Source organism: Schistocerca piceifrons, chromosome 1, assembly GCF_021461385.2.
Source record: "Schistocerca piceifrons isolate TAMUIC-IGC-003096 chromosome 1, iqSchPice1.1, whole genome shotgun sequence".
Classification (NCBI taxonomy): domain Eukaryota; kingdom Metazoa; phylum Arthropoda; class Insecta; order Orthoptera; family Acrididae; genus Schistocerca; species Schistocerca piceifrons.
The window spans coordinates 645,513,914-645,658,092 of NC_060138.1; the positions used below are offsets into that span (position 1 = coordinate 645,513,914).

The 144,179-nt window shown below is 41.9% G+C and overlaps 1 protein-coding gene across 1 annotated transcript; it reads left to right on the forward strand.

Moving 5' to 3' along the window:
• The first annotated feature begins 53,204 nt into the window (after positions 1–53,204).
• On the forward strand, positions 53,205–98,311 carry LOC124760524. The gene is made up of 4 exons (XM_047249107.1): positions 53,205–53,399; positions 56,823–57,002; positions 94,914–95,036; positions 97,049–98,311. Exons 1-4 carry the CDS (start codon positions 53,205–53,207, stop codon positions 97,184–97,186), a joined length of 636 nt encoding a protein of 211 aa, XP_047105063.1. The 3' UTR covers positions 97,187–98,311.
• The last annotated feature ends 45,868 nt before the right edge of the window (positions 98,312–144,179 follow it).

The window sequence follows — 144,179 nt, forward strand, 5'->3', positions numbered from 1 at the left end:
TTTGTCTAAGCTTTCTTTCACTTCCTGTTTATTTCATCCACAGCGACTTGCACTTTTGTATTCCTGATTTTCCCTGAACGTTTTTGTACTTCCTTCTTTCATCGATCAACTGAGGTATTCCTTCTTTTACCCAAGATTTCTTCACAGTTACCTTCTTTGTACCTATGTTCTTCTCTTCAACTTCTGTGATTGCCCCTTCCTGTTCAACTGTACTGCCTACTGAGCTATTCCTTACTGCTGTATCTATAATCTTAGAGAACTTCAAGTATATGTCGTCATCCCTTAGTATTTCCTTATCCTACTTCTTTGTGTATTGATATTCTTCCTGACTAATCTCTTAAACTTCAGCCTACTCTTCATCACGACCACGTTGTGATCTGAGCCGCGTATATCTGCTCCTAGGTACACATTACAGTCCAGTATCTGATTGCTGAATCTCTGTCTGACCATGATTACTCAATTAGTCTTTTTCCTCTCTCATTCCTTGCCCAAGCCCATATTCTCCTGTAACGTTTTCTTCTACTTCTTCCCCTATAACTGCAGTGCAGCCCTCCATGACTATCAGATTTTCATGCATTACATTTTATGCATGCAACACAGTTTTTATGCCCCTGTATTGTAGAGAAGCTGTGATCTGGTGAAGCCTGTAATTGTGACATGGTAAGAATTTAATACGTAAAACGCATTATGCTGATGTAACTGGTATTGTTTCTCCACTGTCTGTATATGCCGCCTTCAATTGACAAGACACTTGCTTTGAACGAAGAAGAATATGGCAATTCTATTTGTTGTTAACATCTATCAGAGAAATGTACATACAGGTTTCTGCATCAAGAATGGAAAAGCGTGACAGCACAGGAGGGTATGATTGTAGACAGGAGGAATATTGTTCAATAAATAACGACAACACATCAGAATGGGAAGAAGATGCATTATGTGGCTGTGTCTGTCAACACACCAGGCTGCACAAGCTGGACTTGTGTACCCTTCTTAAGATGTTTATCTAGTTTTCCATTACAGAACGATCACTAGCAGTTGTAGTAAGAATTCATCCATCTATAACAATAATAATAATTCTTATTACTATTATTATGTTTGTATGACATTATACTTAGGCTTTTTTGTTACTGCTACAGCGCTAGCTGGACCAGGAAATGGAGGTGTTCAAAGCAGTAGCAACAGTCCACAATCTGGAGGAATATTATAAAAAATTGTTACTAAATGTTTCCTACAAAAAAAAATGTTTCCCTTAATTTTCAACCCACTGAATCACACCGGCACTAGCAGTTTAGTAAGAGGATGTGTTCTCTGATAGACCATGCTTGTGATGGTGTAACAATAACTTCGAATGTACGTCGCCAATCATGGCACGTGAATGCACCGCCTGAGATGCTTATGAGCCATGAGGGGTGAAGCAGATGTGACTACAGTAGACACAAACCGCTTAGAATGTTCTAACCACTCGTTCACAGATATGGGTAACTGTAAATTTACTATCAGAGATAATAATAACCTTGATGAACCGGTAATAGAGGTCGCAGATAGTATACACTTACAACGATCGATAAATAGTTCATGATGTCGAATGTGTATCAACACTCCCTGTCAATGGCAATGAATAGGAATGTATGTGAAAAAAAGTGCTTACTTAATACTCTTTTCCTCATAGGCAAGGTGAAGTCATTCCAGTGACAGCCACCCAATATGTAAACAATGCTGTTCGGTCCAGTCAGACCTACTGTTTAAAAACCAGTGGCTGCAAGCGTGTCAGTGTCGGTATGATATTGAATCAGAAGTTCTACACAGTGGTAGTATTTGAAAATCCTTGATTTAATGACATCAAAGTAATATTATCCATCGAGGAATGCCATCGACTGTACGGTATGTCAATGCAGATCTCAGTTTCGCTCCACAGAACTGTTCATTCTCCTTCAGTGATATTGGATGGTCATTTAATCTCTGTAGTGGACCTCCTGGAACAGTTAAAATATTTAAGAACAGGGAGTGCATACAAGTAAATCTACAGGAGAAGGCTTTTAAGAATTTAATATATAACAGCTACGCAATACAGCATGATCTACAGACTCGGCTAAGGTGGCAATCATATGTCCACCGATTCCGTGAGACATTGTGTACTCACGTGCTGAGAAGAAATCATGACTGTACTCTTCGATACTTGCTCTGGATCGATGTTAGTGAAGATGTATTATTCAGCTTCACCAAATGCGGGCACAGAACTACAATCTTACTTCAGTCTGTTTATATACACAGCGGTCTGTCAGATTTAAGAGCTGTATGTGTGTTGTTTATTACCTTATGAAAACCTTTTCATCCCAATGTAAACGAACAGTTACCCCCACGACTGAGTGGAAAAAACAACCTCACCACTTGCGTAATGTAGTAAGTGACTGATCCTGCCATGATGATGCTGGAAACTGGAAGAAGAAGACTGGATAATTACTTCGCTATAACATATGTGTTTTAATTGTTGAACCATCAGATTGTGGAAACACTGATCTTGTTTTAACACTGTTCACACATCCTGAGGGAGTCGCTTCGAGCATACGTATACATTTTTCAAAAACGCTGTATCAGTCAAAATGTCAGATACTGCGAGAGAGTAACGATGCATATGTTCAGATGAAGCATAGGTATCCCATTGCCTGAAAAAAAAATACGGCGTATTCATGTTTGATGATGTCGCAGTAAAAAATCAGGATGAGATCTGAAGATATTTCTAATTCAGCCACCATTTGCAGATCAATACCCAGTATTTTATCTGAGCCAGACGTAATCAAGAATATAGAAGCAGTTCGTCTGGGGTAATGCGAACTTCACTGCTTTCAAACCGGACATCCTGAATCTAAAGCATATTTACCAAGTACGTGGAGAAACTGACATGTCATTCAACGAATTCGTTAGCATATTCTGCGGGGATTCTGTAATAACTTGCAACATGGATTTCTGTTAATAGATAAAATTAGGAAACTAAATGAGGGTCGATACAGACGAAACTTCGATGAGCTTCTGTGCAAAAATCAATATAGTGAAACCTAACTATATCAACATACTGGTTACTACACACATAAAAAAAGTTTTACTTCACCTCTGTTCCGAGAGTTCCGGAACCTGCACAGGAAACTGGAATAGAGATCAATATAAACATCATTTCCGCACTTTTTGTTGCTCACGACAACCACACATTGTATGTTGCACCACCATACAGCGAGACCTTCAGAGGTGGTGGTCCAGATTGCTGCACACGCCGGTACCTCTAACACCAGTAGCACGTCCTCTTCAATTGACGGATGACTATATTCGTCTTGGCATACTGTCCACAAGTTCATCAAGGCACTGTTGGTCCAGATTGTCCCACTCCTCAACGGCGATTAGGTGTAGATCCCTCAGAGTGGTTGGTGGGTCACGTCGTCCATAAACAGCCTTTTCAATCTATCCCAGGCATGTTCGGGAGGGTTCATGTCTGGAGAACATGCAGCCCACTCTAGTCGAGCGATGTCGTTATCCTGAAGGAAGTCATTCACAAGATGTGCACGATGGGGGCGCGAATTGTCGTCCATGAAGACGAATGCCTCGCCAATATGCTGCCGATATGGTTGCACTATCGGTCAGAGGATGGAATTCAAGTATCGTACAGCTGTTACGGTGTCTTCCATGACCACCAGCGGCGTATTTCGGCCCCACGTAATTCCACCCTAAAACAACAGGGTACCTCCACCTTGCTGCACACGCTGGACAATGTGTCTAAGGCGTTCAGCCTGACCGGGTTGGCTCCGAACACGTCCGTGATGCCAATCCTGAGCGGTCGATTCGCCATGTTGTTGGGCCCATCTGTACTGCGCTGCATGGTGTCGTGGTTTGCGAAGATGGACATTGCCATGGACGTCGGGAGTGAAGTTGCGTATCATTGTGGATAGTTTGAGTAGTAACACGACATCCTGTGGCTGCACGTAAAGCATTATTCAACATGGTGGTGTTTCTGTCAGGGTTCCTCCGAGCCATAATCCGTAGGTAGCGGTTATCCACTGCAGTAGTAGCCCCTTGGGCGGCCTAAGCGAGGATGTTGTCGACAGTTCCTGTCTCTCTGTATATCCTCGATGTCCGAATAACATCGCTTTGGTTGACTCCGAGACGCCTGGACACTTCCCTTTTTGAGAGCCCTTCCTGGCACAAAATAACGATGCGGAAGTTATCAAACCGCGGTATTGACCGTCTAGGCATGGTTGAACTACAGACAACACGAGCCGTGTACCTCCTTCCTGGTGGAATGACTGGAACTGATCGGCTGTCGGATCCCCTCTGTCTAACAGGCGCTGCTCATGCATGGTTGTTTACATCTTAGGGCGGGTTTAGCGACATCTCTGAACAGTCAAAGGGACTGTGTCTGTGATACAATATCCACAGTCAACGTCGATCTTCAGAGCTCTGGGAATTGAGGTGATGCAAAAAATTTTGATGTGTGTAATTACGCCGAGTACATTGCGCCAGTATAACAAAACCCACATATTAATCTATGTACGATACATTTTAATTATTAACACGTAAAACAGACAGTTATGTTTTTTTATCCTTAGTATCACAAATATAGATCACATTCGGTCTACTTGTACGAAACGTGTTTTCCATAACTGATTTCAAACGCCTTGATCAACGAGAAATGACACGCCAAAGTTAAGACTCTGCTCTCAGTGCGATTTTTCTTGCTACTTTCCCACTGTTGTTAGCCAATAATGGAAATTAAGTCACTGTTATAGGCAGGGTGTAGGGCTTAAAATTGGTTGTTCGAATGGGACTGGCTTTGAAGCATTAATAGAGAATGGTATTTTTTAACATAAGTATCGGTTAAACCCTGCTTTCATCTTTTCATTTTTTCGACTAATTTGCAGATTATTGGAAAATAATAGGGGACTAAAAATTTTGATTCCATATCTTTGTGCTATCAACTATTGCACTTTAAATTTTATTTTCATAATGCGTTCAATCTACTAGATATGCAAATCCGAAGTTTACATTGTTTTCGGGCCCGATCTTCGCGCCCACCTTTCATTCCAATTACACAGCTTGGAATGTTGTATAGAAGATAGTTTTTCAGCAAAATCAGAACGAAATTACCGAATTTTTGAATTTTCTACAAAATCTTCAATTTTGCTCTTAATTCATTAAGTACTGGTTAATGGTACGCAAATGAAACTTTATGTTTGAGAACCTTGCGTTGTTAGGTTAGAGCATGCCAATTTACACGTTCGTTATAGCATTCGTCCACGAGATGGAAGAAGCCAAACTACAAAATTTTTTTGGGTGCCTGTTTTTTTGACCGATTTTATCTACATTTTTCTGGACCAGTACGGCTCGTAAAATTCTTTTCGTTATTACTTTTACGAGAAAGCATTAAGTTGTACAGATGGCCAAATTTGATTTCTTTGCAAAAACTATTGCCCAAGATATTACCACTCAAAGTCACCAAAAATTCACGCTGGCTCTGCACGAGTCCTATCAGTCCAGAAGTATTGAGCACAGAGCGGATTGGGCAGCGAGGGCCACTCCGGTCCCGGCGGTGGCTCCGAGGCTCCAACATGGAGCCGGATTACGCCGCAGGCCGCGGCTCCTCAGCGCGCCAAGCAGATGGTGCGCCTACGGCAGTCAAAGGGTTAATTTAGCGTTGAGTGCCTCAATTTTTGTGTCAGCTTATAGATACATATGCTTTGCACCCTCCGAATGAGTGTGCAACCCTCTGAATGAGCGTGCAACACATTCAAATTTGTACATACCCACTTCAAAGAAAGTTTTGCATCAGCTCGGGTCCCAGAACTCCTGAAGACAGACGTTGACTGTGGATATTGTACCACAGACACAGTCCCTTTGACTGTTCAGAGATGTCGCTAAACCTGCCCTAAGATGTAAACAACCATGCATGAGCAGCGCCTATTAGACAGAGGGGATCCGACAGCCAATCAGTTCCAGTCATTCCACCAGGAAGGAGGTACACGGCTCGTGTTGTCTGTAGTTCAACCATGTCTAGACGGTCAATACCGCGGTTTGATAACTTCCGCATCGTTATTTTGTGCCAGGAAGGGCTCTCAAAAAGGGAAGTGTCCAGGCGTCTCGGAGTCAACCAAAGCGATGTTATTCGGACATCGAGGATATACAGAGAGACAGGAACTGTCGACAACATGCCTCGCTTAGGCCGCCCAAGGGGCTACTACTGCAGTGGATAACCGCTACCTACGGATTATGGCTCGGAGGAACCCTGACAGAAACGCCACCATGTTGAACAATGCTTTTCGTGCAGCCACAGGACGTCGTGTTACTACTCAAACTGTGTGCAATAGGCTGAATGATGCGCAACTTCACTCCCGACGTCCATGGCGAAGTCCATCGTTGCAGCCACGACTCCATGCAGCGCGCTACAGATGGACCCAACAACATGCCGAATGGACGGCTCAGGATTGGCATCACGTTCTCTTCATCGATGAGTGTCGCATATGCCTTCAACCAGGCAATCTTCTGAGACGTGTTTGGAGGCAACCCGGTCAGGCTGAACGCCTTAGACACACAGTACAACGAGTGCAGCAAGGTGGAGGTTCCCTGCTGTTTTGGGGTGGCATTATGTGGGGCCGACATACGCAGCAGGTAGTCATGAAAGGCGCCGTAACGGCTGTACGATACGTGTATGCCATCCTCTGACCGATAGTGCAACCATATCGGCAGCATATTGGCGAGGCATTCGTCTTCATGGGCGACAATTCGCGCTCCCATCATGCATATCTTGTAAATGACTTCCTTCAGGATAACATCACTCGACTATAGTGGCCACCATGTTCTCCAGACATGAACCCTATCAAACATGCCTGGGATAGATTGTAAAGGGCTGCATATGGACGACGTGACCCACCAACCACTCTGAGAGATCTACGCCGAATCGCCGTTGAAGAGTGGGACAATCTGGACCAATGTTGCCTTGATGAACTTGTGGATGGTATGCCACGACGAATATAGGCGTCTGTCAATTGAAGAGCACATGCTACTGGTGTTAGAGGTACCGGCGTGTGCAGCAATCTGGACCACCACCTCTGAAGGTCTCTCTCTATGGTGGTACAACATGCAGTGTTCGGTTTTCATGAGTAATAATAAGGACAGAAATGGAGTTCATGTTGATCTCTATTCCAGTTTTCTGTACAGGTTCCGGAACTCTCGGAACCGAGGTGATGCAAAACTTTGTTTGATGTGTGTACATTTGCAACAGAACTCATATTGCGCCATCTCAGTCACCAAGTCCGTTCATTTGCCAGCAAACTACTACATATGAAGAAGTCAGGCACTGTTTGAATAATTTCACACCTGTTTCATCTGTTTCCCATCCTTCTTTCCGATCCGGACTTTGGATCGGCACTGGCGAAGTTAAAAATGGTTAATATCTTTTTACATTTTTTCAGTAAATCATTCAGAAGTGTCAATAAATTTTCTCAGATTTAATTCCCAGTTATTAGTAATGCTTCTTTGTATGATAACTATCAAAGCAGGGTACAACACGTAATGGAACGTTGCAAGTTTTGCCTTAGTATCCATCTGCGCATTAGCGTACTTTTATGCGAATGTTCAAAAATGGTTCATATGGCTCTAAGCACTATGGGACTTAACATCTGAGGTCATCAGTCTCCTAGACTTAGAACTACTTAAACTTCAGTAACCTAAGGAAATCACACACATCCATGCCCGAGGCACGATTCGAACCTGCGACCGCAGCAGCAGCGTGGTTCCAGACTGAAGCGCCTATAACCGCTCGGCCACAACGGCCGGCTTGCGAATGTTCACTCACAATAACAGCCGGAAAATGTCTGCCTGTGAATCGCACAGGATTCTCGTCATCGTAGCGCCTTCCCATACCAGCTTTTTTTCCTTTCTGCAGGATATGTTTCTACAATATCCCTTACGAGAGAAAGGTGAAACTCTGTGAGTGCCTTTTTTTCGGCCTGTTACCGACCGATGGAGAGCATGAGCATTTACAACGCACAAATTCAGAAAGCGAAAAAAGTATTTCTTATACCATTTCACCGTCTCACGCACTGATCCCATTGAGCTCAGTAACATGTCACAACGTCAACTGCACCCATACCCGAATGGTAATCTACAATACATCGCGGTTTCTTCATTTTTTCTCCAGTATTTCTGTCAGTCTTCTCTGTGTTGTGTGACTTGTGGTCAACATGCACACCTCTCTCTTATCGTACCACTTGATAGCAAGGATCTTGTTAGTGGACTTGAGTTCAGTTTCTCCTCTATTTAATTTCTTCTGCAGTTTTGGCGTGATGCGCCTATTCTAACGTATAGTGCCACATGCGGATGGTCCATGGTTGTGAAGACAGAGGAACAGATCCGGGCTGGAGTACCAATTAGCGCCATATAGAATATGACCCTGTTCCAAATACGGTCCCATAAGAGTAGCCACTACGTCGCCACTTTTCCCTAAACTGTGGAACCCAATTTCTGTTGTTGCGCCGGTATATACAATAAAATCCAGAACTTACTCACTCTGGCAGTCAGACAGTACAAATGTCTTTATTCCGAATCTGCTTCGTTTGTTTGGAATAAATTGCTTAAAAGAGAACACCAAGAGATTTTCATCTATACAAAGCTTCTGATGTGAACGAAATGAACTACGAAACGTCCAACAAATTTTGTCAACAATCATCCTAATTTTTAATAGTCTGTCGCCTCCAGTACTCGCAGAAATATCACTGAAGTGTAGCATTCTCAGAAGTAGACAAAAACGGTCTCGGGACATAATTTCGCTGAAAACTGGTGTGTTCAAAAGTGTATCTCTGGACAAGTAATCACTTAATTTTAACTTCTTATCTTGCGCCATTAGAAGGCAAAAAGCAGCAAAACAATACATTTCCTCAAATCCAGTGTCTTTCCGCTTTGACTGTCGAGAATTCACAGATTCTGTAGTATTTTCTCTGGTGTACAAGATTCTAAAATTGCAGAGGTTCTTAGTAACCCAATGTACTTACCAGTGACTGTTCGGACATAAGATCATCTCGAGTCGAATATCATTGATCAGAATGCGAATGTAGTCGACTTTCGCGGGGAGGAAATTATAGTAGGTCCTCATCTGGAGCAGCACTGTGGGTATAAAGTATAAATATTGCTCACACAGCCATCAGACGACCACTTTTCAGCAGAAGCAGGATGTGATAACATACGATAATTATGAGTTCCTTAAATCCATAGGACCGAAGACTCTCAATGACATTATTCGATATAACGCTTCCAGCTGATTATGACGACTGTATCATTAGTCAGGAATATTTCTCGAACAATCTTTTTCCCTCAGCAACATTTAATAATATTGATGACATACAAATTTTTATTCAAAATCAAGATGGTTTGGTAATTCCAAGCAAGCATTTCTTGTATTTGGAAGGGGGTATTTACACATAAGAAGACTCCAGCAGCAGCGCTGACGTTACATATCACAGGTAATGCATTTGTCTTTGTGTTTCAAGAAATAAGACAAGAACTTACTGGCGTTGAAATTGCCTACATCAGAAACGCTGGAATCACGTCGATTATCAGAACGTTTGTTTCTGCATCAACATCAGATTTGAATAGCCAACAAAACGCTGGATGCTTCGGAGACAGATCGTTAGACAATTCCATTAGCGCATATATCCCACTCAAAATGTGAAGGAGTTAATGTATTATTGTGAACGTTAACAAGAGCTGATTTTCGAAACGCTACAGATAATAATTAGAACATTCTAGAAGACTCAGAAAACTAAAATTGTGCTGGCAAAATTGATGTGAAGTACACCGCCTTACGATATCAGACGTAGAGAATCTGAAACTTGTACAGGAATGTAATTTTGGAGTTCAGCAGTCATTAGCTTTCCGTTCATGGGAGCTGTTTCAATAGCCAGTCCTTTGACATGTCGCCAAGAGTGGATGATTGAGATCTCTGTATAGCTAGCAATGCCTCCCTTTATGATTCTAGCACTGCAAACAGGCTGGAGGAGGAATCTGAAAAAGAATTTGAGCATATTTGACAACTGCAAACTAACCAATGCTAAAGTTTACCTGAACTCCCAGTTTATCCCGTACGATAATTTACAACTTGACTCAGACCAAAACAGATATGGACTATTGTATGACATGTACACAAGATTTTACACATCTCACTATGAATTTGAAGATGGTTTCAGATACACACTCAGCCCACAGAAGTTTAAGGAATTATCACCCACAGTAGTGATAGAGAGTTCATAGCAACGTGAGATGGTAAAGACTGGAACTGTGCACATACGAATTGAAATAGGACCATTGCAAAACTTCTCTGCAGGCACTACAGCATATGCATTGTTACTATATAAATTCTCATAAACTACCCACCGCTAACAGGAATTGTACAGTTTTTAGTATAAATGTAGAGGTATTACACAAAACCGGGAATATTTTACAGTGAACCTCTAAGTACGAATACCATTCCAGGCACACAAGGGCTTTACGACGTATGTAGACAATTTCTGATTAAGGACGTTGCTTTCATTGCATTCTATGACATAATACAAGCATTAACGAGTATTTGACAATCTTCGCTTTACCCAACAGTCTATACCAGTGTAGTGCGCTAAATATTGAAAAGCAGTGGTGTGATTGACACGATTTCACCGTGTAAAACGCTGGGACGATGTTGGAGTGGCGTGTGAAGATATGGTGCCATCCCTCTGAACATAAGATCGTAGAGACAGCATAGTTTATATCAAAGACTGTGAGAAAGACACAAGGATACCCTGCCCTCAAGTAGCTGAATAAGAGATATGGACAATATGAGTTTATGAATGCTTCAGAAAATATACAACTACTGTTGAACTGGTTTACCAATAATTAAATTGTTTCTTTTAAAAACTTTGTATTTATTTATTCACTTTCTGCTTTGCACTTTCTCGCTTACGGGATTCAGGTAATTATTTAATGTAGGAGACATCATCTACACTATGTGATCAAAAGTATCCGGACACCCCCAAAACATACGTTTTTCATATTACTTGCATTGTGCTGCCACCTACTGCCAAGTACTCCATTTCAGCGACCTCAGTAGTCATTAGACATCGTGAGAGAGCAGAATGGGGCGCTCCGCGGAACTCAAGGACTTCGAACGTGATCAGGTGATTGGGCGTCACTTGTGTCATACGTCTCTACGCGAGATTTCCACACTACTAAACATCCCTAGATCCACTGCTTCCGATGTGATAGTGAAGTTGAAACGTGAAGGGACACGTATAGCACAAAAGCGTACAGGCCGACCTCGTCCGTTGACTGTCAGAGACCGCCGACAGTTGAAAAAGGTCGTAGTGTGTAATAGGCAGATATCTATCCAGACCATCACACAGGAATTCCAGACTGCATCAGAATCCACTGCAAGTACTACGACAGTTAGGCGGGAGGTGAGAAAATTGATTTCATGGTCGGGCGAAACGACGCCTCGCTTGGTGTACGGAGCGAAAACATTGGACGACTGAACAATGGAAAAACGTTTTGTGGAGTGACGAATCACGGTACACAATGTGGCGATCCGATGGCAGGGTGTGGGTATGGTGACTGCCTGGTGAACGTCATCTTTCAGCATGTGTAGTGCCAACAATAAAATTCGGAGGCGGTGGTGTTATGGTGTGGTGTTTTTCATGGAGGGGGCTTGCGCCCCTTGTTGTTTTGCATGGCACTATCACAGCGTAGGTCTACATTGATGTTTTAAGCACCTTCTTCCTTCCCACTGTTGAAGAGCCATTCGGGGAAGGCGATTTCATCTTTCAACACGATCGAGCACCTGTCATAATGCACCGCCTGTGGCGGAGTGCTTACACGACAATAACATCCGTGTAGTGGACTGGCCTGCAGAGTCCTCACCTCAATCTTATAGAACTCCTTTGGGATGTTTTGGAACGCTGACTTCGTGCCAGGCCTCACCGACCGACATCGATACCTATCCCCAGTGCAGCACATTGAACTTTTGCCTGCGAGAGTGGAAGCTGTCATCAAGGCTAAGGGTGGACCAACACCACACTGAATTCCAGCATTACCGATAGAGGGCACCTCGAACTTGTAAGTCATTTTCAGCCAGGTGTCCGATACTTTTGATCGCACAGTGTATATGGTGGTGGAAGTGTCAGTGGTGCATATCAGCTTCAGGTGCGGTACAGTGTTGACTGACAATGAGGAGCTTTCAGAGCTGGATATTTTCAGATTATGGTAGCAGGGTGTAGCAAGCACATCGCCACTGATACGTGGGTTGCAGTGCTGCAAACAGTTTGTGACAGGTGAAGGAAATGGATTGCCTCATTGTTTTTGTTGTGGGACACCATGACAGCTCCTGGTCACAGATCATGCAGAAGTAATGCAAGATGAGGATCTTGCACATAAGTAGTGGTTATTTTATTTGTGCTTATTGCCTGTTACATACTTTTATAAGCTTTGTTGGTCATATTTTGATGAGTCAGGGACCAGATGTAATTGATCCTGGTATGTAACATATATCTGTACATGTGTGAGTGTCTCTACTTACTTTTTCTTCTTTTAAGCAGTGTTCCTTTTTTTTAAAAAAAATCTCAGTATCCATTGCTATTAATCCACCATCAACATTCTCAGACTCGGATGGATGGTGTGTGGATATATTGATATGTTAGCTGCTCCATCCCAGATAGCTACCAATAACAATGAAAGTATGTAGTCTATGTGTGTGTGTGTGTGTGTGTGTGTGTGTGTGTGTGTGTGTGTGTGCATGTGCATGCACATGTGTGTGCATATGATGATGAGTGCTGATTCTTCCAACTTTTAGGGGCAGTTTTCCACTCCAAGGGCAAGTGAGTACCCTGAACGTCTATCCGCTACTCCACCCGCTTTGGCAAAGCCGTTGCCATAGCAAGGGGATTTCTTACGACCGAAGTCTTCAGCCATCTTTACTGATGATTTTTATTCAAAATTTAGGCAGTGGAGAGGTTCGAACCCGGGACTCAGGATGTTTTGATTACTAGTCAAAGACGCTATCCTCTTTCCTTCCTTCGTTTTGTTCATCATTGTTCTGATCATTCAGCCTGGGCGGACTCACATGACACCACTTCAAGTTCTTCGTTGTATACTTCAGCAGTTTTTTAATTACAGAGGACAGCCAGCCCTCTTACAACTGCAGAAGTTCATAACATCGTCAAAACTAGACTGTTCTCTTAGAGATCTGAACTGAGACTCTGTTACATGAAGACTTTACAAGGGTACCACAACTGTTTGATGCAAAGTAGCACCGAAACAATTTTACATGATTAACGTCTATGTTTTTCCAATGCTAATAACAAAGTAAATTAAATCTTGTACATATTTTTTCTGTATACTTGAGTTAAGTTAACATAGAAAGTATGACTCAAGATACAAATAAAAAACTATAGAAATAATATAATTATATCGTTTTGAACATAATTTTGAACATACCTTATTAAGAACCATGTCCCGGCTCTTGTAACGTCCAGGGGACGGTAAGGTCAGTATAACTGATGTCTTCAAACAGAAGCGCCATTTCTGTTCGTCCCCTCGCGTATTCCTCTCAGTTAAGTTGTGTACTATACTGTAGCAGTTCTTCCTATGATTTCATTGAGCTATTGTATGTGGCACTGACACGTCATACGATAGTTACTTTCGTCCATAAGTTTTGCACACCAGCGTATTTGTACGGAGAAGTGAGGAAATTCGAGTCTAGAAAGCTGTTCGTGTCCTAGTCTAAGAAGTTGTTCCTATTGGCCAACAGACTCGGATTTACGGGCAGCATCGCGCTGCAACTCCCCAAAGCGAGAAGAGAAACCCTCTCGGTGCAGCCAGCACATTTCCGCACCAGTCGCCTCCTCTTTGCAGCTTCCTGGACGCGGCGCCCCGCCTCTCTCTTCCACCCGCTCCGCTGCCAGCAACGTTCCGGAGACCGAGGTACGCCGACGTCAATCATCGGCGGACAAAGGCGCGCCCTGATTGGTTCCACACGGCTACAAAGCGCTGCCCTCGCCGTTAAGCCGATGAGGCGCGCGAACAATAGAGAGAGCTATCTTCCCGTGTCCAGTGACAACTACGACCATTGTCCTCGCCAGTGGAAACCATTGTTAAGGAAGTGAAACTGATCGCGTGTGCACGTTGCTCCGTGTTAGCTGGAACGAGACTGCCTTCCTTGGCAGCCCGTGGAGCAAATCGGTAACTATTACTCACAGGTGGTGCCTGAGACCACCTCTTGCAGTGTCAGTGGAGGGAAGCAACACACTTTTAACTCTTTTTTGTGGGGGACTGACTCATCTATACCGATCAGCTACTGAATCTATACTGCCGGCCCTACAATAACATGCACAACCAGTCAGAACTCTTAGAACGATTGGTCAATGGAATCAGTGGACTGTGCAGCAAATTCTAGTGCACTTGTACTAAATTATTGAATTTGACTAAAATAACTAAATACAAAATATTTTTCTGGGTAAATGAAGTATCATGAGATATAAATGAAGAACAACGTTCTAATAAAACTGTAAGAAAAATTTGACTATTTACACATGCAATACAACACGTAACAGTATTAAGTGTAATAGGAAAGTGAAATTTCCCACTGTGGCTTTTCGATGCCTGTCTCTTTCACTTCACTCAGGAGAAGGCAACTTACTATCGGGAATAGATCTGAGTTGTCTGTATATGCCTGATAATCAACTTATGCCTGCATCATACTAAGTCAAGCAGATTCTTTTTGTATCTGAGATGCATTTTCTCTAGTGGTGCTATCTCTCTGCAACAAGGGCTCGTTAAGAATTGTTAAGTTTTTTATGAAGAAAATAAAATTCGGGAGCCGCCTACTCTTGATGGAAGGTACGCTCACGTCATTTCAATTGTAAACGTCTCCGTAATGTAGAATGCGCATCTCTTAGTGTCTGCCGCTAGAACTGGATGGGAACCTCCATAACACACCTACGCTTACTAAAGGACTGTCGCGAAACGCGCTACTCTTCTTTTGATTTTCTATTTTTCCTGTATTAATTCTACGTCTTAAGAGCTCCAGACTCACATAACAACGGTCTAATGCGGTTTTTGAAAGCTGTGAGTAAATTACTTTGCCTTAGGATTCTTTACCGAAATTCAGTCTGATACTGACTTTCCTACATATGTTTCGATATGATTGTTACACTTTAAATCTTTCTGGATGTAAACTCCTAGATATTTTATGGGTGCGACTGCTTCCACTGATTCATCTCAAAAGACGTAACCTAAAAATACGGTAATTGTCTTACCACGATTGCTATCTCTCTTGTGCGAAACACTTCATCTCAGAGAAACTGTTTCTCCAAAAATCCTCGATGATTTGTTATACATACTCCTATCTCGATCTTCATCTACAGTTTTTACTCTCTGCATTTTCCTGAAGTACAGTGGAATCTATTTTTTGATGTCTTAACAAGTGTCCTACTTCCTGCCACTTCTTGTCAAGATTTTCCACGTATCCCCCTCCTCGCCGATTAGATGGAGAACATCATTTTCTATCTTATCAGTCCACCTAATTTTCAACAAGTTTTTCTACAATACGACATTTCAAACGTTTCTATTCTCTTCCTATCGGGTATTTCGACAGTCCAATTCCATACAATGTTGTGCTCCACACAAAACCTCTTAGAAATTTATTCCTTCCTTAAATTAAGGCAAATGTTTCATACTAATAGATTTATTTTGACCACGAGTGCCGTCTTTGTCTGACCTAGCCCGGTTTTTATGTCTCCTTTATTTTTCATAATGCGCCATTATGCTTCAAAGAGACGCCCAATGTGTCTGTACCCGTGAAGGATTGCATGCTGTGGCCAAGAAGTTCTAGGCGCTACAGTCTGGAACTGCGTGACCGCTACGGTCGCAGGTTCGAATCCTGCCTCGGGCATGAATGTGTGTGATGTCCTTAGGTTAGTTAGGTTTAAGTAGTTCTAAGTTCTAGGGGACTGATGACCTCAGAAGTTAAGCCCCATAGTGCTCAGAGCCATTTGAACCATTTTGATTGCATGTTGCTGGTAAAGCTCTTTTACAAGAATGTGACTGTGTGCCAGTAGCCATGCCGAAGTTCAGGACACTGGACACTCAAGCGTATGAAAAAAGGCATCGGTCCGATGTCTGCTAAGGGTCTGGAAAAAATGACTACAAAATTCGAAAATATATGTTCTTTTGAAGTGTCTTGTGGAAGAGGAAGAAAATCAGTTGATCTGCCGTCTGTCGAAGATGTGGCCACAGCATGCAGGAGGGGTCGAGTGGTGGTGTGCAAACAGACAGTGCACGAGGAATTGCCGGAACGTTGAACATGCCTGCGAGCACTGGGCATAAAATCCTACGAAACATCCTGCGTTGCTATCCATACAAAGTCACTCATGTACAGGATTTGTTCCTGCTGACCTGCTGGCAAGACAAACGTTCGCTCTGGAATTTCCTGCTCGCATGGAAGTGGACAATGAGTGACCATGGAACATCCAGTGGACAGAGAAGCCCATTTCCATCTACAAGGACATGTCAATACACAGACTTTCAGAACATGATAACGATAAATCCTCACACACATCAACCGGTACCACTTCTTTCTGCGGTACGGGTTGACGGAATCGTTTATCGTAGGGGATTATTTTCTCGAGAAAATGAGCCCTACAGTTCATGTTACATGCATCGTCACTGGTAAACACTATGAGAGTCTTTTGTGCACAAACGTCATTCCAACCTTCAACAGCGTGGATGTGTGGGCAGGTTCATTTTTGTGCAAGATGGGGCTCATCTGGACATTTCACAGTCAGTGAAGCGGCTGCTGCAGAGACATTTCGGAAATGCTAGAACTATATGCTGTCATTTCCCTATAGCCTGTCCGTCCAGATCACCTAATCTTCATATGTGCGACTTTTAGCTTTGAGGTTATCTGAAAGACGTTGTGTTCAATCCTCCATTTACGAACGTAGCTAAAATGAAGTTAAGCATTGTGCAACCCGTTCTGAATATGACCCTCGAGACACTCCGACCTGTTGTAGAACACGCTGTTTGTCGATTTACGTTTGTGGCAGAAAAAGGTGAATAGCATATTGAACATGTCTTGCGCCAGTCTGACGACAATTAGAAATGGATGTCATTTTGGTTTTTATGCGGTTTTTGCCCCAGCACAATTAAAAACCCATGTCACTTTGCTTTTTATGGGGTTTTTGATCTCATGACAATTAAAAACCCATTTTTCCCATATGATGTGAGGCGATTTTATCCTGGTGGATGGGCTTACCTAACTAGCAGTGCCGTAGCTGCCGACTGCCGAACTTGTGCAACCATGCACACTGAACAATGCAAATGGTCTAATGTGCCGTCGTAATGCGATTCATTTGTCATTTGTAGCTGACACCATTTATGTTAAGACGTTTACAGCGCCAGCTATTGGTAAAATGTCCTTTTGTTCCATGACGTTTCCCCCTGCGTTAATAATATGCTGTTCAAACTTGATATCATTCTGAATAACGGTTCTCTTTCTATAGCGTTTTGAAACTGGAACATTAGTTATACACACCACTAAAACATCGTGAACAGTTCTCATGCCATTTTATAAAGAGACAATCGCACCATAATATAGGGCAGGAATTATGTTATTATCTTAGTTAATGTTTGCGTTTGTAAGATGTGTATTTCATTAAACTACTTTCAGGCACTAGAATAAGTCACAATTATTAAATATGTAGGGGGACTTATTCTGGAGCGATTTAAGACATCAAAGTATTGGGCTAACAGATGCAGAACTGAAATTTCTTACAGGAATAGTGCAGTAATCATAGGCCAGACCTGCATTGTTGCTAGATCTCCCCTCCTCTTCCGCCCCCCCCCCCTCCCAACACCCTTCCCCCTCCCTCTCCCTTCTAGGCCAATTGCCTTACATATAAAAGGTGGAAATTAAAGATCAGAGGCGAACTGTTCTCCTACTGGCTGAGGTCCAGATGGTTGACTGTTCTCCTATTGGTTCAGGTCCACGAGGACAACCTGCATGGCTCCCCAGATCTCTTGTGTTTATTCAGGACCTTTATCGCTATAATTTATGATGGGTCTCTATATTTATCCAACCCTTATCTTTATCACCAAAATTTATGAGCCAATATGGGTGCCAGATATTTTTCCAAGATAGCAGTAGTGTAACAGGGCCAGTACGAGCTCAGAATTAGGATCAGCGACATGTAGGGCAGATATGAGCCCAGATTCCAGGTCATACCTCCCAATAACTGGGCTTGTTACCTTCAAGGCCACCCCCACAGCTCTCCACATTTTGGGGAATTGTGTGATGTAGTAATCTGTGACACACTGCTCCCATCACCGTTGGCACTGCCACCTATCGAGCAATTGCAAATGAAGTTCGACTGTACTGCTTCATGAATCACAATCAAGGTCACTCACATCCCCTCCCTACCTCGTTTCCTCTCTAGAGTAATTCTTCTTTTGTTCTCTCTACCCCAAAGTGAAAGTATCAGGGCACTTTCTTCGTAAATATTAACAGCCAAATAATGAAATTCTGGTTTATTAGCAATAATTTTTACAAAACATTTTTTTAAAGTTATTTTGAATAGGAGGACAATTTTTTGTGGTTTACTAGAAAACTTAAGGTCTAGATATATGACAATCAACTGCCTGCTTGCATAAGCGTCATACTCCTGCAATTTGGCCACGGGAATGTGTTGTTATAAATCTGATAAATACTCCCTTCAACTTTTTCTAGTTCAATGAGCAAACGTCTTGTAGGATTATCCTTATGTACACTTCGAATTGGTAAAGAAGGGATTAATATCAGCATACGACTTGATATATAGCCACGTATGCCACAAACCATTCTGTGAAGGAAGTATGGGAGGCAGCAGGGTAACCCTCACGATGCACCTCATTAACAAGGAGGCTCTCGAAATCCGCATGTATGACAGAGGAGCAGTGCTCCTGGTATAGGACATTCCTAAACATTAAGAACGTATTTGCCTCTGTAGGCATTTCCATACATACTGGTTCCTGCCTAGTGCAGTCAAGTAGATGCTGTACCAAAGTTAACTAAATTGCAAATTTGTGGTAAGGTCTTATGGGACCAAACTGCTGAGGTCATCGGTCCCTAAGCTTACACACTATTTAATCTAACTTAAACTAACTTACACTAAGGAGGATACACACACCCATGCCCGAGGGAGGACTAACCTCGAACGGGGGAAGCAGTGCGGACCGCGACAAGACGCCTCAGACCGCGCGACTACCTGTCGCGTCAAAGTTAATGAGTTTGAGAACATATGACACATATGCCATGCAACATAATGTTTCAACAACTGAGGGAAAAGTATGAAGAACATCTTTTTCATCTAGATGTTGTGTTGCAGCCCCCCCTCTGAGAGTAGCAACAGATCTATGTGATGGGGCACTGACCAGCTTGCTTTTATCTACCTCCAAGCTGTAAACATGAACATAATAATTTGGATTCTGTCTCCCATATTATGGTAGGCCAAGGAGCTTAACAGTGAAAGAGATACTGGTTAAGTTACAATGTGTGCATACATTAGCTATTTCGTATGATATGTGTGAAAATCCCATATATGCTTTCACCAATCAAATTTTGAATGATCTGAATAACCGAACACCACCCATTGGGATTTTTTGTGATCTCTCAAAGGCTTTTGATTGTGTAAATCATGAAATTCTGCTAGGCAAGTTCAAATATTGTGGCATGAGTGGGACAGCGCACAAATGGTTCCATTCTTACCTAACTGGACGAGTGCAGAAAGTTGAAATAAGCAGTTCTCATAATATGCAAAGATCAGCACATTCCTCAAACTGGGGAACTATCAAGAATGGGGTTCCACAAGGGTCAGTCTTGGGCCCTTTGTTGTTCTTAATATATATTAATGACTTGGCATTCTATATTCATGAAGAGGCAAAGTTAGTTCTCTTTGCTGATGATACAAGTATAGTAATCACACCTGACAAACAAGAATTAACTGATGAAATTGTCATCATTGTCTTTCAGAAAATTACTAAGTGGTTCCTTGTAAACGGACTCTCACTGAATTTTGATAAGACACAGTACATACAGTTCCGTACAGTGAATAGTATGACGCTATTAATAAATATAGACCTTAATCAGAAGCATATAGCTAAGGTAGAATATTCCAAATTTTTAGGTGTGTCCATTGATGAGAGATTAAATTGGAAGAAACACATTGATGATCTGTTGAAACGTTTGAGTTCAGCTACTTATGCAATAAGGGTCATTGCAAATTTCGGTGATAAACATCTTAGTAAATTAGCTTACTACGCCTATTTTGACTCATTGCTTTCATATGGTATCATATTTTGGGGTAATTCATCACTGAGGAATAAAGTATTTATTGCATTAAAGCGTGTAATCAGAATAATAGCTGGAGTCCACCCAAGATCATCGTGCAGACATTTATTTAAGGATCTAGGGATATTCACAGTAGCTTCTCAGTATATATACTCTCTTATGAAATTTGTTATTAACAACCAAACCCAATTCAAAAGTAATAGCAGTGTGCATAACTACAATACTAGGAGAAAGGATGATCTTCACTATTCAAGATTAAATCTAACTTTGGCACAGAAAGGGGTGAATTATATTGCCACTAAAGTCTTTGGTCACTTACCAAATAGTATCAAAAGTCTGACAGATAACCAACAAGTATTTAGGAAGAAATTAAAAGAATTTCTGAATGACAACTCCTACTCCATAGAGGAATTTTTAGATATAAATTAAGAAAAAAATTATTAAAAAAAATAAAAAAATTAAAAAAACACAAAAAATAAAAAAGTTGTTATATTAACTTAAGCATGTTGTTAAACTTACTTAATTATGTCATGTATTTGAATATTTGACTCGTTCCACATCATTAGGAAATATCGTATTCATGATCCATTGAACTAGTATTAATCTAATCTAATCTAATCTGTTTCAGGTAATTTCTGTCGCAGGTCAGTGAAGCCAAATTCAATCCCATCATCAGTATTTTGGACATTAATATACGCCTATTTAATGGCTATATATTCTGGAAGAGGAATAAAACTGGACTACACAAATTGCATCAAATGCATTGTGAGCTTTCGCGAATCCATAACGTTTTATCGAATTCGTTTATGGAATGCAAGATACTGGCACAGCTATGTATTTGTACACCATCTCTTAAAAACAAACTCTGGGAAATGTCCTCTATATCACTCATCATTCAATTTTCTTGCTTTATCAATAACCAGAAACCCACACTGCATGTGATTCCAGCATTCTTTGCATGTGGCAATGGGATGCAGCATCTCCGAGGTAGCGATAAAGTGGGGATTTTCCCGAACGACCATTTCATGAGTGTACCGTGAATATCAGAAACCCGATAAAACATAAAATGTCCGACATCACTGCGGCCAGGAGAAGATCCTGGAAGAGCGAGACCAACGACGACTCAAGAGAATCGTTCAACGTGACAGAAGTGCAATCCTTCTGCAAATTGCTGCAGATTTCAATGCTGGGTCATCAAGTATCAGCGTACGAACCATTCAACGAAACATCATTGATATGGACTTTCGGAGCCGATGGCCGACACGTGTACCCTTGATAAATGCACGACACAGAGGCCTGGGCCCGTCAACACCGACAATGGACTGTTGATGGCTGGAAACATGTTGCATGGTCCGACGAGTCTCGTTTCAGACTGTATCGAGCGGATTGACGTGAACGGATATGGAGACAACCTCATTAATCCATGGACCCTGCATGTCAGCAGGGGACTGTTCAAGCTGGTGGAGGCTTTGTAATGGTGTGGGGCGTGTGCGATTGGCGTGATATGGGACCCCTGATACATCTACGTACGACTCCGACAGGTGACACGTACGTATGCATCCTTTCCGATAACGTACATCCATTCTTGTCAATTGTGCATTACGACAGCCTTGGGCAATTCGAGCAGGACAATGCGACACCCCACACGTCCATAATTGCTACAGGGTGGTTCCAGGAACACTCTTCTGACTTCAGACACTTCCAATGGCCACCAAACTCCCCAGACATGAACATTATTGAGCATATCTGGGATGCCTTGCAACGTGCTGTTCGGAAGAGATCTCCAACCCCTGGTACTATTACGGATTTATGGACAACCCTGCAGGATTCATGGTGTCAGTTCCCTACAGCACTACATCCGACGTTAGTCGAGTCTACATCACGTCGTGTTACGGAACTTCTGCGTGCTTGCGGAGGCCCTACACAATATTGGCCAGGTGCACCAGTTCCTTTGGCTCTTGATAAACACTCACAATTTTCCTGTCCTAAACTGTGAAAGCAAGGATAGGGGAGAAAGTTAGACAGGTGTTTGAACAACTGCTGCAGACAGGGAATATCGATGTCCTACTACCTTCAAACTGATAATGTTGGTGGGTTTCACAAGATACCTCGACATGCTAATGGTGCGGCATGGAATACAGCACTACTTAACCATCTCTCAGACGAAGACAAATGTCCTGGACAGGTGCAAATCTAAAGGGAGGGGGGGGGGGAGAAGGGGATAGTTGCCCCCTCCGCATTGTTCACAGTCAAAGTACTTTATTTCCATTAGTTTCAAAATTTTCTAAATGTCATACACACATCTGTACCAGACAAAAACTTAATATAAAATGATCAACTGCAGAGTGATTATGTGGTTTACATAATGTTTATATAACTGCCTTGATTGCAAATTTTTTTGAACAAGATTACCAGGTTTGGCTATGCAATATGCATCATAGGACTCTCACATTCAGTATCACTATAACAAATAATGAACGTGAGTTATTTATACATGGCTGCCTTCTCTTTGCTTTCTCACTAATCTTCTCGGTTCGTCGTGGCTTGCTGACTCGGGTTTGTTTCAAGTGGGCTGAGTATTGTGAAGTCGTAACTTTGCTGAAGTTAGTGTGTTATTTTCACATATTTATGGCTTGTTGCAGTCAGAGGAATGCCAGATTCTGAAGATGACTATTGCATAGCGAAAACTGGTAATCTTGTTCAAAAAAGTTTGCGATAAAAACAGTCAAATAAAAAAAATTCTATCTATTTGCAAGAAACGTTACTAAGTCGTCGTAATCTAAGCAGATGAAATACACCTTTCAGTTAGGTGTGGTTCACTTGAAGATATTGTTATAAATAATGTCAAGCAATTTGATAGCACAACAAACGACTGCTGAAAAAATACACCTGTGAATTAAACTGTGCCAGCTGCTCCATTATGGGCGATTTGCGGCTCACTGGGAACTTGCTCGCCATGGTGTCTGAAGTTACTGTTCTTCACAGTCTCAATCAATAATAAGAACTTTGTGGCCACAAGCTGCCCCTGCCCCTCAGCTAGAACCATGTCTCTAACATTTCCTTGGTTCAAAAATGGTTCAAATGGCTCTGAGCACTATGGGACTTAACATCTATGGTCATCAGTCCCCTAGAACTTAGAACTACTTAAACCTAACTAACCTAAGGACATGACACAACACCCAGTCATCACGAGGCAGAGAAAATCCCTGACGCCGTCGGGAGTCGAACCCGGGAACCCGGGCGCGGGAATTTCCTTGGTCATTCTCCGCAACACATCAGGCCATATTGTAGGAGCACAGAAATTTTTCATTACAAAATTTACAAAAACTTAAATTATTAACTGCAATGTCCTAGCTGACAGTAGCTTGGAGGAAAACGTGCTTAAAAGAAAGGAATTATGTGATAACCTCCCTCAACTGCAAATACTTCTATTCATAAGATGTTTCTAAGATAAAAATAATATTTACGATTTGTATGAAACACGCTCAAAGCGTGCAACTCACCTTTTCCAACTCCACAATTTTGATTTGGATGATCATGTATTACAGTTTTCGTGTCTGTTTTTGGAATGTAAAAAGACCCGATACTATTTAGCCGAATGCAGTAGTCTGTAGTCTTCTCAAGCTCTTTACAGAAATGTAAATGTTAGTATGAGTCTGTTGAAACAAAGAGTTAAAACAAGAACGAAAACTTTCGCATGTACTTTTTCTCCAAAAGCACTGTGGACACTTCTGCCGAAATTGAAGGTGACAAGATGCAGTTTCCTCTCCAATATAATTTTCTATGAGGTGGTCACCGAACTGTTGCACTGGTGTTTGCACAGGAGGAGGAGGCAGTATATTTTGCCCCTCCTCCCAGCAGCACATCAACGACGCAAAACAAGCGCGGAGTGGGATCACTAAAAAAACAAAAAGAAGATGACCAGTCAATCACAGCAGTATTGCTAGTTCCTAAATTTTATCTTTTTTGTTCGTAATATGTTGTCACTGCAGAGCAAAAAAAATGTCGAAAGTAAACAAGAATGTGAGGTAGACGTTACTTTTAAATAACCGAGGGCATTGCTAACGAGGGAGACGAATGCTGAGGCAAGCTACATTTGTGTCAAAAAAATCACCCTGACACGAGAGAACTCACCATTTATTTCAAAAATTTCGTAACGTATATACATTTACTTTTGCAAGTTGTAATCGGATACAAACTGGAACAAATACGAATATTAACAGTGAGTACAAGCTTCCTGTTCTTAAGCACATATATGTGGGTAGCAAAAATAAACAAAGAGTCTGGACTTTGCTTTCACACAGTTATGACGTTTACGAGAGACACGTTGTATCGCTGATTCATCTACATCTGCATCTTCACGCTCTATGGCTGATTCATCTACATCCACACTCTGCAAACCACCGTGATGTGGCAGAGGGTACGTCCCACTGATACCAGTTATTATGATTTCTTTCCCTTCAATTCACCTGTGGAGAGCGGGAAGAATAATTGTTTGAATACCTCCGTGCGTGCAGTAATTATTCTAATCTTATCCTCACGATACCCATGTGAGCGATACGTAGGGGATTGTAGTATAGTCAGTTAAAGCTGGTTGTTAAAACTTTGTTAGTAGACTTCCTCCAGAAGGTCTGTCACACTCTCCCACGAATCAAACAAACCTGTGACCATTCGTGCTGCCCTTCTCGGTATACATTCAACGTCCCCTGTTAGTCCTATTTGGTACGGGTCCCACACTCTTGAGCAATATTCTAGAACTGTTGGCATGAGTGATTTGTAAGCAATCTTCTTTGTAGGCTGACTGCATTTCCCCGTATTCTGCCAATAAACCGAAGTCTTTCGCTCGATAAACGACTGAATTTCTTTTGGCTATTCGCAATGGTTACTCTCTGTATCGGTTTTAAGTAAATTTTTACTGAATGTGCAGAGGTAAAAACGCATTGCATAGACTTTGCATATAGTTCATTTTAAGTAATAAGTCACTGACTATAAAATTCAGCCAAGGTATCGAAATTATTTTTAAAGAGGAGAGGAGGAAGAAGGCCCGACTGTTCCAAGATGGCCGCCGAGTAAGTGACGCCAGAAACTATTTCCAGAAAGTTAAGTGATTTAGACAGGAATATAATTTAGTTTAACGCCGATAACAAATTAAATACGTGCATTATTGTATCGTTTAGTCTTGCCGTTGAAGGTTTGACTTTTCTTTGCGTATTTTTTCGGAAAGTCGCGCTTAGGCTTAAATTTTGTAAACGTGTTTGTTTCTTGTTTCACGGTAATTTAACTAGTTTCTCGGTAACAAATAAGTAAACAACCGTAAATAGCGTATAACTTCATTGTTTTAAAACAGATTTCAGAAAAACAGCGTAACTTTATATCAGAAACTTGCTTATATACATTTGTTTATAGGCCTAATTCTCGTAACGTTTTTGGAGAATCAAACTTAAAGTATCTTGTTTAATTGTCCTTTTTTTTCATTCCATCGAGTGAATATATAATAAATAGCGTATACCTTCATTGTTTTAATACAGATCTCAGAAAAAACAGCGGAATTTTAAATCAGAAACTTGCTTATATACATTTGTGAATAGGCTTAATTCTTGTAACGTCTTTTTTTTGATTTTCGGTAATTTAATTGATTTATTCTAGCTAAAGTATTATTTTTGCCATGAGTGAGAAGTGCCTGACTTGCCGAAGAATTGTTAGTTCCGGGGTTTGGTGTGATGGATGCAGTAGTTTTTTTCACTGGGGGGACTGCAGTGGCATGGGTGTCGGGAAAGTGGATCAGGATCATCAGTGGTTATGTAGGATTTGCAGCAGAGATAGGAAGATAGTGGAACATGAGGGGAAAATTGCTGCTCTTCAGGCTGAGCTAGATCAGGCTAGGGAAGAATTGGACAGGTTAAGGAGGGAGAAGGGCAAAGAGAGGTGGGAAGTGGCAACAGGTAACAGAAGGAACAGGCCTAGAACTAAGTCTGACAGTTTTGTGGTGAATGTCAAAAATAAGTTTGACCTGTTGCTTCAGTTAGAAACTGATGAGCCTCAAGCAGAGATAGGTGTAGACAGGACACAACAAACTTTCAATAGGAAATTGAAAAAGAATGTAGGAAAGTCATCGAAAAGGAAGAAAGTTTTGCTGTTAGGCAGTTCTCATGCCAGAGGTGTAGGCCAACTTCTGCAGGAGGAATTAGGACCAGAATACCAGGTCACAAATTTTTTCAAACCAAGTGCTAGTCTGGATCAGGTGACAGAGGATTTAGGTTCACTCTGTAAAGGATTGGCCAGGGAAGACACCGTGGTTATTGTGGGAGGGCCAGGGAACAGCATCGACAGAGAGTGACCTGGTAAAGATTGCGTCGGCATCGAGACACACCAATGTTGAATTTGTATCTGTCCTGAGACGCCATGTCCGGCCTCATTTGAACTCTTCTGTTGGGAGAGTTAATTTGGAGTTGGAACGGCTGCTTGGGTCGGGTGTGGGTGCTCATATTGATGTGGATCCTGTTGATTCTCTCAGTAGGTGGGACTATACCAGGCACGGCCTACATCTCAACAGGAAAGGGAAGGGGAAACTGGCTGGGGTAATAGCAGGAAATTTAAGGAGGGGAGGCACTGCCATGAATGGTAAAATACCAGTGGTTACAGGTGTTGGAGCAGCACCTTTTTAAGGATGGGTAAGACAGAAAGATGTCGAGTTCTACGAGAGATCAGAATTGAAACAAATCTTCAGTTTAGGAAAGAAATTAAACAGCACAATTCTAGCACATTGGATCACAAATCACAGCTGTCAATTATAAATTTTCACCAATCTCCAGAAATTTTATCTCCACCAAGTTGTATCTCAGTCCTAGGTAATTGCATTGATGAATTAAAGTCACCCAACCCAGTTGACATAATCTGCCCCTCTGAACACCATGTGACCACTGGTATAGGAACTAGGCCTAAGCACAATGAGAAACTCAGACAGGAGAGTACTGCAAATGTTAGAATAAGGAAAGGTTCTCATAAAAGTATAATTAAAAATAATGTAAGTATATTTCATCAAAATATTGGGAGTTTAAAGAATAAAATAGGTGAGCTTCTGGTTTGTATAGAAGATTTAGAAGTTGAGGATGAAATAGATATACTATGCCTGTCTTAGCATCACATTGTTACTGATATGGATAAGGTAAATGTAAGTGGATATAAGCTCTCTGCACATGTAATGAGAGAAAATATGGAGAATGGAGGAGTTGCCATATATGTCAAAAGTTATCATTGTGCAAAAAGTATAGAAACAGAAAAGTTTTGTGTAGAGAAACATATAGAAGCATGTGGCTGTGAGCTTAAATTAAATAAAGGCACATTTATGATTGTAACTGTATATAGGTCCCCATCAGGAAATTTTCATCTATTTCTGAAAAATTTGGGCTCCTTGTTGTGCTATCTGTTAGACAGGGGGAAGCAAATTATTATTTGTGGGGACTTCAATGTAGATTCTCTGAAAGAGGGTAATAGGAAAAATGACCTTGAAGTATTACACGGTTCTTTCAATTTGACACCCGTTATTGATTTTCCTACTCGGGTGGTAAAGGATAGCAGCTCACTGATAGATAACTTCTTTATAGACCAAGATAAGTTTAACCAGATAAATGCTCAGCCTGTTGAGAATGGTCTTTCTGATCATGGTGCACAGCTAGTTACAATATATGACATAGCTCCATTCAGCAATACTAAACAGTCCTCCAAAGTAGTACATTCAGTCAACGATTTAACAATTGCAAATTTCAGGGAAAGCCTACAGCAGTTAGACTGGGATAAGGTGTACCGTGAACCTCATGCCAATTTAAAATGTAATTTATTTCATGACATTTTTGTAAATGCATTTGAAAACTGCTTCCCCGAGAAAATAGTTAAATATACTCGTAAGAAACCTTGTAACAAACCATGGCTTACTAAGGGTATAAAAATATCTTGTAACCGAAAAAGGGAAATGTATCTGACAGCAAGAAAGAGTAGTGACCCAGAAACTATCAAACATTATAAAAACTACTGTGCTGTATTAAAAGTTATTAAAAAATCCAGAAGTATGTGTATCATGTCTGAAATCAGCAACTCTGATAATAAAATTAAAACAATTTGGAATATTATTAAAAGAGAAACAGGTCACCCAAGAGCACAGGAAGACAGTATTACCACCAAATTGAATGAAAACTTTACGAACAAGAAGTCAGAAGTTGAAAATATTTTTCATAATCATTTTCTAAATTTCGTGGATATAGTAGGATCCAGGTGTTCATTAGAAGATGCTAGGCTGTTAATGGAAGAGGCCATACCTATGCAATTTCATACAATTGAAATCTCACCCACTTCTCCCTCTGAAATTAGGAAAATAATAAACTTGCTTAAAATCAAAAACTCACATGCAATTGATGGCATTTCCAGCAAAATACTAAAAGCTTGTTCTCAACAGATAAGTAAGATTCTCAACCACCTGTGTAATAGTTCTCTAGAACAGGGCATTTCCCTGATAGACTGAAATATACTATTGTTATACCTTTGCATAAAAAGGGGGATAGATCTGATGTCAACAACTACCGTCCAATCTCCATTCTAACAGCTTTATCCAAAATTTTTGAAAAGTAATTTATTCAAGAGTAGCTTCACATATCTGTAAAAATGAAGTACTAACAAAATGTCAGTTTGGTTTCCAGAAAGGTTTTTCAACAGAAAATGCCATATATGCCTTCACCAATCAAATTTTGAATGATCCGAATAACCGAACACCACCCATTGGGATTTTTTGTGATCTCTCAAAGGCTTTTGATTGTGTAAATCATGAAATTCTGCTAGGCAAGCTCAAATATTGTGGCATGAGTGGGACAGTGCACAAATGGTTCAATTCTTACCTAACTGGACGAGTGCAGAAAGTTGAAATAAGCAGTTCTCATAATATGCAAAGATCAGCACATTCCTCAAACTGGGGAACTATCAAGAATGGGGTTCCACAAGGGTCAGTCTTGGGCCCTTTGTTGTTCTTAATATATATTAATGACTTGCCGTTCTATATTCATGAAGAGGCAAAGTTAGTTCTCTTTGCTGATGATACAAGTATAGTAATCACACCTGACAAACAAGAATTAACTGATGAAATTGTCAACATTGTCTTTCAGAAAATTACTAAGTGGTTCCTTGTAAACGGACTCTCACTGAATTTTGATAAGACACAGTACATACATTTCCGTACAGTGAATGGTATGACGCCATTAATAAATATAGACCTTAATCAGAAGCATATAGCTAAGGTAGAATATTCCAAATTTTTAGGTGTGTCCATTGATGAGAGATTAAATAGGAAGAAACACATTGATGATCTGCTGAAACGTTTGAGTTCAGCTACTTATGCAATAAGGGTCATTGCAAATTTCGGTGATAAACATCTTAGTAAATTAGCTTACTACGCCTATTTTCACTCATTGCTTTCATATGGTATCATATTTTGGGGTAATTCATCACTGAGGAATAAAGTATTTATTGCACAAAAGCGTGTAATCAGAATAATAGCTGGAGTCCACCCAAGATCATCGTGCAGACATTTATTTAAGGATCTAGGGATATTCACAGTAGCTTCTCAGTATATATACTCTCTTATGAAATTTGTTATTAACAACCAAACCCAATTCAAAAGTAATAGCAGTGTGCATAACTACAATACTAGGAGAAAGGATGATCTTCACTATTCAAGATTAAATCTAACTTTGGCACAGAAAGGGGTGAATTATACTGCCACTAAAGTCTTTGGTCACTTACCAAATAGTATCAAAAGTCTGACAGATAACCAACAAGTATTTAAGAAGAAATTAAAAGAATTTCTGAATGACAACTCCTTCTACTCCATAGAGGAATTTTTAGATATAAATTAAGAAAAAAACTGTAAAAAAAATAAAAAAATTAAAAAAACACAAAAAATAAAAAAGTTGTTATATTAACTTAAGTATGTCGTTAAACTAACTTAATTATGTCCTGTATTTGAATATTTGACTCGTTCCACATCATTACGAAATATCGAATTCATGATCCATGGAACTAGTACTAATCTAATCTAATCTGTCACCGTTCTCGAGATATTGAATGACATGTTGGCGGACGGCGCATGAGGGGGCCTCCCACGACTCGCGCACAATGCGACCAGTACTCCGTCCTGCTCGTCGTAAATCGTGTGGTTGTAACAGCCTCAAATTTCGTAAACAGTTCAAGATACCCAAACGTGCTTTATGAAAATAATAGCCCACAAAGAGACACAGATTTTGTCGCATGATAAATGCGCTAAAACTTTTTATCTATCGAGAAGTGCAAGCAACTATAGCTTTTTACAATGGATCGATGTACTTTTTTAAACGGCATTTAATAGCATATGAAATGAGTAATACAGTGACACGAAACTCATTAATATTCACAATATTCTATATAGATCTACTGAGCTTAAACCTAAAGTAATTTGCTGGTATGCCAGAAGAGGTAATTGCCAAGTATCTACAAGTGAGTAGTGGGACAAATTATGTGCCACCTCACGTTGCATTGTTGCCAAATTTATTGAAGATGGCGAATCCAAGATGGCAGCCATAGATGTGACAATGTCGCAGTGATGACACTGAGGGAAGTTCAAATTCTGACAGGAAAATAGGTCAGTCGGCTACCTCCACTAACCTAACGCCCTTCCTTCCCTCATCTCCTCACCCCTCCCCTTTGCCCCCTCCCCGATCTGGAAATTGGCGGGAAAAGGACTCAGTCTGAGCTCGGCTGCTGGATGGGATGGACATAATTCTTTATTTTCCTTGCATAATTGTTTAAACAATTTGATTTGTCATAGACAGTCGCTCCATCCAGTATGTTCACCATGAGGTCCAGAGTCCAACTGACCTAGTTCACAGCATCACTACCAGAGCGCGCTATCGTCCCTCCCCATCCCCCTTCCCATGATTTAATCGAAGATGGCAGTCTGCGGAAAAAATGGTGGGGAACGGACTCAATCTGTTTCTAGCTGCTGGACTGGGAGGACGGACGTAATTGTTAACTGTGTTCAGTGGATGAGATGTCTGTGCTGGTGAAGGAGTAGTATATTAGCTCTGAGGATTGTGTCAATAGCAATGATGTTTCGTAAAGACGAATACGTTTCATGAAATAATGAAGATGCGCTAAGTTACACTTCGCAACTCACGCTGATAAATGCGTTTGCTGTAACCATAGATCATTCGATAAAAGTTCAGTCAGTCAGTCTTCTGAAGCGCAAGAGTCAAGGCTTTCACCCCAGGGTCTTCGCGCCCCACTGGAAGAGTGGAAGAGAGGCTACGCGCCAGGATACCTGCCCCAAGAGTATTCGCGCTGGCTTACGGCACGGCCACGGAGTAGCCGCAGGGCCGCGCACTAACTGCCGGGCTGGAAATACCTGCAGCCTTCCTCCTTTCCATCCCCGGCCCACGGATACGTCACTGAACACGAACTGCTTCAGGGAGTGCTGCGCAATACCTGAAGATGTTATTGGAACTAAATGTACTACTGCACAAAAAAAGAAAGAGAGAGAGAGAGAGACAGCTTTGCAGATGATGCGTGAATATTTAAACAATTACACGTTTTACTCCGAGGAACAGCACCAGCTTCAAAATTGAACACGGACTCTAAAAGAAAAGATCGCGACACACTTTTGAAACCGTCCCTGAAACACGTGCACTTTTGTAGGAAATATCCTCGTCATTAAGAAAGAGCTGCTTCAGGAGTTACTAAATCCAACTGAATACGTCTCTAATCGCTACACAGTAGTTTGCTTCAGTTTTGCGTTGTATACCGCCACACTTGAACACAGACCCTAAAAAAATGAACGTGGCACACTTGTGAAACCTTTCAGTCTTCCTCCACTACTCCAGAAAGTTTGCGCATAAACAAATTAGGTAAAACGTTAAACACCTCAATACATTTGCAGATCTTGTTTTAAGCAATTTGCTTCGAATACATTCACACACAAAACACTGAACTGCCTTCCCAGGTGCACTTTGAACGGAAATAAATTATGGCAAAATACACTAAAAAAATACATAACTAAAATAAATGAGCGCAAATACACCCGCGTCGAAACTCTGAAGACGATCCTGCATCACGTAAAAAAACTGAAAGTTAAATAAATATCAGTTCGCTACACGAGGCACGGTCTTAACTGGAGGACCCGCAAAGCGGCGGCGCTTCTGTCAGCGGCCGCAGCTCGCCACAGACTGAAGTCCAGACCGGAAGCAGGGTTTTTCCTGCTGTATCAACGAAGATGCGAAAACCGTAGCTGGCCAGACCAGCACCAATTTGTCCTGCGCGCTCAGAGCAGCATTCATGTGCAGGTGGGGTAGAATGCTACATTCCTATTGATTCCCGAAATACTGTTCAGGACTTCCCATCAACCAGCCTTTCTGATTGGTTCCCGCCAGATTGGTGAATCTACACATCTAAAAAAGTTTTGCATCACCTCGGTTCTGAGAGTTCCGGTATCTGTACAGAAAATTGGAATTGAGATCAACGTAAACAGCATTTCCGCCCTTTTTATTGCTAATGAAAACCACACATTGCATCTTGTACCACCATACAGCGAGACCTTCAGAGGTGGTGATCCAGATTACTGTACACACCGGTACCTCTAATACCCAGTAGCACGTCCTCTTGCATTGATGCATTCCTGTATTCGTCTTGGCATACTATCCACGAGTTCATCAAGGCACTGTTGGTCCAGATAGCCTCACTCCTCAACGGCGATTCGGTGTAGATCCCTCAAGTGGTTGGTGGGTCACGTCGTCCATAAACAGCCCTTTTCAATCTCTCCCAAGCATGTCGATAGGGTTCATGTCTGGAAAACATGCTGGCCACTAGTCGAGCGATGTCTTTATCCTAAAGGAAGTCATTCACAAGATGTGGACTCGCTGGACAGTGTGTCTAAGGCGTTCACCTTGGCCAGGTTGTCTCCAGACATGTCCCTGACGATTGTCTGGTTGAAGGCATATGCGACACTCATCGGTGAAGAGAACCTGATGCCAATCCTGAGCGGTCCATTCGGCTTGTTGTTGGGCCCATCTGTAGCGCACTGCATGGTGTCGTGGTTGCAAAGACGGACCTCGCCATGGCCGTCGGGAGTGGAGTTACTTATCATACAGCCTATTGTGGACAGTTTGAATCATAACACGACGTCCTGTGGCTGCACGAAAAGCATTATTCAAGATGGTGGCGTTGTTGTCAGCGTTCCTCCGAGCCATAATCCGTAGGTAGCCGTCATCCACTGCAGTAGTAGCACTTGGGCGTTCTGAGCGAGGCATGTCACCGACAGTTCCTGTCTCTCTGCATCTCTTCCATGTCCGACCAACATCGCTTTGGTTCACTCCCAGATGCCTGGACACTACCCTTGTTGTTTGCCGCCCGTTGTGGCCGTGCGGTTAAAGGCGCTGCAGTCTGGAACCACAAGACCGCTACGGTCGCAGGTTCGAATCCTGCCTCGGGCATGGATGTGTGTGATGTCCTTAGGTTAGTTCGGTTTAATTAGTTCTAAGTTCTAGGCGACTGATGACCTCAGAAGTTAAGTCGCATAGTGCTCAGAGCCATTTGAACTACCCTTGTTGAGAGCCCTTCCTGGCAGAAAGTGACAATGCGGACGCGGTCGAACCGCGGTATTGATCGTCTAGGCATGGTCGAACTACAGACAACACGAGCCGTGTATCTCCTTCCTGGTGGAATGACTGGAATTGATCGGCTGTCGGACCCCCTCCGTCTAATAGGCACTGCTCAGGGCATGGTTGTTTACATCTTTGGGCGGGTTTAGTTACATCTCTGAACAGTCAAAGAGACTGTGTCTGTGACACAATATCCACAGTCAACGTCTATCTTCAGGAGTTCTGGGAACCGGGGTGATGCAAAACTTTTGTATATAAACCTCGCCCTCTCGACTCCCAGTCTCATTCTGCCACTGTCATTTCGTCAGTGTGATCGTTCTGTCAGTTGCGGGTGCGTCCGTTTGTTGTTGAAGATGAAGATGTAGAAGAAGAAAAATATGAACTGCCACATAAGTAAATAAGCTGTTTTTGTAAATATTGGTTGTGATGCTGAAATTGGGGAGGGGGGGGGGATGTAGTGTGTTAAAAATTTCTCGTCAGTAATTCAGTTTCTTTTCCTTATTTCACAGCGCATCTCCAGGATTGCGAGGGTAGACAGGAGGAGGAGCAGGAGGCTGGGCCACAGGAAACTCCTCCTCGGGCGGAAAGCCTGCAGTACAGCTGGAAGCTGTTCGCCAACTGCAGCAGCAATCTCTGGCACCCAGAGAGACAGAAAAGCAGTCTTGCAAATGAAAAAGAAAGAATTCTAAATTTTTTGTTTGTTTGTGTCTGTAGTACAAAAGGTTTTTCTTCTTCTTCTTCGAGAAGTTTGTATATTTATGTATATGACTTATTGTTGTTGTGGGTGAGATGATCAGCATTTCGATTCTGACGAGGATGAGATACTTGAATGGATCGGGGAAATGGCCAAAGATGAAGAGCTGGAAAGCAAGCGCGACCTGGCCGTTTTAGAGGAGGAGGATGACATCTCTGAAGAGATCGCACATATACCAGACAACGTTGATGAGTTGCTCACGCCGTGGACCCAGAGAGGGAAAGGTAATTACTCACTCCACTTATAACCGTGTGATCGTCTGTACTCTTTCTTTCTATCTTTCCTTACAGCAAACGTTGTACTTTTTTTTTTTTTTTTTTTTTCTTGTACAGCGAACGCGTCTCCGCAGCCGTAGCACAATGTGACGTACATACCGGTGGTGGCTAAACCTTGTTCTCCCCAAAGCCATGTCTGGTGTGGCACGCATCGCCTATAAGGACGCAGCTAGTCGTTGCACGGGAAGCCGCCACCGCCGCTGCCGCTGCTCCAGCACCGCGCTCTGGCAACAAGCTGCCACCTCTCAGGTTACTGGGTCAGGCTGCAGCAGCAACAATAGCAACAACAGCATCAGAAGCCATCGCCACACACAGGATGCTCTCACTGGCCTCACCCGATAGTGCCGCCTCATCCTCTTTCTCATCCTCATCAGAATCGTCGCTCGAGAAAGGTATGTCTGCCATGGTAGGTACCATTCAACGCCTCACCGACTCCGTCATAGACAGGATGAACATCGCCCTATAGTAGTAGTAATAGAAGTAGTATTAATAATAGAGATGATACTGTGGCTCATATCGATTCCATGAAACGTCCTTTTAGTGAAGGAAATCAGCTCAGTGACCGAGCGAGGCGGCGTTGTGGTTAGACACTGGTCTCGCATTCGGGAGGACGACGGTTCAATCCCGCGTCCGGCCATCCTGATTTAGGTTTCCCGTGATTTCCCTAAATCGCTCCAGGGAAATGCCGCGATGGTTCCTTTGAAAGGGCACGGCCGACTTCCTTCCCCACCCTTCCCTAATCCGATGAGACCGATGACCTCGCTGTCTGGTCTCCTTCCCCAAACAACCCAACCCAACTCAACTCAGTGACATCATACCACAGTTAGAATAGTCAGTGATTGCAGACGCCTTTGAGGAGCGGATCTCGTTCAAGGATCGAGATTCCGGCAAGAGGGTACCGCGACCCTACATGTTTTCTGAGGGCGTGCCTTCCTGTCATGGGAAAGGAGCTCCTCAAGGTAGTCAACAATCCGCAGTATCCGCCATTAAATGCAGTGCAGTGCTCTGCATCGAAATTTCGCAACTCCTCCCCCCCCCCCCTCCCCACCCCAGCGAGAGTTGATTCTGGCATTGAAGAGACGACCCTTCATTATCCTTGTGGTGGAAAATGGCGTGATTACGCGGAGCATGTCAGTCGCCGAGTGGTTTCGTAAATCGACCTTGAGTGCCATACTGGCCCAGTTTTCCGGGATGGAAGTGAGAGTGTCGGTTAAAGCACTCAGCCAAATACAACATCTGGATATCCACATACATGTCTATTATCCGGTAAATGGAGAGTCTAGCTATATCAAGCTCCCTAATGATATAGCTAATAAGTAGCCATGCATTAATGTCTAAAATAGAAAGGATCAGGCTTGTTTTGCGCCGGCCGCGGTGGTCTAGTGGTTCTAGGCGTTCAGTCCGGAACCGCGCGACTGCTACGGTCGCAGGTTCGAATCGTGCCTCGGGCATGGATGTGTGTGATGTCCTTAGGTTAGTTAGGTTTAAGTAGTTCTAAGTTCTAGGGGACTGATGACAACAGATGTTAAGTCCCATAGTGCTCAGAGCCATTTGAACCATTTGAGCCATCAGGCTTGTTTTGCATTTTAAATCCTGGCTTGCGAGACAAAATACGATTACAGAGATTACCCTGAGCGCCCCAGTCGGTGATAATATTCGTGGGTGTTATAACTTTGATGGTATCTAGTTCCCCGTCAATATCCCGACCAAACCTAAATTTTAGGTGCAGGATACCGGAATAGCGGTGCATGTTTACGGCCTGGAGAAGAAAAGCAACTAGGATGAACAGAAAAAGTCGGCTTCCTCCATTTCTCTAAATTTGGTAGTGAATATGAGATGCATGTAAACATGCTACTCTTCTCTGACGGTGATAATTATCAGTATGTTTGAATCAAAGACATATCCCGACTCCTTTCCTCCCAAATACCAACCAATTGTCATGCAAAGCATACTCGCTCAATGTGCCTGAATTATTTTCCTCAGACAAGTTATTAGTGGCTCAACAATCTAAATTATTCAACTTTCACTGTTCACCGGATCCAATAGGGATACAAAGAGATAAGCATCGAAGAAAATTTTCAAATATTGCATTTTGCGGAAAAAGGAGTACAAATTAATTTTAAAGAATCAATTTCATTGTATCAGGGTGGTACAGCAACCGGTTCTGAATTATTTCAGAATAGAAACGGTCTTGAAACTTCCTGTCAGATTAAAACTGTGTGCCGCACCGAGACTAGAACTCGGGACCTTTGCCTTTCACGGGCAAGTGCTCTGTCAACTTTTTTTTTCTTTTTTTAAAAAAAATCTCATTTTATTCGCTTTCGTTCGTTGCATCTGCTCGGGGCGGACGTCGTAAGACTACCCAAGCACGACTCACGGCCCGTCCTCACAGCTCTACTTCTGCCAGTACAAATAAAACACGACTCCTTGTAACACAAACACTAGATAGGTTTCCAAAGGCATATGACGCATGCTGTTTTCGCAGTTCAATCCTGATAACGCTTCGTAAATTATGATATGTTCACAAGAACCCTATCAAGTGATAGTCGACAGCCGAAAATTCGTGTGCACGAATAAACTGTGACATCTTACGAGGAAGTAAACGCCATGATCAGTAGCCAACGGAGATGTAACAGCCTTACCGCAGTTTACCACTTCCCCTGGTAACCTTCCTCTTGCACACAGAAATCATAGCTCGATATTAGGCTGAGTTGCTCTTGTGCGGGATAATATTGCCTATTCGCCTTGACACCAATTTCTAGAATGCCTCCTCTTTCCACTATTAAGGTGTGTATAAGTAGCATCAGTCTATTTTCCTCTTCCAGATCACACACTGATTTTTGTGAGTACCCTTTTCACGCTATTTTTCTATAATTTTATATATTCTCAGTCAGTTTCCATAATTTTACTTGGTTTTAGCGATTTTACATATTTTTACGTATCTCACATCAATTTTTCGTCATAGTACCAGGTTTTTCTAGAATTTTACCGATTTTATGTCATTTTCCATATAGCTTCCACAATTTTCCATACGAATATGGTCATATTGCTGACATACCTACCTGCTGTTTGATTTTATACGAAAATGTTTGCGCATCTTGTACAACAACCTACTGAAAAATTCTACGACTTGCCCTTCCCCCGATGATTCTCTTGCAGGCATTCGGATAGAACGAACATGAAAAGAATAGTAACAGTCGTTTCGTACCTATAAGAAACTGAAGACTCGATTTACGTCCAAGATGGGCGGAGAAATGTATTACTTCACATACATCATCATTCGTTTGGAGGAGGGTACTGGAACAGGTTTTCCACCGGTGGACATGTTTCATCACACAAGAGTTGGAATTTCTCTGATGACTGTCGTTTGCAGAAGTTTGCTGTTAACGATCGTAGGTAGTTGTACTCCTCTAAGTCACATGCAGAACACGAAGTAGTATATCAGTCGGTCGCAGGTTATACCAGACAACTGATACACCCCGAGAGAACAACGGGAAAAATGGTTAAATGTGTGATAAACGCCCTGCAGTAACATATCCCTCTCCCCCTCAATCGATCACTCCATCTACTTTCTATAGTCCTTTAACGCAGGTCTATCTCACTTTAGTGTCAGATGGCTCTCTTTTCCAGGAAAGCATCAAAGACAGCAGCAAACCTGCTTGTATCCCTGTAACCTGAACAAAAGCCTACAGTAGAATGTTGGTAAATAAACCATACAGCAACTGTTTGTTAGCTAACACCACAAGTTTCTGATTGGCGGAGAGTACAGAGAAGCACATTACAAATACTGTCTTTTAGGGTTTAAAACACCTAAACAGTCCTGCACAGGGTTAAATACACGATCCATTCTGTAGTTATATATTGCAGTCACCCCAGCTGATAATACAATGCTCTTTAGCTAAGGACACTTTATAAAAATCTATAAGGTGGATGCCGAAGACTCTGGGGTCACACTGGGCTTGTGATCCGTCTTCTTAGTGCTAATGAAAAAAAAAACTGCTTCCCTAGTTCCCGGTGCTTCCATGTCAAATTTTTCTCGTATTCCTCTTGCTGTCGCATACTCCCTACCATGTACAAGAATTTTCCTTCACCAAGCAGAAGACATGCAAGCACTCGATCAATTTTCCCGCATTTCGGGGTATTTTCCTGAATTTATGTGTATTTTCCGTCATTTTTCGTAATTTTATAGATTTTATGTCACTTCCGCTCATGCGATCATGACATCACTTGTCACTCTGTATTCTAATATTGCTTGTAAATGTAGTACAGTTGCCAATAACTTGCGTAAACGCACTATTTTTCTGGTCGGACGGCATAGTGTAGCACTGTACCCGAATGCATCCAGTCACCTCCAACCAGATATTCAACAGTTGCAGTGCATTTGCTCTGTTTTCTGCTTGTCTGTGTCTGTGCATGTGTCGCGGACACCACCGTAGCTGTTCGTACTGTCATTTCTACTACATAGTGTTGCAGGAGAAAGCTTCGTTTGGCGCTGGTCACACATATTGTACATGGTTGGCGGAGCCTTGATGCTGAGTGGTCAAAAACAGTCCTGTCGCATTAACCTGATTGTCCGCGGGTTGCGGAAAGTGGTACATAAGCGCTTCCTGACTTTTGCTCAGTTCCAGCCGAAACTGGAACGATCACACCACAAAGCTGCAGGGAGGGCGGGCAGAGACTGAGGAACAGTTACAAGATGCTGAGAGACTGTCTAAAAACCCGCGCTGGAGTTCTGCTGTAACAGATAGGTTCGAAAAAAGGCGACTCGTTTTGAGACATAAGCGTGGCATTAATATGAGTCACCAGTGGCTGTAATCAATCAATGACATCTCCACAGGATACAACGCAAGTGTGTGGTTCAGTGGGCAGACTTGATTCCAAACCACAGACAGCATTTCTACCAGAAAGCGTAACACTATCAGCGACTCTTTTGTGTGGTTGTAGAACCAAGACCGCTTTTTATTCAGGGCGACAGTAAAATAGTGGCTGTGATTGTGTTTTTAATAGTGTGGTCCTTACGAGAAATGTATGTTGCCGGCGGTAGAATCCGTATGCGGTCAGCTTCAAATGTCGGTCCTCAGTAATGTTCCTCTAAAAGAACATCGTGTTCCCTCCAGGGATTCCCATTTGAGCTACCTGTTGAGTATAACCCAACTGCTGGAAAAAAATTACTCGCCATGCAAAGTGACTCTCATGATCAGTTTAATTAATTAGCCTATCAATTTCATATCTATGATCCGTCGCCAGGCTGGTGGAAGTGGTGGCTAGGGTACAGCAGAAATGATTCTTGACTTGGGGAGGTAAACAGGCGTTTCTTTCGTTGCGGCGCTATCCTTTAGCGATATTTTAATCTCTCACCTAAACAGGAAGAGACGACCATCGTAATAAAATCAGATGTATTACCGAATTTATAAAGTGATACGTAGTATAAACCTGATATTTGCAACTTCTCTGTGCTGTCACCTTAAGGAAATTCGTATGTGGCGAGGCATTTGGTTACAGTACCGATGTTTGAAAGTGGGGAGGCTTCCTGTTATCTTAGCACTCCGTCATGAGCCAAAAATGATTTTAATATACTAGCCATGTGATGCATAACGTAAAAGATAAGAAAAGATTTTTTGCTACCTGATGATAAAATACTTAAATAGACTAGGCCACACTGTTACAGGATTTTAACAACAAGTAACGATACTTTGGCTATGTGAGAACGTGTATATTCCTCGATAGTAGTAGGGCAAACTTCGTTTCAAATTACATTGCGGGTTGCCTACATCAGTAACAAGTATACATTCAGGGGCAAACCTGTTGCTCTCCTTTGATTGACAGGTCCTCAACCTATTGTTCTGCTAAGAGGTTTATGACCTCCTGGGGATAATTCTTCCTTTTGTTTGACAAGCGCTTTACCTATTTTCCCTCACCCCTCCCCGTCCACCACCGCATCCTCCTTACCCCTCCCCAATGTCTTTGGAAACTTGCCTCACCAATACAAGCAGGCATTTGATATCAGTTTAATTGACTAATTAATTAAATCGATCACTTAATTAAATACCCCCTCTGGAAAATGTCCCCAGCCCTCCTCCTCCCCTCACCCTCCCAGAAATTAGGGGGAGAACACTCAGTTGATCAGAGTTGGGGTGCACTGTAGGCCCTGCAAAGTGACGTTTATGTCAGTGGCCACGCCATGCGCCTGTGTCCAAGTCTTGTCTGCTCAGGCCCTACATCTGACAGACCGGATGTCACACTAATCTCGAGCAAAAGCATCAGGTGGCAGCAACTCTCTGATACTTGATACCCAAGAAATTCCTGCCGAAACACGTGCTCCCTCTGTTTCTCCTATTGTAGTGCTCAACTGTCGGGCCTACATGTGCAGTCAGTTGCGGTCGGACCAAAACGCAAACGAAGCAGCATTTACGTGGCAAACCACTGCAGAATACCGATGCGTGCAAGAACTCCTTCCAAATGCCTGACTGAGTGTTGATTCAGCCATGGGCTCTAAGCTGCCATCCATGCTGGAGAGAAAGGATCTCACAACAGGAAAATCAATTATATCGCATAGAATATACTGTTTATTGATAACATTCAATTCACAAGGACTGGGTTTCACTTTTATTTGGTGGGAAAAGCTCACATCTATCAACTACATCTAATTACACAGTTACACTGCTGCAGATTGAAGGTGTCGCCTTATTGGAAATTTTTCATGAGTGTGCTCACCCTGACATGCAGGGATCGACTGACCTAGTGCACAGTGCCACCACGAGAGGACGTCCCCCCCCCCCCGCCCCCTCGCCGTCTCCCTCTTCCCTCCCAGCAAAAATTGGTAAGAAAAAGACTAACTCTGTGCTAGAGAGGGAGGATCTCATGACATGAAATTCAAATCAAAGTCAATAATACAAGGGTTATTGGGAAAGTAAGGAACGATCGACCTCGAAATGGAAACCACAATGAAAATCCGATGAAGTTTTGCACAGTTGTGTTGGGCAGTGTCTCTAGTATGCCTGTCGATCGCATTACGTCGTTCTTTTTTAGTTCTGAGCACACAGGGAGCACACAAAGATACCTAGAACAATAGTGTCTCCCGCCAAGTACGTGGGCCTGCTGAGAAATTTCGCCTGAAGCTATGCAACCAGCATTACATAACTGACCTGCGTTTTCTTCTTCAAGACAATTCTCAGCCGCATTCTGCAGGGGCAATGAAGATGCTCCTGCATCGTTTTCAGTTGGAAATGTTTCATTACCCACAATGCAGCCCATAATTGTCTACTTATGAGTTTCATCTCTGCACACATGAACCGCTAGCTACGAAGACAACCTTTTGGCACAGACAACGAGTTGTAGTCCAGCGTAGAGAATTGGCGGAATGCACTGGCGGTTGCCTTCTATAACGAGTGTATTGGAAAGCTGGTACAACTCTACGACAAACGTCTAAGTCGGATCGGCGACTATGGAGATAAGTAGCTGGAAGTTGTAGCTAACTGTTGCAAATAAAACAGTTTTGATTTTCACTGTGGTTTCCATTTCGCGACCTATCGTCCCTTACTTTCAGAAAAGCCCTCGTATACTGATACACATTCTTTATTTAATCAGTTTACGGGAGACAGGGCTATCCCATTTGGGTAGGCGTCGTATCTGCACCCTCCCAACCTTGCTCCCCATGATATAATAACTGTAATCACCAGGAAATGGAATGAAGTGCGGTATAGTAGCCACCGTTGGGGTCTCCCTCGTGTGTGTCTACCGTCAGGGACCGCCACAAAGGTCAAAACAGCCCAATGTCATAATTACAGATCACGTTACTAAATACCACTGACCATAGACCGCATATCGGCCTCCTTCGATCTCACGATCCCCATACAACGCATCAAGTGGTGCCATTCTGTTGATCGGCAAATTCCAGACTCGCTTCCTGTCTCTGTCTGCCTCAAGAGGGCGCTCCTTGCTTGTCTGTGTAAACCAACGTCTCCAAACACGATTATGGAGGTTTTCATTTCTTCTCAGAATACTGTATTCCTATTGGCTAATGTTGGAGACAAAGAGAAAGCTGACACAATTTCGATATCAAAAATGGAGTGAAATAATTCATTTGCACTACCCTGTCAAATTAATTGTTTAACAATTTACGAGAGTCAAATAGATCGCTTAAAACACTCACTTCTACCTTAGGATGATCCTTCTTCATAATAAAACATATTTTCAACGTTTGAGCGCAAACATTGTGCAAATCAAGTAATGAAATTTTCGCTACAAATAGATTGTAGCGCTAAATATATCTGCGGTCCTGCACGCACCGACGTTTGAGATCATGAACACCCTCCTCCACCGCAACGTTTCCAGTAAACATATATGGTGAAAAAAAATCCTGAGGATCACACAAACTCGCAACCACGAAGTGCGACGTCTGCCGACTGGATGGTAGCCCCATCCGCGCTGGCTGGGAGAGAGAGACCCACACCTGCGCCGGCCATGCCAGCCAGTACCTAATGCATGAGTGCATGCAATACAGCTATGGGAAACAATAAATAGATCATTCGGAAATCTGACGTCACGATTGGGTTTTTAAACGTACTATAGACTTCGTAAATTGATTTCCTCTCCTGAAGGTGGAAAGAAGGTTGTACTGCGTGAAAGAACAGGGACAATACCAAATACCACTGTAAGAAAGAGTCCATTGCCATGTATTGAGAAACACTAAGCACGACTCACTTGAACCACAATCCAAATTGTAGCAATAAGCTCTCACGGCTAGATGTCAGAGATCTCCTCAGTTGGGAATAGGATGTCGAGGGTTTTTCAAGCACTACAGAATTTCTAAATTGGTTCCCTCCGCTACATTCAGAAGGAGGAGGAGGTTGTTCTACAGCAATATAGGATAGGGACAATGGCAAATACTACGGCAAGACAGAGTCCACTGCGATGTATTGATAAGTACTAAACATGACACACTCAAACCACGAACCAATCAATAGCAGTAGTAGTTGTAATGGCTAGATGTTGGAGATCGCTATCAGTCGGAAATTTGGCATCGCGACTAGATTTTTAAAGCACTATAGATTTCCTAAATAGGTTCTCTCCACCACATTCCGAAGAAGGAGGGCTCTACTGCATGACAGGATGGAGACAAAAGCAAATATCACTGCAAGACAGAGTCCACTGCAATGTATTGAGGAGTGCCAAACACAACACACTTAAACCACGACCCAGTCCGTAGCAGTAGCTCCTGTGGACAGATGTTAGAGATCACTGAAACACTTGTACATCCCGCGCACTCACCTCCCAGACATCCAAAAACAGCGATCCATCCATTCGTACACCATCAGCGCCGAAGTTTAGGGCCCGAGGAAACTACAGCCGCGGCCACAGCCGCATCATGGATGTGCGTATATGCAGGACAACACAAAGGATGGGGCCCCTCCACGCCCACACCAACGTGGTGACCAAACCAAAAGTTCTACTGTCACCTCCGTAAACATGTTAGTTTTTGAATCAGGCGTCACAGGATGCGGGCTGTGATGTTATCCATGCGTCTGGGTAAGACTACTCATTAACATGGTCCTTCAGGAGATAGAAGTGGTCGAAAACGATCGAAGGGTAGCGGTTGTAAGGGCAGAGGAAAAAAAGTGCCAAGGCCAGCGCCAAGGGAAAAAATCCTCTACGACAGTAGGACGGGTAGTAAGGACAGTAGCGGCTTGCTAGCTGCGACAGAGCATGCAAGGTGAGGTAAGGTTAGCGTGAAGTATCGTGCATCGTTACATATGTGCTGCGTGTTCGTTAGCTGGGTCAGTCCGGGTGCTGCGGCTGGGCTTGCTTGTAGTCTCCTGGGCCGGCCGCAGTGGCTTCCTCCCTGTAACATAAGAGTTCGGCGCGGCAACTCATGCGTTGCTGTTAGGCCCTCTGCTGCGCCTTGTCGTCGGTGACTTGGTGCAGCTTCATCAGGCTGGTGCAGAACGGCAGCGATCGGCTACCGTTCAGCGTCCTCCTCTACTGCGCGCCGCAGCCCTTCCGTAATGTAGCTTCCACGAGCTCCGCTTGTTCGGAGAGCTGCGCCAGTTCAGCGTCGGAGGAAGTATTACCGTTCGCTCGCGCTTGTGCGATAAAGGCTGCCCTTTTGGCTTCTCGATCCCTTGCGGGGACCGCTCCTGCAGCAGTCGGCGTTGCCACCGGTTCAGCTAGGGCGGCGGTTTTCTTCTTTGCACCTTTCACCTGCGGTGCTGCTGGGGCAACCGCTGGGACAGGAGCGCGAACGTCCTTCTGCGAGGTCGCAGGAGTGTTCGCAGGTACTACTGCGCTGGGGCCTTGGGCAAAGACTGCTCGCAGTTGCCTCAAGGCCTCTTCCCTCTCTGCAGCCATGGCGGCTGCGAAGGCAGCCCCCTCTGCCGCAATGACGGCTTTGAGGGCTGCAGTGGCCTCCTTCACGGCGGTGCCGAGTTCGAGGTCACATATCTTCTCGGGAGCGCGGGCTGCGTCCTGGCTGCCCGTTTCCGAACGGTCGTCCCTGGCCCTGGCAGGTGGAGCTGCTGCTGCGCCGTCCCTCTGCTGCGCCGGGCTGTTCTGCGCTCTACGGCGTTTCCGACGTTGTCTTCGCTTCTGCCGCTGCGTCGGTACGGCCGCGGCCGCATCGCCGCCCCCGGCACGGCTGCGGCTTGAGAAAGCTGCACAACCGCGCCAACTGGCGACGTGCGGGCCGCCACACCGGACACAAGTCGGCAGAACGTTGCTGCCGCGGTCGCAGGTGCGGCTGCCGTGCTCGTCTGAGCACTTGACGCACCGCGCCGCGTTGCGGCAATACTTCGCAACATGGCCCTCGCCCTGGCACCTGAAGCACTGGGGCTGGGGGTCCATGGTGGTCGGGAGAGCCTCTGTCGTCACCGGAAAGCCCAGCAGCTTCCGCAAGTCGAAGATGTCGCTCCCGCCGTCGACCATTTGCACGGTCACGGCATAGAGCGGCGCCCTCTTCCTGTTGGTCCGGTTGTGCAACCTTGCAGTTGCATTACCAAACCCGGCTCGCAGCAGCCCTTCCCGGACCGCTGCCTCATCACAGCACCAAGGTAGCCCCCTGAGGAGTGCCTTGGTCGTCTTCATCCTTCCTACGGAAGGTGCCATATCACGCGCCGGCGGCGCGTCGACGATGTGGTCGGCCACGTTTGCAGCACGAACGCAGATCAGCGAGTCTGTATCGACAGACTCGTAGACCACTTCGTTCCTAGCGTAATTCGTAATGGTGTCGAACAGCGCTGTCCACCCGCCTTTGCACTTGACGTACAAAGGGGGGACAGGCCGTGACTCGTCTTCTCGGGAGTTCCTTGCATGGTCGGCAGACTCTGTGAGTTGCACAACCGAAGGACCCTTCGTAGCGGCAGGTTTCCTCTGCGCACCCTTCTTTCCCATGCTGCGAGGCGCGGAACACGACAGGAGTGCGCCACCCCCGGCCGTGGAGGGCACCCGGAGATGATTCAAGTGGTAGGAACACAGATGTTATCAATACGTCCAGCGAAAACATCCATCATTTTGATTCTTCTCTCACGCAACACACACTCATCCGCCTCTGTCGCGCTCACCCAGCACACTGGTCACTTCGCCAGCCCTTGCTGCCATGGACAAGATCAGACAGGTCGGCACATTCTTTGCGCCTGGCCCAGACTGTGCTAATCTGTTACTTCCGGTTCCTAATTCATTGTGACCACCAATGCAGCCAGGCATGGTGCACTGCAAAACAAGCAGCTGCAGTTTGGACGTATACATTAGTCCTAAACAATTCCACCCCGACATAGACCCACCAGTTTCAAAAATCTACTTTACCCAGTCTGAGGCAGCGATGCTGTTGAAAATACACCTCGAATTTCTCACGCGAAATGTAGATTTCTCCCTTTTATAAGAAGTATTTTCGAAAATAGAAGAAATCGAACCATATTCACGTTTTCACGTCGCTAAAGTATCAGTACTTGTGAAAATCCTGTACAGGACTATGGCATAGACTATATTCCCCCTAAGTATTCTCTCATCAGGTAGAAAAATATCTTTTCTTATCTGTCGTGTCCTGCATCACAGGACTAGAATATTACAATCATTTTTGGCTCATGATGGAGTGCTAAGATCTACCACTGTCACAGGACACCTCCTTACTTTCGGACTTTCTTTTAAGGTAACAGCACAGGGAAGTTGTAAATATAAGATTTATACTACGTGTCACTTTATAAATTGGGTAATACATCTGATTGTATTACAGTGGTGTCTCTCCCTGAGTAGATGAGAGATTCGAACATTAAAAGGTATCGTCGCAACCAAAAAAAGCGTCAGGTCAAGGATCATATCCGCGGTGCCCTACACATCACCTCCACCCGACAGGTGGCATGTCACTAGTATCAAATTGATAGGCTAATTAATGAAATTGATTATCAGAGGCACTTTGTTTGGCGACTACTTTTTCTTTTTCAGTAGTCGGATTACACTCATCAGGTAGCTGAAATGGGAATCTACGGAGGGAAGACGTTCTTTTCGAGGAACACTATTGAGAACCGAAATTTGAAACTCACCACAAAAGGATTCCACCAACGGCAACACACATTTCGCAAGGACCGCACTATTAAAAACTTGGTCACAACCACTATGTTAACGTCGACCTGTATAAAAAGTGGTCTTGGTTCTACAGACACATACAAGAGTCACTGGCATTACGCTTTCTGGCAGAAATGCTGTCTGCGATTTGGAATCAAGCCTGTCTATTCAACCACCCACCTGTGTTAGATTCTACGGAGATGTCTTTTAATGATTACAACCACCAGTGAACCATAATCATGCCACTCTCGTATCTCGAAACAAGTCACTTTTTTTTAAACCTATCCGCTACAGTAAAACTCCAACATGGTTTTTAGGCAGCCCCTATGCATCTTGTAAATGTTCCTCAGTCTCTGCCCCGTCCTCCCTGCAGCTTTGTGCGTGTGATCATTCCAATTTAAGTCGGAAATGAGCACAGGTCAGACAGTGGTATATCTACCACATTCTGCATCCTGTGTAGGAACAGGTTGAGCTAAGTCAATGTGACAGGACCATGGTTTGATCATTCGGTGGAAATGGGAATATGTTGTCATAGTTTCGCCAAAAGTGTACGATATGTGACGCCAACACCAAACGAAGCTTTCTCCTGCAACACGAGGTAGTGACAGAAAGAGACAGTACGGGAACTGGAAGAAGAACGAGGGTTTTGCTACTGCATGGTCGTGCGTCTCCAAATCTCAGACAGCTACTGCAGCCCAAAGAAGATCTGTACCCCGCAGGGTGCATTCACGTCTGTCACTTAAACATTCTATCGTTGTTATTTTGTACCATCCAACAGAGAATAGAAAACTGAGACTTATAAAATTCCGCTAACGTCATCTGGTAGAGAACTCGATAAGATTTTAGCACGCCCCTGTCTTCCAATATACGTATCGAAAACAAATACCGTCTGCATGCTGGCATCGAGTACATATGATGACCCCCTTTAAATGTACGGGTATTGATCCACTCAGTGATCGAAGTCACCTGCACAGACCAGTGTAAAGTGTCATTGCCTGTACCATAGGAGGACCAAATGCCACAGACTGTCAGTCACAAGAGAGAGAGCCTGTGTTGGTGTTTGATACATTATTTTTTTCTGCAGTTACACGTCCAAGCAGCATATGGCATAGCTTTATACACTGCCAAACATTTTATTTTTTCCACCACAGCTTCAAGGTCTGTGTCAGGTTCTGAACTGACATAAACACGTTTCAACCCTCAACCCATTGGCTCTGACCGAAAGCTGGACATCACATCTGCCACAACACACAACACACACACACACACACACACACAGAGAGAGAGAGAGAGAGAGAGAGAGAGAGAGAGAGAGAGAGAGAGGATGATTTTAAGTAAAAGACAGTCACAACATTTCAAAACTGGAGGACTTTTGCGGCATTGTGGGGTGTTTGCAAACAGCTGTCTAAAGATGACTGACAACCTCTCCATTTAAATTCATCTTTCACAATGACGAGATAGCAGATGGCTTGGTGCTATGTTTCGATTGATCCCTCATACTGAAGTCATGTACCCAATGACTGTTTCAGTGCTAGCCATCCCCAGAAGGTGTTGCCCCTCTGCTAAAACTCTTTCTTCATCTCAAACATGTGATGTCAGTCAATCATTATGTGATAATCAACAGCATACAGCGGACAGATGGGATGGAAAGGACACCATCGATGTACTGTAATAAGCATTTTACCAGTTTTTCGGTAATTTGAATACCAACCTGTGATGCTGCAACATCGTTCTCAATTTATGTATCATCGCTAAACCGCCCCTGCACTACATTGCAAGTATCACATACTAGATTGCGATGCAGATTGATGACTGTGCAGTACATCCATTCATTGTTAACTCCCGAACATATGAACCAAATTGTACCAGACAGCAATCTACATATTTTCTAGCACCTCAATCATAGTGCGTAATTTACAGCTGTGATCGCCCTTCCTTCACTATACAGATAGGAGTCACAGAGCATTCTCGCATTCTTGGGATAATCACCGATTTAATTTTCAGATGACCAGAAGTAGACTGCTACATTCCACATCTCATGAAGGAGCAGAGCGAGCCAAACCCATAACCCATGTGCCGCAGCAATCTTACTCACGGCACCCATCCAAGTGCACATGCCGAGCAGGATAGCATCCCTTATTGGTGTGTAGTACATATGAAAGTGTTGTGACGACATAACAGATGGTTATGCAGAAGAAACGTGTGGTTTATATATGATGGAGATCCAGATGGATGTAGTTTGAGGCATTTTATGTAAATCTATTGTGCTATCAATTTAGAAGTATTGTTCTAGTGTCTGGGGTCAGTACCAAGTAGGTATTCGCAAGAGAGAACATAAACATATGCATTCCAAGGCTACACAGTTTTGTACTTAAAACGTGATATAACGTTAGAGCTGTGCGGCTTCTGACCAGTTAGTCATGTGGAATGCATTGCTGTTAAGACTCCAATGCAAGAAATATATCCCCAGCACTCTATTTTTGCTATCGAAATTGCATCAGCTTTCCTTTTGTCTCCAGCATTAACCAATAGGAATACAGCATTCTGAAGAGAGATGAAAACCTCCATCTTTGTGTTTGGAGATGTTGGTTTACACAGACAAACAGGGAGTGGCCTCTTGAGAGAGACAGACAGGAAGTGAGTATGGAAGTTGTTGATCAACAGAATATCACTACTTGATGCTTTGTTTGGGGGCCTTGAGATAGAATGAGGCCGATATCCAGTCTGTGGTCGGTGGTATTTAGTAAAGTGATCTGTAATTGGGACACTGGGCTGCTTTGCACTTTGTGGTGGTGCCCTAACGATAAACACATACAAGAGACCCCCCAACAGTGGCTACTATACTGCACTTCATTCGATTCCCTGGTTATTACATTTATTATGTCATGTGGAGGGAGGGTGGGAATGTACAGTCTACCCAGAAGGGGGAACCCTGTCTCCCACAAACTGATGAAATAAAGACGTTATATGTTATTGATTTTGATTTCAATTTCGTGTAGTGATAACCTTCTTCTCCAGCACAGAGTGAGTCTTTTTTCTACCAATTTGTTCTGGGATGGGTGGGGAGGGAGGGGCGAGGGGTAGGGTGTGGTACATCCTCTGGTGATGGCACTGTGCATGAGCTCAGTCGATCCCTGCATGTCAAGCTGAGTGCACTCATGAAAAATTTTCAGTAAGACGACACCTCCAATCCGCAGTAGTGTAATTATGCAACTAGGACATGTACTTGATGGATGTAGGCTTTTCCCGCCAAATAAAAGTGAGATCCAGTCCCTGCTAGTTGAAGTTTATAAATGAACAATATATCCTACGCTATATAATTGAATTTCCTGCCTCTTCAGCTCAGAAGGCATCTAGAACCCATGGCTCAATTCAGTCTCAATCAGGCACTTGCCTTGGAAGGAGTTCTTGTGTGCATCGGTATTCCACAGAGGTTTACTTGGTAAATGCTGCTTTGTTTGCTGTTTGGTCTGATCACGACCTCTGGCATGTGCAGGACTGGCAGTTGGGCACTACAGGAAGAGGAAGAGGCAGAGGGCACATGTTTTGACAGGAATTTGTCAGGTATCAGGTATGAAAGGGCTGCTGCCAACAGATGCTGTTATTCAGGGATCAGCGTGACATCCAGTCGGTCAGCTGCGAGGCCCAAGCAGACACATCTTGGACACCGGCCCATGGTGCAGCTGCTGATGGACATGTCTCTTTATGGGATGCCGGGTGCACCCAAACTCCCGGATGCCTGCATGGATGACATGAACCAGCGCTGAGTGTGGGGCAATGGAAGGTGTGTGCTTTGCGATCAAAAGACTTTTATCAGTGTGATTAAGTGTGATGACTGTTTCATAAGAGTATTCCTTACACGATGAGGATATAAAAGCATCACAATTGTTTAAATATGCTGTATTTCACCTTATATCCCGTAATTTTTTTAAATAAACAATATTCTACAGATTTTCTAAATTGTTTAAACACTATTCCGTACGTTTCAATTTTCCCTCCAAAAGACCAATCAACTGAGTCTTTTTCCAGTCAATTTCCGGATGAGGGAGGGGAGGGGGAAGACAGGGGTGTTTCTCAGAGATCGAGGTTAAATAATTGATTGATTTAATTAATTAGACAATCAAATTGAGATCAAAAGTGTGCTTGTATCGGCGAGAGAAGTTCCCTGAGGGATGGAGGAGGATGTGGAGGGGAAGGAGGAGGGGCAGTTGGTTGGGTGGAGGGACAATGGGTTAAGGATCTGTCAATCAAAAGAGAACAATTGGTTTGCCCCTGAATGTATGCTTTCCTCTAAATGTATTCAACCTGCACTAACAAACTGCACTGGTACCCACTCTGTCACCCAACTCACAGTGTCAGTATTGCTTTTGATGACCCCTGATATTGGCTGGGTGCGATTTCTCGTAACACACTTAAATGTACTGGTTCATTTAACGCTTCCAGGGACAATTGCATCTGCTGACAAACCATTTTCGTTGTGACGCCGAAGACGAGTTTAAGAGCAGCTATGACCAAAAATCGAAACACATTCTTACGCATATGCACGTCCATCAGCATATCCCTAATGACACCAAGAATATAATTATAATTTTTCCAAACGCTGGTTGTAGGAGACACGTATTATGTTTCTACATCATTTATTACATTTTTGTAAATGTAAATGGTGGATCCACGCCTGCGTGTAACTCAATTGCTCAAGCGTGTGGGACCCTTACGAAACACGATCACAAGAGATACTGAACGTATATAGAGGAGTGCAGCATGAATGGTCGCAGGTTTATTTGACACGTGGAATAGTGTCACAGAGATGCTAAATAATCTGAACTGCAGATACTAGAAGATTGTCGCAAACGAACCCGAAAGCATCACCTTACAAAGTTTCGAGAAAAGACTTTAAATGAAGACAGCAGTAATAAACTAGAACCATCTACGTAATGCCCACGAAGGGATGGTCACGATCCCTACGGGATAAGTTCAGGTTAATTACAACGCGCATAGAGGCATTTAAAAAGTCTTTATTCCTACGCTCCATACGTGAATGAAACGGATATAAGACCTCGTAACTGTACAATGGGAAGTATCCTCTGGCACGCACTTCACAGCAGTTTGCAAAATATGGATGTATGAACGTAGATTGTAGCAGATGTGTATGTTGTTTGATTATTATGAGAGTCAGTCGGGCGGTGAAAAGCAATAGCCCCGAAATCGAACACAAATTTTTATCGAATGTAAATTTTAATACGTTCGCGCTGTCCATCTTTGTTCCGCCGTATTTCATAACAGTTCCTGACCATTTTAGCACTAATCTGTGCTATTTGAAATATCCACTTTTTAAGGAAGAGAGAGAATAAGGAAATATTCGCAGTGGGCTTACGGAGGTCTATAAAAATTAGTGCGCCTTAAAAGAGCTATAAATCTCCATATTATCATCAACATCCCTTCACAGAACTTTATAAGTGTAAAAAAAGGTCAAAGTAAATTTTCTTTCTAAGTGTCAACCAGAGAATTTTGCGGGGAAACGAAAACCCGCCTTCTCACAGTCAGTACAAAGTCTATGTTAGACTGTGGTCAGTATGTTACTCGTCCTGACATCTAGTAGTCCCATTCTCGTACTAGAGCGTGTTTATGTCGTAAAATGTTATCGCGTGGTAGTGTTTACAGTGAAAGTATTGTTTACAGAATTGAGTACAGTAATAGGTGCGCTAGAATTTGACAAGCGGAAAATATTGACTTTAGTACGTGTAATAAATAAATACATAATTGGTCAGGTGAGTAATTCTAGTTGAAAGAACAGACAGTGAGTAGATATAACCTGTCATATTAAAGAGACAGATCTGTAAATTTCAGAAACTATCTAACACTGTCTATTAACACCTTCCAAAGCGTCTCAGGAACAACTAATAAAATTTACAACTTAATTACTGTTATCTAAGAAAAGTACATGTAACAAGGTAACATTATCTCCTATTGTGAACTTCATGTTATATAGGAACAAAGTGAAACAATAAAGTTTGCTGCAGGAACTCGGGGCAAATTTGAAGGCAATAGGATAGACACAGTTATTCGTAATATCCGCAGACTGCAAGCTAATTCCATGTACTTTACACGTTAAACCATAACACACCATCAAAGTAAACAACTGTCAATTTAGCGAGGATACTACGAGTCACGTTTAGGTTTCAGTAGTTCTACAGCCAAATCCGTATAGCAAAAATTAAAGTATAGCACTCTCTTGGAGTGAGCATATGGAGCCTACTCATTCTTACATCGTTACACTATTAAATAATGTTGGTGGCAGCTGGAGTATGTGAGAGAATTTTGGTTACAATGGTTAAACTTTAAAACCATTGCATTTTATTTACAAAACTGAATTATAACACCTTACCCATACACTGTGTTGAAATATGTAGCTTCAAGTAAATGTCACATGTAAAAGTTGAACCAGATTTGTTTATTTTCATGTTAACAATTTGTTGTGGAAAGGGGCAGGGAAGAAGGCATGTATGAAAATTCTGTGATGTCAGTTGCCAGTCATAATCTAGTAATGTTTTCATTGTGCTACTATGCTCAGTATCAGAAATTTATTTTTTCAAAGATAATTTTTTGATGAGATCTGTCAGATTAATGCAAGAAAGACATAGCTCATGTTTACAGACATATGAACTTGGCTTTTTTTTTAAAGGAACCATCTTGGCAGCTTAAAGTGATTTAGGAAAAAACGTAAAACAGCATAGCCAGGCAGAGCATGAGCCTGTATCGTGAATCTGAGGTCCTTGTCTTACCGGATTTGCCAAAAAATTTATACTTCTATGTATCTACATGAAATTGCTGTGTTTCACTTTCAGTGTAAACAGTATGTCATATAAGTATTTCAAAATTTGTTATTTTTTTCTCTTTCAGTAAGTATTTTATTTACAGACACATAAAACATAGATTACTTCAAGTTTGGAAATGTCATCATGTCCATTAACACACATGTTGGCAGTATTGGAAAATCTAAATTGACAGACACAAAAAAGCAATAACTACTTTGTGATAATCAGAGGGGGGGGGGGGGGGGGAGTGGTATTAGTGTATGGAATTATGAGATGCACCTTCTGCCTTTTACTTCATGTTGGTTCGGAGTGTATGTACAAAGATGTCAATGTACAGAGTAATCGTGCAAGTGTAGTACTTCTGATACATTTTATGACCATTTGTTTACACACACAAACACACACACACACACACACACACACACACACACACACACACACACACACACACACACACACACACACGAAGTCTATATCCATATTTGCTTTCCCTCGATTTTTTATTTATTTTGCTCTCTTCACTGCATCTGCAACTTTCTCGGTTCTTCCATTTTTGCTGTTTTTGAATTTCCCCATGCTTAAAACATGCATGCACGTACAGATGTATTATTTTAAGTGTGCCGCATTATAGAGACAGCACTGCTATAAGAACTTTACAAAGCTTACCTTCTTTTTCCTCCTAATAAGATGATTAATATTGTTCTGCCTTGAAGATGATGATAATAATAATAAGAGACACTTTTTCTTAAATTTGCATTTATTTTTGACTTTTAGAGAGGGAAAGTAGTTCTGTCCCATTAAGTTTAGATGATGTAATTATAAATTTTATAACAAACATGAAGTTTTTGGGGATGAATATTTCTCAGTTAACATGGAATTTAGGCACAAAGATACTGGCAGGAAGGATGTCAACAGAATTTTTTGCTCTTAGGGTTCTAGCACCAGTTTATAACAGCCAGTGTCTTGTAGTCACATATTGTTTCTATTTACACCCTGTTCTTAGCTATGGGATTTTTTTCTGGAGATCGAAGGCACAAAACACTGACACAACTTTTAAATTGCAGAAAAAAAGACTGCTCATTGCAAAGAACTGTTTAAGAAACTGGATATTGTTGCAGCACCTAGTGAATGCATCTACCAATCTGTTGTGCAGATCAGAAAAGACATTACTTAGTATTTAACTAGTAGATCTATACATAATCACAGAACAAGAGCCAGTTTGGACTTACAGTTAACAAGGGGGAGGGGAAAAAACCCTCAGAACAGCATTTGCTATCAGAGAATAAAATTGTATCTAGAATTAATTGCCCAATGAGATGAAGAAGATTACTAAAATACATGTCTTTGAAAAAAGCTTCTGAAACATTCATCATAAGTAATACATACTACACAGTCAAATATTACTTAGAGGATTCAGAATAATGTTTAATCATGAAAGGATATAAGTAGAACACCCTTGTCACATTGCAATACTGTAGTGCCAAGATCTATAATACATTGTAGTAATAATGTCTTCTCATTCTCCTAAGTTCAACATCTCAGCACAGGGGAGTGCTGGCTCAGTCTTCCAGACAGACTGAAAGGAGGACGTGGAGATGTGTGTTACTCATGGTAGTGCGTTTATGGTCCTGGAGCCAGTTTTTCAAAATGGACTGAAGGGAATGCAAGGGCATAGCATCATTTTCATGGTTCTGGAGTCGCCAGCAGTTGTCCATAGTGTGTGCAGTGACAGTGTGTGTATTGTATGTGAACAAAATAACATAATACAATAAGGAGAAACCGAATGAGGCAGTCAGTTTTTAAGTTGCTGACCTACCATTTGGGCAGATGAGATGGAATTTTGTCCATGTCCTGCTGTCCTAATTTAGGTTTCCCGTGTTGTACCTAATTTATTTCAGGAAAATGCTGGGATGGTTCCTTCATCGAGGCCAGGCCCCACCACATGTCCTATTCTCATAAAGCATTCTTGTGTATTCTATATATTTGCAACCTTTTTTTTTTTTTTTTTTTTTTTTTTTTGCATGGTATTATGACGCCAAACCCGATATCATTATAAGGTGATCCGCGGGCGAATAAATGAAATGAGAGTATGTATTGTGTTGATGGAATGTAACAATATAAAACAGCATGCTCAGCCAGGATGATAACCCAGATATCTGCATTTTAGATCAATTCCTTGAACAATTTAACAGCACTGTCTCAAAAAGACAGGTATTGGTCTGAAATCCCAGAAGTTGTATTTTTATTGGTATATATCTTGCAGATAATTCATTTATTTCATATATGTGAAAGGTATGATAATAGTGATATGCAGAGTCTCATCCTAAAAGCTACATTTTATTATTATTTAGTATCCATTATAAATGTATGTTCCAGTCAGGCAAACTGGTGAAGGTGCATTCATCCTGTACCTGCCAGTTCAGGTCAAACGTCAGCAGCCATCAAACTGCAACAGTTCCTGCAGTGGATATGTCCCGTAGAAAGGTTACTACTTATGGGAGGGTGGCCTATCAAAGATTACCTGGGAATGACACCGTTGATTTCATTGATGCACAGGTATTTGATTTTTCGAGCCAGGAGGAATATTTGATACAAGTCATTGACTGTGACCTAGATGTAATGTTAATGGCTTCTTTGACTCCACCTTTTGGTTTGTTTATTCACAGTTTTTTTGTTAGTTGGGTGAGCCAATAAATGTGAAACTAAAAAAAAGGAAAATGGTTGTGATGATAGATCGATATGTAGATTAGCCCCTTTGGAGAAGTTGCCACTGATATCACAATCCAGTTACCATGTTGTTTATGGCACTTATCGCATGTTTTCTATGTCACTAGTCGAAGGTGATGACTCATATCAAATATTCCTCTTATCCAATTTTTCTTGTGTGTTTGGTATATCTGGGCAGTTTCATCTCAAATCATACAGGTCAAGAGTGAATGTGTGACATCACTATTTCAAAGTTTGCTGTTAAAAATGTAGGCTATGTTGAAGTTCTACATGACACCTCTCCAAAACTACAATGTTTTGATTTTTTAAAACACTACAGACCTCTCAAAATGAGAGTATTTGTGAAAATGTTACGAAAGGGAAAAAAGAAAAATTGTAGCAAAGAAACGAAAAGTGATATAAATCTGAATTTATTTTCAATAAAAACTTTTTTCTCATTGTTGTGAGACATGATCAATTTATACACACTTCTGAGCTTCCTTTTTTCTTTTTTTTTTTTTCGCGGAGGTGGGGGGGGGGGGGGGGGGGAGGGGGAATAAACTATGAAAATTTGTAAATTTCAAAATTATGTTTTAAAAAAGTTGACTGTCTTCGTAAGTGATAAAGTGGAAGGACTGCTAACTGTCAGCTATGACACAAGTGCATTAAATTCTTAAACTGTCAAAATATTTTTTACATAAAGATGAAAGAATGTGATTTTTTTTGTTATTCAGAAATGATTTTATTCAAAACCCCCATCCTAAATGTTCTAAAAATTTCGTGGTACATTAGTTGGTCATTGCACTTAGGGAATGTACAATCACAGTAGGCAATATTTGTTTAGACAAAATGTGAGAAATTTTTTAGGTCGGCCTAGCTCTACTCTCAAGCTGAAAATAAAAAATACACACATCAGAAAAAGTTTTGAATCACGTTGGTTCTGAGAGTTCCTGAACCTATACATAAAATTGGAATAGAGATCAACATAAACACCATTTCCACCCTTTTTAGTGCTCATGAAACCCACACATTGCATGTTGTACCACCATACAGTGAGACATTCAGAGGTGGTGGTCCAGATTGCTGTACATACCGGTACCTCTAATAGCAAGTAGCACGTCCTCTTGCATTGATGCATGCCTATATTCGTCGTGGCATACTATCCACAAGTTCATCAAGGCACTGTTGGTCCAGATTGTCCCACTCCTCAATGTCGATTAGGCATAGATCCCTCAGAGTAGTTGGTGGGTCATGTCTTCCATAAACAGCCATTTTCAGTCTATCCCAGGCACAATCGATAGGGTTCATGTCTGGAGAATATGCTGGCCACTCTAGTCAAGCAATGTCGTTATCCTGAAGGAAGTCATTCACAAGATGTGTACGATAGGGGTGCAAATTGTCATCGATGAAGACAAATGCCTCACCAATATGCTGCCAATATGGTTGCACTATCGGTTGGAGGATGGCATTCACGTATCATATAGCCATTACAGCACCATCCATGAGTACCAGCAGTGTAAGTCGGCCCCACATAATGTCATCCCAAAACAGCAGGAAACGGCCACCTTGCTGCACTCGATGGACAGTGTGTCTAAGGCATTCAGCCCGACAGTGTTGCCTCCAAACACATCTCCGACGATTGTCTGGTTGAAGGCATATGTGGCACTCATAGGTGAAGGGGACATGATGCCAATCCTGAGCGGTCCATTCGGCATGTTGTTGGGCCCATCTGTACTGCGCTGCATGGTGTTGTGGTTGCAAAGATGGACCTCACCATGGATATCAGGAGTGAAGTTGCGCATCATGCAGCCTATTGCAGACAGTTTGAGTCGTAAGACAGCGTCCTGTGGCTGCATTGCTGTCATGGTTCCTCCGAGCCATAATCCGTAGGTAGTGGTCATCCACTGCAGTAGTAACCAGGCCTGAGTGAGGCATGTCATCAACGGTTCCTGTTTCTCTGTATCTATGTCCGAACAACATCGCTTTGGTTCACTCCGAGATTCCTGGACACTTCCCTTGTTGAGAGCCCTCCCTGGCACAAAGTAACAATGCGGACGTGATCTCTGAATCCTCCCGATATGATGGTGAGCCTGACCTCAGTAACAAATTTAGCTGGCTCAATTGTATTTTTCATCAACTCTCCTCCCTCCCACAATGCATAGGTTACATCATTGTCTGTACCCTTATGGTGTAACGCTTCAACAGTCATCACTTCAGCACCAGGGCACATTAGACACTCCTGCAACTGACATTTATCTTGTGGTTCTTGACATATACACAGAAGCATCAAGTCCATCTCTGTGTACTTCTTTCCTGTGACACTGCTTACAGTGAAACAAAAAAGTTTCAAATTAGTGTAGTAAATATCTGTGCATACGTCTTTCACTGACTTGCATTTTACTCAATTTGGTCGTAAGGACTAGAATTTTGTGAGACGAATGTTTAAATCGGGGTTCTCCTTTTTCATTAGGAGATATGCTCTCCTTCTCTCCTTATTGATCTTGTCATATATGTTTTTACTTTTTAACTTTTTCAGCATTTTCACTGACAGAGATAATATCAGCATGGTTAGGACTTTGCCTGCTGCAATCTTTGTCATCACTTAGGTAATATTTCTGAGCAACAGTAAGTGTGTCATCTTACAATGAATGCCCACTGTAAGAAACTGGGCATGCCCAAATACCTTTCTCATTAACTCTTCAGGCTTTCCCGGCGAGATCTTGGCATGTGGAATGATCGGGTCTACTGCCGGATGTTTGTGTCACTCTGGCACAATATTTCGGCCACGTAACTCGTTGCCCTCTTCAGGTGCTACCTGAGACTGCCGTATTGGAGGATCTTGTCCAATATTTATGCCCGCCAGGTGTTGGGTGCCCTGTGGGCATAAATACTGGACAAGATCCTCCAATACGGCAGTCTCAGGTAGCACCTGAAGAAGGCAATGAGTTACGTGGCCAAAATATTGTGCCAGAGTGACACAAACATCCGGCAGTAGACCCGATTGTTCCACATGACCTTTCTCATTCTTTATTCTATGAGCTTCTGAAATCAAATAATGTGAGGAAGTGGATATAAATTTGTTTATGTGCTGCTCAGAGTAGCTACGTGGTATCAGTATCAGTAACTGTACCTTTTCAGTATAGGTGGCTGCTGAGATAGCAGTATTAAGGTTTTGAAACCACACATCACATTTTGTATACATCTTCAGGTTCTGCGCCAAGTGCATCTACATTTTACATTTCACAAAGTTTTGAAGATGTTGCATGTGTAAAACTTGTTTCAATGTCTTCCACGTTTCTTTTTACATACTGTTATCTTCTTGTGCTTCTTACCTTTCCTGGACATTTTAAGGAGAGATACTGTAGGAGCTACAGCAGAAATACTAACATTCAACACATCAACAATTCCACACCCAGAAATATAAACACCTGCACAGTCTTCTTCAGTTTCACATTCAGGTGATGGTGATCATTCAGGTTGGTTGTGATTGGATTTCTTCTTGTAGTGAGTGCAGCAATTTTTGCACAATGGATATGATACTAATACCAATATATTTCAGTAATACCGCTGACAGATTTCCAACAACTGTGAAGTGCTTCTCACTTTTCTTGAACACCACCTTCATGTGTCTTTTTTCATAGCCCACACACCTCACTCTTTCACTGCTGTATTTCCTCACTGCCGTTGCATCCAACAAAAAGTTTAAATCAAGTACAAAACTCGATGCAGAGTGGTTTATGTGCAAGTTCTCACTCGTGTGTTATAAATAGAAGAGTGCTGGATACAGTGTTGCCAACATGCATATTTTAGACTAGAAATTCAGTGATGCGAAATATGCAGAATGTTGAAAAATTTTTAACACTTTACACAGAAAAATATTGCCCACTGTGTTTGCACTGTCTAGTAAAATATTAACCAAGCAATATTGTGTGTAATTCTCAAAGGTTTTCATACAGGGGTTTTTGAGTAAATAATTCATTAAAAAACTTGGAAAAATACATTTTTTTTAAATTTTTAGTTATAAATATTTACATAATGCTGATAGCTGGAACAAAGAAGATCCTGTTTATAGTTACATCAGTAGTATTTCGTAATATGACAGAAAAGGTAGCATTCTGTGATATTTCCAAATTAGAAAAAAAAGTAAGTGGAAAATTAACTTGAAACTTCATATTTTCGTCTTAAATTTGTAAGTGAAAGGATGCCCATAAGTTTGTGGGTGTCAACTAAATTTCAACACACTAAGAGAGAGCTTTAACACAAAACATATGCCAGGTCTCCAGTACTTTTGCTTTATTAGTTATATATTTTTTGTTCTATACTGCTTTAAGAGTTATTTACAAAAGATACATTTTTCACAAGGGGCCGTACTATTTACAAAAATTAAGATAAAAAGAAAATACTTTGTTTCTTAATACTTATGATATAGAGGTCTAATAAGTATTTTTTTTTTTTTTTTTTTTTTTTTTTTTTTTTTTTTTTTTTTTTTTTTTTCCCTCAGAGAAATTCATGACCACAAATTGACATCACTTATATGATTTGAGATGAAATCATCCATTTTATTGTTTTACATGCTCAGCATGTCGTTCGGAGCTGAACTGATTACATAATCAATAAAATAGTCCATATAGCAATAAATTATTTATTTTTAATTCCAGTAACCAGTTTGGGTCTGTATGGCTATCTTCAGACGAAAGTCTGTAGATGGCATGAGAAGCCAATTCATGGAGCTACTGTGTTTCAAAGATATGCCTGTTACACACTGCTGAATTTTGTTTGTAACTTTTAAGAAGAACTTAATCAGAACACTAGAGGAAGAAAATAAGTGGGGGTTGAGGGCAGGTGTGTGTGTGTGTGTGTGTGTGTGTGTGTGTGTGTGTGTGTGTGTGTGTGTGTGTGTGTGTGTGTGTGTGTGTGTGTGTTCCTCCCTTCACAATCTTACATTGGATGGATAGAATGTTGCCTTGTAATCAATCAGTTTTGCTCAGTACATGGAAGAATTTAATTCTTTCATAATTGAGGAACTTACTCTTGATGCACATGTGAACATTGTAGGCTGTGATTAAGAAGTATCAAGTGGTATCACAAGGAAAACTAGTAATATGAGGAAATATAAAATGAGGGAGATTTCTTCGTAGTTATTGTATAACCACCTCCAGGTAGAACAGCATACATGGCTGTCATCATCATCATCTTCAGTCTGAAGACTGGATAGTTGCAGCTCTCCACCCAAGCTACTCTATCCTGTGCAAGCCTCATCATCTCTGCATAACTAGTGTAACCTGCATCCATTTGAATCTGCGTCCTGTATTCGTCTCTTTATCTCCCTATACAATCCCCCCCCCCCCTCCCCCTTACTTCCTTAGAAAACTAAATTGATGTTTCATTGGTTTGAATGGGTCCTCTCAACCGACCTCTTATTTCATACAAGTTGTGCCACAAGATTTGTTTCTCCTCAATTCTCTTCATTACCTCCTTATTAATTACAAAACCTACCCATCTAATATTCAGCATTCTTCTGTAGTACCACATCTCAAAGGCTTCTATTCTCTCCTGATCTGAACAGCTTATCATTCACTTTCACTTCACATGGGCCTACACTGCAGGCAAATACGAGCACGTTCAGAAAGTAAGTGTACTAGATATATATATCTTCTTACAAAAATTGTATTACAAGGATATTGTTGCTACAGTTGTTGACTTTTTTCACACAATTGCCACCCCATGATGAGCCTTGGCAAAGGCTTCTTTATGCCCTCCTTGAAGAACTCTGTCTCTAGCTCCTTCCCCCACTCCGAATCTCTGTCTGCATCAGCTCATCGGTTGAAAATTTAATTCCACTCATATGTCTTCAGGGTGGTGGAATAATGATGGTCTGCATCATGTGTCAAGTCAGGGGAATATGGGGGGGGGGGAGGAAGTAGTTTGGAGGGGAGAAGGGAGGATGAGTTCAAAACATCTCAATCAAATGAGCCAAGAAGCACCTCGATGGCTACGGCTGTATGAGGACGGGCTTTGTTGTGCAATTAACACACTTCTCTCTCATTAGCATTTCCCAGCTTTTGTATTGAATGCCTCTTGTGAGTTCCTTGGGCTCTTACAATATCGTTTTGTATTGATGGTCTCCCACGAGACAGAATTTCAACCAAAATGATGCCTTTCCATTCCCCAAACACTAAGGCAATGATTTTTTTGGCCCGAAAACATGGTTGTGAATTTTTTGGCAGATGGGGAATTACTGTGGTGCCACTATGAAGACTATGTTTTTGCCTCAGGGGTCTAATGATGCACCCATATTTCATATCCAGCCACAGTAGAGCTCAGAAAATTCTCTCCTTCCAGTTCAAGATGCTCAAGAAACCTGTAGGCACTATTGACCCGATATCTCTTGGACTGCTCTGTCACCTGTATCTGAAGCCATATTGTGCACAATTTCCGGTAGCCCAGCATTTCTGAGAGAGTATTGTGTAAGAGAGCTCTGGAGAGTTGTGGAAACAAAGCAGAAATTTCATCCGCAGTCAGCCAGCTGTATTCACAAAGAGTTTCCTCAATTTTTTTTACCAGCTCATTGGTCAAAATGGAAGGTCTTCCATTCCACTGTTCATCATGAACATTTCTTCTGCCTCCACTAATCTCCCTACACCACTTAAACATACTTGTTCTGTCCATAACACCTTTGCTGTAAACCATTTAGATTCATGAAAAATTTTTTGTATGTGTTATTCCTTCCATGAGTAGGAAGTGGATCACAGCACTTGGCTTGCACTCGTCAGTATTTATTACTGACAGCTGTCATGCAGCTGGATTCTACAACATGAGGTTGCATACTATCATGTTCCTGCAATGCTCTCTCTGGTGAGGAGATCCCTTAGAGCTTTATAACAGTTGTTCAGTTTTTGTAAAAGTTGTATATAATCTGTTGCTCCTTTTGTTTTACCTCTGCTTCCATCAGAATTTCAGAGTGTCTTCCAGTTAACATTGTCAAAAGTTTCCTCTAATCATCTTATGCTGTAAATGTTGGTTTATTTTTCTGTAACTTAAGTTCTAAGAGAAGTTTCATTTCATTAGTTAAATTCAATATCTTCTGTGATATCCAAGGATTACTACTAGACCTTGTCTTTTTATCAATTTTATCCTCTGCTGCCTTCACTATTTCATCTCTCAAAGTTATCCGTTCTTCTTTTACTATGTTCTTTTCCCTATTTCAATTATTTGTTGCCTCATGCTCTTTTTGAAACACTCAGAACATTTGGTTCTTCTTGCAGTTTCTCCGGTTTTAATCTACAGTTCATAAACAATGAATTGTGATTAGAGTTCACATCTGCCCATGGAAATGTTTTATGGTTGTGAAATCTCCATTTTACCACTGTGTAATAAGTCCGACACCTTCCAGTTTCTCTAAGTCTGTGCCACGTATACAGCCTTCTTTCATGATTCATAAACCAAGGATTCGAAATGATTAAATCATGCTCTGTGCAAAATTCTACCAGATGGCTTCCTCTTTCATTCCTTTCCCCCAGTCAGTATTATCCTACTATTTTTCCTCTCCCATAACTATTAGAATAATTTCTTTTGTTTGATCATTCATTATTCCATTTTCTTCATCATCTGTGCAGGTAGTTGGCATATAAAATTGCACTACTTTGGTGGGGGTTGGTTTCATGCCTGTCCTGGCTATGATAATGCGTTCACTATGCTTTTCATACTAGCTGACATACAATTCTATTTTGCTTTGTATTACCTCGATTTTATTTTGTATTTATAACCCTGTACTCACCTGTCCAGGAGTCCACTGTCAGTTAATGTTATTACCATCATTTTTCCAAAATTAAATTCTCTACAACTTCTGTTGAAAACTTTGTGCAGTTGTCTGGAATTCAAAAAACAAGTTGGGCCAAGTAGTTAAAAAATTAAAATTTTTACTAAGTTACGTCTTTGCTTTTCTGGGTGTTCTGGAAAACTACTGCAGATACATGTCCGGGACATGTTTTATTAGATTCACCATATCAATAACAACAAAATAAATGGAAATCGTGCTTTACTCTAACCTTGTACAGTTTTGCAATGGCTTCATATTAGCGAAGATGCTAAATTTCAGGTGAAATCTTTTATTAGCTATAACTCCGTAACTAAACATTTGCAGACCTATGTTTATGTGAACTTTTTTCTTTAGTTTTATTTGTAGAATAAGATATTAAAATATTTGCATATCTTCATGAATCACCCTGTATATTTCACATCATTTTGTACCAGTAACAGTCTTTGGGAGTGAACTGCAACATTACCTCTCAAAGACTGCTGATATGACCAACATAATATTGAACATACTGATGTTCATCCACCTTGACTCATGACGACATAAAAATAGTGGACATAATCATTCATTGAAATACAATATGCATAAAATACATAACAAGAATTGTACTTATTCACATATGATCACATGTGTTGCCTTTACCAACTCACAACCAAACTGTCCTCTTTTTACCCTTCCCAAGACCTTGGTCTGTGCCGCAGATCAGTGTACCATCAAAACGTACACACCAAAAACAGTATAGAAGTAAAATAAATATTGTAAGAGTGCTCTCTCTCTCTCTCTCTCTCTCTCTCTCTCTCTCTCTCTCTCTCTCTCTCTCTCTCTCTCTCTCTCTTTACAAGCAAGCTTGATAAAAATTGTACGGATTGAGTATGATATGACCATGTTTACATTGTATGTATCAAACAGTTTATTGTAAATGATAAAAATACACTTCAGATATGTGGCGATCAATAAGATAGTTGTAGTCATTCACTTGATTTTACCCATCATCTGTGAAACATTACTGTTCATTGTTACTTTTACCATTTAACATTCACGAAAGAATAGGCAGTCTCGGTGGCAAAATGACTTTTTATTTATTTAATTTCCTTATTCTATCTTGAACACATCAGGAGATTGCTGTACCATTAGCTGAAAGATGAAGTTGTGTGATTTTCATTTAACATTCAGTTTCTGAACTACCAACAGCATCTTAAATACACTCTAAGAGCTACCCATTCATTTCACTGTGCTAGAAGCCATTCATCAAAGGTAAGTTAAGTTGGCTGGTGTTACTGTATCAAAACTGACAATACAGTGTCGTCGTAACTGCCATCTGTCCCGTCTGCTGTGCAGCGAGCTACGTTAATTTAAGTATTAACTGTATTTTTCTTACTTGTCACTTCTTCTTCCGTGTGTTTTTGCTTTTAGGAAGCTTTAATTGTCGAGTGCTAGTAATAGTATTCCATAGATTTCGTGTTTGTTTTGAATACAGTCAGAGAGAGTCCCTTTAGTCAGCCATAGTGCCAGTAGTGTCAGTGTTGTCGTAACTGCCGTCTGTCACATCTGCTGTGCAGCGAGCTACATTAATTTAAGTATTAACTGTATTTTTCTTACTTGTTACTTCTTCTTCCATGTGTTTTTGCTTTTAGCAAGCTTTAATTGTCGAGTGCTAGTAATAGTGTTCCATAGATTTCGTGTTTGTTTTGAATACAGTCAGAGAGAGTCCCTTCAGTCAACCATAGTGCCAGCAGTGCTAGTGTTTGTTTTCAATACAGTCCAGAGACAGGTAATGTTATTTTCATTGTTTTCTACGAGAAGTGTCTAGCAACCACAGTTTAGTCAACTATCAGCCGCCTTTAGTGAATTAGCAGTCTAGTTAAAAGTTGATTAACTCTCTACAGTAAATTGATATCTTAGGATGGATAGGATGTGTGACTGCTGTGTACGGACGCAGGAGGAGCTGGCCACTGTTCGTGAGCAGCTGAGCGTGTTGATGGCCGCAGTCGGCCGTCTTCAGGCTGCTGCCTAGGAATGTAACGGCAGTGGGGAGTCTGGTGTGTCGCACGGTACACCCCAGGTGTTACATGCTTCAACCACTGTCCCTGCTGTCGAGACATCTTCGCGGGTACCGGGCGCAAGGGGAGTGGCGGGTTCAGCGGCGTTTGCGCCGCATGAGGCGGAGGGTCAATGTGGAAGCTGGCCGTGTGGCATCGCCCGCTCTGCCTGTCAGAGGGCATGTGGCCGCTCCTTCAGCAAGGTCCGAGCAGGCACACGGGGGGAGGGGTTTATTAGTTATTGGGAGCTCCAACGTTAGGCGGATGATGGAGCCCCTTAGGGAAATAGCGGAAAGTTCAGGGAAGAAGGCCAGTGTTCACTTTGTCTGCTTGCCGGGGGATCTCATCCGAGATGTGGAGGAGGCCCTGCCAGCGGCGATAGAGAGCACTTCAAATTGTTGCTCATGTCGGCACCAATGACTCCTGCCGTCTGGGTTCAGAGGTCATCCTCAGTTTGTACAGGCGGTTGGCGTAATTGGTGAAGGCGGAAAGCCTCGCTCATGGGGTGGAATCTGAGCTAACTATTTGTAGTATCGTTCCCAGAACCAATCTCAGTCCTCTGGTTTGGAGCCGAGTAGAAGGCTTAAACCAGAGGCTCAGACGATTCTGCGGAGATCTGAGGTGCAAATTTCTCGACCTCCACTATCGGGTGGAGAAATGTAGGGTCCCCCTGAATAGGTCAGGCGTGCACTACACACCGGAAGCGGCTGCAAGGGTAGCGGAGTACGTGTGGAGTGCACATGTGGGTTTTTTTAGGTTAGAGAATTCCCTCCCTAGGCCTGACAAGACACCTCCTGAGACGTGGCAAGGTAGGAGTAGGCAAAATGCAACAGGGAATAACAGTATTAATGTGCTGATAGTAAACTGCAGGAGCGTCTATAGAAGGGTCCCAGAACTGCTCTCATTAATAAATGGTCACAATGCCCACATAGTACTAGGGACAGAAAGTTGGCTGAAACCAGATTTATACAGTAATGAGATTCTAAACTCAGATTGGAATGTATACCGCAGAGACAGGCTGGACAGTGAAGGGGTAGGAGTGTTTATAGCGATAAAAAGTGCAATAGTATCGAAGGAAATTGACGGAGATCCGAAATGTGAAATAATTTGGGCGAAGGACACGGTTAAAGCAGGCTCAAACATGGTAATTGGAAGTCTCTATAGGCCCCCTGGCTCAGCAGTTGTTGTGGCAGAGCACCTGAAGGAAAATTTGGAAAATATTTCGAGTAGATTTCCCGACCATGTTATAGTTCTGGGAGGAGATTTTAATTTTCGGGATATAGACTGGGAGACTCAGACGCTTATAACGGTTGGCAGGGACAAAGAATCCAGTGAAATCTTTTTAAGTGCATTATCTGAAAACTACCTTGAGCAGTTAAACAGAGAACCGACTCATGGCAATAACATATTATACCTTCTGGTGACAAACAGACCCGAACTATTTGAAACAGTTAATGCAGAACAGGGAATCAGTGATCATAAAGCGGTTACTGCATCGATGATTTCAGCCGTAAATAGAAATGTGAAAAAAGGTAGGAAGATTTTTCTGTTTAGCAAAAGTGACAAAAAGCAGTTTACAGAGTACCTGATGACTCAACACAAAAGTTTTGTCTCAAGTGCAGGTAGTGTTGAGGATCAGTGGACAAAGTTCAAAACCATCGTACAATATGTGTTAGATGAGTATGTGCCAAGCAAGATCGTAAGAGATGGAAAAGAGCCACCGTGGTACAACAACAGAGTTAGAAAACTGCTGCGGAAGCAAAGGGAACTTCACAGCAAACATAAACATAGCCAAAGCCTTGCAGACAAACAAAAATTACGCAAAGCGAAATGTAGTGTGAGGAGGGCTATGCGAGAGGCGTTCAATGAATTCGAAAGTAAAGTTCTATGTAGTGACTAGGCAGAAAATCCTAAGAAATTTTGGTCTTATGTCAAAGCGGTAGGTGGATCAAAACAAAATGTCCAGACACTCTGTGACCAAAATGGTACTGAAACAGAGGATGACAGACTAAAGGCCAAAATACTAAATGTCTTTTTCCAAAGCTGTTTCACAGAGGAAGACTGCACTGTAGTTCCTTCTCTAGATTTTCGCACAGATGACAAAATGGTAGATATCGAAATAGACGACAGAGGGATAGAGAAACAATTAAAATCGCTCAAAAGAGGAAAGGCCGCTGGACCTGATGGGATACCAGTTCGATTTTACACAGAGTAAATTCTTCCAACGGCCTTGTCAAAGAGGACGGAGGAGTGGATAGAGGTTCAGGGCACTCTCTTGTCCTACGGGTGGGAAATTGCCCCTAAAGGTGGAAGAATCAGCAATGATCAATGACATGAGGATGCAGAAGGCAATGGAAAACACTGCATTAAAGACACGTAACGTGTATCCACAGGACGTGTGGCCTGTATTTGAAGAAGTGTCCTGATGATCTCTCCATTGGCAAAAGATTCCGGAATAGTCCCCCCTTCGGATCTCCGGGAGGAGACTGCCAAGGGGGAGGTTACCATGAGAAAAAGATTGAATAATCAACGAAAGGGTAACGTTCTACGAGTCGGGGCATGGAATGTCAGAAGCTTGAACGTGGTAGGGAAAGTAGAAAATCTGAAAAGGGAAATGCAAAGGCTCAATCTAGATATAGTAGGGGTCAGTGAAGTGAAGTGAAGTGGAAGGAAGACAAGGATTTCTGGTCAGATGAGTATCGGGTAATATCAACAATGGTACAACAGGTGAAGGATTCGTTATGAATAGGAAGGTAGGGCAGAGGGTGTGTTACTGTGAACAGTTCAGTGACCGGGTTGTTCTAATCAGAATCAACAGCAGACCAACACCGACAACGATAGTTCAGGTATACATGCCGACGTCGCAAGCTGAAGATGAACAGATAGAGAAAGTGTATGAGGATATTGAAAGGGTAATGCAGTATGTAAAGGGGGATGAAAATCTAATAGTCATGGGTGACTGGAATGCAGTTGTAGGGGAAGGAGTAAAAGAAAAGGTTACAGGAGAATATGGGCTTGAGACAAGGAATGAAAGAGGAGAAAGACTAATTGAGTTCTGTAACAAGTTTCAGCTAGTAATAGCGAATACCCTGTTCAAGAATCACAAGAGGAGGAGGTATACTTGGAAAAGGCCGGGAGATACAGGAAGATTTCAATTAGATTACATCATGGTCAGACAGAGATTCCGAAATCAGATACTGGATTGTAAGGCGTACCCAGGAGCAGATATAGACTCAGATCACAATACAGTAGTGATGAAGAGTAGGCTGAAGTTCAAGACATTAGTCAGGAAGAATCAATACGCAAAGAAGTGGGATACGGAAGTACTAAGGAATGACGAGATATGTTTGAAGTTCTCTAACGCTATAGATACAGCAATAAGGAATAGCGCAGTAGGCAGTACAGTTGAAAAGGAATGGGCATCTCTAAAAAGGGCCATCACAGAAGTTGGGAAGGAAAACATAGGTACAAAGAAGGTAGCTGCGAAGAAACCATGGGTAACAGAAGAAATACTTCAGTTGATTGATGAAAGGAGGAAGTACAAACATGTTCTGGGAAAACCAGGAATACAGAAATACAAGTCGCTGAGGAATGAAATAAATAGGAAGTGCAGGGAAGCTAAGACGAAATGGCTGCAGGAAAAATGTGGAGACATCGAAAAAGATATGATTGTCGGAAGGACAGACTCAGCATACAGGAAAGTCAAAACAACCTTTGGTGACATTAAAAGCAACGGTGGTAACATTAAGAGTGCAACAGGAATTCCACTGTTAAATGCAGAGGAGAGAGCAGATAGGTGGAAAGAATACGTTGAAAGCCTCTATGAGGGTGAAGATTTGTCTGATGTGATAGAAGAAGAAACAGAAGTCGATTTAGAAGAGATAGGGGATCTAGTATTAGAATTGGAATTTAAAAGAGCTTTGGAGGACTTGCGGTCAAATAAGGCAGAAGGGATAGATAACATTCCATCAGAATTTCTAAAATCGTTGGGGGAAGTGGCAACAAAACGACTATTAACGTTGGTATGTAGAATATATGAGTCTGGCGATATACCATCTGACTTTCGGAAAAGCATCATCCACACAATTCCGAAGACGGCAAGAGCTGACAAGTGCAAGAATTATCTCACAATCAGCTTAACAGCTCATGCATCGAAGCTGCTTACAAGAATAATATACAGAAGAATGGAAAAGAAAATTGAGAATGCGCTAGGTGACGATCAGTTTGGCTTTAGGAAAAGTAAAGGGACGAGAGAGGCAATTCTGACGTTACGGCTAATAATGGAAGCTAGGCTAAAGAAAAATCAAGACACTTTCATAGGATTTGTCGACCTGGAAAAAGCGTTCGACAATATCAAATGGTGCAAGCTGTTCGAGATTCTGAAAAAAGTAGGGGTAAGCTATAGGGAGAGATGGGTCATATACAGTATGTACAACAACCAAGAGGGAATAATAAGAGTGGACGATCTGGAACGAAGTGCTTGTATTAAGAAGGGTGTAAGACAAGGCTGTAGCCTTTCGCCCCTACTCTTCAATCTGTACATCGAGGAAGCAATGATGGAAATAAAAGAAAGGTTCAGGAGTGGAATTAAAATACAAGGTGAAAGGATATCAATGATACGATTCGCTGATGACATTGCTATCCTGAGTGAAAGTGAAGAAGAATTAAATGATCTGCTGAACGGAATGAACAGTCTAATGAGTACACAGTATGGTTTGAGAGTAAATCTGAGAAAGACGAAGGTAATGAGAAGTAGTAGAAATAAGAACAGCAAGAAACTTAACATCAGGATTGATGGTCACAAAGTCAATGAAGTTAAAGAATTCTGCTACCTAGGCAGTAAAATAACCAATGACGGACGGAGCAAGGAGGACATCAAAAGCACACTCACTATGGCAAAAAAGGCATTTCTGGCCAAGAGAAGTCTACTAATATCAAATACTGGCCTTAATTTGAGGAAGAAATTTCTGAGGATGTACGTCTGGAGTACAGCATTGTGTGGTAGTGAAACATGGACTGTGGGAAAACCGGAACAGAAGAGAATCGAAGCATTTGAGATGCGGTGCTATAGACAAATGTTGAAAATTAGGTGGACTGATAAGGTAAGGAGTGAGGAGGTTCTACGCAGAATCAGTGAGGAAAGGAATATGTGGAAAACACTGATAAGGAGAAGGGACAGGATGATAGGACATCTGCTAAGACATGGTACTAGAGGGAGCTGTAGGGGGCAAAAACTGTAGAAGAAGACAGAGATTGGAATACGTCAAGCAAATAATTGAGGACGTAGGTTGCAAGTGCTACTCTGAGATGAAGAGGTTAGCACAGGAAAGGAATTCGTGGCAGGCTGCATCAAACCAGTCAGTAGACTAATGACCAAAAAAAAAAGCGAAGGAACTTGCCGCCCCCCCCCCCCCCCCCTTCTTGCAGCGGTATACCGTAGGTCTCTAGAAGAGAGTAGCGTTCCAAAGGATTGGGACGTCGAACAGATGTGCAGAACTGTAGACCTATATCTCTAATGTCGATCAGTTGTAGAATTTTGGAACACGTATTATGTTCGAGTATAATGACTTTTCTGGAGACTAGAAATCTACTCTGTAGGAATCAGCATGGGTTTCGAAAAAGACGGTCGTGTGAAACCCAGCTCACGCTATTCGTCCACGAGACTCAGAGAGCCATAAACACGGGTTCACCGGTAGATGCCATGTTCCTTGACTTCCGCAAGGCATTCGATACAGTTCCCCGCAGTCTTTTAATGAACAAAGTAAGAGCATATGGACTATCAGACCAATTGTGTGATTGGATTGAAGAGTTCCTAGATAACAGAACGCAGCATGTGATTTTCAATGGAGAGAAGTCTTCCGAAGTAAGAGTGATTTCAGGTGTGCCGCAGGGGAATGTCGTAGGACCGTTGCTATTCACAATATACATAAATGACCTTGTTGATGACATCGGAAGTTCACTGAGGCTTTTTGCGGATGATGCTGTGGTATATCGAGAGGTTGTAACAATGGAAAATTGTACTGAAATGCAGGAGGATCTGCAGCGAATTGACGCATGGTGCAGGGAATGGCAGTTGAATCTCAATGTAGACAAGTGTAATGTGCTGTGAATACATAGAAAGATAGATCCCTTATCATTTAGCTACAAAATAGCAGGTCAGCAACTGGAAGCAGTTAATTCCATAAATTATATGGGAGTACGCATTAGGAGTAATTTAAAATGGAATGAACATATAAAGTTGATCGTTGGTAAAGCAGATGCCAGACTGAGATTCATTGGAAGAATCCTAAGGAAATGCAATCCGAAAACAAAGGAAGTAGGTTACAGTACACTTGTTCGCCCACTGCTTGAATACTGCTCAGCAGTGTGGGATCCGTGCCAGATAGGGTTGATAGAAGAGATAGAGAAGATCCAGCGGAGAGCAGCACGCTTCGTTACAGGATCATTTAGTAATTGCGAAAGCGTTACGGAGATGATAGATAAACTGCAGTGGAAGACTCTGCAGGAGAGACGCTCAGTAGCTCGGTACAGGCTTTTGTTGAAGTTTCGAGAACATACCTTCACTGAAGAGTCAAGCAGTATATTGCTCCCTCCTACGTATATCTCACGAAGAGACCATGAGGATAAAATCAGAGAGATTAGAGCCCACACAGAAGCATACTGACAATCCTTCTTTCCACGAACAATACGAGTCTGGAATAGAAGGGAGAACCGATAGAGGTACTCAAAGTACCCTCCGCCACACACCGTCAAGTGGCTTACGGAGTATGGATGTAGATGTAGATGTAGATGTAGGTGTCAGATGTGGAGTACTAATTGTCTGTAACTCTAGTCACTCATTTTAATTCTTGTGTTAGAAAGTTAGGAAATACGGAAGCGTCCGATCCCGCCCGTCTGCTTTGACCCATGACGTCACAAATATGGCGGAAACAAAAACAAACACACACACTTTCCACAAGAAGCCTAATGACACTACGGGACAAGCGCGGGAAATGGGGTGTTTTGGGTGGGGGGCAAACTAAATATAAACAAATTTAGATGCCTTGTGTAGCTACAACGTGTAAGTGAAGACAACCATGCATGAATACCCACCCACCTCCCCAGGGGTCATAACCCCTGCAACCCATAGAAGATAAAGATGCTTCAGTAGCTGATTAGTGTTTTTTGTCTTTTAAAAAAAAGAAATCTCACGGGATAGAACGAACAGATCAGAAAGATAAATATAATAAACTAAAACAGAAATTGGAGGAAACAGATAATTAAAATAAGTAATAAGTGTTTTTAAACTAAACAAAAAAAATCTCATGAGATAGAACGAACAGATCAGAAAAGTAAATAAAATAAGATTAAACAGAACTGGAGACATCCACACTCAAACCAAACTCCGCGCCGTCATGACGTCACACACGACAACACCCTTACGTCACAGGTCAAAGCCGACGCGTGGGATCGGACGCTTCTGTCGACCCGAAAGTTACTGTACTTTCGTATATTATCCTATTTCAGTAGCTCACATCATCATTCTCTTCAAAACTGTGTACCTGGCTGGAGCAGCAACCATAGGATGAAATCTTCTTGTAGAAATAGTAAATGGCCAGTCAGCTGCAAAAGGAAGGTTTATTAAAAGCCTTTTACCATAGTTACAAAAAGTCTTCTTCAGAAGGAAATATTGACAACTGGATTACATGTTGTGGCAGAGGATATTTGAATGACACCTTTCAGCTGTATTTTAATGTACCTCTGCTACAACATAACATGTAATCTAGTTGTCAATATTTCCTCCTGAAGAAAACATATTTTGTAAATGTTGAAACCATGGTAAATGGGTTTTAATACTTCTATTTGGCAACTGATTGGCTGTTTGCTATTTCTGCAAGAAGATCATTCTCCTCTTGTTAACTAGTACAGATAAAAGGCCTCTACTGTATCAGATAGGTAACACATTTGACAGGAAAAAAAATCTTAACACCTAGGAGTTGTGTGACAAAAACAAAAGTTGGCAAGTGTGTTTCTACTTCCGAAAGATGAAATCTATTCAGATTTCGTACCAGTCAGGTAAGAGTGCAAATCAATTTTTCATTAAATATACAGTGTAATGGTCAAGAGCTTGTTATCTTTGAGATTGGATGTCATGAGTTGATGTTAGTCAAGAATGCCTTCAAGATGACAAAGACACCATTATCAACACCTCGCTGAGTTTGCAGGAGGTCATTTAATGATGCTATGAGAAACTGGATGTTCTTTCCAGAATACTGCACAAAAACTTGGCAGGAATGGAGCCACTATACATGGTTGCTGGCAGTGGTGGTCATAAGAAAGTACAGTTACAAGAAGACTGGGCCCCAGATGGCCACATGACACTACCAAGAGCAAAGACCATTGTGTTCAGCATATGGCTCTGCAATGTCATACTGCATGTGCAGCAGGGTCAGTCAGTCCAAATGAAGTGTTTCAATAAAAATTAAGTTGGTTGCTTCACCATTTTTAAATATTTTAATTTTCTTGATATGTAATTACCCTATAATTGAGACGTTCAAAACAGTGTTTTATAACATTTTACCTTTCATCTTTACTGAATGGCGCCCATTTTCATTTGTTAGAGCGTGACGATGTTTCAGTTTAGAGATGTTAGCAAAAATACGAATATCTCTGGACTGGGTTAAGTTACAACTTTGCAATTGACATGATTGTTTTTAGAAAAGTGTCCTCTACAACTTTGTCTGTTACACAAAATCCCTAAATTCAAAAATAACCAGTCAAAATGACCTCCAAATTTTGGTATCCAAATGTTCAAAAATCCACTTTTTAAGCCCAAAAATAACAAACAAGGAGTGATTTATGAGAGTATATTTTTTCTTATAGTTAGATATCACACACTACTAGCTTCTTATAGAGCAAGAACACTTACAAATGTTTCCTTAATTTTTTGTGAATTTTAGAAATTTGAAAATTTTCATTGTTTGTAAAGTTTGGGGTTAATTATCTCAGGTGGTACTGAATATAAAAATATGATTTTTGCACAGTTTGTACACCTATACGAAAGCAACGTATTCTAAAAATTTCAACATTGATATTTGACTGAACAAAGATATACATTTTTGAAAATGAGGAAATAATTCACATTACTCTACAACTGATCTTATGGCTGTTGCTTATTTAAATGGTTTATTAGATTAGATTAGTACTTATTCCATAGATCATGAATACGACACTTCGTAATGATGTGGAATGTGTCAGGTTAATAAAAGGTGTCTTGTATAGACAGTACATTACACAAAATATTACATGACACTTTTTTGTTGGGGTTGCGGAAATTACCCACTTACTGTATCCAAAAATTCATCTAATGAGTAGAAGGAGTTACCATTAAGAAATTCTTTTAATTTCCTTTTAAATGCTATATGGCTATCTGTCAGACTTTTTATGCTGTTAGGTAAGTGACCAAAGACTTTTGTGGCAGCATAATTTACCCCCTTCTGAGCCAAAGTTAGATTTAACATTGAGTAGTGAAGATCATCCTTTCTCCTAGTGTTGTAGCCATGTACACTGCTATTACTTTTGAATTCGTTCGGATTGTTAATAACAAATTTCATAAGTGAATATATATATTGTGAGGCTACAGCGAAGATCTCCAGCTCATTAAATAAGTGTCTGCAGGATGATCTTGGATGAGCTCCAGCAATTATTCTGATTAGACGCTTTTGTGCAATGAACACTTTTTTACTCAACGATGAGTTACCCCAGAATATGATGCCATACGAAAGCAGAGAATGAAAATAGGCGTGGTAAGATAATTTACTGAGATGTATATCACCAAAATTTGCAATGACCCTAATAGCATAAGTAGCTGAACTCAAACGTTTCAGCAGATCCTTAGTGTGTTTTTTCCAGTTCAACCCCTCATCAATGCATACACCTAGAAATTTTGAATATTCTACCTTAGCTACCGATTTCTGATCGAAGTCTATATTTATTAATGGTGTCATTCCACTTACTGTGTGGAACTGTATATACGGTGTTTTGTCAAAGTTTAATGAGAGCCCATTTGCAGAGAAACACTTAATGATTTTCTGAAAAACATTGTTTACAATGTCACCAGTTAATTCTTGTGTGTTGGGTGTGATAGCTATACTTGCATCATTGGAAAAGAGTACCAGCTTTGCATCTTCGTGAATATAGAATGGCAAGTCATTAACATATATTAAGAACAGCAAAGGACCCAAGACTGAACCTTGTGGCACCCCATTCTTGATTGTTCCCCAGTTTGAGAAATCACCAGTTTTTTGCATGTTATGTGAACTGCTTATTTCAACTTTCTGCACTCTTCCAGTTAAGTATGATTTAAACCATTTAAGCACTGTCCCATTCATACCTCAGTACTTGAGCTTATCCAGAAGTATTCCATGATTTACACAATCAAAAGCCGTTGATAGATCACAAAAAATCCCAACAGGTGACTTCCAGTTACTCAGAGCATTTAATATTTAATTAGTGAAAATATATATATAGCATTTTCCGTTGAAAAACCCTTCTGGAAACCAAACTGACATTTTGTTAAAACTTTATTTTTACAAAGGTGTGAAGCTACTCTGCAATACATTACTTTTTCAAGGATAAGGCAGTCAGAAGAGAGGTTGGGCGGTAGTTGATGACATCAGATGTATCCCCTTTTTTATGCAGTGGCTTAACAATGGCATACTTCAGTCTATCTGGGAAAATACCATGCTTCAGAGAGCTATTACACATGTGGCTAAGAATCCCACTTATTTCTTGGGAACAAGCTTTTATTATCCTGCTGGAAATGCCATCAATTCCATGTGAGCTTTTATTCTTGAGAGAGTTTATTATCTTCCTAATTTCAGAAGGAGAGGTGGGTGAAATTTCAATTGTATCAAATGGTGTGGGTAAGGCCTCTTCCATTAACTGCCTTGCTTCTTCTAATGAACATTTAGATCCTATTTTCTCTACAACATTTAAAAAATGATTATTCAAAATGTTTTCAACTTCCAGCTTGTTGTTTATCAAGTTTCCATTCGCTTTGATGGTGATCCTGTCATCCTGTACTCTTGGTTGCCCTGTCTCCCTTGTAATAATATTCCACATTGTTTTGATTTTGTTATCAGAGGTATTAATCTCAGACATGATGCACATGCTTCTGGACCTTGTTTAATGTAGCACAGTAGTTTTTATAATATTTGGCTGTTTCTGGGTCATTACTCTTTTTTGTTGTTAGATACAGTTCCCTTTTGTGGTTACAAGATATTTTTATTCCTTTAGTAAGCCGAGGTTTTTTTGCATGGTTTCTTACAAGTGTATCATGAAATAAGTTATATTTTAAATTAGCATCAGGTTCCTTGTACACCTCATCCCAGTCTAACTGCTGAAGATTTTCTCTGTAATTTCTAATTGTTGAGTCATTAATTGAACTAACTTTCCTACTGCAGTTCACACACTTAGTATCCATGGTAGTTTGGAAATTAGTTAAGGGATTTACTAAGCGATAACAATTATATATTAAATACAGATGCAAAAGGACACTAAATATGTTTTGGAAACTAATATGTAAGTAAACTATTACCAAATTCACTTAAATTTGTGATATAACACTAAATATGCACGATCAAAAATTAGGCCTATACAAAATGAACTTTTTGCGATAAGTGGAAGAATATGCAAATGAAAGAAAAACCTTTAATGGCAAGCTTGAAGAGCACACTAATGAATGTATTTAATTAGTTAATTTATACCAAATGCCCATAAGATTGCGGTATAACGGTAAGTATGCACACTCGGAAAGTAAGGCAAAGCCGTGAAATATAAACAAAACAAACTTTTTGCGATTACTGGAACAATAAACAAATAAAGGAAAAACCATTAATGGTGAGCTTGAACAGCAGCCTAATGAACATATTTAATCAGTTAAACTACAGCAAATGCGCTTCCAATTGCGGTATAACACTAAATATGCACACTCGAAAATTAGGCCTAAGTAGCAGTAAGTAAACAAATGAACTTTTCGCAATTACTAGAACACTGCACAAATAAAAGAAAAACTTTTAATGGTGAGCTTGAAGAGTACACTAAAGAACATATTTAATTAGTTAAAAGTGTTCAACTACAATTAATTACAGTCTAAATTACTTATCTTTCATGAGATCTCTGTCTCCATACGTGTGGCCTTGTGCATCTAAAGCATTGTTTCATTGTAATAAAATTTAATTGTGACATATATTTAGTTAACACTATCACCCAGTATTCATTTAGTTTATTTATTTTTAATAATGACTGTGAAGGATAGCATACCCTCGACTGTACCCTGCCAACTGGCTTGCAGGGCAACAGGAACATCATCCAGAAAACTGTCGCCTGGGCACACATCTAGGCTTGAGGGCATGTCCTGGGGTGATGATGGCGACAATGGGCCCATGTCCATCGGGTCGGCGATTGGGGACAGTGGGAGTGAGGGCGCATCATCCATCTGCTCCTCCTGGGGTGCCCTGATGGCACCAGTGGGCAGCTGTGAAGGCTGAGCGGTCCCCTGAGGCCTTCAGTCTGGGGGAAGAAAAGCAGCAGAATCATGGGGCAAATGACACGCATGAATTTGGTTCTGGTGGCGGCACTGCAAACCATCAGGACCTGAAATCAAGCACATAAAAGAGCCTGTGCATTCCTGGATCACACCTCTTTCCCAGTCCCCATGTTTGCCATAAACCCTGAAAAGAACAAGATCACATGGCACAAAGTGATACTTGCAGACCATTGGTGGTGCCAGATGTTGCAGTGAGTGTAGCAGTTGTAGCAGCGTCTGATGGTGGCGGCCATGCAGAAGTTCCACTGGTGATGGTCCGTCTCATGAGTAGGAGTGATAGGAGCGCGAGAAAGAGTTGCGGTGCCTGTTCCCGTGTGTGGGTGGTGCAAAGCTTGGGCATCTGTTGTTTAAAAGTTCATACAAAGCTTTCTGCTTCTCCATTGGACTGGGGGTGAAACGGAGCTCTTGTTAGATGACGAACGTGAATTTTGATCACAAAACTGTTCAAAGTAACGTGAAGTGAATTGTGATCCGTTTTCCGACACAATACTTCTGGAAAACCCTCTATGCAAAATATGGAGGACAACACTTGAATGGTTCTACGTGGTATGCTAAGAGAGTCTACTACTATGAGCCGACGAGTATTCCAAAATGGTCCCACAAAGTCTATGTGCACTCGTTGCCATGAGAATTGAGTCTTAGGCCAAGCTGACAAGGTTTATGGTGGAGCAAATTGGTTTTCCGTGCATGTGCACCACTATGATGTCATCTCTTCAGCATGGGCATCCATGCTGTGCCAAGTATAATGCTGTCACGCTAACTGTTTAGTGCGAACAAATCCCCAGTGTCCTTGGTGTAGCAGTCACAACACATCCTGTTGCAACACCATGGGAGCAAGCACGCCCAATTGTCCACTGTCATTTTGAACTGGAATCACACCCTGTTGAACTGAAAGGTCAGGCCAACGTGCAAAATGTCAGTGCACAACTGAGTTTTGGATGCTGTTCAATGAACGAGGTCAAGGCATGTGAATGTAATGCAACAAAATCTTGAGATCTAGGTCTTCTTCCATGGCCTGTGCAATTTTCCTTTAGCACCATGCTTAGCCATAAATCTGTACACAATTTCATACCAATACTGCGAAAGCAACAAAGCCTAACAATGCAATTTTGATCAGTGCATGTAGAAACCAGCTTTGACAGTTGAAACAAGGACCGCAAAGGCTTGCGATCTGTTGCCAAAAATAATGTGTGACCATACAAATAATAATGTAATATGGTCACACCATACGCAATTGTGAGAGACTCTTTTTTTCAATTAGTGAATAATTCCACTGAGTTTGAGTTGACAACTTTGAAGCAATAACAGTGGGTTTGTCTTGTGCACCAATTCTGTGAAAAACCACAGTGCCAATTCCGTAGGGAACAGGCAGGTCACAGATTGCAAGCAAATGGGATTGGAGGGGATGCACACCCTGATTTTGTCACATGACCTAGATACTGTAGTTCAGTTTGGAAAAAGTCACACTTTTTGAAATGACACTTGAGTCCTGCTTCTGACAACACTTGAAAAAGACTATACAAATTGGCAATGTGTTCCTTTGTTGTACGACCTGAGACGACAATATTGTCGAGGTAGTTTGAACAAAATAGCGCTTTTTGCAGTCAGCTGTTCCAAGTAATGTTGAAAAATGGCATGTGCGGAAGCACTGCCGAAGGGCAAACACAAATACTCAAACAGTCCTAAGTGTGTATTTATAAAAAACAGTTTCTGTGATTCTTCATCCAATGGAAACTGCAAGTAGGCATCACGCAAATCTAACATACAAAAGTAATGTCCTGCACCAAGCCTGGCCGTGAGCTCCTTGGGGTGAGGTAACAGATAAGTGTCAACTATTGTCTGTGTGTTGACTGTAGACTTGAAGTCAACAGAAATGCGTATGCGACCAGAAGGCTTAGGGAGCTTGAATGGGAGCAATTACATTATGTTGCAATTCTTTCAATTCACTGGCTACTTTGTTTCTTATAGTAACTGGAACGGGGCGGGCCCGGAAAAACTTAGGGTGTGCTTTGTCTTGCACTGTAACATGTGCTACAAAGTTATTAGCCTTTCACATTCCTTTAGCTTTTCCCATTCCTTCTGAAAATAATCCAGGAAATCATTAGTAAGCTAGCTATGCTGTCTTTTGGCTCAAAAGCAGACACTGAAATTACATAGTCTTCGATGTTAAGTTCAAACAAATCAAAGGCATCTAAACCAAATATGTTTTCACTGTCTCTTGATTTCAGCACAGTAAAGTTCACTACCCTAGTGTGCGATTTGTAAGTGGCAGGCAAATTGCACTGCCCACACACTGGAATTTCCTGTCTGTTCCAAGCAGTGAGGTGCCTGCTAGATTTAGAAAGGAGTGATGAGCCTAACAATTGGTACATGGCACGATTAAGTAAAGTTACTGAGGCATCTGTGGCTAACTGGAAGTTCGCACGATGGCCAGCAATTCATAATGAGACAAATAGTTTGTTAGACTGTTGTTCACAGCACTAGGATGAGAAGGCAGCACAGTCTTAATCTTACTTTCGTCAGAACTTGTTGTAGGTTTTGAAAACACAGCGTTCACTGCATGTGCACAAGCCTGTTTTTTTCTGGGACCAGGCAAAATTGGCGTTTTTGTGCCGTTGCAAACAAACTGCTTGGACATTGCCATTTCGTCCCACACATGTAACACGTTGCGTTATGTGAGGGGCAGTCCTGTGTTTTATGACAAGCAAAACATCTCGGGCAAGACTTCACTAAGTTCACAGGTCTGTTTACCTCTCTACATGGCTGTCCGTGCAGCTGTGTATGAGTTCGTTGTTGTGGCTACTTGGGGCGGTCGCGAAAAAGCCTGACAAATCGGGGTGTAGTCAAACTTATTGGTCCCTATGGCACTGAATCATATTGCTCTAAGATTTGCAATACTTGGGTAATTGATGGCCAGAGTACTTTAAGATCTGTTCCCGTATTCTGCTACCTGGAACATTTAATGTTATTGCATCACGTGTCATTAAATCACTGTAAAAGTTGACACAACTACACTTAAATTTACATTTCATGTCATGCCTGTTAATTCTGTGTACCACTGGTGGTGTGTCGGTTCCAGCTTTCTCTGCAAGTGAAAGAACTAATATCTAGTTCCAGCTATTTGGACTTGCTGGTCATAGTATTAGATTATTGCAGCAACTACTTTGTTATAGACAAGTTTGTCGAGAGACACGGTTGGGAATGGCATTTGTGTTAACTTGAACGCTAGCGAAATCGCAATCAAAAGGAAGTATTATAACTTTGCAGTACCTTGAACACGATGAACTTGACAGTGTTCTTGGAACTGAGTCAGGTATTCAATCCATTCCTCCTCTGTTTCCTTAAATTGTCAAAATGTTGGTATACTGGTCGGCGGCACTTGTTGGGCTACTTGGTTGGTCGGTTGTGATTGTGCAGTTGATGCAGCTTGCACAGCCACTAGTTGTTGTACCGTAATCAGTAAGGTAGTGAATTGTTGGTTCTGAAACTGAAAAACTTTTGTTAAATCCAACACACTGGCCATCTGTGGCTGAGGCAGGGGCACAGGGTTGAAGGGTTGGGGAATTCGTGGTTTACGAAAATATGTTATATCAAAAAGCAAGCAAAGCCTCTGAAAAGAGAAATTTTATTAGTTCTGTGGCTCCCCTCCTGGAATACATCCAAGAACACTGTAGTGCTTCGAGAATTTCCGCATAAATTCTAGAACCACTCGTCCTTTTACCATCTCGAACACATGATATTTTAAGAATAAGTGTGAGAGAACATACATACTGCTCGACCCGTTTGTGTGTGCAGGCTGGAAAGAAGTCACGAGCACAAGGTAGGCACAGTGGTTGAACAGCATCGACAAGTGTTTACCGCTTGTGCCACAGAAGATACATCTGAAGAACAAGGAGTGTTTATGTATCTTATGGTGTTTTATATCGTTGTCTATTGTAACGAGGAAAAAGAAGAACAGTTGAATCATTGTTAATTGTACTTCACATATTGTACTCGCTAGAGGCAAGACAAGTTCATATATTATGTGGTTGTTAAACCAAATATATTGCAGATGTATTTAATTGAGTCTAAAGCAAGATGAATTGGTTGATTTCTTATCATTTGAATATTAATGTGAGAAATGGTGAATATGTTACTTGCAGAAGTTGAAATACATCATGACTGAACTACAGGTATTATTCAAGTACTAAATTATTTGAAAAATAGAGAGTCTTATAAATTACCGTAACCAGCATTATTCTTCGGAGAAGAAGGTTTTAGAGATCGACGGAGCCAGCAATCCAGAGAAGAAGATCGGCTGTGCAGATCAAGTAAGTCAACCGATGTGAGAGAAGTTTGAATTTTGCAATCAAACTTCACATTGCTTCTTATCGTCAGACATCATTGGAACACAACAACAAATTAGCTAATAGAAACACTTGAATACGAGCACACCGCAAGCTAAAGCCCAAAAGAAGAAAGAAAAATCTTTGGCCAAGTTGATTATCTCCGCTCACCACTGAATTATCCTCGTGCACCATTGTAGAGTCGTGTACTGCAAGGAAACATGATTAATACAGTTTTTTATTTACATGAACTGGAAACATTTACTTAACTTGAATCGAGTCCATGTTTTGTGGTATAAGCTCATCAGTAATAGTCCTCTTGCAGACTGATGTAAAGCACAATTCTGGTTGTAGTAAATTGGTCCTGCTATAGTTGCTAATCTGGTCACTACGCCCTGTCATAGTGTGTGACGAACTAAACATGCTCTGCAGGTACACAGAGAGATGCCAAACTGTATGATTGAATGAGAAAGGCATTACGGAAAGTGGCAGCCTAAATACATGCTGTCAAGAGGGTGTTGGCGGCATGTTGCTTGTGAATATGTCTCTGGCCTCTCTCATGATAAATGCACTTGATCCAATGCCCACTAATCTATCTTCGCGCTTCATCTTTGCTGACCGGTGTGCTGCAGACAACTTGTGCCAGCACATGTACATAATACAGAATAGTAGCTTATAATGGGTATGGCATTGTGAAATATAATTCTATAAGACAGGATATAGATTGGAATGCACAGTTAAAAGTTAGCTAACCAACACCTCTGAAACCAGGGCATATGTTGAAATAATCGCATAAATTTTGTGACAATTAGATTATGTTTAAATTGGTTAGGCTTTGCTATTTTTCCCGACTTAACTATCACTTCAGAAACCACAATGTATTGTGAATAAACAGTGCCATACATCAGTTGATAACATCTCCCTGCAAATCAAAGTTAATCCATTTTTTCAAAATAATATGCCCACAATTCCCATCTAGTTCATATTTCTTTTACAGGAGGCATCACATCAGTAATGGTGTGAAGGTAGTGTGTATATTATATGGAAAGCATGTTACTATAGCTCTACTTTATAGTTGACAACTTTCCTTTTGTTCAGATTAACACAGAACTTGGGCAGAAATCAACATTTTATTCGATTACATAACTATGAAGATTACTGCTTACTGTACAGTTATTGTTATGGAAGAAAGCTTATTGTGCAGTGTTTGTGAATACTGCTCAAAAGCTGACACCTTGTCAGCATCGTTATATCTCAGTTACAGGTTTTTCCTTTCTCGCCATTAACATTATTTCATTGAGTGTAAATAGTGGGGAATTTATAATTATCATAATGCGAAAGGTGGTAAGAATTGACATTCTCAACTTTGAGAAATTGAAGGGACCAATAAAAAATATTGTAAACAGGGATAAAATATTAATTCTGGAAGCATAAAGTGGTATGACACTATATATTGTTAATGTAGCTTAAGATGATAATACGGCAGTGTTGAATCAAGGAGCCAGCATGTTAAGAAATTAAAGCCAGACCCAAAGGGGGTGTTAAAAGAAGATGGGGATGATGATGATGATGATTGGTTTGTGGGGCACTCAACTGTGTGGTTATTAGTGCCCATACAAATTCCCAACCTTTGCTCAGTCCAATCTCACCACTTTCATGAATGATGATGAAATGATGAGTACAACACAAACACCCAGCCATATCAAGGCAGGCGAAAATCCCTGACCCTGCCGGGAATTGAACCTGGGACCCAGTGCTCGGGAAGTGGAATGCGACCGCGGGACCACTAGCTGCAGACTGGTAACTGAAGAGATGAGTTGGTGAGCTTGTATCTCTTTCAGCAATAGCCTGTAAAATAGTGCAAGAAGATTTCCTTCTATATTTCTTCTATTATTCACTGCATCAGAAGATCAAAAAGTATCCTTTATCAACTTTTAATTAGTGTATTGCCAAAGCAGTTGGTTCAGAAGGGAGTAGAACTAAATAAAGGCACATATGCATCATCTGCAGTTGGAAACTGAGCTCATAATTTTCCTCAGAAGTTGTCATAAGTAGAATAGATGACAAATCCAGCTAGAACGTGCAAGGCCTGTTGGGAACAAGGAATGTAGATCATAGAAAACAGACCTCTGTCTTCCTGAGTGATTTGAAAAATTCCACGCCACAATGACAGTTTCTAATACATAAAAATGAGAAAAGATAGACACAAGCATTTCACAATAAAACACATTATTCTTAAGATGAATGTTCGACAGTGTCTTGTGAGTGATTTTAATTGAGTAGCCAACTCTTCTTTGTGAATAATAAAAATGCTACACATTTCAGTAAAAATTAAAATCCTGAGAAATAGTATCCTTAGAATCATATCTACTAATTGCTTTATACCATGCCTGTTGTAAATACACAGTTATTCCTAAGGAAGAAAGATGGAAGTTAATCACAATTATCACGTAGTAAATGCATTCGTAACAATATTTAAAAAAGTTAGGTTGCCACTCACCATGTAGAGAAGGCACTGAGTCACAAACTGGCACAACAAAAAAGACAGCTCTACATTTAAGCTTTCAGACAAAAAAAATCCTTTCTCGGAAATAAAAAAATCTTGCATTCACACAAGGACAACTTTCACACACATGGCTGCTACATATGGCCACTGTCAGAGGAATTACTCATCAATGCAGTGCTCCAGATGTTTGCAGCAAGATTGTACAGAAGACTTTCTGGCATGGAACTCATAGCAGCCATCAAATACAAAGTATTGTATGTGGTGAATGAGCTTAATTTGGATGAGTGTGATGACAGAGTTGTTTAGAGTTTGCCTACAAGTAGGAAAAGAGGGATGAATAGAAGAAGGAGAGGTTATGGAGCAGTGAGGACAGTGTCTTAGCTCTCAGCATAGATAATAAAACTGCTCTAACAAGGTGAGAGGTTTAGGATCATGGTGTTTTATGGAGGCATCATCTAGGTGGCCGCCATATGAACAGACTTAAGTTAGTTAGTTAGTTAGTTACATGTTCCATAGATCATTATTTGAACGATTCTTTTTTCAAAATGAACAAGTTAATTTACAGAATATGTATACATGATAAGCGTGTTAAATGTTAAAGACGATCTATGTCTCGAAAAGCCAGGTATATATCCCATTTCATGCGAATATGGCATGTTTTGCATTGGGCCAATTATCAGAACTGAAGGAGAGATGCAAGAAACGTAAGTGACATATCCAGCTAAAACAGCCAAGCAAATCAGCTGTTGCTGAGCACTGCCTTGAATGTAATCATGAAATGAAATCTAATGAGACCAGTATCATAGTGTGAAAGCTAAGTTTCTGGGACAGTATAATTAAATAATATATCGAAATAAAGATGTCAGGAAACTTAATTAAAGGGAGGTAGGTTTCAATAAGCAAATCGTGGGGTCCCTCAATTTATTAAAATCTCACCAACCGTCACATCCATTGGAGCTTAAAAATGGTAAAGGAATTTGCATTTCATAGAGTATTAGTGCATGCTCTGTGAAACAAACGAGCACAGTGGACATCGGGAACTGAACTCAGCTGTAAATAGCAGCATGAGGCCAACAGTAGCTCACAGTCTGGTTGGAAACCAGGTAGTGAATACACATAATAGCAGCACCAGAAGAAGATGGGTGAGTCAGTTGTTGAAACATTATGCAGAAAATGGAAACAACCAATCAACTGGACAGCAGAAAGCACACTATTAGAGGTGGTTTGTTTATCTCCAGTTTTTTTGATGACTGTTACAATACTACATTTAAACACACTATCTGTTCAAAAAGTTCAATGACTGATCTTATTCCTGCCGTATAAGTTATGTCAGTGCAGTAAGTTCTGTGGCAGCAGCTTAAACCAACAATTGTAAAACAACAGACAAGCAATGGTAACTGTTATCCAGATTTTCTCAACAGGGTCAGTAACCCTTTTTGGTGAATGTTGTACCACCTGCAGGAAGAAAGCACATTGTTCAGGTCTCCCATTGAGGTGATAACTTTATTTAAAAGCAATATTTCACCATTGCTAGAGTATTATTTACGAGTTCCAATGTTTGATGGGCAAAGATAGATCAGTACAGTAATGTCCTCACCAAACATTTCTATCCCAGTTCCAAAAGTCCTGTTTATAATGTACTAACGTGATTTTAATTGTAATGCTTTCCACCTTACACATTTGGCATTTTTTAGTAATTATTGCAAAGTTTTTCTTCATCCCTACATCTCATTTAATACCATGTTAATAGTTGAAAGTAAACAAAAAAATGCTAAAATGCTTACTGCAGCCTGGATAACACCAATGTGTGGAAACACCTAATGTAAAACATTGGGTGCTACCTTTTTTTTTTCTCGTGGATGTAAAAATAAGATAGCTAAGATTTAAGATTATTCCTCATAAATTGTTCATGGATCTCTCTCTCTCTCTCTCTCTCTCTCTCTCTCTCTCTCCTCTCTCTCTCTCTCTCTCTCTCTCTCTCTCTGATAAAGAAGCCTTTTGTTTTATTAATAATAAGACAAAAGACAAAAACAAGTCCTCAGATTAACTTTCTATATTGTAGATTGTACCTTAGGCATTGGTACAATGCACTACATCAGCATTTTTCCTTCTGTTGTGCCTTTCATCTAAGCAAATCTAAATACATAACTCTCTTAATATTGCATAAATTATTTTTTTCCATTCTGAATGGCACTCAAATGCCATAATAAGCTTTTGTATGGTAAGTGGCAATAGAGATGCTTGTTCTGCTTTCAGTTTAATTAAAACAGAACACAGAAATTGTTGTTTGTACACTAAAGTCTATATACTGAGATGACAAAGACACAACCACAGTGAACAATGGTCAATAATACAAATCTGTTACTCAGTGGTTTTCAAGTATTCAAACTTGGTTCACATGATAATGGGTGAATGTAATAGGCACACCAGTTCCATCTCCACAGTGTTGTTGCAGGTAATAAGACAAAATTCGCTATTATTTATCAACCATTGTTCATGTGCAGCAGATTGGATTAGGTAATTAAATAAACAATTGATAGCAATGGTATTTTTACAGAAACATTTTTACAGTTTAGTCCCCACTTTTTTAAAAATGGAATTGGGATTCCTAAAACCTAATATAAACACTGATAATTTCAAAAATTCCCTGTACTTTGTAGTGGGGGTGTTTCGGTAACCAACCATAACTACTACTACTACTGCTACTACTACTACATCATTATTTGTGAATTAATAACAGCCCATAACCAAATATGATTGGGTAAGTACTGAGCAGATTCTGAAAATTTATTAAAAATATTTTAAACATGTAACTTAATGTAAGTTCCCCGTTTTTACCAGTAAGTTGTTTCTGACACAAAATATTGCTGTATAGCCGTTTAGGTTAACAAAAGTGAGTATCTCCTCTATTTTTCAGAATTTCACTGATGCAACAGGAATGTCTTGAAATCGTTATGCTGTAGGAGATGTATGACAGAATAATGCCAGAATAGGCGTACACCATCTTAAGTTAAGCATTAGTGACTGCAACTACCAGTTTTCATATAAGACAGCACAAATGACTATTCTCTTGCAGTCTTAGATAATATGTTCCTTTCACTTTAAAGTGGAATCAGTATTAAAGTCTCACTGACATACTTTTTACAACTTAAGTTAATCCTAGAATTAGTTCCTGTGTTTTATCAGGATTTTATTTGTCTCATAAGATACATGTTGCAGATCATCTGATCATGTTGTATAGGAGGTACATCAGTTTTTGGCTTATGATATACATAGTTGCAAGAGGGTTCATTACAATAAAACCAATTCATTGCTGATTCTAATTTTTCTTGAGTTGCCTAGTGGATGTCTATGCTGTTTTGGTGTGTATTAAAACAATATTGTATCACCTGCATAACATGTTACCACATTAGCTTCTGTATGGGAATTACACCAATGAAAAGAAATGGACCAAGGATTGAGCCCTCCATCACACTACTCCCAACCTCCTTCAGTCAAGAGCATCTGTTTTTAACTGTGATGATGTGCCTTGTCGCTTATACAGGACTTGATTAGAACTAAAGATAAGTTGTGTATACCATAAAATTCCGGTGTTGCTAATAGGATGGTAAAGATTATATAGTCATAAACTTTACTGAGATCACAAAGTACAACAGACACCAGATCCTTATTCTCAAAAGCTGTTAGCACTTAAGTGACAGCTGTAGTAGCGTTTTGACCGTGTTGGAATCCAGACTGTTGGAGAGGTCATGCTATTTGAAGTAGTTATTTAGCTAACTGTACATAACTGAAAACTGGCGTAACTTAGCATTTTGAGTACATCAAGGAAAATTCCAGACATATTGAAAATGAAAAATAAGTGGCTGACAGGAGGAGGTCATGCTATTTGAAGTAGTTATTTAGCTATATGTACATAACTGAAAACTGGCGTAACTTAGCATTTTGAGTACATCAAGGAAAATTCCAGACATATTGAAAATGAAAAATAAGTGGCTGACAGAAAATATTTATTGTCTTTCTTAAGTTTATTATTATTATTACTACTACTACTACGTCATTATTTGTGAATTAATAACAGCCCATACTTCTGAGATTGTAGAACTTTGACACAGTGTTTACAAGTTGCTTTGGAGTGATGAAGATACGATGGAAAGCATCCATTACAATCGGCCCAGAATCAAGCGGAATGTATGTGTATCATTTTGTTTGAACTTGTTTTTCAGCTGTATTAAGTAATTATTGACTGTCTCTTGCTCCAGAAGTATGTCTTGTGCCTGGACTTGGAAATGTTGTTATTTGAAAATATCCCGTGCTGCTTTGCATTTGTTGGAAGTACCTTTTATACGTTGTAGCTGCAATCCACCTTGGAATACTGGCATGTAACAATTGTATAGTCCCCAGTGGAATGTTATGCTACTCTTCAATTGCAACCTCTTCTAACTCATGTAGTAATGAGGGAGGCAGAAATCTGCTCCGGAGTCGGCACTGCAACACCGCCCACAAGGGCTCAATAATGTTAAAGTCCGGGAACTGTGCTGGCCAGGGAAGATGCTGCAGCTCAGTTGTGTACTCCTCATACCACAATTCTATTGTCCTGCCTGTGTGAATGGGTGCATTATCATACTGAAATATGTCATCATCTTTGGGCAACATCATTTGAATCGGGTGCACCTGATCACCTAAAATGATACCATAATAATGGGCTGTAACATGGCCTTTGAGAGTAATGATGGAACCAGCAGAATACCATGATATGGCTGCCCACACCATCACACTTCCACTTCCATATGTAACCAGTGGAATCAAGCAGCCAGGATTGTAGGCTTCTTTTAATGTTCTCCAGACGTAAACCTAGCCCGATGTTGGAAATAACGAAAATGTTGTCTTTGTGGACCATATGATGTGTTTCCACTGATCAGCCATCCAGGATATATGCTGCTGACATCATGCTTTACGTTGGTTGTTGTCACTAAAGGTTTCGGTATAACAGCTCGTCCATGAATATTCACTTTCTGGAGTTCTTGGAGGATAGTGTTGATATATATTGGGTTTTGAAGATGGCTATTGAGCTCTGCAGTCACTTTAGCCACCATAGTTGTGTTGATTTGACACAATTCATGTTAGCGTATGACAGTCTCTTTCATTTAGTTTTGATTTGTACTGACTATTATATTTACACAATGATGTCTTACTATGTTTTGTGTAGGCTGTCTTGATTGTTGAAACAGTTGATAAGTTGGCTGTTTTGGTTACTGATGCTCCAGCTAATCAGGCGCCCACAATCTGTCTTCTGTGGAACTGTGTTAGGTCTTTCATTACACTTCAGCCTCGGCCTCTGAATGCAAGTTATGACGTGCGCACTACTCATAAACAACCTACACTGATGCCTGGTCCATAATGAACACACACAGTCCAGCGCAACACGGGCCTTGCCTGCGTTGTTGACCGTCAAACACAACCATCCCGTTACACTACTACCACTGTTCACATTATTTTGCCTATCCCCTGTGTGTGTGTGTGTGTGTGTGTGTGTGTGTGTGTGTGTGTGTGTGTGTGTTTGAGTGTTTGAACAGTTTATCAATTTTGTCTTTGCAGCATGCCATAAATAATTTGCAATGTTATATTTGTATCTGGCATATAAATCCAGTGAGATATAGTGCAGTCATATCACAAATTGGATATTGCCTAATACTTAGTGCTGAAACTGCCAAATGTGCCCACGCAAATTTGGTAGTTACAGCACTAAGTATTAGACAATAGTCGGTTTGTGATATGACTGCACTATATCTCACTGTATTTATATGCCAGATACAAATACAACATTGCAAATTGTCTGTGGCACGCTACAAAGACAAAATTGACAAATTGTCCAAGTAGATGAAAGGGAGACAAAAAAGTTAAGGTTTTAGCAAAAAATGGCACCACACACTGAAAAAGATGGTAGATTTATGTATTAAAAAAGACATGTGACATTTTAGATTAAAATGATTGTCGTTAGTATTGCAAATGATTGTGAACTTAGAAATGAACTGAAAATAAACTGTCAGTTTGGAGAAAATGAGAGTAACAAATGGGATTATTAAGCAAAAAGTGTACAGACTTAATAGTTTGCACATGAAGTTTGTGCTTGATTCAACCACTAGAGACCACCGGGCCTGCTAGTACGACAGCAGTTGCTGCACTCCCTGTTAGAACTAAGTACTATGTAGGCCAGAGTGCAAGGCTCTGCCAGCCACTGGTGTGTTGTCTGTTATATATATTTTGTCTTTCATGTGTTTTTGCTTTTCCATGTTATAAGGTTGCAGTGTTCTTGGGTTAGAACAATTAGTATTAACCAACACTGTTCATTTTTCTGTTGCACTTAATTTTTTTCAAGGTATATAAACATTGTTAAATTTATGTAACATGCCATTACTGAGTAACTACTGCAGGATATTTTAACAGCAAATTTCCACTACAGAAGAAAATAGCTGTGTAGACCAGATCCATAACTTTCATAGTGAACACGTTGAGTGTGCTCCATGAAAGTCTGGAAAACATGTTCCAAGTTAAAATTGGTCCAAAGTTTGTGTATATGAGCATACGGAACAAATGAGAATTCTTCATTGCTGCCCAGGGTAAGATTTGCCCCCCTCTAACCTTACAAATTAACAGGTATTGCATGTGTCTGTATCTTGTGTAGGTATGTAACGTGCACTTGTACTATGTAGTTTTTTTTTTATGGAGTAAAAGGAAGAGAGGAGATAGGCTCCTGTGCTGGCACATAGTACACTACCCTTGGATAGACCTAGGAAGCTGCCTGACTTACCAAGTCTCTGATTTTTGTCATATGTCTTCATACTTAAGATAATGAGGAAAAAATCAGGAGACAGCCTAGGATATTGGTGTGTGGTCTGTGCTGACCAAAATACTTATACTACCACCTCTCCCCTTTGCTACAAAATATTTCTACTGAAACTTTTCTTTCCACCAAGAGGATTCAAACCAGTTGTCTTCAGTGAAGTCACCACCACCAAACTGATGTGTATTACCCACAATGGGTATTTAGAAGGGTTGAAATGTGTTTGGATATTCAAAATGAAATACACTGGAAAAATATGCAGATGACAAATGAAACAAAATAGAACACACTTTGTGAACAGACACCGTTGTAGCAGTTATTCAATAGCCATGCTCATTTTTGTCTTCTATTATATTAGCCTCATGGTAAATAGTGTGGAGATAAAACCATAGCCCTACAAATCTTAGGGGGAATAAATTGAGACCATATGGTGGTGATGACTGTTTTTTAAAAGGAAAGCAGGGGAGGAGAGACAGTGTATAATTACCATGGGTGCCTAATATTCCAGTGTTATGGAGAACTTTGTCATGAGGGTACAGTTTTATATGATTTCAGTTATGTTAAGTGTTAAATTAGATAAAATGGAAAATTGTTATTTAACATGGCAGAGATATTAATGGTTTCCATTATTCTATTACAAAGACCATCATGGTAAAACATACTATGGGACAGTGTACTGTATGTATGTCAGTAAAGAAATGTTGTTGTGTTATTTACTATTAAACCAATAAATCTTCAGAGTAACTTACCCACAAGTTTTTTTTTTTTTTTTTTTTCATGTCATGTTACCGCATTTGGACATGAGTTCCACCAAGATGTCCAATCAATATGTTTGAGTTCTCTTCAGAAATGTGTGTACTTGCTGCCTGGCAACCATTATTGATTTTCTGTTTGTTTGCCAAGCACATTTAAGCCCTACTTTGCAATGTGTACTGCAGAGTTGTCCGTAATGCTCTTCCAGTAGCATTAAGAATTTTATTTTTTTATATCTTTGACAAATAAATTTTTTTATATATTTGACAAATAAAGTTTTTTATATCTGATACATCATGTCAGTACAATCCTTCATCCTGAGTTGTAAATTTATTCATTTCAGACTTGCATTTCCTTATGTAAATTGGATGATTTTTCAACAGATAATGCATATATGTAGCTATCACACTTTGTTTTTTTTTTCTTCTTGACATGTAATTACTGGTAATTATACTATACAGCAGTTTACTATGTATCAGATTCCCTTCAAATTGCATATTTGAAGCATTAAAAAGGAGTCACTTGCCTCTGTAGTTTTTAAGGGAGTGAATTTTAAGTAAATATCTTGTGTCAGATACATTACTTTCTTAGTGATAGCTAGCCAAAAATAGTAAAAGGGTAAGAAGTACTCATTGTATTAAGAAATAAATCTTCAGATATGTGCAAGATGTCTTTTGTATATAATAAATAGTTATCTATTGTGTATAATAAATAGTTATGCATTATATATAATAAATAGTTATGTGGTGCAATAGCTACTGATAACTTTACTGCATAATCTGTAGAGAGGTTGTGGATATTACCTGTATATTTTAGAAACACAAGGGAGCTCAATTTTCACACTAGATTCATTAAATGAAGCATTTAACAGCTTTAGGTATACTGTTTGCAGTTTGAGAAGCCAGCTGCTCAGATACCTTGGAAGTCAATAGTCCTGGCATCAGTGCTCTGCTTTGGAGGCACAATTCTGCTTTTAGTGGGCAGCTTACTTGTGACTGGGCACATTGAAGCTAAGGTGAGCACCACAGAATAATAGTTTGCTTCATCTTGTTCGAAATGTGGCATATATTTAAACTGTATTTTCAAGTTTTGTGTTGCACATACAAATCAGTTTACGTTTTCAAAAGAAAAATAAAAAAAGGAAGAAAAATTCAGAGCAGTTTTAGAGAAATTTTACCAAAAGTTAGAGGAATGACATGACTGTGCTGGGCTATAAAATTTTGATAAAGGGGTTACTGTATGTAGCCTGCTGGATTCTGCTAGTGCCATTTTCCTGGAAAATTTTGAGACTGTTATGGATTCAGTTAGCAGAGACTACCAGTTTTAATGGTGGGCAATCACTGGTTTCATGTTTAGAAAACTGAACAAATTAAAATATGTTGCTGCTCAACTTGTCCCTACGATTGCACCCATCCACTATTGTCACAAATGTGAAGTTAGTTTGCACATAGAGGAATACTTTTAATTAAGTGTAAGACATAGCAACAAAGAGATCTGTTGAGTAGCAACTAGTAACAACAAACCTGAAGTAAAATTAATGGCTTGCAGTATTTTAACTTGTTTTTCCTCATGCCAGAAAAAAGTTAGTTTTAGACATACAAAATGTACATAAAGTCCCTTCACAACTTCAAAATTTTATGACAACAGCAGTTGTTGAAATATTTTAACATTTCTTTTATTGTAATCAGTGTTTATAAAAGCTTTTTGACAATGTTTAATAGACCTCTATATGGGTGCCTTTAGTTTAGTTGCACATAGCACATAAAGACGGTACTCGATTTCTTGCCATGTTGGCTGTAGCATAGCATCATCAATGGTGGCAATGGCATTACAAATCCTTTGCTTCAAGTCAGCAATGTCCCATATCTGTGTTTGATACACAATATCTTTTACATACTCCCATTAAAAAAAGTCCAGCGGAGTGATATTTGGCAAACACTGTGGCCAAGGAATTGGCCTATCCCTCCCAATCCATCTGCCTGGAAATGTTTCATTGAGGAACTGACGAACATGCAGTCCCCAATGTGGTGGTGCACCATCTTGCTGGAAAATGATAGTTGGTTGTATAAGTCAGTCAATTGTGGTGCTCCATCTTCGGTCAGAAGGTCAAGGTGAACATCTGCAGTAATTGTTGACTCGAAAAATGGACCAATTATTTGGTTGCACATGTTTCCACACCACTTATTCACTTTTGGACTATCCTGGTGAAGCGCCCTAGTCACATGGAAGTGTTCAGATCCCCATATTCTCACATTGTGTCTGTTTAATGTCCCAGAAACATGAAAAGTTGCCTCGTTACTGAAACAAACTTGCATGAGGAATGCTTCATCCTCCGAAAGGCATTCCGACATGTTGAGTGCAAACTCTGTCTGTTTTGGCTCGTCATTTGGCTCAAGTGTCGGTAACAGTTGCACTTTGTAAGTGTACAACCATAAGTTCTTGTGAAAGATCTTATGCATAGTTGAACGTGGTAATTGCAACTGTCTGGCAGCAGTGCAGATGGACTTCATAGGTGAACGAGTGAAGACGTTTAAAACATGATCAATTTTTTCCTCAGATGTTCGTGGTCGCCTGCTCCTCCGTTTATCCAACACTGGCCCAGCCTCCATAAAATTTTTGTGCCATGCATGGACTGAAGGGCGTGGTGGTGGATCTTTTCCATACTTCATTCTGAATTTTCATTGAGTCTGAACATCCGATTTTGTCTCAATAAACCAGGACACATATTGTGCCTTCTCTTGAGGAGTTGCCATTTCATAGAGATTCAGTTCCTTCCATCAACAGAGTATCTGAAACACAAAATGTTAGTATATATAAAAACTTTAGTAAACAGCTATTACAGTAAAAGAAATTTTGTTAAAATATTACAACACCTGCCATTGTAATAAAATTTTGATGTTGTAAAGGGACTTTATGGACACCCTGTACTTTGATAATACTTCAATAGTTAATCCATTTTTGTATCTCCTTCTTTGTAAATTGGAATTAAAGATTCAGTAATTTTGTTGTCTCTCTCTTTTGTTCCAGTACGCGGATCGGACATGGCCTTTACTCATTTTGGGATCCATCATGTTTTTGCCAGGAGCATACCACATACGCATAGCATATTGTGCATTTCGACGATATCCGGGTTACTCATTTGATGATATACCCGAGTTTGATTGAAATTCCAGAACAGCAGAATCATCTAGTGTTCACTCAAATCTTGCAAAGACAGTTTCAAGAAATGGCTAGAAATGTTTCTCTTTTCATCTCCTGTGCACCAAAACACATTCTCTCAATATCTTTTTTTGTGAAGATCATCAATTAACATTGCACAATCAAATAGTATAAACAAGAAAAAACAAGCATCAAACAATGAGGTACAATAACAATCCATACAAAAAGTAAAAAGTAATATCCACCAGACATAACAAGTTAAGCATATTGAACTATCACACAAACTTGAAGTTAATCAGTAGATTTGAGGGCTTTGAATTGGTAGACATGCTGTATTCTCATAAAGAGACAAATGAAACAGAAGTGAGCATTAATACTAACAGAAAGTAAAAGATGACCAGAAGCAACAAAAGACTCACTAGACTTCTTCCACACTGTTTTACTTAAGGCTTTAATATTTCATCCCTTGCCTGTTAGCAACTTTTTCGTGCCTCCTCACATCGCAGTTCATGAAGTATTGGCATTCAGTACAGTGTATGATTGCCCATGACTGTTTCAGTCTTCTGAATATGTCACTGTAGTACTGAAGCTTTCACATTATTTTGGCTTTGTACTACTTGGTCTGCTGATGCTTTGTCTGAGTTTACAGCCACAGTGAAGAAATTATGTAACTTATTACTACATAAAGGATCCCTGCATATTTAGCAAGTTTAATAATGCTGTGTGAGACTTCTTCATTTTGTCAGTAAGACAGTCAGTAAATATGCAGCTCACTTTTCGGACAGTGTTATAAGTGACTTCCAAGTGCTTTATTATGCGGAAAAGGCAATATTCCATTATTCGATGGGCTTATTTTTGCTTTGTTTCATGCATGTGCATGCAAGTTTGCGTGCGTGTGCGTGTGTGTGTGTGTGTGTGTGTGTGTGTGTGTGTGTGTGTGTCTGTCTGTCTGTCTGTCAGAGAGAGAGAGAGAGAGAGAGAGAGAGAGAGAGAGAGATTGTTTTCTTGTGAAATGATGGTTGTAAATTGTATATGTTAATGTTTTTGAATATGTATTTTTGTTTTAAATGGAGACAGATTTGAAAACCATTAATAATGAAAATTTGTCAAATATAATCAATTTTTAATGTGTCATTTGTTAACCTAATATCTGTACATCAGAAGTATAAGTTCTACATCTCCATGACATTATAGTAGTTGTACTAACTTCCACAGATACTCTGCTGGCCCCACATAGGACTCCTTGTAGTTCAATATGTTCAGTAAGTGTGATCTCCCAGCTTCCTAAATCATTGAAAACATATAAAAAAATTTACACAGTGTGTGTTAAATATTAAACCAAAATAACATGAACACTGGCAGCTGAGAGTGGCTAAAAGATCACTGATGATTATGCTTGGAAAATGATTGTGGTTGGAAAATAACACATCCAAATACTAGTGATTTGACTACATAAGTATTCATCTATCAACTTACTGTCCTGAAGAACAAACAACAATATGATGGCTGTAAATAAAGTAAGTGCCAATATAGTCCAGACACTTGCAGGAGCTTCGGCGTGCGCTAATACACTCCTGGAAATTGAAATAAGAACACCGTGAATTCATTGTCCCAGGAAGGGGAAACTTTATTGACACATTCCTGGGGTCAGATACATCACATGATCACACTGACGGAACCACAGGCACATAGACACAGGCAACAGAGCATGCACAATGTCGGCACTAGTACAGTGTATATCCACCTTTCGCAGCAATGCAGGCTGCTATTCTCCCATGGAGACGATCGTAGAGATGCTGGATGTAGTCCTGTGGAACAGCTTGCCATGCCATTTCCACCTGGCGCCTCAGTTGGACCAGCGTTCGTGCTGGACGTGCAGACCGCGTGAGACGACGCTTCATCCAGTCCCAAACATGCTCAATGGGGGACAGATCCGGAGATCTTGCTGGCCAGGGTAGTTGACTTACACCTTCTAGAGCACGTTGGGTGGCACGGGATACATGCGGACGTGCATTGTCCTGTTGGAACAGCAAGTTCCCTTGCCGGTCTAGGAATGGTAGAACGATGGGTTCGATGACGGTTTGGATGTACCGTGCACTATTCAGTGTCCCCTCGACGATCAACAGTGGAGTACGGCCAGTGTAGGAGATCGCTCCCCACACCATGATGCCGGGTGTTGGCCCTGTGTGCCTCGGTCGTATGCAGTCCTGATTGTGGCGCTCACCTGCACGGCGCCAAACACGCATACGACCATCATTGGCACCAAGGCAGAAGCGACTCTCATCGCTGAAGACGACACATCTCCATTCGTCCCTCCATTCACGCCTGTCGCGACACCACTGGAGGCGGGCTGCACGATGTTGGGGCGTGAGCGGAAGACGGCCTAACGGTGTGCGGGACCGTAGCCCAGCTTCATGGAGACGGTTGCGAATGGTCCTCGCCGATACCCCAGGAGCAACAGTGTCCCTAATTTGCTGGGAAGTGGCGGTGCGGTCCCCTACGGCACTGCGTAGGATCCTACGGTCTTGGCGTGCATCCGTGCGTCGCTGCGGTCCGGTCCCAGGTCGACGGGCACGTGCACCTTCCGCCGACCACTGGCGACAACATCGATATACTGTGGAGACCTCACGCCCCACGTGTTGAGCAATTCGGCGGTACGTCCACCCGGCCTCCCGCATGCCCACTATACGCCCTCGCTCAAAGTCCGTCAACTGCACGTACAGTTCACGTCCACGCTGTCGCGGCATGCTACCAGTGTTAAAGATTGCGATGGAGCTCCGTATGCCACGGCAAACTGGCTGACACAGACGGCGGCGGTGCACAAATGCTGCGCAGCTAGCGCCATTCGACGGCCAACACCGCGGTTCCTGGTGTGTCCGCTGTGCCGTGCGTGTGATCATTGCTTGTAAAGCTCTCTCGCAGTGTCCGGAGCAAGTATGGTGGGTCTGACACACCGGTGTCAATGTGTTCTTTTTTCCATTTCCAGGAGTGTAGAATATGGGAGCAATCGGGTAGCACCAGTGTTGGTGTGGAGTGTGCATTTGAGAGGCATCCAGTTGAGAGTGCTGTTGCTGTCTAGCATTCAGCTGAGGAGTGTCAATTCCACCCCTCTAAAGCATGTCTCCAGAAGGTGGTAAATATTTGTGGGTTAAAATCAAGGTTGCTCGTGGCCTGAATACTTTACTGTATAGGGTGGTTGCACAGTGGGTCAATGCCTTTGTGCCACTCAGAATGAGACTGCAGATATGCACCACACAGATCAGCCATCCATTCTTCAAGATCAGATTGATGTCGTAAGTTGTCTCAGTTCCATACACCATTGATGTGCTGTCTGGGAATTACCGATAGAGGTTGGTCTCAGTCATGAAATGGTGTGGCACATACTGATGAAATGTCTTAACATGAGGAAAATTGCATCCATTGTGTTTTCACATCAAGTCATCGATGTACAGAAAGGGCACCGGTGTGCACTGACAGGCATCCACCTGGACAGATATCACAACAAAGGCGACATATTTCTACAGCATATTATCACCATTAATGAGATGTAGGAACAATTCTACAAGCCTGAATTAAAGCACCAGTTGAATGAATGGTGTCGCTCATGTTGGCCATGTCCACAGAAATTATGACAGGAATCTAGTCTTGGGATCCTTATTCAGATTGTGGCATATGACTACAAAGGTGTTATCCTTAAGCCTGCTACATCTGAGGGACAAACCTTCAGCAGTGACTACTAGTTCCGATTTCTGGAGCAACATTTGTGTCCGGTTATGCAGTGCAAATGTCTGCATTTATTGTGATACAATCGCCTTATTGTTTTCGTGAAAACTCGTGTTGTCATGTTGCAAACAATGTGAAGCTCATATTGCAGTGGTGGTGTTGAACAGTCTCGATATACCATCCATACTCACCAGACATAAGTCCTTGTGAGGGCACTTCACCGCAGTCATCGTCAACATAGAACGCCCTGCCAACAGTCCCCAGTAGTTTCCCGACATTTGACAAGAGGTGAAAGGCTTTGTGAGTGACTACATTGAAGGGCTGTAGTTTTAGTTCATTAATTATTATGTGTGTGTGTGAAATCTTATGGGACTTAACTGCTAAGGTCATCAGTCCCTAAGCTTACACACTACTTAACCTAAATTATCCTAAGGACAAACACACACACCCATGCCCGAGGGAGGACTCGAACCTCCGCCGGGACCAGCCACACAGTCCATGACTGCAGTGCCTTAGACCACTCGCATTAATTATTATGTTCTGTCAAAGTTGCCACTACTTTATTTACATCCCTCATAAGATTTATTACCCATCCAAAACTTTTGAGTATTTCTTGTATGTGAAATTCATGATTAGACCTTAATATAGTTTATGTTTTACTGTTTACTTCATTGTAGTTTATTGCCACCATAAAGGGCTACTGATACATCAAGACAGTTGCCCATGCTTATCTACTTTAGTCTTGCCTTTTCTCTTCAATGAGTTCTACTTTTTGTTTGCTCACAGGTGCCACTGAGCACATTCTTAACGACTTATTAACACCTGATTTTGAAGTCGACAAGCTACAGCACTGAATAATGTGCCAGCAAGAAACACCCAGCTGCACATGATAGACTGAATTCCACATCTACCTTGCTGGGAAAATCTGAGAATTTTGTCCACTTCATTGGTTATACAACACAGCTGAAAATTTTCATCACAGATTCAAGACATGCCAAACCTTTACTAATAAAGGCAAAACAAACATAAGGACAATGCCAAGCCTGTGCTAACAGAGCTTGAACAAAAAGGTAAAACAAACATAAAGGACAGCTAACTGAAAAGAATCAGTGTTGTTGAAAACCAAATATTATCAGTTAAGTTGCCAGTGATTCTCTAAGATTCTTCAAAATGGAAATTCACATGGCTGAGGAAGGCTTCTTGGATCCAGTGAGCTACCTTTCAGATTTTGCTTTGCTTGTAAGAACAACTAGCTCCTCTTCTTGCAGCAGTTTGTACAGAATGTTTTGATCTTGCATAGGATGACTTTTTTGGAAGCCAAACAATTTTTTGTAGGAGGCAACTAGTGTTCCACCATTATTATGAAACTTAGACCTTTCTTATCATGCACAATATACAGGAAATTGTATAATATAAGTTGTAGAGCCCATGTTAATGTTGTTTTTCTTGTCTTCCATATACCTTTTGATACAGCTCAGCATTTATCTCATTGCAAACAGAGCACATACCCACGAATCAGGTATGAAATTGGATTAAAAGATCCTAGCATATAGAACTTAATTCATTATTGTCAAGTGAGGTGAGAATTGAAATCATCGCAAAGCATACCTCGGCAAAGTGCTGTAGCAACATTACTGTCCAGGATGATGTGATAGATAACATCCATAGCTCCCTGAGGCCATTTGGAGCTGATAAATTTTCATGGAGGTTACATCTTAGAAATTTAGTGTAAAATGTAGATGATAAATTATTCATTGTTCTTGCCTCGTTTACCAATCTTGATATGTGGATGTTAGAGGAAAAATGCAAAATGATTCACCAATTCATCACTGCATTGTTTAGTGGGCACAAGAAAGTAGCAGAAGTAGTCAGTGACATGTCAACCCATATTTTAAATACCAGTAGAAAAGTCGACTAGCTGCAAGGCAGGTGGAATAATATATGGTTGCTATGACCAGATGTGATTCTCTAACTGTCAATGTATGACCAAACACTGTTACAGTATGTTCCAGAAATGTGATACATGCACCCTACCAAACCAGTAATTTGAAATTATAGAAACAGAGTGTCATGACTGAATTGAGTATGTGATACACAACAAACTAATCTTCAATAAGACAGTTCATTTCCATATAATAAGCTGTTAATTGATATGGATTAGTACTTAGCTATGGCCACTGCAGCCAGTTGTTCAAAGTTTGATTGGGTGGAAAAGTATTACTAATATTCCCAAACTCAAAGAGGTAATTCCCAGATTCCAAGCTAATGTGCAACCTGATCAAATTTTCAACTAACAAGGGAATCTCCCCATCGCACCCCCCTCAGATTTAGTTATGAGTTGACACAGTGGATAGGCCTTGAAAAACTGAACACAGATCAATCAAGAAAACAGGAAGAAGTTGTGTGGAACTATGAAAAAAATAAGTAAAATATACAAACTGAGTAGTCCATGCGAAGATAGGCAACATCAAGGACAATGTCAGTTAAGAAGCGCCGTGGTCCCGTGGTTAGCAGGAACAGCTGCAGAACGAGAGGTCCTAGGTTCAAGTCTTCTCTCGAGTGAAAAGTTTAATTTTTTATTTTCAGTTTATGTGACAAACTCGCATGTTTTCGTCACTTTTTTGGGAGTGCTTATCACATCCACAAGAAAACCTAAATCGGGCAAGGCAGAAGACTCTTTTTACCCATTCGCTAAGTGTACAAGTTAGATGTGTCAACAACATATTCCTGCCATGTGACGCACATGCCGTCACCAGTGCCGTATAGAACATATCAGACGTGTTTTCCTGTGGAGGAATCGGTTGACCTATGACCTTGCGATCAAATGTTTTCGGTTCCCATTGGAGAGGCACATTCTTTCGTCTAGTAATCGCACGGTTTTGCGGTGCGGTCGCAAAACACAGACACTAAACTTATTACAGTAAACAGAGACGTCAATGAACGAACGGACAGATCATAACTTTGCGAAAATAAAATTTTCACTCGAGGGAAGACTTAAACCAAGGACCTCTCATTCCGCAGCTACTCACGCTAACCACGGGACCACGGCGCTCCTGAGCTCACACTCTCCTTGATGTTGCCTATCTTGCGCATGGACTACTCAGTTTGTATATTTTGCTTATTTTTTTCATAGTTCCACACAACTTCTTCCTGTTTTCTTGATTGATCTGTGTTCAGTTTTTCAAGGCCTATCCACTGTGCCAACTTATAACTAAATCTGACGGGGGTGCGATGGGGAGGTTCCCTTGTAAGTTCAAACACTGGTAAACCCACAAGTGAGTCACTGTAATATTTCTAAGGCCAAACTAATAAGTTTAAATGTCACACTATGCAAAACTGTTTCATACTTGAAACTCCACAACCATGATTTGCAGTCAGTATGTGGTATCTGCTTCCACACTGCTCTTATACAAGTGTTATCTCCACTCTAACAACTTCACAAGTAAACTGCCTTTACCATTGGACACCAACCTGTACATTATTCAGTCATCATTCCCACCTTGAAGCTGACATTCATGGCCTACCAGTGATCCTTGGGACACTGAACCCATCAGCTTACAAGGCAAGTCCCAGAGAGCCTTCCCAATACACTTGGTCACCTCTCTGGGACTACCTCAGTGCTCTACTTCTGGGGCTAGTACTATCTGGATCACTTTACCACTTTCAATCCGTCTGGTCGAGATGAGTTGAATCCGTATCTACAGGGTGAACCAGAAATTGCCACACGGTTTTTAAACTTCCATTTCCAGGACACCCACCATGCAGCGCTGTAACATTACATGCTGTTTTAGACACTTTCGTTTAGTTGAGATAGAGTGATGGTCTGCAGAAAACTGAATTGCGATAGTAGAGGAGTTTATAAAGATGGACACTATGACAACCGAGTGATGCAACTCTCATCAGGTTGGTTGATATGGTGTTCCTAGTCACAATACTCTGCTGCTATGGGTGTTGAAATGGAGTCAAGGTGGAACCATGAAGGGTGTAAACCTGCAGGTCATCCTCATTCAGTACATACTTCAGAAATTGCGAATTGTGTACACAATGCGAACTTACAAAGTCCTCAGTGATTAGCTTTCGCACTTTGGTTGGTGGATACCAACATTTTCCATATCTTGCAAAAAGATCACTACCCTCTGTACAAGATCCAAGTTGTCCATAATCTTCCCGAAATTTTGTAATAAGTTCTTGAAGCTTTTGAAAATTGAAGAGGGCATTTTGTACATGTTACTGATCTCATATGAGGGCAATTTCCACTTTTGTGGGTATTTCAACAACCTACAGTTCTTTGTTCTGTGCTGCACACACCCTGTGTGAATTTCTGGAACATCCTATGCATAGAGCAGAAATGAGAATATGCTGTGCCATTTCTTTCGAGCTCATTATCAGTGTATTTTTTTTATAAAATGGAGGCCATACTAAAGCAGTAACAAGATGGAGCAAAAGCCCACACTGCATGTCATTCTGTGGGGGTCTTGAATGAAATGTGTCCAGGCAGAGTCATTTTTCACCTTGGGGACATCAACTGCTGTGCTCGTTCTCCTAACCTAAGAGCACCTGATTATTTTCTTTGGGGCTATCTTAAACGGAAAGTGTATGAACAACACCCAACCAGTAATGACTAGCTAAAAGAGTGAAGTGATGAGTGCATTTGGGAGATTCCAAATGACAAGATGTGATGAGTTATGTTTTGTCTTCCAGGCAGACAACATGAATGTGTTATTCAGTATGGTGGGGACTTACCAATTTTATTTTCAAAAAATAGTGATACACACTAATTTACAATATGAAAAGAAAATGTGTCTTTATCAAACCATAAATATTTACACTTCTCATCATTTGTTTTATTCTCTAAACCACAGGTTTTTCTGGCAGATCCTGTATTATCTTATAAAAATAAGGTGAGTACCCATAAAAACAAGGTGAGTACCCAGGCTTGACCAGGCATGTATTTATTCCAGTCTTCCATTGTTCCATCTCCTTTTCCACCCCACCCCCCCTGTCTCTGTCCATCTCATCTTTCTCCATGTCTCTGTCCATTTCTCCATTTCTCCCTCCCACTCTCTCTCCATTTCTCCCTCCCATGTCTCCGTCCATGTCTTCCTACCCCTTAACTGTGTCCATTTCCTCCTCCTCCCTTACTATCTGTTCATCTCCTCACCTCCTCCTCTTTTCATGTTATCATGCTCACCCCAAAAGAATGATGATGGTTTTTACTCCCACAGTATTTCTTTCCAGACCAGAAGTAATATCTGTACCAAATTTGGTTGAAATTGTTCCATTTGTTTAGGATGAGCATTTTACGTGTGGCTTTGCCCACATACATAAATCCATATCAGATATATTTAACATATTTCACACACAATTGTTGACTTATTTCACCTCTTTGTATAGCCAGTTTTGCTCTGCAGTTTCATTTTCACACAGCTTAATGTTTATTGTGTCGTCACACCTCCTCAATTATGAGCTATACAAAGATATAATTGTGCATGTACATCTAATGATATATGTGGTTACTGTATGCGAAATATGCTGCAAACAGAGCTAGTAGTTTTTCATTCTCTTCAGTTTTTGACATCGTTTTTCCTGAACCAAGTGCCATACAATTATATAATTTTGCAAGTACATTCAGTAGTGTATGTGAATACTGTCTGAAAAATGTGTTGCTGATACATTTAGTAGTAAAGAAGCAAATAATTAAAACTTCTTGCTTCATGTGCAGGTTTAGTGCATGAACAGCAAAAATATAACTTTTTTTCATTTCTTCATTTTGTGGGGTTGTCAGTGAGAAAAAGTTTCTTAAACATTTGAAATTATGTTTAAAGTTTGTTCCAACTCGCTGAATTCTCTTATTCTCAAATATTGGATGACTAAATTATGGCTCTTGTGCATTATGGGCTATATTACTTCTGCCCCCACTCTCACCCCTTTCATAGGTAGGTAGTTCTTATCCCCACATCGATTATTTCTGAACAGTAAGTGAACCAAGTGTGGTTGAAATCAGTCCAATGATACAGGAGCGATGGAATACACAATGTATATACACTGAAGCACCAAAGAAACTGATATAGGCATCTGTGTTCAAATGCAGAGACATGTAAACAGACAGACTACATCGCTGCAGTCGGCAGCGCCTACATAAGACAAGTGTCTGGTGCAGTTGTTAGATTAGTTTCTGCTGCTACAATCATTTTATCAAGATTTAAGTGAGTTTGAACGTAGTGTTGTAGTTGGCGCATGAGCGATGGGACATAGCATCTCTGGAGTACTGGTAGCAGTGAAGTGGGATTTTCCCAAACGACCATTTTCTGAATGTACCATGAATATCAGGAATCCGGTAAAACATCAGATCTCCAACATCGCTGCAGATGGAAAAAGATCCTGCAAGAATGGGACAAACAATGACTGAAGAGAATTGTTCAGCGTGACAGAAGTGTAGTCCTTCTGCAAATTGCTGCAGATTTCAGTGTTGGGCCATCAACAAGTATCAGTATGCAAACCATTCAATGAAACATCATCGATATGGACCTTTCGGAGCCAAAGGCCCACTCATGTACACTTGAAGACTGCACAACACAAAGGTTTATGCCTCACTTGGGACCGTCAACACTGACAGTAGACTGTTGATGACTGGAAACATGTTGCCTGGGCAGACGAGCCTTCTCTCTAATTGTATTGAGTGGATGGATGTGTACGTGTATGGAGACAAGCTCATGAATCAGTGGATCCTGCATGTCAGCAGTGGACTGTTCAAGCTGGTGGAGGCTCTGTAATGATGTGGGGCATGTGCAGTTGGAGTGATATTGGACCCCTGATAAGACTTACACATAGTAAGCATCCTGACTGGTCTCCTGCTTCCATTCATGTCCATTGTGCATTCTGACAGGCATGGGCAATTTCAGCAGGACAATGTGACACCTCACATGTCCAGAATTACTACAGACTAATTCCAGGAACACTCTTCTGAGTTTAAGCACTTCTGCTGGCCACCAAACTCCCCAGACATGAACATTATTGAGCATAGCTGGGATGCGTCGCAACATGCTGTTCAGAAGGGATCTCCACTCCCTCATACTCTTATGGATTTATGGACAGTCCTGCAGGATTCATGGCGTTAATTCCCTCCAGCACTACTTCAGACATTAGTCAAGTCCATGCCATGTCATGTTGCGGCACTTCTGTATGTTCATGTGGACCCTATACGATATTAGGCAGGTGTACCAGTATCTGTGGCTGTTCAGTGTATGTGCATCCATTTTTATAATATGTATGTATGTTCATTCCACATCTCCTCAACCACTGGATCAATTTAACTTAATAAACACATTACTTTCTATCTCGAATGAAGTACTGGGGGGGGGGATTGACCCAGAAGCATAACTCAGGAATGTGTTCACCAGTTTCAATCAAAATTTGTACAAAAATACTGTGGAGGCAATATACCACTACCAACTTTAGGGGTGTGATTCGAAATGAAAAGATGTGATGGTTTGCCAGACTCACTGGTGATGGTACTGATAACATTTTTCTATGCCACTGCCATATGCCTGAACCAATTGTTACCAAACTTGTCACACATGCATTACTTTCAGAGGTGGAAAATGCTCATTAAGATCACTAGAAGTCAGTAATCTAATGCTTAAAAATGTAGACGAAAATGTTAAATAATTTCTCACAAGAAGTCTGTTGTAAAACTGGCCAAGTATGATTAAACATACTGTAGTTACAGTTTCAATAAAGCAAGAAATGTAGTTATTGAAAGATTGCAAACGTGATTACAGCTACAATCATATTGCCCAGTATTATTTCAGTTTTCATCTCATTTGTTGTCCCGATTTTGGCCATGAAACTTCACCCAGTACATGGTGTTGTCTTCGGTATTGTTGGCAACACATCACAAACTGTTAAGACACAACTACTGAAGCAGAAATTGTATTTGCTTGTGCAAGTGCTCATACATGTTCAAGATTCACTGCACAACATACCTCCTGACCTCTGTCTCTGTCCATTTTCTCCTCCCTGCTCTGTCTGTCCATCTCCACTCTCTCTCTCTCTCTCTCTCTCTCTCTCTCTCTCTCTCTCTGTCCATCACATAATCCCAACTCTGTACATCTCCTCCTCCCTAATGTCTCTTTCCCTTAAATTCCTCCACTCCCTATTTCTGACCATATCCCTCTCCCCCACTTCCTCTGTCCATGTGCTCCTCCCCATCTGTCCACCTCTTCCTTTTCCACCTGCCCATCAAACCTCTACACCTTCCACATATTAAAATAACAACAAATTAGCACTGTAGAGCAGCACAGTAGGTGGAATATGGCAACACAGTGCCAGGACCCCCTCAGATTGTGGCAGCAGGTCCTCCTGTTTTAGGTCCATCTCTTTCAATTAGTAAATTTGTGTTCCAACAGAAGGCATCTAGCATGAGACATAATTCTCCTCGTGGCTTGTTTACAGACTCAACAGTATTGTTATATGTGCTGTAGGGCCTAACAAGTATCCACCACTCCAGTATTGTCTCAGTCTGCTTTTACAGCCTAGTTAGGTCATTTTCAAGTGGAGGACATGGGAAGACAGTCAGGATGGTTTGTCTTGAAATTCCCTCTCCCCTTCCACTGCAAAGTACAAGGTGCTGTAGGTTCATAGGTGTAGAGTGTTAGTGGTCAGGCATAAAAGAAAAAGGGGCAGGAGATAGCTCAAGAGATCGGGGAGGAGGAGATATTTGCAGTGTGTGAGTGCGTGTCATTCAGGTATACAAGTGAAACCATGAGGATAAAGCTAGTCAATCTTTACATGAAGCAGCACATTCGTATGTCTGGGATCTTCTCCCAAGCCACTGGATTGATTTCAAAGCAAATTTGGCACTTAAATAGTGAACTTAGCGAGTATTAGCATTTGCTTCATAAACTCATAGCTCCAATAAAGGGGAGACGGGCAAAAACGTCATTTTTCAGCTCTTGCTGTGCAGGTTGCCCTGCTCAATCACCCGAACACATCTGTCATGCAGTGTAGCCTACATATTTGGGGTTGGAAAATAGTTTCTTCACCTGATGTGTATGCTGCTCTGAAATGCAGGTGGATAAGGCAGACTGGTACTATTCCCTCACAAAACGCCTGGCAAGCAAGGCAGCCTATTAACAGGAGCTGAAAAAAAACACCTTTTTGCCCTATCTCTGGTGCTGTTCACCCTAGGATGTACCCCCGCAGGTGCAGAGATTAGAATAGGCCCGAGGTATTCCTACCTGTCATAAGAGGCGACAAAAAATAGTCTCACATGTTTCGGTCTTTGTGTGATGGTCCCCTTTTGGGTTTGACCTCCATCTTTCCAAATTTTCCTGAAAAGTGAGCCAATTGGGGAAGGGCGGCGTACATGGTGCATCATGTCCATCATGCATTGAGATCTTTAGTACACTATCTCATCATGGCATTGCAGTCCTGCTCATCCTACATCTCTTGAGCGAGGACACCTTCCTGGGTGCATTTTCCACCACCCTCTATGCAGTGTCGTTTTCTGCGCCAACGAGGACCATGGAATTCTTTGCACCTCATATCCAACATGACAGCCAGTCGGTTGTGGTGGGGCCACCATGTATCCTGTTGGTTGTAGCCCCCTGACAACACAGGGATCACTCTACTAATGCTTGCACCGTTAACTCCCCCCACATGCCATGTAGTAGATGCCCACCTCCCTGGGGCATCAGGACTCCCAGCAATAACCATTCTGTCAGGTGGCCCTTGCCAAGGCTGGGTGGCGCCCTTGGGGAGGCCATCTGGTCGGAGTGGGTAGCATTAGGGTGGGTGACACACCATGAAGCGTAGTATGTCATCTCTTGCTGGTATTTTGCCACCAGTAGTCTAACTTCAATGCTAAGAAATATGACCCCAAATCCTTCACCACCCTGGACACACCATGGGAGGAACGCCAGACTATGGATGGCAGTGAAGCTTATTCACCCCGGTATGTACGAGAGTTGATGGGGGATCTTTCATGTCCATGAAGCCTGTTTTTTGTGGAACCTTTGGAGGACAGGTTTGGGGAGGTGGAGGGCTTGTGTAAAACACGCTCTGGGTCACTCTTGATAAAAACAGCATCCTCTGCCCAGTCACGGGCAGTACCCACTTGTGACAAGTTGGGGGATATTTCTGTTACCATCACGCCCCATAAGAGCTTAAATGTGGTCCAGGGTATTATATTCCACAGGGACCTTATTTTGCAGTCTGATGACGAGCTGCACCCCAATTTGGAGCGGTGAGGTGTTCATTTCGTCTGGTGCGTCCATCGGGGTCTGAGAGATAATCAGGTTGCCACCGGTGCCTTCATCTTGGCCTTTGAGGGTGACACATTGCCTGAGAAGGTCGAGGTGATGGTCTATTGTTGTGACATCAAGCCATATATCCCTCCCCTGATGCAGTGCTTTAAGTGCTGGAAGTTTGGCCATATGTCTTCCTGCTGTACTTCTGTGCCCCATCTGCCATCTGCGTCAACTGTGGAGAGTATCTTTCACCTTCTTTGCCAGAATGCAGGATATTATAGAAAGAGAGGAAAATCATGGAATATAAGACGCTGGACCGACTGACCTACACTGAGGCTAAGAGGAAATTAGAGCGCCTATATCCTGTGGCTGTGACCTCCTCTTACACTGCCGCTACGAGAACAGTTGTCGCCCCATCAGTTCCTCGCATTACTGTTGCCTCTCAGAACCAGAAAACTACACCTGCCCCCTTGATGGTGGGGGACACTTCCCTCCCTGTTGCTCCAGCACCACCTACTTCGGGAGCAATATCCCCCCCCCCCCCTCCAACTATCAAGGCTGAGCTGGAGAAGTGTAAGTCTTCCCAGGTTTCTGCTATTGGGAAATATGACACCTGCCAGTGGCTAAAAAGCTCAAAAGCAGCTAGTCATAGGGCTTCACGCTCATCCTCAGTCCCGGAGACTGAATCAGTGAAGTCGTCCCAGCCACGGAAATCCAAGCAGCAGTGAGAGAAATCTAAAAAGAAGGTCCCCAAGACCAAAGTAATTGCGGTGGCACCCACACCACCGCAACCTACAAATTGATTCTGGCATCCGCTGAGGACCTAGATCTCGCCAAACCCTCAGGCATAATGGATATAGACTGCTCAGACAAAAAGTCGGTGGCAGCAGGTGGCCCTGACGCGTAAACTGCCTCATGGAATGTTCCATGCCTTTCCTGTCTCACGATGACATAATCCTCGAGTGGAATTGCGGCAGCTTTTTCCACCATCCCTTATAGCCTCCACCGTGGCTATAAGGGATACTACAAGAACCGTACCGACTACAATCGAGTGTCAGGTGGAGTTTGCGTTAATGTCCTAAACTCAGTCTGTAGTGAAACTGTGCCCCTTGAAGCTGTGGCTGTCAGAATAAGGACGACACAAGAAATAACTGTCTGCAATGTATATCTTCCTCCAGGTGGTGCAGTACCCCTGAACGCATTGGCTACACTGATTGATCAACTCTCTAAACCTTTCCCACTTTTGGGAGATTTTAACTCCCATAACCCCTTGTTGGGTGGCACCGTGCTTACTGGCCGAGGCAGAGATGTTGAAACTTTACTGTCTCAGTTCGACCTCTGCCTCTTAAATACTGGGGCCACCACACATTTTAGTGTGGCTCATGGTAGCTACTTGGCCATTGATTTATCAATCTGCAGCCCAGGACTTCTCCCATCTATCCAGAGGAGAGCACAGGACGACCTGTGTGGTAGTGACCACTTTCCCATCTTTCTGTCACTGTCCCGGTGTCAGGCCCACGGACGCCTGCCCAGATGGACTTCACTCAAGGCAGACTGGGGATCTTTCACCTCTGCTGTCACCGTTGAATCTCCCCCACACGGTAACATTGATGTGATGGTTGAGCAGGTAACAACAACAATCGTTTCTGTGGCAGAAAACACGATCCATCGTTCTTTAGGGTGCCCTCGGTGAAAGGCAGACCCTTGGTGGTCGCCAGAAGTCACTGAAGCAATTAAGGAGCGTCAGCTAACTCTACAGTGACATAATAGGCACCCTTCCCTGGAGCACCTCATAGCCTTTAAATGGCTCCATGGCCACATTTGCCAACTTGTCAAACGATGGTAACAGGAGTGTTGGGAGAGATACGTCTGGACCAATGGATGCCATACATCACCTTCCCAAGTCTGGGCAAAGATCAAACATGTTTTTGGGTACCAGACCCCAACAGGTGTTCCTAGTGCTAACAGAAATGACGTGTTATCTACCGACGCAAACGCGATTGCCGAGCACTTTTTTGAGCACTATGCTCGAGCCTCTGTGTTGAAGAATTACTCCCCAGGCTTTTGCACTCCCAAATGGCGGCTAGAAGGGAAAGTCTTCTCGTTCACTGCACGCCACAGTGAATCCTATAACGCCCCATTTACAGAGTGGGAGCTCCTCAGCGCCCTTGCACATTGCCCTGGCACAGCTCCTGGGGCAGATCAGATCCACAGTCAGATGATAAAAGATCTCTCATCTGACTACAGATGACATCTCCTCGTCACAACAACACAACACACCTATTCTGCAGGGCGAGCTATAGAGCAGGGGCATAAAAATACGTTTTGCCCATATCTCTGCTCCTGTTGGAACTAGGAGCTTATAAACTCCACAATTTTGAAACTTGTTGTGTGTGTGTATCAGATTTGGCTAAAATCGATCCATGAGTTTAGGAGGAGATCTTGTACATACATACATACATACATACATACGTACATACACTGAAGTGACAAAGGTCATGGGGTATCTCCTAATATTGCTTCAGAACTCCTTTTGCCCAGCAGCTCAACATGGCATGGACTCGGCAAGTTGTTGGAAGTCCCCTGCAAAAACATTGAACCATGCTGCCTCTGTAGCCATCCAAAATTATGAAAGTGTTGCCAGTGCAGTATTTTGTGCACAAACTGATCTCTCGATTAAGTCTCATAAAGATTTGATCAGATTCATATCAGGCAATCAGGGTGTCCAAGTTATTTGTTTGTATGGTCCAAAATGTTCTTCAAACCAATCATGAATAGTTGTGGCCTGGTGAAATAGTGTACTGCCATCCATAAAAATTCCATCTTTGTTTAGGAACATAAAGTGTGTGAATAGCTGAAAATGGTCTCCAAGCAGCTGAACATAACCATTTCCAGTCAGTGACAGCTTCAGTAGAAGCAGAGAACCCAGTCCATTCCATTTAAAAACAGCCCACACCTTTGTGGAATCACCACAAGCTTACACAGTGCCTTGTTGACAACTGGGATCCATGGCTTTGTGGGGTCTAGGCCACAGTTAGTTCTTACCAACTGAAAGTGGGTCTCACCTGACAAGGCCACGGTTTTCCAATTCCTTAGGGTCCAGTTGGTGTACCCAAGCACTGTCTTTGATTTGTAATCAAAACGTCCTTAGTCCCATGTTCGAGCCCCACCACTTCTTAAATCTTGAATAAAAATCATCAGTGATGGCAGCCAGAGACTTCTGGCATAAGAGGTCACCATCATTAAGCCAATGCCCTGTAATTGGTGTGAAATGAGCTGCTAGTTAACCCCTTGAACACACCCCTCACTTGCTGTTTATGCTCTTGTATATGCCTTGAAAAGACAGTTATGTCATTGACATACACTAGACTCTGACACAGTTTTGTATTTTTAAACCAAAAAGGCATCCTTGTATTGATAGTGTCCCCAGGGTTCTGGATACTCCGTTTTTAGTTTATGCTCTGGATACACTTCTAATTGATGGTATCCTCTCATTAAGTTCATTGTTGAGAAGTAATGGCTTTGCCCTAGATTATCTATCATCCATGTGATGTTCAGAGTTGGATAGGTATCTGTCGTAGTCTTACTGTTTAAATAATGGTAAGCACTATAAAAATAAAAGTTTTTCGTACCATCCTTAGAGTTCTTGGGCACGACCACAATTTCCACTCCCCAGTGGATTCTGTTATCCCCTCAGCCATTCGTTGATTAACAAATTCCTCCAAAACCGGTTGCAGTAACTGAGATATTTCGTATGGCCTTCGATGCACCAGTGCTTCATTCCCTGTCAGAAACCTGTGTTGTGTCACTGGCTTAGTAGGCAAAAGCCCTCGCAAAAAACACAGATCTTGAAATTCTAACAACACGTCCTCCATTTGTGACCTTTCTGTGTCGTTTAAATCCTTCAATTTCGCAAGAAATACGGTCCTAGCAGCTTTCTTTGCCCTCTTGTAACTTACACACTCTGTGCAGCGATCTTCCTCATCCTGAATTTCCAGAGTAGCGGACAATCTTCCCTTCAACAACTTATCCTCCTTGGCGCCAAAATTATTCACGTTGGCATGTACTACATTGCCTTCCGTTGCCTTTCCTTGCCTCTGTCCCTCTCTTGTAGCCACATATTACTGCATATCACCAAATAAAGTTTTGCATCCATCTCACTAGCCTCCTTCATTTTCATTGCACACAGCATATCACCTGGAAAGTCAGGCTCCACATTCACACTTAGTGTACTTCCGGAACCACTTGACACCTAGCCAAGCGAATTTAACTTTAATGTCACTGTTTGCGGTCCAATGTATTGTGCTGTACACTAGACGCTCCTCACAATAGATCAACACTGACAACAGCTTCCCTTAGCCAGAATGTCTTCTCATTGAGCTTCACTATAAGTTGTCAAACGTCAGTTATGGCATGATGTTGAAGTACAAAGTCTAACCCAAGGATCATGATGCAGCCCGTGGTTATATGAAACACAACTTCCATACATTGCTTTAACTTGGTTGTCTCAAACGAAAAATTCATCACTACTGACCTCAAAGGTCACATATCACTATCCTCTATTAGAGAAAACTTGAAACATGTTTGATTCCAACGTCCCCTACCTACTAACTCTCTTGAGGCCACTGACACATGCGCACCTGTATCTAACAAAACTTTATATTCGTGACCATCTGTCATACCTACTATAGCACATTCCGCCTCTTCATTCGTTTTACTGCATTTATCTTTACTGGGAATTCCTTCCGGCGGATCTGGAGTTCCTTCTATAAGTTCAATGGGTACTTCCTACCACCCAGATCAACTCTCCCCTTACCCCTTTATCCCTGCCATTGATTCAACCACCCCTACTACTATTTCCATTAAATCGTCTGGAGTCCATGCCCTACCTGTTACCGCTCTGTGGCTGGTAGCATGCACTGCACGTGCTCTGCACAACCAACAGCTAAAAACTTTTAATATTTAAGGTAAACATTTTCTTGTGCCAAACATCTCACAAAAGCATCAGGCCCGTATTGCTTGGCTTCCTGTAGCAATACTTCGTCAGTTCCTCACTCCACATTAACTTCTGAGTACACTGAAGAGCCAAAGAAACCAGTACATCCGCCTAATATCTTGTAGGGCCCACGCGAGCATGCAGAAGTGCCATAACGTCGTGTCATGGACTCAACCAATGTCTGAAGTAGTGCTGGAGGTAATTGACACATGAATCCTGCCGAGCTATTCATAGTCCATAAGAGTACATAGAGATTGGGATCTCTTCTGAACAGCATGTTGCAGGGCATCCCAGATATGCTCAATAATGTTCATGTCTGGGGAGTTTGGTAGCCAATGGAAGTGTTCAAATTCAGAAGAGTGTTCCTGGAGCCGCTCTGTAGCAATTGTGGACGTGTGAGATGTCTCATTGTGCTGCTGAAATGCCCAAGTCCGTCGTAATGCACACTGGATATGAATGGATGCAGGTGATCAGACAGAATGCTTACGTATGTGTCACCTATCAGAGTCATATCAGGAGTCCCATAGCACTCCAACTGCACATGCCCCACACCATTACATAGCCTCCTCCAGTTTGAATGGTGCCCTGCTGACATGCAGGGTCCGTGGATTCATGAGGTAGTCTCCATACCCGTGCACTTCCATCTCCTCGGTACAATTTGAAACGAGACTCTTCCAACCAGGCAACATGTTTCCAGTCATCAACAGTCCAATGTCGCTGTTGAAGGCCCAGGCGAGGAGTAAAACTTTGTGTCGTGCAGCCATTAAGGTTACATGAGTGGGCCTTTGGCTCCGATGCCAATATTGATGATGTTTCGATGAATGGTTTACACGCTGACACTATTGAAATTTGCAGCAATTTGCGGAAGGATTGCACTTCTGTCACGTAGAACGATTGATTGTTTTCAGTCGTCATTGATCCTGTTCTTGCAGGATCTTTTCCGGCTGCAGCGATTTCGGAGATTTTGATGTTTTACCGGGTTCCTGATATTCACGGTACACTCATGAAATGCTCGTACGCGAGAATCCCACTTCATCGCTACCTCGGAGATGCTGTGTCCCATCGCTCGTGCGCCGACTGTAACACCACGGTCAAACTCACTTAAATCTTGATAACCTGCCATTGCATCAGCAGTAACCGATCTAACAGCTGCACCAGACATTTGTTTTATACACGCGTTGCCGATTGCAGTGCGTTATTCTGCCTGTTCACATATCTCTGTATTTGACTACACATGCCTTTACCACTTTCTTTGGCGCTTCAATGTATGTGCATTTAGTTTCCTAATCATTCAGTTTCCTTAACCATTTTATTATTCTTTTTGGGTTGGGTTGTTTGGGCGAGGAGACCAGATAGCGACGTCATCGGTCTCATCGGATTAGGGAAGGATGGGGAAAGAAGTCGGCCGTGCCCTTTCAAAGGAACCATCCTGGCATTTGCCTGGAGCGATTTAGGAAAATCACGGAAAACCGAAATCAGGATGACCGGACGCGGGATTGAGCCGTCATCCTCCCGTATGCGAGTCCAATTCCTTTTGGAAACTGTACTCAACTTGCTCATGGAAAAACTGTGCACTGTTCAGTTTCGTACACCCTTGTTTTAATCCTTGCATGAGTCGGTCAATAGTCCGTGCATTGTGCAGCACCTCCGCGCAGTACACAAACGACTTTGCTTCTCCTGTCAAAGATAACCTTGCTATCTGTAATAAATACGTCAGCCCAACCCCTTTGTTAGCTGAGGACCTGAGATCCTTTACAGATGTGAACATACCCTGAGACAACGTACTAGAAAAAGGAGAAACAAGGCTTACAACTATCACATACACGCCGGTCGCGGTGACCGAGCGGTTCTAGGCGCTTCAGTCCGGAACCGCGCGACTGCTACGGTCGCAGGTTCAAATCTTGCCTCGTGCATGGATGCGTGTGATGTCCTTTGGTTAGTTAGGTTTAAGTATTTCTAAGTTCTAGGGGACTGATGACCTCAGAAGTTAAGTCCCATAGTGCTCAGAGCCATTTGAACCATCACATGCACTCCTAGAGCCTGTGACTGAAGCACCTATATTTCCTCATTTTTCTCTGCTAGTTTACTATCTGAAACAATGTTATCTGCCCTTAATTGAGTCTCCTGATTTACCAACAACTGTATAGCCTCCTTATTGGTGATATCATGTGTCTTGTTACTGGCTAACCACTGCTCGTATTCAAGACTCAGGTTTAACACCTCAAAACAACGCAAAAATACAACACAAAAGTAATAATCCCGATAGAACTCCACGTGTCTCACCTACACTACCAACCTACTTTTGTCTAGTCACGAGACATCTGGGCTCTCTACTTTGTGTGGATACGTGTCCAAAATGATTATACTTAAAGCAAACAATTGTATAGGCTCAGCACAAGGGGCAGAATGGCCAAGTGAATTGTGCTGTGTACAAAACACAGGTATTGAACACTCATCCCTCTAATTCCCCTTAAACTATGATAAGTTAGCTAGTTTTACAAAAGTAAGTGTACTATTATCGCATATCTCAGCCCTCAACCTCATAATTGTCACCACAAAAGAGCAAAATAGTCTCACTCACCCTAAATGACGATACTGAGGGCTGTGGCTTGAACATAATGCTTGGAGACGGTACACGGCATGCTGCAGATTGTGGCGATGTCAGAATCCCAGTCAGGGTGGTGAGTGGAGATGTGGGGACCCAATGGAAACACTGTTGACAGTGAAGTCCAATACATGATGTGCAGTGGCTCAGCAAGGCATACACACCACTCTCTGTGGTCCCTGCCCAGGTTTGATGCATGGGCGGTATCTTCCACCCCGAATTCTTAGCTGGTGCCCTGCTATGCTGATAGCAGGCCCGTAGTAGGCTACCAGCCTTTTTGAGGCCATGACTATTGCAGTCAGAGGCATGCTGCTTCTCCCCGTGGCTCCTCACTCTTCATATGTCACTGTGGCGGCACGTGGAGACAGTTGTGTGTGGGGTACGAATTACTACCCTCTGGCAGGAGTTGGATGGCGGTTTACACTATGGTGTGAAGTCCCACTAGGAATTCAGTGTTGGCGGCTTCATGTGCAGATGACAGGTCAGTGGGGCTGTGGCACCAAGTCCCATGAAGGAATCAGGGCTGGTGTCAGGTGCAGCCTAGTCTTGAACCCATGGCTGCTGCTGGTGGACCTTATGAAACTCAGTATCTCCGACAGAACTCTGGTGTTGTGGTAGTGTTACAGATCTCTGGTGGTGAGAAGTGATCCATTCAAAATTCAGACTTATTCATATGTCTCAAGCACGCATTTGTTACACTAAAACCTGGCACCTAGTCCTGTCACTCACTACTAGAGACTTGCCCTTGTGATGTGAAATCGCCCTGCTTGCTATGTGGTTACTGTTGTGCATTGTAGTTTACTGCTGTGCTCGGCTATCCTTGCCTCGCAGTCCTCTTGTGTGTCTAATATTGTGACCTGCATGTCACCACACAGGGGTACTGGCTCATGGCTCCTAATGCGAGGCTCCGCAGAGTCTTTTTCGCTACTTCTTATTACTTTTGGCAAAGACTGGATGGTGGCACTACAGTAGTTGACTGCTGTGAAAATAATCAAAACAGACTGCAAATGTGAAGTTCAGAGAGTGCCGGAGTAGAGGGAGATTGTTAGATCCTTCAGCGCTATTGTGGTTGTAAACAAGCCATCATATTATATGCCCCCCACCTGAAGAAAATTTTACTAACTGAAAGAGATCCATCCAAAACTAGAGAACAATCTGAGGGGCCATGATACTTTACAGCACTGTATGACAGCGTTGTATTGCTGGATTCCACTAACTGTGCTGTCCTAGGGCGTTAATTTTGGTGTTGCTACTTTCATATGTGCACTAGATTTGGTCCTTGATCGAAACCTTGCTAATCATGTGACCCGCCATGTTGATGACATATCAATAGCCTGAAAAATCTTTTGAGGACGCCGAAAAACTATTTATGAGTTATTGCAAGCAGTGTGGCAGACAGGAATGGCCTTGAAGCTATGCTGTGCTCGGCGCCAATAATAAGAGCATAATGGGTTTTATGTGATGTAAATGAAATAGAGTACCAGGTGCAGCATCAAAAACGTACGTGAGAAAAAAAATCTTAGGTTACTTCTGTCATGTGCAAGTGATAACGTAACCTTAAAATGAAGGAAAGCGACATTACAGGAATTCAAGAGCTCAGACGCTTTTAGAACTGGCCAGCCTGGAATTCTCAAATGCTTATTATCTTAAACGCCACTGGAGCTTGGAACATTGTCACGGGCCAGACAATTAAGCCACTGTGTGATGATGTAATGAACACTGGAGCAGTACAGACATATGAAAAGGATCTTAGGAATTATAGCGTTGAAAAAGATGGACACTGCAGCTCAGAAGGTTACCAGAACGTCATTTGACGATAAGCCACTGCTAGACATTATTAAATGTGAATTTTCAACTGTTTTGTGGATCAAACTACTTTCAGTTTAAGAGCAGCAAAACAATATAGGCATACATTTACACCAGCAGCAATGGTACAACTTAAAGGCTGTTTTAAGCGACATACCTACATGTATTTCACCGTTAGTAGGCGTTAGGAACCAAGGTGAAAATATTTCGAACTCTGCGGTGATCAAAAAATTGTTAATAACCTAACTAACTATTGTCACTTTCTTAGTGCGTGTGAATCAACACATCCTGATCAACAAACACTAGAAAATTTGACCTTAAGAGTGTTGATAGAAGAAAATCGCTTAAACCTTCATGAAGATAAGAAAAAGGGGGTGGGGCGGCGTTTATGACGGATAAACACCACAGAAACTATCACTTTCAGACTAAGCCTATTCTAAGTAAATGCTCCAGATGTAATAAACGTGGTCATTAGGCTTACACTGCAGAAACACTCATTTCAAATGAAATAAACCTGATCATTAAGCAAAGGAGTGCAGAAACCCTTTGTCAAACGATCAAGGCAGAATCAGTAGACGTACTTATAAATCGAGAGGGGATATCTTGATAAACAAAATTTTTTCATCAGTAGCAAATAAGCATGTAGATGAAACTGCTGATAAGCAAAATTTTTTCATTAGTAACAAACAAGCATGTAAATGAAAATGCTTCGTTTTTAGATGTTGGTGCCACTGATCACAAGCATAATGAAATTGAATGGTTTACAAACTACAGTCCATTTGAGACTGAAGTCCCAATATGTATCTGTGATAGATGGTAACTTCATCCCATCACAAGGAAAAGTTTATATAAACATTTTAACCTTTGACAGAGAGAGGGAATAATATTTATATTTGATAAAACAATATGCAGTCTCTTCACAGAAGAAAATGATGTTGCAGAGGCAGTTCATGACGAAAAGTTGTACAGGATGGAGTTCAACATTTCATTGAGTGAAAACGACATTATTCAGGCAAATATGGACAGTAAGGTAGAGCTTAGAATCTGGCAGAAAAGAATTTCTCCTCAAAATTTTCTCCACGTAGGAAAGGTTTTTGAAGAACAGTCAAATTCAGTTTAAAGTAGAAGCTTTAAGCTTATGTGAGGATTGCATTGCGGGCTAAATTCGTAAGTTTTCCTTCCACAAAAGTGACTCGAAGTCAGTAAAGGCAGGTGAGCTGGTTCACAATGATTTGTGTGGTCCTATGTAAATTAATTCACTTAGTGATTTGTGGAAGTTTCTTTTGTTAAAAGATCACTATGCCCATTGACGTAAGTCTGAAGTGGCCAAACACATGGAATATTTCATAAAACCCGTGATAAGCAAGGTGATCATGGAATTAATGTGATCAGAAATGATAATGGACTAGAATTTATTAATTAAGAGGCATATGAAATAATTTAACACCATGCGATAATGCACTAAAAGTCAGTAACCTGCAATCCCCAACAGAATGGTGCTGCTGAATGTGAGAACAGAACTTCGGTGGGGTTGCAAGGACGAAACTTCATGCAAGCAGGCTGCCAATATGCTTATGGGCTGTTTCCATAAACATGGGAACTTACCTTCAACATGGCAGGAACAATCAGTGTTGATGGAGGAACACTTCATAAAATATGGACTGGGCTGGACTGGAGTGGACTGTGATATGGCCAATCTCAGGATATTTGGAGAGACAGTTTTAACACACATTTCCAAGGAGAGATAGCAGAAATGGGATTCCAAAGATAAAAAAGGTTTTCTGGTTGAATATGTTACAGAGGTAAAATGATGTTGTCTTTGGTTTTCTCATAAAGATCAAATTCAAATACATTGTGATGTTGTTCTTATGGGCAAATTATATAACGATTGGCAGCTGAGAAAATCCTCCAGAAACATGATGAACCCTTCCCACATCCGAAAGAACTGAGGATGAACAGCCTACTCAAGAGGAATGCCTGACTCAGGCAGAAGATGAGGAAGTGAAATCATCTGAAGACGAACTAAATTCTGAAGTCAACTGTACTAAACTGAATATAGTGAAAATTGCACAGAATCTGTGAATCAGGTAGGAAGAAGCTTACGGGAAAGGGTATAAATCAAGAAGCCTGTTAGATATGCAAACCATAATGCAATATTTGCATGTGTGATGCAGTGTTATGAACCTGTCTTATACCAAGATGTGGCAGCTCGGAAAAATGGAAGCAGACCAAGTAATAAGAAATGCACGCACTTTGTCTTAATGAAACTTTGATAATGACTAAACCCCAGAGAATAAAGAGATACTCAATAATTGGTGAATATTCAAAGTGAAGAGGAAAACAGATGAAACTATGGATAGATTTAAAACGTGACTTGTTGCTACAGGATTTCAACACATGCACAGCATGGACTTCTTCAGCATCGAAATCCTTTGTCATTGTCATGAGGCAGTTTGATGTTAAGACTGCATTTTTATACGGGGAATTATATAAATGTGCACCAACCAGAGGTCTCTAAGGATGATACCAGAAGAGTATGCAAACTCAAATAAGCATCTAGACTATGGAATCAACGATTCCCCTATGTGCTAAACAAATTTGGCCTTATAGAAACAGATTCAGATTCCTGTAATTTTATAAATGCTAAGGGTGGAATTTCGACCAGCCTAGCAATTCACATCGTTGATAGTCTAGTTGTATCGGAGTCCAGAGAAGTCATCAGTATGTTGCTAGATTATTTGGAGAAGGAGTGATGTAAGTACGAGCTCTGCTAGTCATTATCTCGATTTTGGAGCAGAGCAGTTTCAAGATGGCTCTATTCTTCTTCGCTGAAGAGGCATACACGAGGGCTCTGCTGGATCAGTAAAACATGGAGAATTGCAGTGCTGGGGCAATATCTGCTGACCATGGACAAATGTATTATGAGTGGGGACTCAGTTCAGAAATTATTAATGCTTCGTATGTCAAGCTGTTGGAAGCTTGCTCCGTTAGTGACAACTAGACATTTTTTGGAACACAGTGCTAGTCAGCTCCTTGAAAAACCAGAAAAGACACATTGGAATACTGTGAAGATTATCTTAAAATACGTAAAGGGAGCAATCTCTTATGGCTTATGTTATTCAAGGAGTGGGGATATTCGTTTGCCTAGGTTTACTTTGCAGGGGATGTCCTTAATCGAAAATCAACCACAATTTTTGTTGTCAAATTTGATGAGGCCACCCTAGTTTGAAGATCTCAGAGACAGAGAGTTGTAGCCTTGTCAACAATAAATGCAAAACATCTAGCTTCTTGTGAAGCTGTAAGAGAAATCGTGTGAATCCACTCAATTCTGAAAAATATTATGAGGTTAAGAGTAATAACTAGCACACTGTACGTGGACCGTCAAAGTGCCATCTGCTTGCTCAAGAACCCTAAGCATCATAAACGAACAAAACACATAGATGTGAAGTATCATTTTGTACGAGAATAATTCAGCTTGGTCATCCTCAAACTGGAACATGTCAGCTCTGCAAATCACCAAGTCAGTCACTACAAGCTCCTCCCATGTAATGCTTTCTATACCAGCATTGAAGATCTTACAGGGAAAGGCAACTGAAAGAATGAAACATTTATTAATTATTGAAGTGGGATGTTGTGATAATCAATTAAAAGGTTTTGCTTAGTTTGTTTTTATGATATTCATAAACAGTAAATAGTTTCACATTTGTATTTGGCGCTCTTACCAATTACTTATATTGTGCTACCATATGCGATGTAGCAAATGTGCTGCACGTTTAGTGACAGAGACACCGCCTTTTTTATTGTAATTTGTGTGTGTGTGTGTGTGTGTGTGTGTGTGTGTGTGTGTGTGTGTGTGTGTGTGTGTGAGAGAGAGAGAGAGAGAGAGAGAGAGAGAGAGTGCGCGCATGTGCGTGTGTGTTGTGTACTGAATACTTTTTTTTTATTAGGAGCTATTACGTCACTCGGCCACTAAAGAAAAACGCGTCTTATTGCTGGATCTACCAGCAGGCATCGGTGTTCCAAAAGGTCAAAAGTTCCTTGTAACTGAACATTGTTCTCCACCACTGAAACTTTACGAAACGATTTTTCCTTGCGATTGATTGTTCGTTTTATACCATCTGGGCGGAGTTCACCGGGAGCATGGTACAGGAGGAAACGTGGAAGACCATCCTATATATTTCCCTAGTCGCAGGACCAGTGCTTGTAATCATCAATAATGTATCACAGAAAAAGAGCTTTTAGTCTCAGTTGGGAGTTTGTGGAAGTTCTGAAATACCTGCTAGGACACGAGCTAATGTTATTGACAGATCACAAGGTAGACATTCTGATGTTCAAAAACAACTGTTGATAACTAAACACCTGCATGTTACTGTGGGGTTTCGTACTCCTAGAATTCAATGTTATCGTGGAATACGTACCTGGCATAGGAAATGTAATACCAGATACTTTGTTCTGGTTCACAGTTGGTATGGAAAACAAAGCTCTGGACAATTTTGAGAGCAGGGAGTTAGATATTATGTCGTTCAAGAAGGTGCCGTAGCAATGCAGAAAGGAAGAGAAGACTTAGACCTACAGCTCCACTACAAGAACATAATAGAAAACCGTAAAAAAAAGAAGAAAATCCTTGAAGACAGAGAAATCAGTGCAATCTGCTCATTTCACAAGGTGCTAAAAACATGTTGTTTACCAGGTCCCTCGTATAAAAAAAAATTAAATTAAATTTAATTTAAAAAACTGCAGGAGGAGCTGAACTATTGGACCCACATCCTTTCTTGGGCACTATAGAGCGCCTCAGTGTAACGCTATTCTTAAGCGAGATGCATACTTCAAGAATATGGAGCATAAAACTGTAAGCCAATATGGGTTGATGAGTCTAAACCAAGAAAGTTTCTTTCAGTAGACAGCGGGCAGTCTACTGATGGGCAGAAATATGTTTTCGCCATTCCTGATGTATTTATTCAGAAGATATGGCTCTGAGGATCACATCTACTATTGTCCTTTTTCGATGCATTAAGCTCGCCATAGACAAGTTTGGGTCTTTGGGGAGGGAGGGGGTGGGGCATGCAGCATGCTCTCAGACAATGAGCCACAGTATATTTCTCGAACGTGGGTCAGTGAGATGACCCAGTTGGGTTAAACCGAACACAAGACCAGTTATTATCATGTGACTGGGAACCCCACGCAACAGTGTTTTTTGTGGTGGGAAACTAGCCAAAATACACTGCTACCATAAATATACGAAATGAACTGGATTCCTCAGACAGTTTGAAGAGCTTTGCATGCACTAATCCATACATCTTATGCGTATCAGCAGACGGAATTGCTGTCTGATTATACTGAACGGATGCCAGCATCAGCAGAAAAATTAACCTATCAGCTTGCAATCAGCTAGAGACTACATTGATAGAAACATAGAGGCTTAACAGAAAGTATTTATGATAGGCAAGAAGAAGCGATGTAAATGTCATTGTGGTTACCAACGAATCATGGATTGTAGTCCACTGTATTGCCTTATGAGTTTGTTGTTGTTGAGGACCATTCTGGTCGGAAATGTGAACTTCCTATTGAAACCTCTCTTGCTGTGTTGGTTCATCAGGCAACATTTATGTAAGAACTAATAATCGTAAGAGTAACCTTAAATCTGGTCTGAGTAAGGCCAAATGCCATTACCATGACTGCCGTGGAGGAGAATGTATGAGGGCTTGCACTCCTCCTCTAGTGAAACTTTGTACTTGTACACTCCCTTAGCAAGTATGTGAATGATTAGAGTTGCCATTCCTGTAACAGATAGAGTGGCCACCAGTGTGTATTAATGTTGTTTGTGTTTAGTTTTGTTACCAGATCTAGCATGGTGTACAAGGTGTCTCAAACCTTTTGGATCAACTTGAAACAGGTGAGAGTGAAAGCTAAACGGCAGGGGCAACTGGCTAGGAGAGTGTGGCAGTGAGCAGATAAGATAGGTAGAGGTCTTCTATTTTCTGCCCAGTGTTGGCATAGTGATGGGGAAGACTGCAGTTGACACAGGCTGGTCGTCACATACTGTCCAACCATTCAAATGCTGATGGAGTGGTTTGGGCAGACTTAAATGTCGCTGCTCCCCACTGATTTTGTGGCAGTTGCGGAGTTTGTGTTTCGTACCGAATCATCTAAAAAATAGGCAATGGCCAGCTATTGTAACTGGCAGCAGGGTGACTGCAGTTTTTCCTGGCGATTGGTCTGCTTTCGTCACGCAAAAGGCTGTGATACAGAAAAGGTTTTGGCCCACTCATCGTGAGGGTTGCTGACCAGTGCTTGGCTGACGCCATTGTGACCTGATTACCGTCATAGCACTCCATCGCTGGTTTCAAGTCACGTTACAACTTTTTTGTTTTACCCTACCGTTAGCAGGTGTAACGTTATATGGCGAGCTGGCCAGCTGCCTGGAATGACGTGAGGTGAATTTGTTCGTGAAGCTGTGTGGACCCGGGCTGAAGGTGCACCACGACTTGGCAAGCTGCTACAGCCGCTCCAGGCGATCCCATGCCAGATGCGAGTCAGTCCCAGTAAAGGGAATTTTGATAATGGCGGAGTGTCAGACAATCTGAAGGATGGTTAAGCTACTGCTCTTTGAAATTCAACATTAAATCACATTTACATAATAAATTAAATATGAATACATTGTTTATCTCACAAATATGAGATGTATCCAGTGACAAAACGATATTCCAATGTCTTTGAAACAACTAGAGTTAATGTTTTACGGTGACTAAACATTTACGCAACGAACCTCCGAATTAACAACTCTTTGTGCAGTTTCGACCAAAGATATCTCAGATGATAGCTTTGCACGATAGCTATCATCCCTGAAAGCCACCCATCTGTATCTATTATATTTATTGACTTATAACATTTTTTATATCTTTTTACCCAAATGTCTGTCAGAACGTCATACGCTCCAATACAGCACAGCAGATGAATGCAGCATGAATATCTCATATCTGGTTATGTTTGTGTATTTCTTTAATGAATATGTTACTAATTGTGCCAGATGTGTATTTAACTGTTGATGGCAACTGCTAATACAAAATAATTATACTTTTAAAAAATGGTCAGTCGCATTTATTAACTGACACCATCTTTGAAAACAAGGCCAAAAGACGCTTCTGTCAAGCAGGCCTACACAATTGTTTAACCAATATTCTGTTGTAATTTATCGTGAGCACACTTGCACAAGAATCGTAGCTTATTTATTTATTAACAGCCCTTTATTTACAATTATTGTACATGACCTGCATGTGAAATTTTCTTATTTGAATATTGTTGTAATAGTTCGGTGCAGGAAGTGGTCAAGTTGAGTCAAATCATGTCTGTATAACGTAAGAACCATAGACCGTAAGCGGTCACTGGCAAGAACGATGATTTTGGAGGGGACGGCCTTCAGACTATGCGAAGAGGGCGGAACAACACTGGAGTCAAATGGAGAGGGACACTTTTTCGAGTGAAAAGCTCAAGGGAATGATTAAAAACATTTCTACGTTCTTTCTTGAAGAAGGCAGACCTTCCTGTGATGTAGTGCTTTATTCTGTTGGGTGGCTGACAGATTCTGGGCAGTGAACAGCCGGTATGAGACTTGAACTCGCAGAAAGGAGGACACGTAAGGTTGATATCTGGTGGAAGGCAGACCCGCCAATGATAATGTGTGATATTTGTCGTGTTGGCGATTGATCCTGGGCGGTGAACGGCCACTTTGATACTCTGGTAACTTCTGCTTGCATTACGGAACTGAGAAAAGACAGAATATGTTTACTGTTATTTGTACCACGTGTGTTAATTTGCGAAACATCATGCTGAACTTTGAACTATTTGGAGCTGGTGAATATTTCGTGAAATCTAATCTGAAAATGGACTTAGTTTTCGCGTATCTTTGATGACTATTTAATTTGGGGATTTTGCTACCATTCTCTTAACGCTTTCAAGAAAACTGTACTTTATTTGATAAGGGTGTTTTCCGTCTGTATCTTAATTGGCTATTGTAGGACCCATTTTCTGTTTATCTGAAATGTCCTTTCTTGAATGAACGTTATTCATCATAATTCTCTGTCATCTACATCAACTACAGACGTTAGAATAAAACCCTTTTTATTAAATTATTCATTTATATTTTTTATTTTTGTGTATTTGATTGATTTGCAGTTCTATAGCAAATGCATTGACTATTTGACTGTAGGATCACAGCAACATACATTATAATTTGTAGCGAGTTAGCTGCTGGGCATGAAAGCAGACATGCGTGGCTCGACTCTATAACTACATCGAGCTGTTCTTTTTTAAACAGAGCTGTGCATAGCCCAACTATCTAAGGTTCAAGCAACATAAGGAAAAGTCGTAACTGGTTTCTTGTGTGGGATGCTGTTTAGAGTGCAACTCTTCAACAGAAAAAACCGTTAGGTACCGTCTGACAGGAGGAGTATTTTCTCACACATATTAAGAGAAGTAGATGCCATCGGAAACATGTCGGGGCAGAACTTTCATTAAGCCACCATCTCTGTGATCTACCGATCAAACTTGTCCTCCCAGTTGTTAAATGATACATCAGAAATCATGCCAGTGTATTGAGTGTGGATTTTCATGTGGAATACGAATAGGTTACTAGGAGTTCTGAACAAAAGATGTCGTGGAATACCATATCACCGAAATGACCCTGACCTAAAACAAAGTGTAATTTTACCTTTGTTTTGTACCTGTACACAGGTACAAAACGGGTTTTAACATTCCATTTGATTTTATGTTCTCTCTTTCTCTTGACTAGCTGCGCAAATGTCTTTTTTTATTTTTTTACTGCACCTCTTTTAAGGGTAGTATTCATGCTGCACATATTTTATTATGGAATTAAGTTATAAAGTAAAATTTAAAAAAATTCCTCCAAATGGTCTGTGCGTCTCTGAGAGGTGAGTGAGGCGGAAATTATGTACCGGGTGGGTCACGAGGAAAGATACATTCTTTGAGGGGTGACAGTATTAATGATTCTGGAAAGAAAAAAAAATCATATTGACATATCCCCTATTTCGAATGGTTTCCGAGACAGAACACATTTAATATCACTCGAGAACTGCACCCTCAAGCGTAAACACGTCGCAGTACAAAATTGAACGACATTATGTTTTTTACACAAAAAGATGCTATTCACTCTCTGGGACTACAAGTTTTGCGCGAAGCGAGCGCGATAATACTGAGAATCTCGCGCGAGAGGCATACATTGTAGGTTAGGTAGTTTTTGTAGAGCAGTTTGAGACAGTTTCCCGATTCGGTAGACCAGAAGTTTCCAGTATAAAATTGTTCCTTTAAATTTCCTCTACACTACTGTGGCACACTGTAAACTATGACTGTGTTTGAATAATACTGAGAGTATATAACAGTGTACATTAAATGCGTTCTGTCTCGAAAATCATTTGGAACAGGTCATAGGTCCTCGTGAAGTTTTTGTTCAGAACCACTCTCAAAGTACATACCTTTCCTCCTGACTCACCCTGTATTATAATTCCCTATATGCACGAATAATTTTTGGCCAGGTTAATTTTAATGCAACGTCTTTCAGACTGTAACTGTCTGCGAGATATAAATTATCTATGTGACTAACACAATTGGTAGACAACTGCCGGCCACCACCAGCGTGAAACGATGAAATGCTCTGACCACAGGCTAGGCAACACACAATCATGCTCCACTGTTGTTCCTCATTGCTAATCTTTCCCCCTATCTCTCTCTCTCTCTCTCTCTCTCTCTCTCTCTCTCGCTCGCTCGTGCCAACACCCTATTCCTTGAACTCATTTTGTAACTAATCTTAAATGGTGTTTGAACACATGTCAAACCTGGTACTGAATGCCAGTGCACTCTTTCTTCCTGATTTTGGTGCTTATTGTCTTTTTTCTTACTTTAGTGTAAAACTTATGCAGAATACATTTTAATTAATGGGTGAAATTTGGGGTCTTTCCTTTGTCATGGTTGTGGCACTGCCATTCCTGTTCCTCTACATCCCCATGATAAGCTCTGATTAACTAGTGTTCATATTGGTTGCTTGATTCACTTATGTTCCACTTGTTAAAGGAAGTGAAGCGCTGATTGCCACCATAGTGACAAATTGTCATTGTCCAGTATGGCACTCCTTGCCAAACTGGACACGGGAGGACACTGCCACCTCCGCAGTGTGCTTCGTGGGGCCGTCCACAGGTGCAAGCGTCCGTAAATACCGCGTCCGCGCACTTATTCAGCAGTTCTCGCTGTTCTCTGAACCATTCAGTGCACCCCATTGATAGCAGAGTTGTTGATCTTGCACGGGTGTACGTTTTTCGATTCTGGTCGCTGCCTGCACTATGTGCACCAACTTGCGGCGACTTTTGCTTCGCTAACCAGCTCGCTAGGCATTCGCTTCTTGAACTCCACTGTCATCAAGCAAGGAAACCGCCTGTTTGTTCCACTGGTTCTTCCGTCAGCGCCAATGCAAGTGATTGTAAAATGTCAGTAAAATGTTCTAGTTTACAAGCCGCTTCATTTCGAATAAAATACTTGAGCTTTCGATAACTATCTTCGCCATCGTTATCAGGAGCTGAAATCACTTACTGCCAGGGGCGGCACGGTATTTTGCTTGTAGAGATGTAATGGAAACGTCTGGAACCATCCAGAGAGGGCTGGAGTGGCGCATGCGCTGAAGGCAAGTTGGGCAGCTCCCAGCGGCTCCATCCTGCCGCAGGACTGAGAACCACGAGAAAGACAGACTGCAGCGGGCAAGCCACACCATGTGCCACTTCAGATCTTACGAGTGTCAACAGCTGTCTCCAATGGGGAGCGAGTAACTATTTCAGACGAATTAAGTAATTCTTGGCTGCATGTTTAAATGCTGGGAAGTTCTCGATAGCACATGACAAAATTAAGATTTTTATTGGTCATCTTTTCAATTAAACATTGATTCCCCATGGGCCCTGCGTGGAGCTGAGCGTTCACAAAGTGTGGCGGACAAGACGACTAGTGTGACGTCACAACTTTGTTGAAGGGCCCATATATCTCGTTGGCCCGCGCTGGACCGAGTGACGTCACATGGCACGAGCGCCCGGCGCCACGCTTGAAACTGCCTCTCCCACGTCCCTACTGGCGTCAAGCCTTCGTCTTTGCTTCCGCTCAGTGTCCAAAGCCCGCCCCCGTGCCCCACTAAGTGTGTGCTCCTGGTCTCTTTTAAAATTATTGCTGTATGTTCTAATTTCGACAGCTTCTTTGATAACAGGATGCCAGTATGATGGTGGTTGATCCAAAACTATCGTTTTTCAAGCTGTATTTTATGCCCGTTTTCTTGGCAATGTTAATCCATGGCCAACGTCTCAAGTTTCCTGGTTGGATATGTCGTGAATGCTCTGCACCTTGTTCGGCAACAGTGTGAGAGCGCGAGTGTTTAATTCGAAAAGACGCGCATGTAAACGGAGAAGTTTCATTGAAGCATGCCACAGTGAAAGACTCCGAGAGCACAGATCGTAAATTACGTTCTACCTACACCTAGTAGAATAGAAAAGTGATGAGAACTTTCTCAGTGTTCAGTTATTCACTGTGAAGGATGGATGCTGAAGTTCTACAGTTGTGGCACCAGCAAAGCAGCTACAACAGCAACAACTGCAACACAAGCAACAAAGAAAGCAGCTATGGGAACTCTAACAGCAGCGACAACAGCAATAACAGGAACTGCTGTTACAGCTGCTACAAAACCAACAAGAGTCGGTAGCTGCAGCATCATCGCCTCCCCCTTAACTATTCACTTGCTTCAACGAGATAAAAGAGAGTTGCGATATCATTTTAAGTCATTTTCTTCTTCTCTGCAAGGCAAGACAAATAACTGACTCCGAACGTTGCACTCTTTCTATCTTCTAGCAATAAATTGTACGAACTGGTGCAAAACATATGCCTTCTCTCGAACCCCAGTAGTTCGAGGCTTTATGATGTTGAGATTATAGCCACCAAACCAACGTAGTTGCAGCTAAACTCAAATTTTACCAGTGTGTTAAGCAACGTAAGCAAAGTTATGCAGCAAGGGTTGCTGACTTGCAAGGATTAGACGCAGATGAGTTTTCCTATAAACAATGTGGTGCATTGTATGCGGAATCATTAAGTCATGAAGTTGTTATATGTCTAGCTCCTGATAGATGAGTTAGTGTATTGGCTTCAGAACCATCTGATCCAACCCCAAGCGATGTGCTAAAAATTGTCAAAAATCATGAACGAACTTCACGATACTCCTGGTGTCGCCTTTCATAGCAGAAGTGGTCGACGTTGTGTTCTATGATCAACGGAAGGCAACCACCCATTGTCATCATCTGATTTACTGAGCCCCCGATCGTCCGGCAATCCTGCGAAGCGGGACTCAGTGGTTATAGCGGTAGTTAACAGTCCACCACCCTCATTGTTGGTAGATGCACACAAACAAAAGCGCTTTGCCTGCCTTTGGCGTTTCCATAGCAAGTGAAAGCTCATACAAAAGTTTCCTCCTCGTTGTTGTCAGAGTCACAGGAAAGTTAGTGCAGTCAGATCGTGTCCGTGCTGCAGTTAAAGGCATCAACGACGTCACTGCGTGTTCTGTGACATCACCTGCTTTGCATGCCATAAACCGGGGCACTTAGCAAGTGCCTGCCCTGGCCAGCGGGCAACAACAGCCACCAGTGTGCTGTACGCTGTCTTGCTAGAATGGATCTCTTAGTTATAGTTACTAAGGAACAACGTCCATCACTGCAGCCGCTGTGCCGACTTATCAGGAAGTTTCGAATGGGAACCGAATGGCGAAATGAGGGGCTTGTGACTGATGATAAGGTGATTCATAGATGATAGAGATCTATGTGGAACTACATTACACCGATTATAAGAGGCAACACCTCTTTCTCCATTTGCGAGTAATTCCACTGTGCTGCGTATAAAGTTTTAGATGCAAATGCAGTGGGCTGTTCTGTACTGTCGGCGTGTTATAGGACAGCACTGCACCAATGCCACAATCTGAGGCAGCAGAGGTAGTGTTAAAAGTTTGTCTGAATTCAACATTGCTAAGCAAGGAGCCAACCTAAGGCACCTTTTAAGCTGCAAGAAAGTTTTCTGACAAACCTCTGGCCACATGAATGTAATTCCCTTTTATCCAGTTGATTAATCGGGTAGGATTGCACTGGCAATGAATTATCTTTGTTCAGGAACAACTGCAGTCCTGAGATGTCCTTAGGACCCGGTAACTTACAGATTATGCTCACAAGTCCTGTGTGGGTTGAGCACTTCTTTATTTAATATACGTATATCTTAGGTACTTTGTACTTGGTCGAAACAAACTATCATGGTGGCAACTCTCAACACGGGCTTGAATCCACTCAAACAACATCTATGTATTTTGCTGGTGCTGCTCCTGCGTGGCCCCGTAATTAGCAAGATATCTAAATAATTAACACAATTGGGGATACCCTGGATCGGTAACTATTACTACGAGATCCGTTACATGCTCACCACACTGCTCTCAAAGGGAGATGTACTTTTCCGTTTGCTGTGTGGCCTAGATGCAGAATTTGACAGGAATAAAGCACAGTGTTTTGCCTTAGACACCAATTAGCGACATACCCTCGAGTAGTTACCAATCACGCCACACGCAGTAGCAGCAGAAACAGACCGCTATCCATTGCTCTACCGGGTGTTGCCTGCTGTATATCGGGGCTGTTCGGAGCATTTGCCTAAGGACGCAGACCAGGTATGGTGTACATATTTTTCGTTACGACACTGGCTTAACGCAGCTGGTGGTTTATTGTTAGCCACGGACGAATCTGAATGCTGGGTGGTAATTCCGCGCACGCTCTGCCCCTGCGTATTGAAGCTCCTCCGCACTGCACATTCCACATTGGGGAATTTGAAGGATCTAGGCGATAGTGTGGCGTCATGTGTACTGATCGGGTATTTATACAGTCATAGAACATATGGTCTGGAACTGCCAGGCATCTGCCCACAGTCCGTCTGTTTAATGGTTTAATGGCTCTGAGCACTATGGGACTTAACATCTGTGGTCATCAGTCCCCTACAACTTTGAACTACTTAAACCTAACTAACCTAAGGACATCACACACATCCATGCCCGAGGCAGGATTCGAACCTGCGACCGTAGCGGTCACGCGGTCCCAGACTGAAGCGCCTAGAGCCGCACGGCCACACCGGCCGGCTAGTCCGTCTGTCACGGCACATTGTTTTAACTCTTGGCCATGTCGTGACCACTTAGTCGAATCATTCCGAGTAACAACGTGGTTGCTAGTTGTCGATGCCCTTTCTAATTTTGCTTATGTGGCACAGATGGCTACCATCACCACAGCAATTAGCATCTACGCCTTCGCCTTGTAATAGAGGGGGCACCTTCCTCCCTGGTTTCCAACAACAGCCTTCAAATCACAGGTCTGTGTTTCAGAACTTTTGTAAACACAACAATATTGAGCATGTGACTTTTTTCACACAGTGTCCAGGTCGTAAGCAAAACAGAATGTCAGGACCTACAGAATCCAGATACACAAGATAATGGCGACACCTGAATATGGGGAAGCATTCACCAGCTTTCTCGCAGTTCAGCCGAAACTTTACATGGACGCAAACCCTACACCATCGCATGTGTTCCCATGTATGGGCCCAACAGTATGCTTGCCACCACTACAACCTCTGCTTTCATATTAGATACTCTTGACTTTGCTTTCGGCCTGCTGCTCACTTCGAGAGCTCCACAGTCGTTGACCACAGAAAGTGCCTATTTGCTCCATCAGTCTCTGCGTCACAGTTAATGCCCGTGACAATGAGCTGTGCTCTACCTATATCGTTAAGGAAAATAATGTGTAATAGGTTATTGAGTGTTAACTCGTTTTCTGCATTTGAAGGAAAACAACACTGCAACATTCAGTGCTGAGTTAGTGTAAGTGTAGGTCAACAATGCACCATCATGTGATACTGTGATTAGATGGCGCAGATGCTTCCACTGTAGTGAAAGAAGTCCGAATGACCAAGAAAGAAGTAGTTGACAACGTGTCTGTAAAGAACAAGGTATCCCAAGAAAAGTGGAGGCGCTGGAGATCTAAGAACAGCGTCTCACAACCGAGGTAGTAGCGTAAAAAATGAAAATCAGTCTTGAAACAGTTGTCAAAATCTTGCACGACATTTTGAACTAACAGATTGTAATCACAAAGGGGAAACTATCACAGGATCATAATGGCGAAATCTCCTAACGAGATTAGCCGAGGATTTTAACAGCTGTCTACGAGTGTGCTTTTACTCCACGGCAACTCCTAAATTCATTCAACAGAGAACATAATTATAAACGATGAATTTTTGGACTATGAAATGTTGCCTGCCTCCTTGATATAGCACCTAGCGATTTCGTCGTTCCTCTAAAGAAGAAACCATTATGCGGTGGGCATTTCGAGAATGGTGAAAGGTTTACAACCGACGTCTCCACCAAGTCATCCATCGTCGGGAAAAATGTGTTGCTTTGAAAGGTGAATTTCTAGAGGACGACTGACCCCATCACCATGTTTCACTGTCGCAGATTCATTTTTTCAGATTAATAATTAAAATATTTGACTGCCCTTCGTATATATAAGTTTGGCACAGTTTCAGAGAATTCATTCCTGTCAAGTAGCTTGATATTCCAGGAACTGGCACTTATGACCACACCTAATAGGTAATAAATTTACATTTACAGAATACTTATTGACCGCGTGTATAAGAGCGCACCACGGTCAAGTGCCTGCACCGAAATCAGAGGATTCTGATGTTCATTTAAACAGGGTGTTTGACTATTACAGTTATAAACGTAAGGGCCGTGTAGCGGACAATGAAAGAAACAAGCCGACCGGGGTGGCCGAGAGGTTCTAGGCGCTACAGTCTGGAACCGCGCGACCGCTACGGTCGCAGGTTCGAATCCTGCCTCGGGCATGGATGTGTGTGATGTCCTTAGGTTAGTTAGGTTTAAGTAGTTCTAAGTTCTAGGGGACTGATGACCATAGATGTTAAGTCCCATAGTGCTCAGAGCCATTTGAACCATTTGAACCATTTTTTTGAAACAAACAAATAATCCAAATAAACGTAGGTCCGAGAAACAATAGTTTCCTCGTTATGACATATTGCGACTGAGAACACGAACACCTTATAATAGAGTCCCCGAGGAAGCAGAATGCAGATACACACTTGAGGACAAATACATTATAAGTAATTCACATGACCACCATTCTCGTGTAATCAGGCTTCAGCATGTTTCCTCGTCGAAGTCCTTACGCGTTCAAAAATTCCAGGTGTGTTGTCAATACACTGGCAACCATTCACTTTGCGTTCTCAGAGCGACACTATGAAAAGGGCTGCAATGCACCAAAGCTCTTAATATCATCACAAAAAAAATTATAATCCAGTTGGTTCAAGTCAGGGGATCCGGGAGACCGTGGCACTGGCGAGCCACGACTGACGCACCGGTTGCCCAACATTCATGCTGCATATTTCCGAAAACCCACATGAAAGTGGTTCAAATGGTTCAAATGGCTCTGAGCACTATGGGACTCGACTGCTGAGGTCATTAGTCCCCTAGAACTTAGAACTAGTTAAACCTAACTAACCTAAGGACATCACAAACATCCATGCCCGAGGCAGGATTCGAACCTGCGACCGTAGCGGTCTTGCGGTTCCAGACTGCAGCGCCTTTAACCGCACGGCCACTTCGGCCGGCCCACATGAAAGTGTGCTGAGTCCCATCAGGTATGTACCACATACACATCCTATACCAGGAGGAACATGGTCCAATTGGTAGTTTGTTGCTGGAAATTAATGTGCACACGACCAGTAGATGAGCCACGTGCGTTCGTAGTACAGCAGAAACCATTGGATTTCGGACCTACGTTTACCGGATTTATTTGCCTGTTTCATTATCCTCTACTTGCCCCTGTCTTTTCTACCTATAAGAATGAAACACCCCGTATAAGAGCCTCATCTAGATTTGCCCATGCAGTCGTCAGCTGCACTTCTTATTTTCTTTTATGTCATCTACTTACTCTAGGATATCGTCTTGTGTTACGTTTTGTAATTCAACAAAGAACTTGAACTGTTAATACACATTAATTGTAATATTTTCTTTTCATACGTATTGGAAACTTAGTTTATAATATGCCATTACACTCTGCCATTAATTTCTATCACACTGTATATCTAGTTCTCGTTTTCAACTGTTCTAAATTTTAAAAAAATCATCAACTGGTTCTATAAATTAGTTGTTATATTTTTCTTTCCGATAAATCCACAACATAAACAAGTATGACGTATTGCACACAAGAGCCTATCATTGTTCTGTTATATGACTGACAATCAGTTTTTAGAAAAAGCGAATATCACTAAATTTGTAGGATTATGCCTCCAAATTGACGACTACACTAGACTGAGACAACCCTATCAAGATATAAGAACCTATGAAAGTAGTAGTTTGAAAACTTTCGTTAGATTGTTTCTTGAGTATTGTTCATAAGTTTGAGAGTTTTACCAGATTGGATTAAGCTGGAAAACAGAAAATATTCAAAGGAGAGCACACACTTTTCACTATAGTTTCGTTTAGTAGTTCTTGGAACGTTAAAGAGAGACTCATCAATACCATTGGCAGACACTGCAAGAAGAGGCGTTGCGCATCACGAGTAAGTTCAAATGGTTCAAATGGCTCTGAGCACTATGGGACTTAACATCTGTGGTCATCAGTCCCCTAGAACTTAGAACTACTTAAACCTAACTAACCTAAGGACATCACACACATCCATGCCCGAGGCAGGATTCGAACCTGCGACCGTAGCAGTCGCGCGGTTCCGGACTGCGCGCCTAGAACCGCTAGACCACCACGGCCGGCACGAGTAAGTTTACTGTGCAAAATCTGAGAGTGTTAGAAGAGTCAAGCAAGATATTTCTTTCTCCCATATATACCTCGCTGTATGACAATGATGTAAAATCAGAGATATTCGAGATCAGACGGTGACTTACAAAAAAATCGTTCTTGTCGCCCGCCATTCGTGAATGGAATAGGAAGAGGGGGAAATAATGGTGGTGCTAGAAGTACCTCCTCCTAAAGGAGCACGCCCGTAAATGTTACACTGTTGCCGACAGTTGTGCCAACTGTACAGAATTAGAGGCTCTTCACGACCGCCCCTTCTTGACTGCCTGCCAGCAGCGGCAAAGCACGTATTACTAAATCGATAGTGCGGGCATAATTTATGTAGCCACGATCAAACTCGCTGGCATCGCTCGCCTTCCGCATCCTGTGCTCGAGCGTCACGTAGACGGTCAGCACAAGGTCTAGAGGCGGGTCAGTAGCGTAGCACACTCGATGGTTTTAAAACATAGTAGCCATTAGAGTCCCCCCCCCCCCCTCCTCTCTCTCTCTCTCTCTCTTCAACACTGGTAGAGCTAGGTGGCACAGTTGGTAGCGCACTGGACTCGCATTTGAGAGGACGACGGTTCAAATCCCCATCCGACCATCCAGATTTAGGTATCCCGCGATTGCCCTAAATCGCATCAGGAAAATGCTGGGATGTTTCCTCTGAAAAGGACACGGCCGATTTCCTTCCCTGTCCTTTCGTAGTCCGAGGTTGTGCTCCAATGACCTCCTTGTGGACGGGGCGTTAAACTCCTATTCCTTCTTTTCCTCCTTCTCCAACACAGCAACAATCTCTTTCAAATCCACATAAGCAATGAGCAACAGGCTCAATACTTGTGGCACCAAGAACACCGTTAATATGTTCAACATCTTGTTTATCCCTTGTATTTCCACTGTTGGAGGCGAGTGATTTCCATTCTTATTTTCATATTGTGACTGTAATGATCAGTGCTGAGAACTATAAAATACTATTCCTTTGTTATGCACAACACCTTTTCGAGATTGAATGGCTCTTTTGTATTTACTGTAGACTCATTCATTCTTCTTGCTTCACACACCAGTCACCAGGTGTGTAAATTGAAAAATTAAAGATTATCTCTTCAGTTTTTCATTCCATTAAAATATACGTGAATTCACTCTTATTTTACCGGAGGTATATATATATATATATATATATATATATATATATATATATATATATATATATATATATATATATACACACACTCCTGGAAATAGAAATAAGAACACCGTGAATTCATTGTCCCAGGAAGGGGAAACTTTATTGACACATTCCTGGGGTCAGATACATCACATGATCACACTGACAGAACCACAGGCACATAGACACAGGCAACAGAGCATGCACAATGTCGGCACTAGTACAGTGTATATCCACCTTTCGCAGCAATGCAGGCTGCTATTCTCCCATGGAGACGATCGTAGAGATGCTGGATGTAGTCCTGTGGAACGGCTTGCCATGCCATTTCCACCTGGCGCCTCAGTTGGACCAGCGTTCGTGCTGGACGTGCAGACCGCGTGAGACGACGCTTCATCCAGTCCCAAACATGCTCAATGGGGGACAGATCCGGAGATCTTGCTGGCCAGGGTAGTTGACTTACACCTTCTAGAGCACGTTGGGTGGCACGGGATACATGCGGACGTGCATTGTCCTGTTGGAACAGCAAGTTCCCTTGCCGGTCTAGGAATGGTAGAACGATGGGTTCGATGACGGTTTGGATGTACCGTGCACTATTCAGTGTCCCCTCGACGATCACCAGTGGTGTACGGCCAGTGTAGGAGATCGCTCCCCACACCATGATGCCGGGTGTTGGCCCTGTGTGCCTCGGTCGTATGCAGTCCTGATTGTGGCGCTCACCTGCACGGCGCCAAACACGCATACGACCATCATTGGCACCAAGGCAGAAGCGACTCTCATCGCTGAAGACGACACGTCTCCATTCGTCCCTCCATTCACGCCTGTCGCGACACCACTGGAGGCGGGCTGCACGATGTTGGGGCGTGAGCGGAAGACGGCCTAACGGTGTGCGGGACCGTAGCCCAGCTTCATGGAGACGGTTGAGAATGGTCCTCGCCGATACCCCAGGAGCAACAGTGTCCCTAATTTGCTGGGAAGTGGCGGTGCGGTCCCCTACGGCACTGCGTAGGATCCTACGGTCTTGGCGTGCATCCGTGCGTCGCTGCGGTCCGGTCCCAGGTCGACGGGCACATGCACCTTCCGCCGACCACTGGCGACAACATCGATGTACTGTGGAGACCTCACGCCCCACGTGTTGAGCAATTCGGCGGTACGTCCACCCGGCCTCCCGCATGCCCACTATACGCCCTCGCTCAAAGTCCGTCAACTGCACATACGGTTCACGTCCACGCTGTCGCGGCATGCTACCAGTGTTAAAGACTGCGATGGAGCTCCGTATGCCACGGCAAACTGGCTGACACTGACGGCGGCGGTGCACAAATGCTGCGCAGCTAGCGCCATTCGACGGCCAACACCGCGGTTCCTGGTGTGTCCGCTGTGCCGTGCGTGTGATCATTGCTTGTACAACCCTCTCGCAGTGTCCGGAGCAAGTATGGTGGGTCTGACACACCGGTGTCAATGTGTTCTTTTTTCCATTTCCAGGAGTGTATATATATATATATATATATATATATATATATATATATATATATCCGGTGACCTTGCTGTCTGGTCTCCTTCCCCGAAACAACGAACCAACCTATATATATCCGGTAAAATAAGAGTGCCAGAATTCACGTATATTTTAATGGAATGAAAAACTGAATATATACAGGCTGTCCCAGCTATCTTGTCCACCCAAAATATCTCTGGAACAATAACAGCTATTGGAGAACGACTTTCACTGGTATCAATGTAGGGCTGGGGCCCATGAATGTACATATTTGTAAACATTCTAAAACGAAAGCATATGTGTTTTTTAACACAAACTTATGGTTTTTTAAATTGACCTCCTATATTTTTTCTTCAGCAATCCATAGCATGACAAAGCACATACACAATGGCGTTGATTGCATCGCAATATTCCCATTACATCCCGAGATATTAAGACGCGAAGTTGACGCTTGAAACACCCGACATGAGCTGCTAGCGCACGTCCTGAGGCTAAGGCGTGAACCCCATGCTGCCCGTAATCGTGATGTGATTGACATGCGTAATCACACTTCCATACTTATCAAGAGGTCCGAAACGAATAATACGGTCTGCTGCCATCCTGCATTAACGTCATACATTTCATCAGGTATTTATCCCATAGGCTAGGGGTGATGCGGTTCTGTAACATATCTGTGTACCGCAACGTTAGTCACAAAGTTAACTTCGCTTATCGTTAATCCGTTACTAAAAAGGTAATGCTGTTCAACATTAAAACTTTACTTTACTGTAGAGCTAGCGCAAGTGATAGTTAATCATTCACTCGTAATAGTAAAATTCATGTTGATGGTTTTAGTGAAACGAGCAAGTGGACTGAAAGTTTTACCATTTTTTAGGTAAAAATGTTTTGATTTGGGAAGTTCAGGTAGGACATAGAAGATGAATGTAAACATGTTAAACCAATTAGTTTTATTATCACATAATTATCAATGTTATGTTTATCTAATGCGTTAAATGACAAATGTTTGCAAACAAATTTTTCTTAACATCACTGGGTAAAATGGCCCTTTGTAGAAACTTCCACTGTGATACCAGCACTACATACCAAACTTAGCGTTCACATCTCTTGCTCAAAGTGATGCCCATTGGCTTGCATACATAGGGTCACTCTGCGGATGAAGGATGCCCTACTTCGTGCTACTGTTTCCTCTTTGATGGCTGTACAAGCATCAATAATGCGTTGCTTCATGTCCTCTGGTGTTGTTGGTTCATGTTGGTAAACAGCATCCTTCACTGCTCCCCAAAGAAAATAATCCAGCGGTGTAAGGTCCAGAGATCGGGCAGGCCACCTAACTGGGCCACCTCGTCCAATCCACCTACCAGGGAACTTACGGTTCAGAAGTCGTCGTGCTCGTAAGGCGTTATGTGCAGGGCATCCGTCATGCGGATACCACAGGACCATTCTCCGGTTCAGAGATACGGTGTCCAAGAGAACAGGAAGATTGTGTTGTATAAATCTGGAGTATTGTCTGCCATTTTGGATGCCATTTATAAAGAAAGGTCCGATAATGGTGTCTCCAATAATCCCACACCAAACATTAACTTTCCACGGACGTTGATGCTCTACCTGACGGAGCCATTTTGGATTGTCTGCGGACCAATAATGCATATTCCTCATATTGACAATTCCTTTGTTGGAGAATGATGCCTCGTCGGTAAAGAGAACACCTGCAAAAAAATTTGGATTAGTCAGAAGTTTTTGCTGAGCCCACCGACAAAATGTTACCCTATTGCGGAAGTCATTTCCATGAAGATCCTGGTGTAAATGAACATGGTAAGGATGAAATTTATGACGTTTAAGAATACGCTGTGCACTTGATTTCGACACACCAACTTCACGTTCAATTTGACGTGTGCTGATTTGAGGATTCACAACTATGGTAGCGAGCACAGCAACTTCAGCACGTTCATCTGTACGTGTTCTAGGACGATGTCGAGGTCTTGGATTTAAGCTTCCCGTTTCACGTAGACGAGATGTGAGACGACCAAACATCCGGCGCGAAGGCGATGGCTTGTCAGGGAATCGTCTTCTGTACAGTCGTTCTGCCTGAACAGCATTTAGTCCACCTACAACAGGGTACAGTACAGGTATGTAGAGTAGGGTAGAAAACAGACATATTAACTTAATAATCATAATGTTCGCTAACAGTACTGTCAACAAACAAGCAATCTCATAACGTATTTCCCATCAACGTACATTCTCCATAGATCAGCAACATTTCTACCATACCTTCATGTGTGTACATTATACTGTACAGTATAAGTTCCACAACACAACGTTTATTCACAATGTGTACTACCTCCGTGCCGTCACTAGATTACTCTGATGCACGACTACACTGGCAAGCGGTGTACTGCACGCCAAAGCAACAACAAATGGGATGCTTGGAGGGTGGTGGAGTGCAGGAGTTTGTATGGGTCGCAAATCATAAACAAGGCGAAGTGGTAACTGTGGCAGTAGTTCAAAAAAAATGGCTCTGAGCACTATGGGACTCAACTGCTGAGGTCATAAGTCTCCTATAACTTAGAACTACTTAAACCTAACTAACCTAAGGACAACACACACATCCATGCCCGAGGCAGGATTCGAACCTGCGACCGTAGCGGTCGCGCGATTCCAGACTGTAGCGCCAGAACCGCTCGGCCACCAGCGGCCGGCAACTGTGGCAGTAGTGGGAACTACGTTGGACACTTGACTAGGTAGAGCCAGGCCCTGCGCGACAGGCACAATGGGTCATATAACGCATTAGATAAACCTTATTTTGGGTGTGCAGGATAAATAAGACAACCTGACGGGTGTACACCGATCGGTACTGGTTCATATTGTGTACGTAGATACGTAAAACGTGCAAGAGGGAAACCATTATGTGCTTATGAGAGTTGATGGCAGCAGACCGTATTATTCGTTTCGGACCTCTTGATAAATATAGAGGTGTTATTACACATGTCAATCACATCGCGATTACGGGCAGCATGGGGTTCACGCCTGAGCCTCAGGACGTGCGCTAGCAGCGCATGTCGG

Excerpts from the sequence above, each read along its gene's own strand:
- LOC124760524 (XM_047249107.1), top strand. The coding sequence starts at position 53,205 with ATGTTACTCGTCCTGACATCTAGTAGTCCCATTCTCGTACTAGAGCGT. Across the intron at positions 57,003-94,913 it reads TTGATTTCATTGATGCACAG|TTTGAGAAGCCAGCTGCTCA; the intron begins GTATTTGATTTT and ends TACTGTTTGCAG. Across the intron at positions 95,037-97,048 it reads CTGGGCACATTGAAGCTAAG|TACGCGGATCGGACATGGCC; the intron begins GTGAGCACCACA and ends CTTTTGTTCCAG.